This window comes from Falco cherrug, chromosome 2 (genome assembly GCF_023634085.1).
Source record: "Falco cherrug isolate bFalChe1 chromosome 2, bFalChe1.pri, whole genome shotgun sequence".
Classification (NCBI taxonomy): domain Eukaryota; kingdom Metazoa; phylum Chordata; class Aves; order Falconiformes; family Falconidae; genus Falco; species Falco cherrug.
Window position 1 is genome coordinate 46,289,947 of NC_073698.1, and position 144,179 is coordinate 46,434,125.

The window sequence follows — 144,179 nt, forward strand, 5'->3', positions numbered from 1 at the left end:
TGAGAGGCAACCCTATAGCTCTGCAATGTATATTTCTGTGAAAAATCCAAATGAGTGTAGTATATTTTTTCAAATAGGAATTGCTTGGGTTTCTGTTTCAAGGTCTGCAAAAGCATTTCATTCCATGAAACCCAGCCCTGCTGCACTTGAAAAGTAAACCAAGCACAGGAGTGTAACAGGTCACTGGTACTTTTAATTGATCTGGTATTTCTACAAGGTGCCACCCTTTTCCACACCTCCTACCTCCTCCTTAAGTGACTCAGCCTCTAAAGGAGAAATCTCTTGACTTTTCAGACAGCTGTATGGGGAAAAACAGTTCAGCTCTCTGACTGCTTTGGCTGTACCTCACTTCCAGGTGTCCCCAGGTTGACTTATCACACTGAGCCACACTAGGACACTAACTTCTACCATACCCAGGTAAGGACATTTACTTTTCCGGGGTTTTATACCATGTATGGAGAGTCCTATATTTTCAGATGTTTTGTGATTTCTTCGTGTTCAATTTAGGGTCCCGCTCCAAAGGATCTGATTTTCAAGAAGTGTGGAGAACTTGACTATGAAAATCCAGCTCTTAAAATGTTTTAGTTTAGGTGTTCAGATTTCCTGGACCTTTCTGAAATCTCTTGTCCTTACTATCTTAATTACTTCACTATTGACAATATATTGCTAATCCTACTTTATTCTAGTGCTATTTTTCTGATGATAAACTCACTGTTCAGACCCCTCTTCATGAATGGCTGTTTTAATATAATTTCTGCTCTTTGGTTGGTTTTATTGTTTCTTTATTCTTTCTTTGGATTTTTATCTGAAAATAAAGAGTACTAAAATCTCATTTACTTGAATTTTCTTCAAGTATATTATTTTGGAAAAAAAAAAAAAAGCAATACTTTGCTTTCATTTTCACCTTTGCAAAAGGTGTAGCAAAAATACCCATTCTGGTTTGATACAAAGACTTATCTATACCACGAATTTAAACCATGTATAAACAGGAAAAATTCTTCATTAAAAATCTAGCAAAGTGAAAGGAAAGAGTTGAATAAAAAAAATAATTAAATTATTACCCCCTTACCCCCTTCTACAGTCAGTTAAAAAAAGAAGTCTTTTAAACCTCATATGTTTCTAATTTGAAAACACTACAAATTTTGGTTCCTAGCAGCTGATTTTACATTAGTGACAGTTCCAAAGCTTAATTTCGTTCAAAACAGAATCTCCTCCACCCACGTCTTGAAAAACCAGTTTTGAGAGCTCTTTCAGCTACAAATAGATGAATGATTTCTGTTGTACGTTCATGTGTTCTCTAGTTCTACCCTGCCTTTTCTAACCTTGCCTGTTTTCTCTTTTACAAACATACACATTATTCCTACTCTCTGTGAGAGTTGTTATTAATTCTGTGGCCTAAATTTTAGAGTGGAATACTTATTTAAACACAATGTATTATTTATAGACATTTACAAATGCATTATGTAGTTATTGCTCTGATACATAACTCTTGAAAAAAATTTCATTCTAGGAACATGTTTTTGTTGTTCTTTGATGTCTGTAAAATAAATGTAGATATTTTTATATGTAGTCCTCAGCAAAAGGATAAAAGCCTAACTAATTGCCAAATAAAGAGAATTGTGTTACTTTTAATTCTGTTTAACTCAAGTGTTTATTCATTAAGTTCTGAATACACACTTGGTAATGTGCTGAGTTAGCAGCACCACTGTTCTTTCTATTTCATGTCCTGACCTAAAGTCTTGAGTGATGGCAGTGGATACTGTTGACCATTTTTTAGGGAATAAAGTACAGCACCAGTTATACATACAGATCTGCACCTGACAGAGTGAGCCTTTAGGGCTATTGTGGAGATCATATGCTTGACTGAAATAGCAAGGTTGGAAGTGTGAAGGATGGTATGGCCTGGGCTGTTGATTTGAAAACCAGCCTTTATCTGCAATCAAGAAGTAAAGCAATGCTTAGAAATACAAATTATTATTTCAGTTGAAGTATAGGTGGACAGATCTGACAGCCCAGTCACAGCACTTCTGATATTTGAGGGAAGAAAAGATGGATGTAGAGAACAGCAAAATTGGTATTGACTTCCAAACAAGAAAAATTTCACCTCACATACTTATGGAAGTCTATCTAGAATAACTGTAATGATGTATCTTCCCAGTGCCTTATTTCTAAGGCTTGGAGATCTTCATCCTGTACCAATTCAGAATTACTTTAATCAGTTGCTTGCTCACACATCTAGGTCTTACTATATTCAAGAGAAATGATGGAGAAAATAACAAAGATTGCTGACCTGACATGAAAGTAGTTAACTGAAGACAAGGAAATACTGTAGTGTGCTTCATAATTGTGATTAAGTAGGATCAAATGTGTTTTTGTTTAAAATGTCATAATCTCCACATTCATCTCATAAAAATGAAAGATAAGCCATGTAGTATAGAATTGACATTAACAGTTAAAATGGAAAAAAACCCCAAGACCAAATCCAAAAAGTAAAGCTGAAGTAAGCCTTCATTTTATTCTCTCACTAATAGTTATTCTATTCAAAATTCCTCCTGGACTGCAGTGAAAGCAAGCAAATGGGTCAAAACACGAAGGATGTGGAAAATTATTTCCTAACCTTTTATTAGCTTTGTAATGGAAAAATTCTAAAATATTGAGCTCTGGTTAGTCACAAGATAATGATGTTCAGCTTAATTTAGAGCAGAATAGTCCTTCTAAAAGATGAATTTTTGGTGGAAAGTTTCATATTTGGGATAAGGAAAGAACAAAGTATGTCTATTTTCTTTTTCATATGGTAGATATTAGATGTTTCTGAAAAGCTGGAACTGTAAGGATGAGGAGCAAACAGTAGTGAGCAAGCTGTGGCTATGCAGAACCATGTATAAGAAACCTGTTTGTTCCAGCTGGCATTTTATGTGGACATGCCAAACTCTGTGGTTTCTATACCCCCCAGGCTGCTTTAGCAATGCAGTATGAGAATCTGGAAGACAGGAAAATTCTGGAACTTTTTTGTTTTAAACTATTTGTTCATCTACAACGTTTTGTATCATCCAGTTCATTAATAATAGTAGGAATGTTGATATGTTAGATGTTTGGCAATGCTTTATATGAAAAACTCCCCTATAAAAACAAATGTTTTGACTTTTAAGAGAAGGTCTACCTTCCTTGACACTCCCTCAACATCTACTGTGTTGAATTACCTATTATACAGTGTGGTGATATGCGGTACCTCTAAGCTGTGGAAAGAAATATTGTTTATTAAAAGCAAAATATATATAAACTGAATATTTATAAATAAGATCTTAATCACTGTTGTAGCTAGAAGCCAAAGAACAAAGACTTGGTTGTTAACTAGTTCAATCTGATGTGGAAAACATGATTCTTACAGGAAATATTTGTATCATTCTTACAGATTTTTTTTTTAATACAGCAATGTATATATGTGAAACTTAGTAACATGGAAAGCTACAGCCAAGAACAGAAGAAGGAAGGCAAGAGGACTCTGTTGGAAGAATGGGTGTGTTCAGACCAGCTGAAAACTAGAAGGTCTAGCTTTGAGAATTTAAGGCAGGTGTAAGGTCTTCTGCTGATTGGCCACTACAGGATGTGGAAAGGAGATGTAGAAGTGTGAATCTGGATATTTGTGATAAAAATAGAATTGGAGGCCTGTGCTGCTTTCTGAATAACTTGCTACCAGTTTGGAGGGGCATTTCGCTTTCCCTGAAGTCATGTCTGAATTTTTTTCTGGATTTCTTTGGGATTGTATTTGGATTTCATAAAAAATGGGGGAGGGTCTGAATCCAGGATTGCATGTCTTAAAACTTTTTGGGAACTGCTCATCGGACTGGCTGGGGCAGTTTTAATTTTCTTTTAAAGTTTCCTGACGCTGTTTTTAAATTCAAATTACACTGGAGCTACATTCCTGTTTGTTTTTGTTTTGCATTCCAGCTGAGTTGTTTTGCTTCAGTGGCTGAGTTCTTATTAAGAATGCCAGAGCATAATTTACTACTATAGTATACTATAGAAGCCTATAACTCCTTTCTCACATTTTCATTTACAAAGTTAAAACATATTTTTTTTATCTTCCTTGAACTATCGGCTAAAGATAAGCAGTTCACTGACCTGTGTGAATAATGTGACGGTTCCAGTTTTTTATGAGCTGAAGTTTTTAAACTAATGTGGTTCTCACAGTCTTCTGTCCATTTCCCTTTCCATGTACACAGACACACACACAAGTCACAATAGTGAAGCCCAAAAAAAGAGTGCTTGGATGAGTTGTATCTGCCTCTACAAAAGAGTCTTTTTATTTCTAATATCTGAAAATTTAAATCTTACCCTGACGATTCTTGATTGTCTGTGCTAGAGATTAAAGTAGGATATTTTTTAATGTGTGATTTAAATTTTAATGGATTAATCTTTGATATATAACTTGAAAGTTTGGAAGCAAAAAGTCAACCTTGAGGACAATATGGCAGTATTCTGTAGGACTAAAATGTCTGGGTGTAAAATTTCAGAATACCTGGCACATTTGCAGTGTTGACTGTAAAAGGGAGTGTGCCTGTTTTTTATATTCATTTACAAATACTACTTGCAGACTGCAAGACTAGGTAGTAGTTTATTCTGGATGCTGTACATATGTGCAACAGAAATCTTGTTTTGCTCTAAAAACATTTAAAAATGAATATAGGATAAGAGACAGAACACAGTTTTAATTAAATTATGGAGGATGAAACAAACACAATTGCTGGACTTTCTTCTGTCATTCATGGATAGAAACGGCTGTTGCAAACCTGCTTTCCAGTTGCTTTTCAGGGTCTTAGTGTCATTAATGAATCTGTGGTTATTCTGTACATTTTAAAGACAAGCCTCAAAATGTATGGCTTTTTTACTTTGGTGAAAAATTGTATTTCAGAACAAAAGTCTGAGGCTTTCTTGTTTAATTTTGACAAAGGTGTATGATACTACCTTGCCAGTTCTGTGAGAAATTTCTGTTTCCATCATGAATCTATAAAAAGGAAGGCTATAGTGTAACATGAAGTCTACGTAGGAGTTTCCTGTAATTTTTAATGACAAATATTTAAATTGCAAAATGTGTATTTTTAACAAGATATTCTAAGCCTTAGAATGACCACATTTCATTTAATTTCAACAAAAGAAGGTTTCGTTTTCAAAAATTCATGATTCATTTCTCTTAGGAAATAGCTTTAAAAGTCTCTGTTAGAAAATAAATCAAAGTTCCTTCCGTACAAACTACTGCTTCTTCTCCAGATGAAGAAGTGCCAGCACTCGTTGCTTGTGAAACATACTGAAATGTCAAGCTATTATCCTGGGACTGACTGAAATAAAAAAACAAACAAACAAACCCCCCCAACAAACCAGTATCAAATGTCCAGCTGTTGCTAAGCTGAAAACATAAATAAATCAGAGTCCTATCTATCATGTTATGACAGTTCAGGAAAATTTACAGCAAGATTGATTAAACTGAGAGGTTGATAACCTTCCTGAAGAGTTTCCAGGAAATTCAGTGCATATCTACTTAAAACCTTTTGTCAGTAATTTTAAAAGATATTTTATAACCTATTGCAAAATAAATAAGGCTCACCATAGCCCTGAGCATATTTTTTTTTGGGTAGGAACCAGATCCAGCTATCACATGTTTTCTACACAGACTGTGCCAATGCATGCTTGATACCAACAACTAAGTTTAAAAGAAAGGAGTGTGGGTCAGAGCCTTCCAATCTACATGCCAGAATATTAAACTCTTATAAACATCTGTAATTTCACAGCTGGGTAAGATACATATGGACTTTTGGATTCAAATATTAGTTTTGTGTTTGTACCTTTACTTTTTAGAAACGTCTGTATTTGTTTACATCCAGGTTTTGGTTTCTTGCTTTCTTTTCTTGGTAATCGTCAACTTTTTTAGCAATTGTCCAGCTCTAAGTGCAATTCATTGTGGCATCCACTAGTTTTATATGGTTTATTATCAGTATTACTTTTAGTATTTTTGCTAAGCTTTTGTCAAAATTCAACATCTTCACCTTCCACTGGTAAAGAAACAGCCACAGGCTCCAGTCTCTCAATCCACTCTACCCTACGTGAGTGGCCAATGCACCCTACATCTGCAAAAAAGCCAGGACAACTGTGTTACCCAGAGAACCAGGAATGTTTGATTTTTAGTGACTGCTTCTGTCACAAAAACTGTTTTCTGGTGTTTTAGTAAATTTTAGCAGCCTGACCAGTGGAGCTGAATGGGAGCTTTCCAGCTTAACTTTTTTTTTTCTTGGAAAATGCTGCTTTTCAAAAAGGAATCCATTTGCTAAGGAGTGTCAGTTTTGTTCCCACTACTAAATCAATATTAGGATTGCTTTTTTTTTTACTTAAAGGGGAATTTCTTGTCATTGAAATGTCATTATGTTCTGCTTGATGTTTTTCTCTGGGAAAGCCAATATTCAAAATGCAGTTTCCAAGCCTGAAGTGAAATCTTTTGACTGGCTCACCTCCCAGATAATAAATATTATTTTTTCTAAATCAGCAGTCTTGGGGGCTCATTTTTTAACCTGGCTTCAGATAAGGGAAGAAGTCAGTGACTGGAAACCTGCTGCAGGGCAGAAGGACCGCATCTACTCGGGACCCCCGTTCAGCTGCAGGCCACCGAGCTGTGAGATCAGTCGGTGGGGCTGGGTGAACCCGCATGTGCTCAAGGCACGGCTCTGAGCCACCGGCTGATAACATCTTGCCATTAAGCTAAACACCTCACCCCATTCTTTATTACTCTGTCTTGCCCTCCAAAGGCTCTCACCACCCCTCGTGTTATCAGGGAAGGAGGTCCTGACAAGGATCAGGAGGGAGAGGCAGCGGCAGGCAGAGGTGCAGGGTAGGTGTACACGTAGTCATCACCAGGGAAGGGAAAAGCCACTGCCATGCCTGAGCTTCAGTTCTAAGAGGGCTGCAGCTAGCACGAGGTCATTCCACCCTATCGGACTAAACTTGTGCGAAGAGGTGATCAAAGTGGCAACCAAACTTAAACTGGCTTTGGGGCTGATTCTTAATCTCACCGCCAACTCTCCTTTTTTTTTTTTTTTTGTTTGCTTTTAGATTCCCACAGAAGGACAACCCGCTGAACAAGATGTCAGCTTTCAGCATACGAAAACAGTCTCCTAATCAAAGCGGTAATACTCCTTCATTTTCTGCTCTCAGGGCACTCAGATGTTGAGGCACGGCCTCTCTGCTTTCTAAGAATTGCCATGCCCATTGCACAGCTCCCTCTCAGGGCCTGCTGCCACTCTTTGGCAGTGACAGGCAGGTTATTAGATCCACAGTAGGACCTGCTTCAGACACAAAGCTAGCAGTGTTGAGCATAAACTTTTACTGGCAGGGACTCAGGCCAAAACACCATGCTGGGCAGCGTAGTGTGGTGGAGCTGGAGAATCAGGCACTGTGGTGCAAGATGGTGGCTCATGCTGCTGAGGCCCATAGCTGCTGTAGAAACCTGACAGGAGCACGGTGGCTGGCAGCGCAGTGGGCAGACAGGGCATCCATTGATCTCAGCACCATATCTTTGACTCACTCAGGGAAATGAGGAGAAATTAAGGAAAATTAGAATGAGGGGAGGGTAGGGGAAAGCTAACCACTGTCAGATGTGTTCGTTTGTTCCACTGGAGGGATGAAACTTGAGGAGTGCTGGAGTGTGGTTTGTATGCAGACAAGTGACCAGAGGGAAACTGGAAACATGATGAAATTTTCCATTTGCCCGTAACCTACAAAATACTTCTAAAGACTGAAAGGTTTTGAGGCACATGAGGACATGGTTTGGGTGGGATGTGCCAGGTTTAAGTACACCAAAATGGCTGCAGCCACAGCATGGAGCTGCTTGGCTCTACCATGTTAAGGGCATAAACTGTCTATTGCCAAAATAAGAAAGGGATAAGCTCTATCTGACTGTGATCATGTGACCTGAACTGTTGTATCAGTTCTATATTGATTTTTTTTAACCAAAACTTGGTAGACAATTAATTAGACCAGAAATGAGTACTCTTCAGCAAACCCAAGGCCTCATGCATTAGCAAATTAATTGTGATGTTTCTTGAAAAGAAAACAAAATATGTATTCCTTGGCTACTGCCTTTGAAGATTTGCCAAAACCTTGCTTGCGCGAAGCATGATTTCTGTGAAATCCGAGATTTTTGCATAGGTAGTAACTTTTCCTAAAATGCTCTTGGAAAAAAGCCAGTATTGCACCTGCAGGATTAATTTTAATAGTTGGATATATACTGAGTACTTCTTGAATATACAGAACTATTTATGTTATGTTCGCATCATTGAAGATTTTTTTCTTCAAGATTCAGTTTATGGCTGACACTAGAGCACAGATTAAAACATACTGCAGACAGTTGAAAGCATCTTTGGCTAAAACTGTTAGTATGAAAGGAAGGCTGGAATAATTTCCACCCCATGAGCTGCCATCAGCTATCCTTGCTGTAGAGGTATTATCTCTGGAATGTATATACTTGAACTTACCTTTTTCCTATTTTTGAAAATTAACTTATTTTTCCCCAGTGCAAATGACTGCACAAAATTAAAAATATCTAAATATTTATCAGAATGGGAAGGAACAGTTTTTGCTACTGGATCTTCATTCAAATCCTTGATTATTGAATGTTGCAAAGTTTTTTTCTATCTATGTATGTTTATCCGAGTTCCTATTATATCCCAGTCATTACTCATAGTATCAGTACATTCAAAACAGCAAATACTTAGAGCAAATGCACGTAATGTGGTCTTGTTCACCAATTGCAACTATCTCCATTCTTGACAGTGACTAAAAAACAATACTATTATTTAAACTGATGGAGGTCCTACCTCTTTTTGGTTTGCAAGAAATGTTTATTTTAGTAGATATTTTTATGAACCACTGGAGCTATGTAGGTGAGGTTAGGATGCCTTCATTTTTTGGAGTCTTTAGAGCCAGGTTTTAATATATATTTTTAAAATAAAAAATAGCTCAATTGGCACTGAACAGGCTGATGCAGAAATCATGAAGTGAGGATAGACTTTTTGTTCTTAATCTACTATGACTGTAAGCACGTTCTTACAAATCTCATCTTTGATGTGCCTGCTCATTTCTTAATGTCTCAAAGGGCTGTGTTTACGCTGCTTAGAAAAAGAAAGCCAAACCTTGGCATTAAGGCCAAGAGACAGCAAATGTACAGCCATGCTTCTTAAATGTTTGTCACTTCTCTAGCAGCTGTCTTGGAGAGAGCTAGTCTAACACAGAGCCACAGATTTTCTTATAAATCATAGCAGATTGCCAAAACACAGCTCTAACTAATAACGTAATACTGACTGCATGCATTTTCTGTGGGTGGTCTTTCTATACACAATCTTTATGGTCAAATGTCCTTACTGAACATCAGATAGTGATATCTCCTGAAATCTGGTGGTGTTGAACTCCTTTTGCGTGAATGCTCAGAGAGTGAGGAATTCATGGAGAAAACCATTGAGGTCTCTAAAGGAAAATCTGAGAAACTCTATATTTTTCATCAGTCAGTGTGTTGATTAATTGGCTGGTATTGACAAAGGTTTTGCATATTTAACTTTACACCTTCTCTTGTCTAGGAAAGTCTGGGGCAAGTCTCACAACTGAAGTTTCTGTTTAGGCTCAACTTCCAGTCTTCCATTTTAAAGGAGAATGTTAAAATGATACAACAATATTCCCCTCACCTCAAACAGGCTGATGATATGAAACGTAGGTGAGAAGAAAAAAAACTGAGTACTGGAGAATAGTCAATGGATATTTTTTTGCTTACTTCTGGGCCAGACCCCTCATAAAGGGAAACCAAAGCCGATAAACATCAGACTTCTAACACAGTGAGGAATATATATTCTCCAAAATCAAGTCAACATTGTATTGTTAGTTCCTCAATATACTAAATATCAGTGTTGTTGGGCAAAGATATTTTAGGCTGATTTCATAAGAAAATAAGGCTTCCATGTTCATATCTTGTGTGAGTGTGCATGTCTGTCTGTCCCTCTTAACAACCTTTGAAACCATACACCAATTTTAGTTAAATTTGACATAAAGACATAGATCTTGAAAGTATTGCTTTATTGAAAGTTCAATAAAACTAGGTAGCTGGTTAGAAAAGAGACTTTGTTCATTCAGCCACTGAGGAAAAAGTTTCAGAGGGAGTCTAACCCTTTTGAGAAACCTGAAATTCCACACATGTTTGGCTGGATGTAGGTGGAGGACCATGTGATCATCTCATGAAATTTGCATCCTGTCACACATCTGCAAACACAAAAACCACAGACAACACCCCAGGAAACAGGATTCATTAGTTTGACTTTCCTGGAATTACTGTTGTCTGTATATTTCAGAATTCCTTTATCAGATCTGTAATATTTGTTTACATTAAAAATATACAAAGCTGTTTCATGTTAAAGATGAAACTGAATTTAGTTTGGTAAACAAGGCTTGTGCAGTCCCTTCAAAGTCAAAGGGATCAAGCCACAGACTTTGCAAGCAAGTGGTCTGCACTGGAGTGACAGCTGAAGATTCAATGTGTGTTAAACTTTTACATATTTCAACCTAATAGTACTTAAGTTTCCAAAGTTAACTCATATGTTCATTTTCAAGACATACTTACTTGCATTTGCAGAAAATAAGAGCCCTTCTGTCGCAATTAAAAGCAGACAACAGTCTACTCATGACATTAACAAACGACGGACCCTTTTGCAAGATAACAGCTGGATAAAGAAGAGGCCTGAAGAGGAAAGGTAAGAAAGATATGAAGTACATTTATTCTGTATTCAGTTCAGTATGCCAAGTATATTTCTTGAAGTGACTGCTTTTTCATGAATGGTATCAACCAGAATTACATTAATATAATCAAATAGCTATTATTTGTTTATCTTGATGAGGTATTGATTGCCTTTTGGAAGTATTAGTTTGCTGGACTTTCACTAACTATGTTTTTCATTTAATGAGATGCCAGGCTTCTGCTCTACAAGAAAAATCCCACATTTCATCTATTTAGGTTGCAAGACTATGATCTGACTTTTTCTTTTTACAAGCATGAAAATTATAAATCTTGGCAAATTCTTTTAAGGAGCTTAGGTCAGAATCAGTTGAAATCTAGTCTAATGCAAACTAGCATTTGTGCTACAGGAGAAACTCGACCTGGAGACCAGACCCTCAACATTTTGTCCATGAAGAGCACATAGGAAGAGGTAATTCTTACTGCAAAATGTCTGGAGTCATCTAATGCAGAGATCTGTAGCTGATGTGGTTACGGTGGTAGTGGACAGCTGTGCAATCTGATTAAGGACAGGAATCTTTTGCAAAGAAATAATTTTATGGTTTTAATGTTCAAATTTTAAATAACTACTGTCTTTCTTTTGCTTGAAGTGCTGATGAAAACTATGGAAGGGCTGTACTTAATCAATACAAGTCCCAAGATAGCCTACACAGGTAGAGTATCTGAACACCTTTCTAATGATATTGCCAAAGAAAACTACGTACTATAACCCATTTATAGCAAAAGTTTGCTATGTTCCATTCTAGTCTACGCATGTTTCTACTGTAAGTCTGACTCTGATGTCAATAATTCTTAAGTCGATCATTGCAATCGATGTAGCGTTTAATCTGCTGACACCCGGATTGTCTGAAACCTGTATGATACCTTAATTAGAGACTTATATATTGTTTTATTGGTGATGAGTTGTTTAATAAAAACAGTGACCAAAGTGGCATTTCTAATTTTTTTTATAGCAGTAGCACAAATGAAAAGGAAGATCAGAAAGCTGTACTTGGACGATACAGGTCTGATACTACCTTGGACAGGTAGGGCTTTTTTCTGTATATGTTGCATTTTGTGATTCTCATACCCGTGAGAGGTCTTAAAAATGGATGACATCAAGAGATTTTAAAATTTTGTATTTATTAAGTGTCTAAGTAGAAGACTTCAAATGATTTTTGCATGAATTGTCAATGAGACAAATGGAAATGTGATTTGAGAAAAAGTTCTTTTGACATCTTGCTCTTCTTTTTCTGTATCAATTTCTGTGTATTCTGGTCCTCATAAATGCAAGTATCTCTGCACAGATGTTAACCACTCCTCCCCAGTTTCTTGCTTTTTGAACTATAAATCAAAGTCCTATCTCCAATGGTTGAGCACAACATGGCTAAACCCTTAGTTCTTTGCAAATCCTTGCTACCACTTCATACCATTATCACTACAAATAGCAGAATTGTATGCTTATCATATAGGTGCTTAATCTTAAAGTCCTCTTCAGTCTTGACCTCTGGTGAGTTAAGACATGACCATGCTTGTGTTTACAGAGTCTTTCTGCATTGCACCTTCAAAATTAATATCTGATATCTACAATACGCTGAGACTATGAGTACTAGCACTTAAATGCACACTGTGGGAGAAGTGCACCTGTGTGGTTGGATCTTAGCACTGTTACTGTGTTTGATGATCTTTACTTCTGCTGTAAGAAACAACAATAAATTGTTACATAAAATTTACCTTCTCCATAGAAGTCCGGAACAGAATAGACTACAGAGCTGTGTGATGTCACCCCTCTGTCAGTTCTTCTGCAGGCCAGTGAATCCTGCCGTATTTGTTCACTCGTCACGAGGAAGCCATTCTATAGCTTCAATTTACCTATTTCTCTTCTTTGTATCTTTTCTATTTCCATATTAGTCTTTTTGATCTGGGGTCCTAATCTCCACACAGGCACTTAAGATGCGTACAGACGTTGTATATATAGGGGAGTATAACTGATTTCTGGTTCATTTCCTATTCTTTCCCTTGTACTTCATAACATTGAATTAGCTCTTTTGAGTGCTGCTGAGGATAGAGCTTTCATTTTCATAACATTATCTGTATAATTCCAAGACCTCTTTCCTGAGCAATAATTGCTGGTTCAGGGATCAATTATTTTTCTTGGTAGGCATTACTTTGCTTCTAAGAAAACTGAATGTCATCTGACATTTTAGAAATCTGACATGTTAGCAGATGACTTCTGAAAGCCTTGCCAGTTGGCATTTGACTGCCGCGTTAGCAACATCTTCTCACTCTCCTTTTCCAGAGAATTTGTAAATATATGAAAAAACACAGGTCTTGTACAGATCCCCCCTTACACTCTGAAAAAATGTCATCTATTCCAAACCCGTTTCCTACTTTTAAAGCAGTTATTTATTCATGAAATGACCTTCTCTGTTACTACATGGGAGATCAGTTTATTTAAGAACCTTTAAAGCAAATTTCTATGAAGCTTTTTGGAAATTCAAGTAGAATATATCAGCTATGTCACTCTTGTCCACAGGCTCACTGACTTCAAAACAATTTTTAAGGCTTGATTTTTGTGCATAGAAGCCCTGGTTACTAATTTAGAAGTCATAGGACAATTCCAGTTTCTACAGTATCCCTGAACAGCATTGTCCTTTTGTACTCTATATGGTTTTGCTTTATGCTGAGATACTAAGATGTCTGAATTATTTTAGGTTGCAAGTTGACTGTTTTGTGTTTTCATATACACAAATACCTAACATAAAAGGTTCTTAATATGCAGCAGATGACAGAGAATACAAAGAAAAGGTTATATAGTTCTGATAACTAATGTGGAATATGTCCATAAATGGAGTGAATAATGATGATTCCACCTTAAAATTACCACAATGAGGAAGCTGCAGTCATGTTCTTTATTTTTCCTCACTCTTTACCGGTCTTCTCAAAACTGTGGAATAAAGCCATTCCAGGATTAATTTGTCCACACCCATTGCCAGCAGGCACTTCTGCAAGGGATGACCACGTGTTCTACATCTCCTCCAACTTGCAACCTAAGGCATAAAAGGGTGTGGTGATGTCTTTTCTTTTAGCACCTTTTTATTCCTTGCAGTCAAATTTGGTAATTCTGCATCCTCTGTGAAGGATATTCTCCACCCAGTACGATTCCCTTATTTTCTTATAAATTATTTCTGGCAAGCATAACCATAGGACAGAAGTCTCCAAGCTTAGAACATATCAGTCTGCAGAACAGCTATATTGTTTAGTTATCTGTGTGAAAAAGCATTCAACCTTTTTCCTGTTCAAAACTAAAAGGTAGAGTTGAAGATGGAGCATGTTCCTGGAAAGCAGAATACAGTCTAAAGGACTGCTTCTAGTAGACAGTTCTTCAGAAGAATTACCTTGGTATTTGAAATCTCTCAGAGCTGTTTACAGAATTATTGTAAGTCATGTTGTCTATATTGAAAGGAATTTTTGTCTAGCTAAGACACTGTAAAATGGTAGCTTTCTATCCTGCAAAAGGTCTTTAGGAGTTACCTGTTTTCAAGCTAGATTTTGGAACATCTTTTGACAATTCTGCTTTGCATTCCTCCTGGCCATAACTGCAATATTCCAAAAGACAAGAATTTAAAGAATTTGGATCTATCTGGAAGAATGTCTCTTCAATAACTTGTTTTCAAAATGTCAAAATAGTCACTGAAATTCTAATTTAAAAAAAAATCCAAAATAAAATATTTGAGGTGTATAGGAGTAATTTTGGGTTCTTCATTGCACATGTGAATGTGACAGTGAAGACATATCTAAAAGCCATATTAAGTATAGCTTCTTGCTTCTTGGATACTGCCATATCCATGGTCAAAAAAGGTATTGTCGATACGAATTCTGCCTAATCCCATATCTACAAAATTTGGACATCAGTTTCAGTATAGGAGACCTGAGAGAGATGCTGCAGATGACTACATGCAATTGCACCATTGGCTGCAAGCACAAGAAAACACCAGATGTTGTTAACATAAATCCATAGCTTGATGGCAGCAGATGCACATATACTTGTACTGGCATGTAGATCTACATAATTCAGACAATTGCACTGTGCAGATAATCACAACCAGCCTTTCTGGTTAGGAGGAAAAAAATTATTTATCCTTTTTTTTTCTCTCTTAGTATTAAAAACTAACTAAATATTTGACAAAAGATGGGAGAAAACTTAAAAATCAAACAGTGACCATGAAAATTACCTTTCTGTTTTTCCAAGTACTAAATGCTACTAAGTCCAGAATAGTTTCCAGCAAGAATAAAACCTAACTGCATTTGTGGCAATTAGATCTGAAGAGATAGGACTGAAGCAAACAAGACACTTCCATTGTTTGCTTTATTAATAATCTAAAAAATCCTTTACAATGGTAGAAATTATTAGAAAAGGAACTGAGACCAAACCAAAAACATGGTATGATCATGTTTTGCACATCTCGAACACTGCATGCAGAATTTCATGTATGTAAAGAAACTACAGTAGAACCAGAAAAATATAGAAGTTGAGAAAGGAGGATCCCAGGGATGGAATAGCTTTCATATGCAGAATGTCTGAAGAGGCAAAGATTCCCCAGCTTCAAAAACTGTGGTATAGGGAAAGTGAGTAAGGAAGGAATGCTTTCTGTTTGTTGCACTGTAAGAATGGGGAGATACCCTATAAAATGTTTAGGTAATGATTTTTTTTTTTTTTTTAAGAGAGAGAGAGAGGAAAAAAAGAAAATATAAAGGAAGAAAAAAAGAATTATTTTTTGCCTTAACACATATATTAATTGTAAGAGTCATCACCACAGGATATTGTGCAAGCCAGAAGTTTAAATTGGTTCAGAAAAACATTAGGTGGGTAAACAGATCATTGATACAAAGGCATCTGTTGGAGAAAGCATTCCGTGTGCACACAGAGGGTATTGTTTGACCACTGCTTATAAGAAGCTGAGAAGTTTTACAAGAAGTTAATATTATACTTAGCTTTCTTCTTTCACTTTTTTCAAAGCTTCTGCTACATTGGGGAGCAGTGTAATAGGATGCCAGATGGACCCTTTAAGTCTTTAAAAAGGGAAAATAAAGAACTACTTAAAGTGTTGTGCTGAATTTTGAAAATATGAAATGAAACACGAAAGAAACACTGGTTCATTCGGTAGCTGTGAATTAAAAGAAACGCTGGTGTTTGTATCCACAGTAATGCTAGCAAGTTTAGCGAGACCTCTAGTGATCTTCTGAGTAACTGTAACTGCTGGTCACAGTCACGAGCTGCCTGTGACACGACATAGTCATTTGCACAAGTAAATTTAAGGTCAGAAGAAAGCACAGAGCATGTGCTGGTGCAGACTGAGTCCCACAGCAACCCTGAGTGTTTTTTATTAAAAACAACAGTATTCTGTGATACTTGGCTGAAGGCAGGATACAAAATGTTTTGTACATGTTATTAGATTATAGTTCTAGGATTGATTATTTTGTATCTATAGCTTCCGTTCATAGAAGGAACTAAAATTAAATAATTTATATATGTAAAAGAGTTGTAGCTCAAAATATGTTTCAGCTCTTTTAACCAAATATTTAAGATATGTACATCACTATATTTGTGCTTTTTGGAGTCCCCCTGTTCTTATTAAAGGATATTCCATACATGAGAAGAAAGTTGGAATACAGTAAGTACTTAAGCTGTTTCAGCTATGATAGCTACATGGTATTTTCTGTGAAAATTTGGAAGGCTTTTAGGTAACAAGTACAGAATCCATAAAGGGCTTGAAAAATCATGTTGTTGTTTCTTAGTGTAAATTTCATGGCTTAATAAAATAAATTCAAGCACAAATAATGTAACATCTTTGATACGTGTTATTCCTGTAGGTCAGTACCATGCTTTGTCAGGGATTTTACACCAGAGTATTTTCAAATCGCATTGATCTCTAAAAGCTGTAAAGAAAACAAGACCGTTGCATCTCCCACAGGATGGTGAGGGACAGGAAAATTGTATAGTTTATGTACTGCTTGCCTGAACATTGCTTTCTTTCTAGTATCTTGATCTAATTCAAAGGTGTTGTTATAAATTAACTGTTAACAATAATGCTTGATACAGTATATCAATTAGCATTTGATAAGTGTTTTAAAGCAGTTTTTTCAGTGAGCTACTCAGACTCTTCAGATATTAATGAACTAAATTTATATTAATTCAGCTTCTGTTCATACCCATTTTGATACTTGGAATTTTTAATCTGTACCCAGGGCAAAGTGATACTCCATCTTTATTGATAGTGTTTGTTGGGGTTTTTTTAAATATCTAGAGTGTGCATTGTAAATACTTTCTGTGTTTCTGACAGAATTCCAGCCAGAAGTGATATTGATAAAATAAATACATCCCCAACTCTGAATAATAAGCAAAGCAACAGGTATGAGTTTTGGAAATTTTATCATCTAAGTATTATGTATTAGGATTTATCATGTATCATGTATAACTTATCAGGCATTATCTTCTAAGCATTATATATTATCATAACTTCTCAATAAATGCACATACTAGAATATATAGAGAAGTTGTTTGTATCGCATATGGCCTAATAGGCTTCATTTCACCACCTGACATCTGGAATGCAGACATCTATATGTGGGTTTTCAGAGACTATTTTTATAGCCAGAGAGGAGAAAAAGGGTCTTTCAGAGATATAGCCAGAGAGGAGAAAAAGGGTCCTTCAGAGGACAATTAATCTGATGTCTCTCAGATATTTTTTTTAGAATAAGAGGAATTTTCCTTAAAAATGCCTATTTCTTCAACTCAGATTTCATATTTACTCAACATAGCAATTATTTAAGAAACACAGTATTTTAAATACAAAAAACAGTGCTTTGAAAACAGTTCGGTATGGATATGTTCTAGAGCTCTACACTTCTCTGCATGAATTCTACATACATACAATATGTATTTCTGAGGAAAGACTACATGAAAATATTCTAATTAATGTTTTCAGTGGAAAATGTCACTGAAAATTGCCAATGGAAAACTTGAGTACCAAAAGATAGAAAATACTTTTTTTCATAGACAGGCTGATTTTTCCAGTGGAAAACTTCTATTTTGTCAGAAGGTCAGTTTTATGTTTAAAACAGCTTGAAATGAATTTTAAATTTAAAATAAGTTGGCAAAATTTTTTTGACATCTTATTAAAAGAGTTGTTATGATTCAAAGATGACCACTTTATACATGTAATATGACTACACAATACTGAAAATTGATTTTCTAAAGAACTTACAGCTCTTACCTAATTGAAATTTTTCTTTAAAAAATGAAAGTCAGAAGAGCTCAGCCATCGTACTTATAAATGTAAAGAGACAAATATATCACTTTGTGCCTTTATCAATGTCAGTAGTGTTTTATCAGTAATAAATTACACTGAATATAGTTGCTAGTGAAGACTGAGCACTGCAATTAAATGTCATCTTGCAAAGTGTTGAGATATTACTCTGAAGAGCAAATGAGTCTCTCTGGCGTTTAAAGTTCAAGTGAGGTCATTCTTTTGAATTATGATTTTCACCATTATGTTGTAAATCATGGTGATGATGACACATGAAACATCATATAAATTGGATTTTTTGTTATTTTGTCTGGAGCTGATTTTTTAATAGACCTACCGTGAATTCTGAATTGGGACTTAAGTGAGACTTAAATGGTATATACCTTTCCCTGCCAGAGAGCAGTAAGATGATTTGTAAAGCTCTGTTCTTCAGTTACTCTCATTACATTAAGAGCTGCAGAGGACAAGACAATAACTCTCTGACAAACTGTGTGAGAAAAATCACTGGCTTGGAATTTATGTATTTAGGAGTGTGAGCAATACAGTCTCCTTTTACAGGCATAATGAAAATAAAGCAAACTTGACATAACTGAATAAGAAACATAAAATTTAAAGCATGAAAAATAAAAAAAATTCGTGGTTTAGTGGTTAAAGACTGAAGTGTAGGTACAGAAGTCAAGGTTTTAGGAAGTCAGAAATTACTTTAGATATCAAGTAAAAACACATCTATTCTCCAAGCATCAGAATCCCTTAAGGTGTCCCAAATCTTGTATCCTTTGAGATATTTCCAAAATTTCAGTTGACATATATAAACACAGTCATACCATTTACCATACACAGTTGTATCATTTTCATAGTAGAAATACGATTTCTTATCAATTTTTTCATTTAAAATGATAAACTTATTGAAAAATAATTAATTATGTATATTTCTTTAACAGACAATCTTGGACTCCTGATGCAGCATCCGAAAACACTACTGCAACTTCTCCAATCAAGAAGAAAAGGTATTCATTACCATCACTGCACTCCATTACACTACAATAATGTATCACAATTACAAGAAAAAACATTACCAACTTTCTCCTCTAGTATGCTCTAACTCCTCAGCAAGCCTCAAGAACTAAACTTTTACATGCTCTGGCTTTTTCTGTAGGAGTACTGGCTGCCAACTGGATTGAACTCCGTTCAATACCACTCTTTGGGCTTGGCCATTCAGCCAGCTTTTTACCCAGTGTAGAGTACACCCATCCAAGCAGTCAGTTTCTTCAAGAGAATGCTGTGGGAGATAGTGTCAAAGGATTTACTAAGGTCCAGGTAGACAACAGCCACAGCCTCTCCCTCATCCACCAGGCAGGTCATCTTGTCGTAGAAGATCACATTCGTCAAGCAGGAGCTGCCTTTCATAAACCCAGCTTGACCCCGTGCTGTTGCAGTACATATGAACTACAGTGTTTTCTGCATGCATGATACACAGCTAGCTTTAAAAATTTGCATTTCAGATAGTATTGTCTGAGCAGGAATAAAAACATGGTGTAGAACAAATAACTTTAATTTGTAATTTAAAATACACTGCTGGTCATAGCTGTATTTTTATGCATCCTTCCCAGCCATGAATTTTGTTCATTTGTGATTTTCTCTTCCATACTCCATGCATAATAATTGTAATCAGTAGAATTATGAAAGCAGAAACTAAAATGTCATCATTTTCATATTAGCAGCCTGCTTGTTTGGTGGCAGTTTATGGTGTAGTAGTTCTCTTCAGGCTCTTTGAAGATGTGAAAGGCCACCACTGAATTGCACTGTTTATGGTGCAATTGCTTCTTTTTCCTCACAAACAATTGCTGGATTGATAGGTCTGGGGGGGGGGGGGGGGGGGGCGGGGGGGAGAAGGAGAACTGAAAGTGCTTGTGATGTTTATGTGACCTCTAATACCAGCCTGAATGTGTTTCTTGGGTTGATACTTGACACTCTTTCCTTTGTGCATTCCATCTGGTTGTCCTTCCCATAAATGATTTGTTTATTTGTACCATTCAAGTTGCAGAACAGACCACCTACAGTCAGACAATGCATTATTCAAAATAATTAAAATTATTATATTTTCAATTCCATTCAGTTATCTGGAAAAAAAAATCTAATTAGTATCTACATGGATTATTTCAAAATACTAATTTAAGAAAAGTTCCAGGTATTTCTACATCAGCTTTGACATTCTAACATTCATAGTATGCTGTTCAGCCCCATATCATTAAACTAATACTCAAAGATTTATTTGTTAACACTGACAGGCAATCTTGGATGCCTCCCCCTGTTTCGAGTAGTAAGACCATGACAGAAACAGTGGAAACAAAAGGGTAAGTACTGATGATTACTAGTTATTTCCTAATTGTTGGCTGGAGCTGATTTTGGGAGTGAGTTAACAGAGTGATTCTTTGAGGGACTGTGTTTGATGAGTAAAATGATATGGCAAGAGAAAGCACCTCATGTCTAATTACTTCCTTGGGTTCTTAGCAGCTTGACACCCAGCATTGACTGAGGTCGGAGTATAAGAAATGCCGGCCACTTGAGGTTACATAAGTGCTCCCCATAATTTTTCTACCGTGCTTGTACGCTTTCTTCATGGTTTTGACTATTTCAGTTAGATCTCCACAAGACAAATCTGATATACAGCAATGAGCCATAAGGGCAGGAATCTATTGCTGCCCTTTGGTCTGACGGCCAGGACCTAACCCTGGGCTCTTTTGGTTAACAGCGTGGACAAAACCTCAACATCTGTTTCATCAGCTCTCAGTAAGCTGTCCAAGAAATAGTTTAGAAGAAAATCTCAGGCTAAAGTTACTTGCAGACAAATGTTTAACATTAATTTCTAAAGTTGTTGTTGCGTTCTGACAGATCAGAAAGAGAACAGACAACATTTCTTGTGCTCTCATCTAAACGCATAATATGGATGGTTTAAAATATTAATGCCTGAGCTTTCATGATATTCTTTGCTTAGGTCCTCTTCTGGCAGCAGCATGGCCTTTGTGCTTCTCTAGTTTTAATATGGGAAACTTCCAACATGAGTCTTACGCATACCCATGATGAAAATTAAATGAAACTGAAATGAACAGATACATTGTCATGCTAGGTGTAACTCCTTGGTAGATGATTGCTAAGGGAGTTTATGGAATCTTTCCCACTGGAAGACATAAATGCACGAATCCTTAAAACCCAAGTTTAGCAATTATTTTTAATCTTATTCTGTGTTTAGTACTGTCCATCTGTTTGGCCAAGATTCAAAGTCACTGACCATTTAGGAGAAAGATAACTCCTAGATGCTAAAGTTTATTTTCTAAGTCAGTGCTTACTAGATATTTTTGATATGCCAACTATGATGAATTTATTTGGCTTCATTTCAGTGTATCACTATGATCATGGTAATTTTGAAAGCACAGGATAGGATGCATCCTCTATATGGCATCTGCCCAGCTTCTACAAAAAGCTGGGATTCCTGTGTCCTCAGTACTAATTATCCGGTTACTCCTCTGCCCTCATAGTTCAGAGAAGACCAAAATACAGGCATATTCTTTCTGAAGCTTTCATGACCCTTCCTGGATCACCTAACAATGATGTCACCAAGGACAGCCGGTTAAACAGTGATAGGCATTAAATGATTTATTTATCTTTTAAAAGTGCTTTGAAGATGTGAAAGCTATTTCAAATTGTGACTATTATTGTAACTAATAATAGTCACTAAAGTAAAGCCTTTTACTCACCTCTGAGTTTCAGGAAATAGTGCTTACGCATAGATGCTAATAGCCACAGTTGTAAAAGGTCACTATCAGTCTTAAAGACATGGAACAAAATGCTGAGTCTTTTCTTCAAATATGAGAATGGCTGATTATTCTTCTGTCCTTAGGAAGAGAGTTCAGCAGTCATAGGTTTGTGGGTATTTTTAGTCAAGAGTTTATTTACTTACCTTTTCTGATTCTGAGACCTGATTCTAGCCTTCTATAGTCAAGCACGACACGTAAATTTCTAGAGTGCTTTGCCTCAGTTCTGAGCTGATTAAGCACACTTTACAGAACACTTAAAAGAAATTGCAATCGAAGCTAAGAATATAAGTAGTTCACTGTAACTGAGTTTTTTGGTTGTGAGTTGTGTGCTAGAAAACAAAACACTATTGAACAGAGTGATTGGAAAATGTTAATTGAAGAATGATTGTCTTAGTAACGTATCAAGAATATGATTAGAATTTAATATTGTGCTAGTTGAGTTAAACATGTTAAATTCCACATTAACAAACAAAAATACCATCTTGGAAGGATGGGAAAGTAAAATTCATGGCTGTTGATTGATCAAAAATCTGGCAAAGTGCTTCGATAGTAGCATTTTGCAACTTGGTTTCTGAAATATTTACTCTTTTCTTTCTCTAGGACCATTTCAGAAAATTCAGAGGCTCCAACAACGTATGTCTTGCTTAATTTGCTTCTTAGTAGATTTAGCAATGCAACACATTCCTATGCACAAACCTTGATTATTATTTTACATGTATTTATAATACAAAGACTGTATAATTTACCTGGGAGGGTTCCTTGATGGTCACAGAAGTGCATGAAGAAGACTTCCTTTCTTGCAGAAATGTAATTATTTTCACATAGTTTAGAACATTTAATTGGACATTTATTCAGATTGAAAAAACAACTGTAACTGCATAAAAAAATAAAAACTGCTTCAGAATTTTAGTTCCACAGTTATATAGGTTGCTAATGCAAATATCCTTTATACTAAACTGATACTGTAGAGAGCAAAAAAGAAAGTGTGAGCAAAGTGAAGGAAAAGGAAGTGATAAATTAAAAAGCTGGCCAGATGCAAAAGCTTGTAGTAGAATGCATTAATGTAAGATGAATTGATGTAAAGCAAAATTATTTGAGTGTCTGCAAAGGTTGCTCTAATTTTTGAAAATAAATTTATTAAATTAATTCATTAATTAAATGCACATTTCACATAGTCTAAATTAGAAAAAGATTACTTAACCAACCTGTAATTTCATGGTTGATAATTAAGACAGATACACAACTTCTTATGATTTAGTTGCCATCCTAACAGCAAGTTTCTCTAAAGAAGCATTTAACTCTCATTTCCAGCTGTACCAGTCACCAGCCACCTTCTTCCTTTCTTATTTCAGTATTGCTGCAATGACCAATCTCACTGTTCACACAAATAAGTAAAAATAGGAAAGTATAATTATTTACTTATTTAGTTTTTAACAAATCAGTACTTTGCTAAATAAGTAAAATGTATTTAATAGGAAGTAGAAAAGTATACAAAAGTTCCTTTACTACTAAAATAATTTTGAAACAGTAAAAAAGCTCCACTTTATTTCTATATCCATACTAGCAAAACAGCTAGTCTTGGAATACTAATTTTTCAAAAGGCTAAGTGGATGCAGTAATCTAGTAAACTAAAGCATTGCATAGCTCTTTAGATAAGTATTCTTTATCTATATCTTCTATATGTATAATTATTTAAATATAGTATATATTTATATATTATACATATAAATTTAAAGAAAAACAGAAAAAAGTTTCTGAAAGAAAATCCTAACTCACTGTAGTTACACCTGTAAGAAATACATCTACAACGATAATCCATTTAAATGTTATGTTTCCAAATATCTTCCTGTGCCTTAAGTATGTTTTTGCATTCCTGTTGCAGACCTGCCTTTTCATCAGAACAGGTGACCCCTCAGAAATCAAGGATGGATGTGGACAATCCAGCTACAGCAAGGTAATGTAAGCAGATATATTCAACACAATGTTTTGATAAACATTGATTAATGTGATATAAAGTACTCAATTTGTTTGAATTCCATATTTGATAGCTCATTTGGAGCACTCATTTGGTGAGTGATAAATGTAGCATTTATCTATTCCCAACCATTGGCTTAGAAGTACAAACCTTGAGTTCCATCTTATTGACTTGCTAAGTTATTTCAGATGTTTCATTTTTTATTCTTTCAGACTGTCTAGCCTGCATCTTGAAGAGCAGCATACATACATAGTTGCTGCAAATATTTGGAAACAGGTGAATTGCAGTAGTACAGATTATATAGTACATTTTCTTTGGTCTTCAATAAATTAAGGGAGAGGTAATATCTACATTCTAGTATGTATATAAAAAAACCAACAAAACTTGTGCATTGTAGTGTTAACATTTTAAATAGTAAAACCCCATCATATACCATTTAGTGTGACAAAATTAGTACATTTAAACAGATGGACTTGTTCTTGTAGTATGAGTCAGATGGCATATGTACTAACGTATCTTGGAAAGTGTACAGAATACCATGAAAACTACTGGTGGAAAAGACATAAAAAAATTATTTTTTTTTACTGAAATTCCAGAAAACGGTAAGGTTCTCTGCTGATGAAAATGTTACATTTTTCAAAACAACCAGCAATAACCATGCAAACATTTGAATCTGTGACTTCGACCAGAATATAATGCCTGAATATGCAATTAAAAAGTGAATGAATTAATTAGAAATAGATTTCTAGATATGCACTGAGAATTACAGTAGCTCACTGCACAATTTTTACCTGGAAATATTAAATGGTGCAGACACTAAAATTAGATTACATTAGCTAATTTTATTTAATTTGATTCATAAAGTACAGTTTTCTGTGGTCTGAAGCCACAGCCTATATTATTTTGAATTATTCCTCCCTCCTCCAAAGCCCCCAGTATGTAAAAACGGTACAAAATGATTAAGAAAAACATCCAAAAGATGTCTGACAGTGTAATCTGTAGGGGAAAAAAAAAAAAAGCAGGGCTTCAGTGAAACGTTGTCCTGTCGATAAATGTGAGGGATCTCAGAGAATTAAATATACCACTGTATTAACTAGGGAAGTCACAGCCATTCTTTACTCCTAAAGGCTTGTTAAGGTTTTACTTAATCCCCACCCTCAATCAATTCACGTTCCTCATCCCCCGGTGGCTCTCATTACCATCTGAAGCTTTGCATTCTTGTCCCTCCATTGGTGGAGAGCTGGAGGAATATTTTACTGGTCTACAAGTTTCTATGGTAACATTGCACAGTTACAGCTATTTGTGTCAGTATATAAACTATAAGTAGCCTGTAATCTTAGTGGGCAAAATTCAGCCCTCTTTACTCCTGCTATAATTCCTTTACATTTGGTTGGTGCTTCAGATGTCACCTATCTGCTGCTCATATGTTAGCTTCACAAAACTACAGATTTTTCTAGAATTTATGCTTACCAAAAATGTATTAAGCAGCTGTCAGCAGAAGTGCCTTTTTTCTATTAGAGATGTCATATAAATGCTATTTTTTTGACCAAAAATTATTTTGCCACACAGAGGAAGTAAACAGTTACACAAAAAAAGTATTTCTAGTAACACCAACATTCATTAGAGTAATATCCTTTAATTTCCTATATTTTTTCATAGAATGGAAAGATTTTCGAGTCACACTTTTTAAAGTCATACTTAATTGATTATTTGACTCACTCAGGATTCTGATAGGGATGTTAAAGGAATAATGAATTAATTTCAGCATAAAATTAGTGGGAAATAGAATTGGTTTTCTACCAAACTGGTCAGCAACACAAGGAAAATCTTTCAGAAAGGATTTACCTGAAAAGGTTGCAGATATAATCTCTTTTGGCTAAAAATGTAAGCTTCATTGTGTACTGTTCCATGCAAGGCCTAACACTGATTCTGTTACATAAAAAGCATTTTTTGCATTGTTTTCAAATACAACAGATAGATGTGGCATCCATTTTAAAACATAGACTATACAATAATTTACATAGCATATCTGGAGGCATGGATATACGGACCACCACCTTTTGGATATGTTTAACAGAACGGAACAGGCATCTCATCATTAATTTGGGCACCTATAGATACCCTAGACAGCATAAGTAGGCTAGCATCCAGAAAAAGTAAAGATAACCACTGTCTAATAACTCTGTATTTTTCAAAGCATAATAGGTCATTCTCAAATCAGGTCTCTTGGTATCTAACAAATGCAGCAGCATATGAGCACTGCACTGGATACATACAGAGACATTTTCCTGATTTACTCAATGGGTCTTTTATTCATTGCTTATCAAGTACTTTTTGTGTTTCTTTTTCAACTCAGTGGAGATCCCAGATTCTCCCTCTGCGCTTTTCCATTACAGAATTGTAGTAACCATTAAATGCAGGTCTTTAAAAAACTGCATTTTTTAAAGAACCATGTTCTGTGGGCAATCTTGTTAAACCAAACTTCTCGAGGGTGTTTAACACACCTTTAGTCAATCTTTCATTAATTATTACAGTTAAGATGCTAAAATGTGTATTTTTGTCAAATGCTTTTATATGGGGTTCACTTGTATTCAACTGTGCTGCTTCCTTGCATATGATCTACAAAGAAAGTAACAGTACTTGGTACAGGGGACCACATTTACCAATGCAGTAACAAAGGTATTACCACCAAAAGATGCAGCATAATCAAAAAAGTCATATTTCCAAGAGTTCATAAATAGTAGAAGTAATTAATTGATCTTTTATTTTGCTTAGATATATCAGAAATTGTGTTGGACATACTTGAGGAGAAGTTTTTGTCACTCAAAAAATGTTGGAAGCAAGAATACTAAAACAGAACTCACATGGACATACCCATAATTCAGTAGCTGTAACTGCAGTCAGATCTTGCTTTGGCTACCATGACAATTTTTTCTTTATGGTAAAGTGAAATGGCTTTACACTTTCTAAATTGTTTCTGATAGTACAAATTAATAGTCATTTTTGATGATATATTTTTGCATTTAAGCAGAAGGCACTTCCTAGTTCCTAGTGATGGGGACCTTCTGCCTCCCAATCCTGACTGATTCGGCATTCAGTGGAATGATGGTTTACAGCTTTTCTGCATGTTGATATAAATGATATGCTGTTGCAGAGCTTATCTGAAGAGATCCAAGCCCATTATTCCTAACTGAAAAGTTAATACAGTGTTTACAGGGTCATAAATATCCTCCAACCAAAACTAAGTTGTGCTTTTTTTCAGTGATCTTTCCCAGTCTACCTCCTATAAAACATTCTGATCAACAGCTTCTTCCTCTGTATTTAACTCCAAAATCCTCTGGGCTAAACATTACACTGGTTTTGGCACAGTATAAATTGGCTTTCACAGTTGACTGCAGACCTCTTCTGTTCCCTCATGTTCGGTTGTTACTGATGAAAGGTCTGAATGAGGGCTCCTGGCACTGATTAATGAGCATAGCGGTGTGGAAGGAAATGCACCCTGCTTCAGAATAAATGCCACTCTTTTCTCAAAGAACTTCTTTATTCATTCTTAGTTATATATGACAAACTCTGATATAGGGACAATAAAGCAGCCATGGATGGCAGATCAAAATTCAGCTGCACCCATGATGTTAAGGTTTACCCAGCGAGATGCCTGACATACTTGATTTACTCTAGACCAACCCTTTTAGTTCAGGTTTGGAAGGTCCGGTTGGAAATGTTGTTTGCTGACATGACTAGATCAGCAACCCTTAAGGTTTTAGCCAGGGCTGGTTAGTGTGGTCTGTGTGTATTCCATCATGTCAGAAGAAGAATCTGTGGATTAGAATCCTTTGTAGGAGATCAGCTGGGAGATATCACTGAAGAAAGGACAACAGATGCAACTTGTTTGGTATCCCATTTAGAAACATTCTATATATCTTATAATCTATTAGAAATAGTGAGTCACCTCAGTAGTTTTTATAATTCTGGTCAGGTCTTTTAATCAGAAAAAGATGGAGATCTATTAAACATACTGTGTATGGCTCCTTTATAGATCTGCCTCTTTTTTTTTTTTGGCTAACGATGCTGATGATGACAGAGTGAGTAGATCTGAAGCCTCACTGAATATCCTGGGATTTGACATGAAATGCCCCACTGATTAAAGACTACAGCAAGCCTTCTGAAATTTGTGTGGTCTGTCAGTTTTGTGGTCCATGAAAGAACCTACAATATTGGTGTTTTGGTATTATGTGAACTGTTTGTGTATCAGCAAAGATGGATGATCGAATTCTAAGTAACAAGGCAAGAATGCCTTCAGGAATTAGGGAACAGCTGTAACTAGAAATGGGCTCAGCAAGACTTTTACAGGTTAAGAAGCATTCACTGAATGAATAGGGAGCTGTGGTCACATACTCTCCTGCCCAATACTTGTTCAAGACCATGGCTGTTCTGTTTAAAATTTTGTTTCTCTCTCTCTTTCCCACACATGTCCAGGATCAACTTCAATTTGGCCTCAGCATTAAGGACAGTCAGAAAAGTGTGATCAAACTTATAAAACCTATTGTTGTCGATTGTTTTCTTCATTGACTTCAGAATATGCAAATACATTAGAAATGTTTTCATTCCTTTCATCAAACAACTAATGACATCACTAAAGTTCTTTTATAGGCATGGTTCATGTTTCCTGTTTCTATGTCACTTGAAACTTTATCTGAAAGTTTTCAAGATAAAAAAACCAAACCAAGCCAAAAACTAAAACCAGACTAAAAACTATTAGCTGTGCTTGAATGTCTGGATGGGATTCATCTGTGTTTTCTTTTCTGATGGTGATCTGACTTGTCACCAGTTAAACCAGAATTACAGAACTATTATCCACTGAAATCAGTGAGATGCACAAACACATCTCACAGAGCAGAAGGACTGAAAAGTATTAGGTCTTTATCTTAAGTGAACTGAGTTAGAAATCAAGTGCATACTGAAAGTCAAAACAAAATGTTAACAATCTATTTCTCTAAGTTTTAATACAGAGCATAAAAGAAAAAAATCATACTTTGCCATCACATCATACATTCATTTTTATACTTTTAAAATTACTTAATGAACTTGTCTATAGGTCTTTTGTACATTATATCAAGGAAGACATTAGATAGCTAACATTCAGAAAATGAGATAATGCAAAAGAAAATTATTCTGTAAATGAAGAACCATTTGCTGATATTGATTCAGGGTCTGAGTTATTAAACTTTTGTAATTTACCTAATCTCTGGAGAGCTTGTCACATAAGCCCTAAATAATTTCCCTTTTTGTTTGTGTCTGAGAGGCATAGAGGTCCAAGATATGGTAGAATAGGAGTGTCTGCTTAAATTAAGCCAAGATTTTGCATGCAGCCTGCCTTGACAGCTTTTTTTAAACCTACTTTACTTATCTTCTTTGCTAACCCTTATTCTGATGGACTGTCTTCATCAGTTGTCAAATTTCTAATCTTATTTTACACAAGCAGCTAGAGGCAAAACAGCAGGCAGCAGCAGCAAAATTCATGGTTAACAATTTTATAGCATGAGGCCCTCAGTGGTCCAGTTGCACATAGGTTTTTCTACCCTTCAGAGTGGGGCTTTCTTGTAGATTCATAGTGCTATTTTAAGTATTTTTCTGCAAGGGGATGTTAAAGGGTGAATAGACTTCTTTCTGGAGGTGGTCACTTACAAAGGGAAAAGTAAATGAGTCAACAGAATTGTCTTCCACACTTTAGTGATGATAAGTACATCTAGGCCTTAATCTAAGTCTTCATGTTTTTATTTTATAATAAATTAATTTTTTTCAAGGCTTGATCCTTTTGTACAAATTGTGATACAAAATCCTCTGTTCTGCTGTTCCAAGTATTTTTATACAGAATACAAAAATTTGTATTTGTTATCCTGAATTAGGTGCTCCTAAAAAATTCCAGTCATGTCCTGTGGCTGTATTAAAATATTTCTTCTTCTTGAATGTATGAGCAAACTATATATTCTCCTCCTGGCAGGCTGTCTGACCTACCTTGTTCTCATCCATTTCAAAAAGTACTCACCCTAAGCAGAATGTTCACAGTGATGTAACAGCAGGCTCTGAAAATACTGTGCTTGGAGGTGGCATCCTTTGGAATGACCTATGAAAAATGTCAGCATCTACTACAAGCCATCTACCACATTTGAAAGCTATTTCGCCAAGTTTGTCTAAACTGCTTTGTGTAGAAGTTTTATGCTGCTGTTTTCCATCATCATCTGTATTTTTTTAAAATGTTGACAAATTTAAGAAGTATGAATTCAATTCAGCCAGCCTTGGACACTGAAATAGTTCCTTTTTTCAAATGACAGTTATACCTGGAAAGACTTCTGCACAACAGCCTTTCACTGCATCTGATATTCTGATATTCAAGGAGCTTCTTTAATGTATGAATATATAGGTTAGTCTCTTCCCCACTTTAAAACTTGACATTTATTTTAGAAGTATTAGAAAAGGTATAAGTTGAATAGCTGATCTTTAGCATGCTAACAACTCTTAAAGGAAACCTAAACTGAAATTCTCTTTAGGTTCTGTATTGCACATGCACTCTATTTTTTAAGATTGGGTTATGTGAGTGATATCAACACTGGTGTCACCTGTGTGCTTACTTCTAAAGTAAATGTAGCTTTGATAACAATAAGAGATTAAAAAATGAGTGAAAGTGTGCCCTGAACCTAAGCAGATACATTCTGATTTATCCACTATAACCTACAGCTTGCCCTACTTTACATTTTTATCCTTTCACAAATAATAGCTCTCAAATTTTAACTTTAGTTGCTAATAACCTGAACTATGGTTGAACCAGTAGCTTGAAGTTGCATATCCTATGACCTTTCCTTTGCACTAGCCAGCCACCTCAAGGTAAAGAACTTGCAAAATGTCAGCCCTGACTACTTGGTGCAGTCATGTCAAGCAGATGTTTCATGTAGGTGAAAGTTCGAGAAGTGTTACCAGTGCAAGAAATTAATAACTAAAAGGGTTACGTTTTACAGAAATTTTGTTCCATAGGTACTATAAAGCATAGCTGAACAGCTTGGTCAGCATGTACTTTTTGTAATCTCAAAGAGTATAAAAGACATTAATTAATATTGCCATTTTTAATAGTTATGTTGCATTAATAAATAACATGTTTAATGTTAAAATATTGAAAAAAGAAAACTAATTAACCAACAAGATCTAATTCAAGGAAGATTTTGTTTTTCCTTACATCACATAATAATAGTGCATCACATTCTAACTCTTTTACATAAGTTCAACAATCAATTGATGTAATTAGTTCTCAGCATTCCTCAGTTTAAACATGAAATTTCTTGTGAGAAGGGAGAGTTTAATTGGGAAGAAGCTGGTCTAGATAACCTACTTTTTGACTGATTTAGCCAGACTTAGTCCCTAATTACTTTTTAGGTATGAAATTGTTCATGCATATAACAGGAATACTTGGCTGATTGTATTATCTGGTAAAGATATTTGTTATATCATAGCATACTAGAGGTCAGGCAATCTCTGAAGTTGTCCATGATGCATATTCAGTAGGAATTATCCTTTTTGACATAAGTATTAGGTATAACTTGTGTTTCCACACATAATTTGGTCCTTTTATTCCAGAAAGAGTGTGTGCAAATGTGCATATGGGGGGCATATGGCTGTGTCTATGAATATATTTGAACTACTACAATGATGTAGGCTTTGAACTTTTAATCAGTTTAATTTTGTCTTTCATAAAGAATGTGTCAATTATAATTTCTTTTTAAGTGAGTATTTAATTCAGCTAACTGACAGCTGGCCATACTAATTGTGGTTTCATCTGGGTTTTGTTCTGTCTCTAAAGGAACCAAGATCTCAATAACCTCATCAAAGTGAATCCAAGTTCTTTCACAAGTGACAAGAAGTAAGTCTTCAAAGCTTCTCAGGCCCTGCTTTTCTAAGGCAGTGGTAGTTTGTAACTATGAGAATGTCAGGAAAGGTAATGTTGCAAATCTGTAAAATGTTTATAGCTCAGTAAGTAGCATTCCTTATCCAGAATGATGAATATGAAAATACAGACTAATTATCTGGCATGTGCACTATCAGCTGAACAAGTAATACATAACAGCAAGCTTCCACACATGCCTTATACGCTTCCCTAATGAAAAAATTAAAAAAATATTTTAATATTGTTAGAGAAGGGGTGTTAAACAAAATACTGTAGAACTCATGGATGATGTGTTGCCCCAAAAGGATGTAACAAAGCATTTCAGTCACCAAGGGCAGTGATCCATAAAGAACAGCTTGAACTTACATTTTTGAACAGCACATCAGTTCAGTGCATTTCAGGCCAAGTTTCTTGTGGTCTGTAAGCAGCCCTACAGTAAACGGAAAGTGAAGAACTGCCAGGGTACTGTGCTAGTAAGAGCTATGTAATATTTGCCACACCTAACACTGAAATTCTACAGATATCTTCAAGAATGATGTTCTAAACAGAAGCAGCACATAAATGTTGCCAACCTGTGATCACCTATTTTAGACAATCTCATGTATATGCATACATACATACATACGTATGTACACTTAGCACTAACCTTTTAAGTTGAGTATGATTTTTTTACAACTTTTAATTCACCAAGAATTTATTAGCATAGAGTACAAGACTTTGAGACACTACTGAATTTTAGGAGGCATACAAACTTTTAAGATGAATAAACCTATTATGGACTGAAGTGACAAAGTTTTCAGTTTCACAGAGCTAACTTAAGTCTTTTGCTTTTGCTCCTTTCTTCTAGCTAAAGAGAATCAGGGTTTTTACATTAGTTAGAGTGCTTTTCGTAGGTCATTCCATTCTCTAATTCATTAAACCTTTTTTAAATAGTAAAAAAAAAAAAAAAAAGAAAAACTAGACACTAGTTTAATTGTATTTATGAAATTTAAAAAAGGTTTCCTTATATATGTAAAGGATGTTTCCCTATATGTGAGTCTTTGGAAGCTTACATTTTCATTAGACGTGCAGACATAATCAATGCTTTAATTGTTAACTATGATGACATGTGGAGGTAATTTCTTGTCATTCCAGAAGCAAAAATATGTGGACGTATTTTCAGGTATCATCTTAAGAAGTATAAGTTTCTTAGTTTAAATAAAAATATAGGTTTTGCAAATCAATTGTGCAAAAAAGGATTAAGCTGCCTCAACCCTGTAAATTAATACTACGTTCTTTGAAAGTCCATGTTTCTCCTTCACTGTCTTCACTGGCAAAGAACAATCTTAAACTATGACATTGATATGATTATACAAATCCATTTTATTTTCTTGGCTATACTAGACAATAATTTTTTTTTTTAATTGTACAGAACATTACCTTGCTAGTGGAAAATTGTAAACATATTTTCTTGTTATGGTCAATAATGTAAGTGTCTGCAAATTGTGAACATAAACTTCACTAACAATTTACATTTTTCCTTTTTCTTTCTTTTACTACACTTTTCCTCTTCCCAGATAGGGGGAATATTTTAACAGTTGTATTTGTTTGTTTTTTCAGAGGAAAAGACCTGGAGGATTTTACTGAAATAAATACTGCCGGTCAGAAAAATGAGAGGCAAGGGTGTCATAATCTTTCTCATATGCTTATAAAATGTTCTTTGTTGGATATTAGTATTAATTGGTTCTGTTTTGTAAAACTCATTAGAGGAGTCAAAATTAATATTGTTACTTTATTGAAACCACAGAACTTGTAACATTTTTAAATTTGTCATTAAATACAGTCTAGTAGATATAAATAATTCAGTGTGGAAGAAACACAGGTAGTACCTGACTTTACCTTATTGGAACTCTAAATAGTCAGTGCATGAGCACTGAAGTTGTTTAAATAAATGTGAAATGCTCTGTCAAATTAAAAACTGTCCTTTAAATACAAGAGAGGACTATCATAAATAAATGAAAAAAATCCTTTTTTTTTTCTTAGCTTCATTATTCATTTTCAAATGAGAACCAGTGTGGCCCATTCTTCAATGGATAACATCATTATTTTTAATCACACACCATTTGATAAAACTATTAATGTGAAATTATATTAAGGTATTATATAGATGACGTGATAATTTATGAAATTTATTCTATGAAGTCAGCTTTTTCACAGCCAGTGATTTATGAGTTAATAGTATAAATGTGGTCATATGGTCCTGGAGATTGTATACAAACCTAGATAACAGCAGTTGTAAGAGGAATCTGGCCTGGACATAATGACAAAGCGAGCAACACTCTGTGGCAGCCACTTCCATAGTTCATGGTGCTGGTGCCATTACTGAACAAAATTATGTTATCAAGTTATAACGACAGAGCCATAGTCAGTTTAGAAAATGTAGGCAGGCCCTTTGCCTGTTGTAGGGCGATACAACACAACACAACGGTCATAAACTGAAACAAGAGACGTTCAGACTGGTTATAAGGAGGACTGTCCAGAAGAGGGGCAGGTTGCCAGAAGAAGTTATACCATCTCCATCCTCTGAGTTTTTCAAGACACAACTACAAAAAGTCCTGAACAACCTGGTCTGATCTCAGAGCTGCCCCTGCTTTGAGCAGGAGTTTAGACTACTGGTCTCTCCCAGGTCACTGAATTTCAACCTGAATTATCCTACCATACTCTAATGAACTTAGCATTTTCTAGTAGCTTGTTGTTCTTTTGTATTGCAGCACTGGAGAGAAACTGAAAAATATTGAAGTTTGAACTGATAACTATTACTTCATAACTAACTAAACACATGATATGAAACAATTGCGATACATACCCAGTGTAGTTAGGAAACTTCCTTGTGAAATGCATATAATATTTTTCTTCTTCAACATAAAAAAATCAAACTATTTAATAAGTTTAGGTTGAATCAAATAATTTGATTAATTCTGAGGGTTTTCTCACTTTCACAGAGATAAGGACCTTGGTGATCACACTGAAGTAAAGTCTGCTGATGACCAAAGTAAAAAACGGTGAGACTCAATTCATAGTTCTCTAAAATTTAAAAAGCCAATATCAAGAGTTGTAGCTGTTTAGTGTGGTACCAGAAAATGTGAATTCCTAATAAAAGTAATCACAATTTCCATAATTTGAGTAATGTATCTGTATTATTTCTAAAGTGTGCCTGATTAACCAATAAAACAATATAGCTGCAAGTATTTTAATAATAAGCAATGACTCAAACCTATAATCTCTTGTAGTCAAGTATTTTTGTGCTTATCTAGGTGTTTTGTGAACTCAGATGTTAGCATCTCAAAGAAATATAAGGAAACACATTCCTAGTTAAAAAGTTTCACTGCTATGAGTTTTCATTATTTGCAAAAACTAAGATCCCTTTTGGTCAATTAAAGTGGAGTTAGTATTACGTTTTTAGGCACCATTCTGATGGTAACTTTTGAGTCTTCCATTTAGCTGTATATCTAAATGAAGAGGAAGAACTTAACTATCTGTATACATAAGCAGTTTTGCTATTTTTTTAATATAAAATACTTCTATACTAGCAGTCCCATTTGACAGTCTGACCAGAGAACCACGTACTGAGTATCTATGGTGAATGAGTTTCTCTTTTAGTTCTGAAAGGGGGCCTGCAAGATTAGGAGTCAAGCACAATACAGTGCTGCTTCATGCAACATGCTATGCATATAAAACAGTGACCAGGACTGAGCAAGGTTCGTTTAGCAAAGGTTCAGACCTTGGCAAGCTCACTGAGAAAAATCAAACTGCAGCACAAACTCTGAGTTAAGGCTTATAATCATCAACTTCTTTCAGAATATAACCTTTGGCAGAACCAAGTAAGAGCAGCCTTTCTCTGAGCTGCTTTGTAAAATCATCAAAAACATTATTAACACTTATTACTTCAATCCTATATTTTGTCTGAAAAGGTTTATTTTTATGTTTGGTTGCATGTCATGTTTATGGCAGGGAAAACTGCAGGAGACAAGGTTTCTTTTTCTTGAATCGTAATCCTGCTTTTTGAAGTAAGAGTCTATGTATCTGTTTAGCTAGTCATTTCTAAAAAAACCATAACTGTAGTATATCCAAAAAAAAGAAAACTTGAAACTAAAATATAGTAAAAGAATAAAACATTATCGAATATTGCCAAGAAAATGCAGAATGCTATCAACCACTGAGACATTACCTTACCGCACAGTTGAAAACCTCAGTGGGCACCTTGATGAAACGAAAGTTCAATTAAAGTTAGATGAAGTTTCTGATATAAATATATCTACAAGCATAAACAAGAGGACTTAAAATTTTAGGTCAGTGATTACATTACTTTCTATTTAACGACAGTAAGAAAAAGCTAAGTTTATTTTATCTACTCATTCTAGCCAAAGCTTCTACATTTATGGTTGTAAGTGTAACAGAAAGCTGTGTAGTTGCAAATTATTCCTAAAAAGTGTTTGTTTTCTTTTTGTGTGGTTTCTGTTTTTTTTTAGGGTAACTGAGCAAGCATATGAAAATCCTCCAAGGTCTCCAAATAATCTCCCAGAAACAAACTACTCCAGTGACAGTGGAAGAAAGACCAGGTATTGTGGACAATGAATTGAGAACCGTAATGTCTAAAGTGCTATTTCTTGCAAAAAAAATTAAGAGAAACCATCTTTATGCAAGAAATTTCAGGGATGTTTAGAAACCTCACACTGGGCTCTGGAATTATGCCAGCCCCCTTCCAAATTCTGCTTCTAGGATCCCACGCTTAAAAGCCCACAAACCATAGCTCCAGTGCACAGAGTGGGAAGCACAAGACATACCCTGTGTAGCTCGAGATATAGCTGAGGCATGAAATTTAAGAAAGCAGTTAAGCCAGAATTCTTATATAATCAATAGAGGAATGGCATTTCCTGCATGTTAGACACACTGAGCTCTCAGGCAGCTTAGTTCTTGCCGAGGCTGTAAGGAAAACATTACACTCTTCACTCAAGTGTCTTCAGTTCCTAAAACTATATGAGATTAATCTGAACACATCTATCATCTCTTATCCCAATCACTGAAACTGTAACATGGGTTTCTGATTTTTGGCCGGGTACAAATGATTTTATAAACCATTTCTTTTGCAATACTCTTGCTCTAGCTGGATTCTGTCTCTACAAGCACACACATTGCAAATCTGAGTGAAAAAATGTGATGTAGGGATATTTAGTAGAACTAGCTAAACATCAGGTCTGTTGGTAACAGAAAATCACTGAGATAAAGGAAACAATATATTTTTCTTCACAGTCAAAATATATTTTTAAGAAATAGAACAACAAAAATTACAATATATAATTCTTGAATGAAAGACTTTTTTGGATTAGGAAAACCTCTCCAGCACCAACCCACCCACCTATGTGGATTAACTCAGTATTAGTGTAGACAGGATTTTTTTAAAGACATATTCCTATACATATGATGTTCTATTGGTAGACAGGATTTTTTTAAAGACATATTCCTATACGTATGATGTTATATTGACGTATATTGATTGTGAACTGCCTGAGCCATGGCTGATGACATGGAAGAGAGAGGAGAAATCTTCTGTTGAGCCTTACTAATAGGGAAAATAGCAGTCACAGTCTGGTACGTCATGGAAACTATGGCCAACGTCCCAGTCCTTAAGCTTATGCACACCTGAGCCTCGGTGTGGGTGTGACTGGGCACTGGGTCTTTGACCTCTCATTTTCTTACATTTCCTGTAGGAGGTTGCAGTGCAGGTGAAATTTGTGTATTTTGAAATTTCTGCATGTCCTTGAAGGCCAAGCCCATAAATTGGCTCAGAATAAAAGAATATCCAAACAGCATGCAGTTTTAAGACTCAAAATGAATATTCAACACAAAAATTAATTAGCATTTTGTATAATTTTCAAACATACAGCTTCTGATGTGTAATATTCTGATTATCTTTGAAAAAACACAAACAATAATACAAGAATAGCAGTGCAAAGAGTATGCTTCAATATGCAGTGTTACCTTACACTTGACAAAACGTATATCCCCTACCTGAAGCTCTAATCCCAATTTAATTTATGAAAGCTTACTAAATGAATGATCTTTGCAGGTCATTCTTTCAGGGTTTATGTAATAGGTTCTACAGAGTATTTATTATTGAGTAGTTTGCTGTATAAACAAGTCAAACCCTAGCAAGTAAAGGAGTGGGTGATATGAACTGAAAGAAGGGACTTGATCAGTTCTCAGGTTGCAGTGTGGCTCAGTTTTTTACTTAGTGTTTTGTCAAGCTGTCAGACTATGCATTTATTTGGAAAGGTTCTGAGTTTCCTCACATTTTCTGTTGGCAAGACTAGAAACTGACGTTTCAGAAATATTTTTGCTCTAGCTTCATAGTTTTTTGTTCTATATAGTAAAAAAAAATAAAGATATTGTTATATATATTTTTCTGTATTTCAACCATAATACTCTAGCCAGTTATTAAAATCCAAGGGACACTGTTCTCTACACTAGGACACTTGAGGAAAGTGTTTTTCTGTATACATTATACTTTCTATAAGATAAACAGTGTATTTTCAGGCATGCTGCATCTAAATACCCGTATTATGTTGAGTGTGCAATGCACAGTACTCACTTTGCCCTCATCTCAACCCTGATTTAACCACTTGAAATGTCAGCCTGACTCAGCACTAGATTCTGCAGCTAAATACAATGAGTTAAATGGAAGATTTGGGGGAAATAAGCTTAAAAACAAAAAGAAGCACAAACAGGCCCGTACCTCATAGGAATAGAGAGGTGATATTCCTATGCCACTTTTCACTATAGCAAGAAACCTTAGGCACTTGCACCATCAATATACTCCACCCTGTGACATGTGTTTGGCACATCTAGCTTCGTCGGGGGAAAAATAGCCAGAAAAACTCTTTCAAAAGGCAATCACTTCACTTCGCTTTTCCACTTAGTAAGCTTATTTCCCTCTTGCCTGAAATGTGAATGCAGCACTGGGCATTCATTTGAAGAGATACCTGGCCAAATCCAGGTTTGCCACGTTACTATTGAATAGCAATCATATTGTTATGTTCTATGAAACATAAATAAAACACATTTATCATTTAAGCTTCTCAGTAACTGTTCAATTTTAATACATTTTGATGTTGCATATAAATCAGATAAGACATATACACATTACAAAAGACAGGTATGTAGAAAAGTGTATCTGGGCTGTGTAACACCTTACACAGGCATGTTACCGCTCTGTTGTAACTTCCCTTTAAAAAAGACATGTTCTGCAAATACACATGACTATAAAATATTGTTCCTAACATTGCTAAATATTATTCAAGAGTGATACAAAACATGTAATAATTACCATATACCTTATTAATTTCTGGAGGAACAGGATAGCTGAATCAGTTCAGAAATGTTCAAAATGTGTGGCAATATGACTTCTTCAGCTGTCACAATACATGCTCATCCCTTCCATGCAAACAAAACTGGCAGTTAATCAACTGTATTCAGTTCTAAATTCAGTATATTCCTCCCTACTCTGATACAAGGAACAATACAGTTACTGTAGCGAACTCAAATCGCACGTTGAACAGCCTGTATTATAAAGGCCCTTACTCCACTTCTAGGGACATGCTGTAGTTTTGTTGGGCTGACAACTCTTTGAGAAGTAATGAAAGGGGGGGGGGGAAGGGAAAAAATGCAATGTGTCACCATTTCCTGATATGTATTATTTAGGCTGGGATATCAACATGGGCAAACCCAATACTGTCATGTAGATTTTGCTCAATGGGCTTGTGGATTTAGTTTTGAAATGTTGAAGAATCATTCGACAACAGAACACAGTCTAAGGACACTGTATTTCTAATTGATGGTTTTTTATTTCATATATTTTTCTTAATGGTTGTGAAAATACAGAAAAAGAACTCACCACCAAGTATTAAAATTTTATTACAAGCATGTTACATTATTTTAATTTGCATATTATCATCACTGTAGTGAAACCTTTAAAAATAAAAAGTACTGTTCAGTGATTTCTGTGCACTCACTGCTTCACAGCAAATCATCATATGGTGCCTATGAAGAAAATATAACTGGAAATACTATCAGAACTGTTTACTCTACTTCTGATCGGTAAGTACACACTAATAACATTGTAGAGTATTAAAGGACACAGACATTTTGCATAAGCATTCAAGCGTTCAGACAAAAGAGAGCAGTGGAAGTCATGATTATGCTCATCAGACAGCTTTTCATACAGAGCTCCCTTTCTGTGGGATCTTGCCATCAAATCATTACCACAGTTCAGCAGCCTAATATTATGTTAGGCTTGTCACAGCTGACACTTTTGAAATATCTATAGAAACAATAGCCAATGCCTTAAGTGATAGAGTTGGCTTCATGGTTCTGTAAGTTTTTCAGTTGGGCAGCTGCTTACTCTGCTGAAATTGTCTTCCTTTCTGAGAATGGTGTCTATAATGACCAACTTTAGGTACAGATGTGGAGGAATAGGGTTACATGACAATGCTGTTAAAAACTCCATGTTTTCACATCAGGTAAGATATCCCCAAATATAAAAAGGATATTTGCTCAATCGGTAATATCTTACTTCACAGGGGGGGGAAAAAATTAAATGTGCCCACTATTTTCAGTTCAGATAATTTGGACAGCTCCATTACTCAGAAATACCAAATCAGAAAAACTCATACCCTTTCCAGCGTAAGTATAAGGAACTCTGGGAATGATTAAATATTAGTACAATGGTTTATCATTGAGTGGAAAGGAGCAAAAGCAGTTGATTTTGTGGTGTGAAACCAATACCAGCAGTTGTATCTAGAGAAAGTACAGATCATCACATAAGAATACAAAAAGAGCTGAGATTTTTTTTTAATATTATTGTTATGAATATGAGGTAGGCTGTTCTATACATGTGTTCGGTACCACTGCCATGAAGGTAGGATTTCTCCCTGCAGTGCAGAAAATTAAAAGTATTTTCAGGCACTTCAACAACATAGGGGAGATTCTATATCAGACTGATCAAATGATGGCAATTTAAATTCAACTACCAATTTACTTTTGTGATTAAAACATTAAAATCATTACCCTCCACTTCATTCCCATTTAGCATACATGCTCCCAGACATTCAGCAGCTTTAATACGGTCTCATTACTATTTGAGATCATTCAGTTAATCAAAGAAGACCATTCTTTCTATCAAGGTATTTTTGCTACTTGATAATTATGCTCAGCAATTTGCCCATCACAGGAGCATGTATATTACACCTGTCAACTAGAATGGAAGGAATACACACATGACATTTTTCCATTTATGGCCATTGTACAGTACACCTGTCTTTCCTATGTACTGCACTAGGCTTATCAATTTTCTCCTTGAGATTTCAGTGGTAGCTTTTTTTCTGACAGCTGATGTTATATTATATACACAGGAGTATAATTGGAAAAGATATATGTACATACTGCAGGAAGCCCTTGGGCATCGATGCCAAAATGATCTTAGATGCCTTGCAAATTTGCTGTCATTCGACTTGCTTCAAGGTAAGAAGATTTCACCTGCTACCAAGAAATATAATTTGAATGTAATACCGACATTATATTACATATATAATAAGAGAATATTCAGGCCTTAGGCCTTCTCCACCTGGGAGAAGATGAAGGCTTGCACACTGGAGAAGATTAATGGAGGAAATACTAGTTTCTCTCTCTCACCTCTACACAATCCCTTCCTCTTTCTTTCCATCTCTGTCTCCTCCTCTACTCTCCCTCTCCCTGCCTCTCCTTCCTTCTTGCAACCACAAGGAGGATAAATGATGCAGTGGAACGTATCCTGAATGTCCTACCCATTTATAGGCCTTCAGTTATACACACTTCCAGTCTGATATAGTGAAATATATCCTACTTACACTTTCTTCAGATTGGAGATTTTTTTTCTATTTTTTACAAAGTTTTGTAGATGTTTCTGATTAAGTGACATCTAAAACCATGGCTTGTGCCAAAGGCATTAGCAAGAAGTATTTGAGCCATAGAGGTGAAATAATTTTACCCACTGTCACCAAAGATTTGGTTAAAATTTGGGTCTTATGGGTAGTTTCTGCTGTACGATAAAATAGTGTGGAAATTAGATATGTCTTTGCCACAATCTTATTTAATAAAGGTTATGTAATTATTTTTCCCTGATACTAATAAGAATGAAAGGACAGCAGATTTTTTTTTTTTTGTCATTCCAAATCCTAAGCCTCAGCCTAAAATTTGCTCTTAATTTTTTCTCAGGATATGTCTACCAGCATTGAGCTCTCTAGTCTGTTTTCTTTCTGCCTCACTTGTATTAATTCTGCTTGCATCTCCACACAGTTTGTTGTTCTAACAAACAATACTTGGCAAAATCACTGCATTAGCATAGCTCATTTTTTCTGCCCAGTCTTGCATAGCTTTTACTTCTGCTTCTGACAGCAGTCCTTTTACATAGTTACTGCCTGAAAAGTAACTCAGAGCAGAATAGAGCACTGAGGTTGTACCTAACATATATGATGTTCCATATGCTTTTTGTCTCATACGGACTTTCTGAGCTCTGTGAGCACTAGAAATGCAATTTCTTCCATAGAAATCACTATGTAATACCTCCTCAGTACTATTATTGCAAGTAAATACAAGATCTGGTTCGCTTGCATTCCTTTTAGATAGATCAACCCACATAAAGAGGAATGGGCTTTTTATGCAATTAGGATTGTTAATATGTTGCTATTGGCTGAATTATTTGTTAAATATTTAAGCTTATTATTTAAATTATATTCTTTTTGCTACCTATTCCCAAGTGGGGACCTGTCTGGCTAGCAAAATTCAGCCTAAGTTTTGTGTAACTACACATTTATGGAAGCACTGGCAAAAAATTAAACAACTAATGGAGGTCTATGGTTCATGCTTGCAGTTATGCATTTAGCTAAGTAGTGCAATTTCTCATCATTAATATTCATTTAGCTCCTTACAAATACCCTGTATCCATTATAGATTTGCATGTAGCTGACAGCAGTATAAGGTCTTTGTTTCCTTATAAAGGTATATGCCGAAAGTTACGTGGGTAAATAATCCAAACTGTAGGGTTTTTTCTCTGTACAAACATGCTAGCTAATCTTAGTAATCAAAGCTTTGAAAGCATGCTCATCCTTTTGCTGATTTATACCAGGAAACATAAAATGAGTAAGAGAGCAGACTGTTTTAATAGTACCCTAATACTAACAGCTTATGTAGAAATGATATAGAAAAAGCATAGTTATGTAAAACAAACAAACAAACAAATGTCTAGTACTTTAACATGTTATACTAATCAGTACTGCGTGCTCAGTTGCAAATTCATACTAGCCCTAATAAGCATGTGTAACATAAGGCAATTGCATATTGTTTGGATCCTGGAGCTAATAGTTTACACTGCCTTGTGTGTTGTTATCTGTGGTGTTGACATCACAGAATTTCTTTATTCATTTAGCTGCAAAGGGATGTTCTGGGTAAGACTGTTAATTTTAATAAAGATTTTCAGTCCAAATTTATCTGAATAGACAGCCATCATGAAAATTACGGAAAGGCTCACAGCTTTTCTGGGATGACTGGCAATTTGGTTACTGAATTGCACTGTAAAAGTAATGCTGCTTTTCACTTATCAGAGGATAAAATATCCAAAGAAACTGGAATGTACTATTCTTTTATTATATTGGGGAAAAAAAACCCAACAAAAAACCAGGATGATCTGGGTGTCAAGATTCTGGTTTATACAAAAAATTACTTTGCTCTTTGATCCACTGTAGGCTTTCCCTATGATTTTGGGAAGTCAACCTCTGTGTGTATCTGTGTATATTCCTATGTGAAACTGGGCAATGCTTCTCTATCTCAAAAATTAGCTTGTTGAGGCATTTGTGAAAGCATTGTCCAGATTCTGCAACCTTGGGAGACATAGTTAATGGTTAAGTGTCACAAAATATTTTGAAATACACATTTAGATTCTTTAAGATCTACTTGAAGTTGGATGATTAAGTCTGATCATGCTTCCTTTACTCAATGAAGAAACAAAAGGATCTCAAAAGGGTGAATAATCTTATTTTAGAATAAATCTTTAAGACACAGAAAGCACCTTTTGGAAGTGTCTGGGGGAAGGAAAGGTTTAGTAAGTTTAATGAGAACCTACAGAACCAGTTGAGACTTAGGTATCTGATTTTTAGATGTCTAAAGGTGAGATATTCAGATGTCTAATTTACTGTTCATTAAAACTACCCTTTCAGAGCTAAGATTTGATGATATTGCAGTACTCATAACCCTATTATGATCTGGGTTGCTTACTTCCTAAATGACAGCATGCTAGGAATGAATATTAGAGAAGCCTTTCATTTTAATTTTTCTTGTTACTTTTACTTGTGTGTTGAAGTGTGAAGTATGTAAAAGACCACTGGAAGATTTGAAAGCAGGAGACAGCATTTGGATTTACAGAAAAACTGTGCATTGTGAGCCTTGTTATTCCAAAGTTAAAGGTAAGATGCAAGATGTATTATACTGAACATAAGCAAAAATGTAGAAAATATTCAAAAAACTCCAATGTATTACAACACAGCTGTTGCGTTTGCTCATTTCTGTGTACTCAAACTTTTTCAAACTATTTTATTCAGTAAGACTGGGTTGATTAGGGTGATATCCAACCCCAGGTTCTAGACACAATAATTATTCTGTACCTGTGAGGGAGATTTCTTAAGATCTCATTGTAATCTGTTCAGTCCTACCTGTGCAGTCAATGGAGCAAAGCAATGGCATCTTGCCCTGGAAGTGACAAGAATAAATTGCAAGGTCATCTGAGAATCAGGCTGTTCTACTGAAATGAATAAGCCAGGGTTCAGAGGTATTTTCATCTAATGTAGTTGTGACTAATGAAGAGAAGGTACAAAAACCTATTAAATCATAATGAAAATATTATCCTGTGAGTACCATTCTTACCTTTGTGAGGAACATAGCAAGTAAACAAATGTGCATGGCAGTGAAGAACGAAGCTCTTTATTAATTTTCCTAGAAGTTGCTAGATTTTAAGTCTTCTCAGCAATTATACACTATATACTACAAATCAGTACCTCTGTACCAGATAAAGACAAATGGAAACGTAGATGAAATGTTCTGATATACTTTGTGTTATTATGCCATTGCAAAATTTGATGGGAGGTGAATTTTGCAATGAATCAGATTTTAAAATTAAGTCATTGTGACAGTTATAAAACTGTAGGAAGACACACCAAAGACTGTATAATAAGAATTATAAATTGACATATCTTATTTCAGCAAATGACAAGATGGGACAGTCAGACTTTGGTAGATTTTCTAAAAAAATTAATTGATCTAAAGGTTCTTTGTGTAACATTTAGAGAATACTGATTTGCTTGGCATTTCTGATCAATCTTTTCTCTCTTGCAGAAAAATGGATCTACTAATTTTGACATACAGAGAGAATGATAACGAAGTTCCACGAGTGTTTAGTTAAGCGTATTGGCCTGTTAATTCAAACCACTATGGAAAATGATTAATTTTATTGCTAGGAACAAATACTCTAAATTCAATTCTACTGCATGTTTCCCAAAGGAATTAATTTATGATAATTTAGATGCTTTTTCATACACACATGCCAGGAAGTAAAACAAGATATTGTTCAGTATATTCATCAGATCTGTGAAACTGCTAAACTGTATGTAAAACTAACAATTTATTGAAATTTTCTGAACAGAAGGACGTACCTACATGTATGTTTTGAAGGAGCTGTGTTCTCTTTACTGAAAACACATCTCGGATATAAAGATCTGTTATCTCTATATAACATGAATGGGATTGATTGCATCAAAGATTAGTCATTTAAAAGTCAGCTATTCAGTTTAAACTACTGTTTTCATACAGAGTGAGGTGGGTTCACTATGTACCTCTGAGAAAAGACATCAGTCTCCAGAGGAAGATTCTTCCCAAGTAACTTAAATGATAAAATTAAGATGGAACAAATCATCTTTGGAAAATGCATCTCTATTACTTTAGTAGGATTCTAGACAAAAATTGTTAGAGGGTTTTAATTAGAAGCATCTTGCTCCGTGTTTGTAATTCTGGTAACCATTGTATTACCATTTTTTTAAGAAGTGCACACTTAATAGTGGCCATGAAATCATGAAATACATACTTTGCATGACATTATGTTGTTGTATTTATCTTTCCTACTTTATTAAACTGAATATCTAAACACCTTGGATGGATTCATCTTGCCTAAATTTAAACATCTGCAATGTAGACATCTACTTCTTAAGTTACTTGATCTATTCTGCTTTCAGAGTCATACAGAGTAGTAAACATTTTTAGGAAGCGATTCAATTGCTCGGATTGCAAACATCTATTTTACTATGATGTTAACCATGCTCTGAATGTACATCTTACTTTACGTGGTTTGCAAAGGAACCTGGAGTGACTAGCTCAGATTTCTAGACGTCTGCATTAGGGCAGATAAACTCCTTCCTTTGAGCCTACAGTGAAAGCATTATTTTTTTTCCTTTTGGACAGTGTATGCGCATTGAAGTATACAAACTGAAAGAAGAGTTCATGCTTTGTTATTTTTCTGCAACACTCAATTGTTACCTGCCTTATTTGCCTAAGATAATAAATAGTTCAGCAGTTTGCTGGACAAACAAAGGTGTTGACTACCAGTCTCTGCCATGAAATGGCTTAGAAGATGGTTATTCAGAAGTGATTTTTCTCCCTTACATCTCAGCTTAGAAGGACTTCATAGATACTACCATGACAAAGCTAGAGTGCTTGAAGACTGCTGGACCTGAGCAAGAGCTTAGAAAGGGGAAAGTGCCAAAGCCACAGATTAATATTAGACTGTTGAATGGCTGTCCCAGCCAAAATTTCTCTCTTTGTCTGCACATTCAGTAGTTTGCACATGGATGTGTGTCTAATTTAAACCATTGGGCCTGCAGCTGAATAATGATGTAATCTGTCTTGCCTGACTTAAAGGATGTTCAGACTGATATACAAAGGAGCCATGAAACAATAGACAGTTTGTTTTGTTAATTTTATGAAAATTCTTTATAAACTAAAGGCAGTAGTTTTAATAAACCCATTAGTATAGATATTTTTTTCTGGTGTGTGTCTCCTGCTGACGACATATTACAGTTAAACTATTCTTGTTATTACCCTGTGCTTCCCCAGGAAGCAATAAGACTTGCACAACAGGTAGAGAAAAGTAATGGTGTCACAGACTTGGTCCTGTTCAGAGGCCAACAGTTATTGCTAAGGCTCAGTTACAATGGCAGATGTTAGATATTCATTTAAGCTAGCACATTAGAATCCAGGACCATCTAGTGTGTGAAGGGATGAGAAATTTTAGTTCACTCCACTAGAGAACAGAAGCAAACTCTGGATCCAAATATCTGCTACTTAAATGCTCACTGACAGAGAAGTAGCAATAAGAAACAATAAATAATAATTCTGTGCTCATTAATTCATCCTTGCTGAACAGCCCTGGTAATTTTGCCATGTGGGTTTTTTTGTTATTTTTTATTATATGTTTTAAGTTTGCTGAAAAGAAACACCACGTTTGTGATGCTTGATATTTACCATATAAAAGCCGGCATGGCAGTACTCATTAAAAAAAAAAAATCATATTAACATCTCAATACTAATGGATCAAAACTTAATTGTTTTTTGTCCTTTTTGCATATCATTAGCATGCGGTGTTTTATTTCTCTTTGACTAGTGCTTCCATTAAACAATCCAAATGAACAGTTTGCTGGCAGCTGTTTTAATGAATGTGCTATCTTCAATAATGCATTAAATTAGACCAAAAAGCTGTATTGAGGGATGATGTACTAAATTATGTGGGGTTTTGTGATTCATCAGGCCCATTTTTTCAGTGTGTAATGGATACTTTATTCTTCAAAGCTGGGGCATAGCTCTACAGGGGGGGAGAATCAAGTAATAGGAGAAAAGGACTGAAATAATGCATATAATAAATGTTGATGTATTTAAACATGTAGATGGCTTCAAAGCTACTGGTATTTACATGAACCAAGAATGCCACAAGAACAGCTCTGCTGTATTAATATATGCTGTTGTACCCTGTGTAGGTTCTTACAGAACACTCAGCCTGAGCATCCCCTCCCTAGCAGTGCTTGAAATAGGGTGACAAACATCTGTAACATTGTCCTGCCATACTCTTCCTCTTGAAATAAACATCTCTGTGAGTTTGGCAAGTCATGCCCTCCATTGCTTCATACAGCCTCCTTAGCTAGGCTTGTAAAGAACTGGTCAACATCAAAGCGGGCTTGTTTTTATTCAATAGGTCAGATCTATTCCTTGCTCCTTGGTATGGAGTTGTGGGTTGTGTTGTGGTAGTTTCATGTGTTCAGTTTATTTACTCAGGATATATAGAGGTCAGAACTCTGCTACTCCCCTTGGCTGCCTTAATACTTTAACATAATCCTCTTGTTCAGAATGAAATGTATCTGCTTTCCTGGTTGGTTTTGCTTTCTGATCATACTTGCATATTGCTCACTGTACCTACTCTGTTACACCAGAAGGTGGTTTTAGCTTCCAGTCAAGTTGGTGTCAGACTACGAGGAAGAAATGTTGCCTCCTTTTCTCCCTTCTGCTGCACTGAAACACCTCGGGGGGGTTTCACAGCATCACAACAGCAGAGACATCCTTCATTCCTTAAAGAGAAAGGATAAAGATACTTAGGTAGGCTTGATGTGCCAAAGGCTGAGATGGTCAACTCTGTTTAGATGCTTAATGGATGAAGAATCACTGACATTTTAAACCCATGAGATATCTCCTTCTTTGACTTCCAAGGCCTACTGTCCTGTTTTGTGCTTTGCCTGGTCTGAGCAACTCAGCTCTAATCTCCTGCATCAGTAAAACTGGGATTTAGAAACATTCCATGCATTTCAGGGACAAGAATCTGCAGATAATCTCAAAACATGTTTGACACACACTGCCAAGATCAAACCTCCTCAGAAATTTCCTGATAACTACTGCCTTTTAAAATCATGGAGATGGGGTTCTCCTCTTTGAACAGATCACTGGCCCAGAAAGTGAGGGGGGCAAGTTCAATTTCTCCCCCAACCTACCTATGTTTTAACTAAGTCATGTAACACAGTGGAACAGGCTGGTATGTGGAATAAATAGATGTTCCCATTAACATTTTTGCCATGTTCCTTGACCTGTTGCAGGGTGGATCCTTACGGCCCACGACCCACAGGATAGCTGCACTGCCTGCACATTCACTGTGTGCCATTGACCCCTCAGGAATGACTGCTGAATAGAAAACACAGACAGTCCTGGGAGCAAAGACCAGATCGTGGAATTTCTCCATCTCATCTGAGTGGTCTAATTCATAATTAAAAGCAGTCTGAATGATTCTCTGTTTATCTCTGTTAATGCCATGTTCCTTTCTAGCAACATTAGAGGAGCTGTCTGCGCTCAGATTTGGCTGAAATAGGATGGTAAGGGAGCAGAATTTTGGGGGTTTGCATCTGAGAGTACTACAAATGTCTTCATATGATGATCTCTTCCAAGCTTTAGTATCTTTGCCTTTCCAGTCTCTGAGCTCTTTTGGACAGGAGCGGACTCCTGTTTGTGCAGTGCCCAGCACAGCAGTGGCCTCTGGGTGGTACTGCTGCACCTGTGTAAATGGCTCAAGCAAAATTCAGATTTCACCTCCCTTTCCAAGCAAACTACTTGTAAATGTACTGGGTTTGTGGCATTTTTATAACTGTGTCAGTTATAAATTGACGGCTACAGTCTCATAGCCTGTGTCAGTATTTAAAACTGGTAAACTGGTTAGTTTTATCCTGTTAGAGTCAATATCTGAGTATACTCATGTCAAAAGCACTTGTCTGAGTCTTGGCATTGCTATGCAGTCACCAGACATCTGTTAAGGGAGCTTAGACAGCCATTGTGGTCAGAACAACGGGCAGCCAACATTTTAAAACTACCTAGTTATTAAAAAAACCCACAAAACCAACAGAATAATTTCTGGAAAGAAAAGGCAACATTTTTCTAGCGTTCAAGGTACTTTTCCTAAGGGGAGGGTGGGCGTGGGGGGGGAGGGGCAGAGAGTAGTGTTCACATGTCAAAATACCCCCAAAAAAAACAGAAAAAGGAGAAAAAAATAAGAAAAGGATAAAAGAATTATGCAAAGAAACCAATTAAGGACAGGTAGAGTCAGTGATTTTGAAAACTGGGAACAGGAATTTAAAAAGTAATAGTGTTGGCATAAATAATGGTGCCGTTGAAAGCAACAGTCAAACTTGACTTTAGGATGAATATTACACAAAACGCTGGTGTATCTTCACATCTTCTGGTTTATCTAGGGAGTTCCCACTCATGTAACTTTGAATTATGTTATCCCCGTATGTAGTTCAAAACTTGGAATGAAGAATGAGAAGCCAGCTAACCATACTTGTGGCATTATAATCTCCAACAGCCAAATATCTAAAATAACTAATATTCGGGAAATCCACAGAAGTATAGCATTGATACATTTGAACATTGCTTTTATCTGTTTACCAAACTAGTTGATAATTAAAAGTAACAGTAAAGCCTTTTGTAGCAAAATATCAGCTTTCTCACAACAAAATTCTGCATGGGAGCAAGCATATCAGTTTTGGCACATCTGTGGAAAGCTGAAGAAGGAAAGCAGGGAAGTAGCAGTATTTTTTCTGTCTCTTCCACTCTAGTGTGAGACATCTCAGACAGTCAGAGGTGAACACATGCTTTGAGAACTTCGATTTCTGGTTTTTAACTTGGAAATCACCAGGACTGTTTAAAAACACCCCTGCCTTCTAATCCAGAATCAGTATCTCCTTGGTAGCAACATAAATGAAACAGGGGAGTTGAATTAGCAGGGACTTTTACTCCCATAATGAAATTGGAACAAACACGACTAAAAGATCTAGCTAAGATTAATATGCTCTTTTTGTAATACCATGTTCATACACCCTTCATCGATCCAGTGCGTGTACTCAAAAAATGCCTTTGCTGCACTGCACTTCTATTTCCAGATTGTCCCAGAAAGGGCAGATTACAGATCAGCTCTCCAGCCTTGGAGCTGTGTCTGACGCTGGCTGTACACCTGCAGAATGGACAAATGGGACTCACAGACAGAAAGATTGATAAATCCGTCACTACCCAGAGCCAGGAGACCTGGCAAGGCAGGAGGGATGGCAGAGGTTTCTACGCTGGTCTAATGATCTGTTGCAGAAAAGATGTCAAGCACTCTGTAAGTTATATAGTATATGGAAGAGAGGGTCTAGAAAACAAGTTTGGATTTAAGTTTTTTAACTGTACTTAAATTCCCCTCTAGGTATCTTTGCAATTTATTTCATCTTTTGTGGCTGAGTGGGTTATACATAGGGCAAGGGCAGGTTTTTGCATGCTGAATGGGAAAAAGAAATCACAAAAACAAATTACATGGGCAGTTCTGGATATTCAGCAAAGGTTTCTGCTTGATCAAACTGAACTTGGATGAGAGATCAGTCACTTATGTTTTTTTAAACCATTCCCCATTTGAAAATTTAACACACCCACTTTGATACAAGAAAACCCTTCCAAGCAACTGCAAACTTCCCATGCCTTTTTGACATGGTATCGGTGCTGCTCAGATGTGCCTCCTTGAAAAACCTATTTACTCCTGGACCGAGGGGGGTTTGTAATATTTAGGTTTTCCTACATATGTGATATAAACAATGCTAAGCATATTACTGTTTAGTTTTTTAACATGGTGACTTCTAAGACATTTTACAATATCATAAAGCATTCAGTCTGTTGACCTATACTTAGTAAAACTTTGCAAACTGTAAAAATCACTTAGTTATCCATATGATGGAGCTGCTAACATGGACAATATTTTTTTCCCACTTTATGGCAAAGCTCCTCAATTTCTTGAATCTCCTTCTCCCACTGTATGGAGATAGAGAAAACTAAAGATGACAGTAGAGAAAAAAAAAAGAGGAAAAAAAAAATACCAGAATTAATTGAACCCTCCAGTATATTCACGTCATCATGAAATAAGCCATTTTTCATGTGTCAATGTCCAATGTTCCCCAAAGACAAATCAAGCTGAAATCTGGATTCTTGGCAAAATGAATGTCATGGATTTTTAGCCTCCTGGAGAGAAGCCGTACTTCTGTCATTACGGTCATCAGCATTTTACACTCAAACAGTCTAGCTGCTATTTCAAAACCTTGTAACATTATCAATTCATTTATTAACAACCTTGAACTCCGCATCTGCCCCTCTACCTTCTCCTTCTTCCTATTCATCAGTGGTAAGGTTCTGTGAAGGAAATTATACCCTCCAATATACTTGTATACTGGAGACAATGCAAAGGTTCAAGCTTATTTGAAAGCATAATTAGTCTTTGTTCTCAGTGAAGACTCATTAGGAACAAACAACCCATCCTGATTTGTAAGATCCAGGCTGATATTTTCTGTCTATAGGGAAGGGAAGTGATTAATGCCTTTGAAAGCCAGAGCGATTTGATATGGAATCGATGAGTCAAAATAAAATAAAAAAATGTCAAATTAGAGCTGTTAGGGATAGTTCTGTCTAGACAGACCTACAAACTAGCAGACTCTAAGCTTAATGCATAGACAGTATATTTGGATATCATAAATGCTGATTTTGTGGAGCAGCTGGGGCTCACAAAAAATGCTGCAATGTTAGATTTGATCCTATAGAAAATCTATTCTAGCAGTGATTACAGTGTACTTCAATTTAATATTAATTCAATAAGGAAAAAGCCAGAAGGAGTCATGGTAGTTTATAAAAGGTAACCGTATAACAAAAAGAGAAATTCAATTAGCAGGAAATTAGCAACATCTAAGAAGTCGAGATGTTTGCAAGAGACATCGAGAATGATGAATCCATGCTGTAACTCCAGGAAAACGTTTAATTGCTCAAATATTTTAGAGCAAATTTATACTTAACAATGACATATTGCTGGGACCAGGTAGTATCCATGCAAAAACTCTACAGCAGCTCAAGTGTGTCATTGCTGAACTTCTCACAGGCATTTGCCCCATCATTCAAAGCAGGCTCGGTGCCAAACAAATTAGAAGCATCAGCTGGGACATCAGTCTTGAAAAAACACAAAAGCTGCTCTGGGGGACTATATTTCAGTTAGTCTCATTTTCTGTCAAGCTGATTTGTACAAATTATCATAAATAACTGAATATAGAAGCATCTGGATATGTATGATATATTGGAGGACAGTCCATACAGCTTTTTAAAGCAAGGTATGCTCATGAATATACAAGTGTTTCTGAAAGAGCCAATATGCTTTTGGTTAAGCTGATTTTTTTTCAGTATATTTGGATTCACAAGTATTTTCACCGTCTTTCCCTAAGCTATCGTGACATAAGAAAACATAACAGTATTAACAGAAAGGAAACAATAGAATACAAAATTCAGTTTTCACTATGGAGGGAGACAAGAAACAAGGGGAGGTTCAGCATTCAGCCCAACTTCTGTGGGGACAAGGCTATATAAATTAGGGCTTGTCAGCTTGGAAGAGAAGTAACTGAGTTTTATGCAGTCATGAATGACAAAGAGAAGCTGAATAGAGAATGATTAATCATTCTGCCTTTCTCAGAAAAGCACAACTAAGGGACATCCAATTAAATTACTAGGCAGCAGATTTAAAGTAGATAATAGGAAAGGTTTTTTTCTTACAATACATAATTAAATTGCAGCGCTAATTGCCACAGGATGTTGTAGAGTTCTAATGTTTAAATGATTTAAAAATGGGGCTCAGAAAATGGTAATATTATTACGCATTGGTGGCTATCAAAATAAACGCTCCAGATGTCCCAATTCAGCGATTTCTGAAAGCTGGAGAAAATGCCTCAATATTTTTCTTATTTCCAAGATATTTTCCTTACAAAGCTACCCAGTCTTTGTTAAAGATGGACTTCTGCTGGTACGGTAGTGGCTCTATTTTTGTAAAACTAATTTCACAGTCATTTTTCAGACTGGAACTGTACTTTAAAATAATCTCACCAGACTTGGAGTTTACTGTCCATGCTCTGACCTTATTGTAATGCATCTTTTGTATAGCCCAGACTGGATTACTGCAATTAATTCTTTACCGGCTTGCCTGAAAGGCAGGTCCAGCCTGCAGCTATTGCGGCATAAAGCAACAGGCTTATTACCAGAGAAGAGCAGATGGGATTACTAGACTTCCTGCTTCTTTGTTCCGCGTTGGGATCCTATCAGTAACTATACTGATTCAGAAATTTCTATTATAGGATACCATGTAAGCAGCACCCCATAGTAGATCTCTACTTATTTAGGGCATATAATTTCTCAGGTTCAGCAACAGCAGGTTTCACGGGCACATTAGGATGTTTGGGGTTGGTGTTGAACACATTTTATCAATGCCTCAAAAAAAGAAATAGAGCCATCAAGTCTTCACAGTGGTTTCTAAAGAGTTTATAAAGTTCTGGGTTATTCAAACTCATCACCTGCTGAATGGAGCTCATTAGCAATTTATTAGTAATGTCAATATTGGGACAAGAATAATTTGTGCTCTAAAAAATCAAACAATTAGGTCAAATATTTTAATGACTAAGATGTTCAAACCCTGTTTGCAGAAGACTAGCAGGCCAGCATGAAGATCATGAGATCATGGTTCAGGAACACACAGTTTATCTGCCAGCACCTCTACATGAAGCTACATCGTTAGTGAAATTGCATGTACATTTAAAATAAGGCAACAAACACAACACAGTGAAATGCATTTTTACCTTTTACTAGATCCACCTGGTCAGGAAATGCCTGGAAAAAAGGTAGGGTCTCACACAATGACGGTGAGCCCGCTAGTCAAAGCATGCACAAGTTTAATCTGTTTTCTACCCGTACTACTGGATGGAAACTAGGCTGAAAGCAGGCCCACTCAAGGAAGAGCCAACCTTCTGGACCACTTGCTTGGGGACAAGGTGTAACGAGCCTGATCCTGCCTGTTGTGATCAATTCACCTGAACTGCCCGGAAAAGCTTTTCTACCCGTGCTAGGGCACTATGCTCAGTCCTAACCTTTTTCTCCTTTGGAACTCAGCTCTGAAACAAGTGTCTGCATGCACATTTCTGTAGGCGGCACAAACAGTAGAAGGCAGTTGGAAATTTGCACTACTTTTACTCATAGCTGAGGGCACGCATTTCCATGGTGATTCTGTAGCATCATCTGCCATGACGCTAGGTGCTCTAGGATCTCTCCAAACGTGTCTCCTGACGTATCTCCAAACTGGTATCTGTGTTAGATTTTTTTAATGATGCAATATCCTGACCACACACTGTCATGTTCCTGTTCTGGCAACGGAAGAAATCAGATAATAATTTCCTGTTTTTTTGTCGGCCCACTAAATAACTTTGCTTGCCTAGTTCAAAGAAAGAAAGTAAATCCTCCATTTTGAATCTCTGTCGAGTATTTCCTCTGCCTCATTGCATGATCCAGCACTGATACTACCACAAACTTCTTGGCTTTTTTTTCATTGTATGTTACTGATGTCTAATAAACTCGATGCTACATACACTGTTAATTACCTTTTTTATCACTTTACAATCTTACTGGACCGGCACATGCATTTCTAAGAATTGAGGCTAGTCCTGTTATTAGTGATAACAACCTGAGAGATATGCCTTTTGCCTGGGGCTAAACATGTAAAAACTCAGTTCTCGTTTTACTTATGGGAAAAAAGATTACAGCTATCTGTACTAGTGAAAACTGGATCATGCTACTCACTTTGATGACACATGGCAGAATCGGGGCCAGACGGTTTTTACACTGTCAACTTTTTCCACTTCTTTCTTCCAAAGGGACAGAGGAGACACAAGAGAAGTGTCTGGGGGCTGTACTTGTTCTCTTCAGTGATAAAAGTTACATTATCTGGAAGTCAACACTCTCTGCCCTGCTCTATCTTCCTTTCCAGCCACTCTTGTAGTACCAGTTGTTGTTATTTGCACTGTAAAAGAGCTTAAAAGACAGACGAACAATAGTGCCGTTATCCTGTGCATGTGCAGAAGAATGCTTCCAGACTGAACAAAAGAGAGAAAACCGTGACAGGCTGGATGACTTCAAAGTTGACTTATGCCCTGAACAGAGAATTAGTGTCTGTTCCCCCCTTGCATAAGCAACCCAAGGCAGCGACAAAGCACCATGAAGGCAGCGGTGGCCGCCACTGCGACCACCCTACCTAGAGCTGCTGCTCCAGAACTGGGCAGCGACCAACTGGCAGCTATTATTAGCGGGTGTTATTAGTGCTATTAGTTATTAGAGCTATTAGTGGGTGGGAGAAGGAACTCACATGCTTCATGGTGATTTGTTCCCTATTTCATATCAGAGCTTAAAGACTTCAGGACAGTAAGTTAGGAGGTCATCCCCTGCAGCCGTAGCTGGGGGAAATGAACCCAGCGAGGGCTGTGTGATCGATGGCTGAGCTGCCTTGGGCAGCACCAAACCTCTGCTCACCTACCAGGCACGAGGGAGGGACACAAGCAACGGGTTCTTTCCACACTGGGAGATGAAGGACAATGTAAAAACACTACAAGGAGCGAACATTACCCGTGCAAGACTTGAAGGCAACAAACCCGCCTGCGTACGTGGACTGCGTTAAAGGAAGCCATCTCAATACAAGGGCGTCTTTCATCTCGGGGGCTCTCCTACACAGAAACGCTTAGGTAGTTACGTGGCTTTCTGCTACGCTTGGTTCCGTCTTCCTGCTGCACCAGCAACGCTATCTTTAAAAATACGTGGCTTTGCTCGCTGTGAATCAAAACTCCCAGAATCAGCACAAACCCACAACCGCCTGCTTTCGGCTGAATTCGTCCTTTCAAGCCCAACAAAGCCCCTACTTGTGATTCCCATTCCCATCACACTTTAAATCCGCATAATTACAAACCCGACACCACCGGGCTCTAATTACACGGCTCACGGGAGGAGCGGCGTCCTGGGCCGCATCCAGCACGCGGGGGGGGGGGGGGGGGGGGGGGGGGGGGGGGGCGGGGGGCGGGGGGGCGGCACCTTTGTTTAAAGCCCCGGGCGGAGGCGGCCCCGCCGCCCCCAGGCCTGCCCGTGGAGCTCCCCGCGGAGGCGGCCCCGCCGCCCGTCCCTGGGCTGATGGCGGGGCGGCCGGGCGGCTCTTTGTTCCCGCCGTGTGCGTGTGCGCGGCGCTCCGGCTGCCGGAGTGGGAGGGGATCCCACCCGCGTCCCCGCCGCCGCTGACGGGAGGCGCGGCGAGCGGGGCGGGCGGCGCAGCTCAGCGCGGGGCCGGGCCGGGCCCCCAGCGCGGCCAGCGGCGCTCCACGGCGTTCCCGTCTGCCCGCCGCCCGCGGGGCCGGGCGCTGCCCTCCGGCGGCGCGGCGGAGCAGGTGCCGGCGGCGGTGCCGGCGGGGCGGCGGGATGGAGGCTGCCTTGCTGAAGCCGGCGATGATGGCGGAGGTGAAAGGGAGCGGCGCCGGCCCCGCCGTCAGCGCCGAGCTGGAGGTGAAGAAGCTGCAGGAGCTGGTGCGGAAGCTGGAGAAGCAAAACGAGCAGCTCCGCAGCCGCGCTGCCGCCGCCGCGGTCGCCGCCGGCCCGCCCAGCCCGCACCTGCTGCTGGCCCCGCCGCCGGCCGCCGCCGCGCTGCGCCCCGCCAGCCCCCCCTCGGCGGCGGGCGGCGGGGCCGCGTCGTGCTTGCCCAGCCCGGTGCCCACCCTGCTGTGCGCCGCTGCGCTGGGCCCGCCGGAGCCCCTCGCCTACTTCAAGCCTTCGCCCGGCTTGGCGGCGGCCGGCGGCGGCGGACAGGAGCCCGGCGGCGGCGGTCCGGGGGGCGGCGGCCACGGTGCTGGACGAGGTGGCGGTGCTGGAGCTGGAGGACGGCGGCTGCGGGCAGGACGAGGATACCTGGTACGTGCGGCGCGGCCCTGCCCCGCCCCGGCGCGGGTGGCCGTGGCCCCCAGCCCCCGCAGCGCTCGCCCCGCCGCTGCTCGCCAGGCCTCCATTAGCATCCCCCAGCCCACTCCGATCCACTTGATCTCCTGCTTAAACTTAAATCTGCCCTTTAAAAAAAAAAAATTAATTATTTTTGTTTTCATTCCCCCACCCCACCCCCCCGAAACGTGCGGTCCCTGCGGCGGGGGGGCCGTGCCCGCGCTCAGGCGCAGGTGGGGGCTGCACCGGCCGTGGCGCCCTCGGCCGGGGCGGGGGCGGTCTGTGCTCGTTTCCCACTCGGAGTTAGATCGCCTCTCTCTAATGACAGGTCTCAGCCTAGTTTCAGCCTCCTGTTTACATAAGGAATTAAAAATAGCGAAATTGTTCCGGGAAAGCCTTTATTTGCGCAGCGCTGCCTCCCCATCCTAAAATCTCTGCCCAATTGCCTCCCACCTTCAGGGATTTGGGAGGGCTTTTGTCTTTTAGACATTGATCCAAATGGGTGGTTGCGTATCTTCAGCGCCCACGTTGCTCCCAAAGGCACGGCTGGGTGCTAGTATAGTCAATAAAGCATGAATGAATAGTGAATGAATAAAGCAGAAAATAAAATCACCGAGGGGAATGATGGCACTCACTTAAAAACAAACAGAAGAGGAGATTACAGGCTAGAGATACAAGTAAATAAGTAATCCTGGTGTCTCAAAACTTGTCGTAGTAATGTGGACGAACGTTGTAGGGATGCTGCTGGAATACTATGGGAAACATCGGCTGTGTAATCATGTTACACATAATTCGTGCTCAATTGTTTTAAAGTGTCAGTAATAAAATATCGTTTATCTTTAAATAACTGTTTTCAGTATCTGCGAAAGCTTCAGTGTAGTTTATGTGGCTGGTTTTTACATCTAGCTGAAGTTTAGGCCAGCCAAGAATAAAATACAGTATAATGCAGCCGAGATGCATTTAAACATCCTTATTTTTGGTAGAAGAGAAGGGATTTGAAAATCAGTCTAAATATGGGAAATATCTCCTGTATGCTGGTTCTGTGTCCTTCATGATACAAATAATACCATATTGCTATTTCAGAAAATAGCTTTTAAGAATCATCAATAAATTGCATAGGAATTTTTGTCAGTGTTGTTTCATTGTATGTGCTGTTAGCCTGCGCAGGGCCGTTTGGGGCTTGTCAGTCTGGACTTGAATCAAATTTTACATCACTTCTAACCCCTGACTTACCTTCACATGAAGGAATCTCAAATTTGTTTTATCCCATCCTGTTAAACAAAACGTTTTCCCTGTTTATGTTTATGGGTGGTGGACAGTCATTGTTATTTCGTGTTCCTGTTTGATTTGTCCCCTGGAAGCAATCCTGAATGCTTTGGGGGCTGGGGGTGGGGTGGGGCAGAACTTACCTTCATGTCAGATATCTATGTGTCCACAGAAAGAATTTCATGACAGGGATTTGTTAACAAATTTATTCCAGTAAGAGCTAATTGTTTTAGCTGTTGAACGTTTTTGGTTCAAGGCTAAATCTCTGCCATTGTCCGTGAGAGGTCAGCTGTGTGATGCCAGCTACTTGGGGCTTTTTTGTAATGTCAGTCTTTAAAGCCTGCTATCTGGAAAGCCAAAGACCAATGCATATCCTACTTGATGATGAGTAATTTTAGGCCTTAAATACCTTTGCTTTTTTTTTTTTTTAACTGCAGTTACCAAAAAAATGTAGAATTGGCATCATTGCAGACAAGTCAGACCTCTTTCTGCTGTTCAGCTTTTTGCACATCAGTCACATGTTTAGCTTTTGAAGTACTTCTGCAGGTTAACAGGAAAGCTGAAAGCTTTCATCTTATTTTTTTGGGGGGTTGTTTTTGTTTTTCTCAGTATCACTTTTTTAAAATGTGTAGTCAGGGGAAATGAGTCCTCTCCTCAGAGAAATTCAGTAGTTGATCTCTGCTGGGACTGCCAAGAGAGAGCAATCACAGTGAGGGTATTTATTCCTTGTGAGCTGGACAGAGTGCTGGTTGACTCAAAGGAGAAAAAAACCCAAAGATGGGGCAGACACTGGAGAACAGTTGCTCTTGGGGGACTTTGGTAACTGTTGAGCCAAAACCCTAGAGGTGAAAGACTGCTAGCTGTTCTTTTTTGTTTTGTTTTTTTTTTGGTCTTGCCTTTTGCACCTCCCATGTGCTGGTGAGTGAGGATCAGCCTTTTGACTGTCCGCAGCCCCATCGATCGGAGGCGGTCAGGCCAGGGAGCTGTGCAGCCAAGAATAGTTCCTTTCCTGGGAGATTTGCACTTTCCCAGGTGAACCATTGTCTGCTTGTGTCTGCTAATCTGCAAGGGCAACAGCAGCAAGGCAGATCCCAGCTTCAAGAATTTCCCCATGAAATCTGCTTTGATACTTGGCTTCCTAGTGTGCTTGACCATCTGATTAGTTGCCTACACTTGTCTGAGAATAATGCATATATGCTCGCTTTTCTTGCACTTTTTTTTTCTGCTGGAATTGAATGTCAGAATTGGATTTTCATTGTTTCTCAGAAAATGTTTAATGTTTAAAAATCTGACTTGTACAACATTCGGCTCATCTGGGAGGAGGTACTCTGTATGAAAATTAAATGTAATCAGCATTCTGACAAGTTGATTAAATTGTTATAGGTAAACGAGTGAAATAGATAACAGTGAAATTATGATTTAAATATAAAATCAAATACTGGAAATTAGATGGTTTCAATAAAGATAAATATATAGGGAAAGATTGATAGCATCTCTGGTGTGTGTGTGTACAGCACTTAATGCATTTGAAGTTTGGGGCAGTCCTGAAATTCAGATAGTGGTAATGAGATGGCAGATTTTTATGAGAAACCTGCTTGAACTTTGTTTTGATGTGCCAGGCTGTAAAGTTCATATTTTGCCACCCACTTTGAGGAGGAAAGGAGAAAACAAAAGTAATGTGAACTCTTCTACTTCAGAATATCTTTTGTTATTAGATATACTGTAGGGCTTTGCATTGTTATAAATGATTAGTGGGCAGGAAAGAACACAAAAGTTTTAAGTATTGCACATCTTGCTGATACTTGTGTGTGTATTTTGGTTAAGGTTGTACGTCTTGCCTACCAAGACTCTCACTCCTCAAGAGAAATCACTGAGTCCTCTGCAGTGGTGCAGACGTGTTCTGGATCATCCAAGTCCTGAGATAGAGGCTGCAAAACGTTCCCTATGCTTTAGATTGGAACAAGGTAATCTTATTCTTTGAGTTTCTTTACTAGTAAGTTGGCATTTTTGGTCTGGCTTTTCACTTGTGTTTGCTTTTTTCCACAGTTTAGCAAGCTTTACGAATGGCAAACATGCAGGTTTTTTCCTATGTATTCAAGTCTTCCTCCACTACATAAATGCCAACAATTGTTTGAAATATTTTTTTTTGTGAACATGCATTTTTTTACAATGTTCTTCTTCATTAATCCTTTTTTTTTCTCCTGCATAACTCTTGTCTTCTAAACTTGACAGTTTTCATCCATTGCTTAAAATACCAGACCTCTTGCCAGGAAAACTTGGATGCTAACTTTAATATTGATACCTCTATTGAGATTCGAGAAACAGTGCTTTCGGGTTTTTGTAAAGTCAAAAATTATCACAGTGCTTTTTATGTATGTTTTTAAAAACGTATTTGTCCACATCTAATGTAGTATCAGGACGTTGCTAAGTGTAGGACAGACCAAGAAGGGCTGTAACTTGACTGCTGGCACCGCTTTGTTGGGCTCTCATTAGTCTCAGGTACTGGGATCAATCTGATGGCTGTTTGGTGCCAGTGAACTTGTAGTTGCATCTGGGCATGCTGAATTCTGATCTAAATAAATATCAGCCAGCATTATTTTTACTTTTTTACCATCTAGGGTCCCATTAGGATTGTAGTAAGTGTTGTTGAAGAAAGCGATCAAGGCAGGATATTATCTTAAGGGTTATAACTCACTAGGCAAGGAGCAGCAAATGAACAATATAGGAAGATGGCAGGAGAAGGAAATAAAGCTAATGACAATACGAGCATATGGGCGTATCAGTTAGCTACAGCCGCCATTAAGAGAGATTGAGCATGTTCCTGTATGCTGTGGAGGATATGGGTAGCTGTGGATTAGTCTTATCCAAAATCCGGCGTTTAACTGAGTCGGTCTCTGAAGGCATCTGTCTCTTTATATTGACTGTAAAAGATTCTATGATGATTGTTTTCCTAGCCATATTTAGTTGAGCTCAGTTGCCTAAAGTTAGGTGGGCCAGACTACAGGTCCTATGTTGGTAATCGTCCCATCTAGCTTTAGGGTGGAACTTGGCTCATGATTTGGACACTTGATTCAGGCATCTGTGGTGTGAGCTGGGTGTCTGTGTGTGGCAGTCAGTGGGAGTTTTGGCCGTAGGGTCAGAGGAATTGGGGGAGCTGCTTGGGTGACAAGGTGTAGGTGTTGGCCTTAAAATGAAGTCAATTGCTCGCTTGAGCCCACGGACAGCCGTGGGTGCTTGGTACTCCCATCTGCTCACCTGAAAGTGTCTCTGGTGTAGGGCACCCCAGTCTGGTTTAGAAGCTCAGTTTAGGTTGCCCCACAGAGGCATCTAGTGCCATTTGAGATGGCCTTGCTTACCCTGGTTCCCACTCAGGATAGATACACATCTTCCATAGGTCCTGTGGCTTATCTGCCATTCCTTTGATGGCATAATGGACTCACAAGGGCCTCTCAGATGAGGAAGTGCATCTAGGTATGGGCAACTGAATCAAGCCCATAATGTGAATGCAGAAGCAAGCCAGAGGAGCGCGTGACCTGTTTTTCCCCTTACAAGTTATTATTTAAATTTAATAGACAATAAAGGTGAAATTATTGTTTCAAATTCAAATCACTCTGTGCTTATCAGTTCAGTCTCTGTGCAGAAGTCACACTGAGTGACATGTGTCAGAGCTATGTTGACAATGAATTGCTTTGATCCATATGGTCTACTCCTGGTGCTTGTTTCATGAGTTTCTTGGGTTTGGTAAAAAGTTTCTGAGAGACTATATAAAACTCATTATGGGAGCAGTGTGTTCAAGGAGGGAATGGACTCGTATTTCTACTGCAGCAATTCTATCCTAAAATTGTTTTAATTAGTAATTCAGTTAGACTTGATTAACTCTCACATTTCTAAAGATTTTTATTACCTGTGCTTTTACAAATTACGTAATAAGCAAATGTCATATTTCTTACCCTAATTTTGTAGAAGTTGTTTTCACAGTATTTATTTCTTCCTCAGTTTTGAAACCATGTGTGAGATTTTTGTAAGAATCTAGTAATTCTGTTTTAAAAGCACAACAAACTTTTTGTAATCTGACTTTTCCTGGGTTTTGTTTTGCAGTGCACTCTTAGCAGTAATTATGTGTGTATAAATACATTCACATAATTTTATCCTGATTTTAAAAGTGTCTCAGTAAGAATGGCATTCTTCTTTTCTGGTACTGAAGTTTAAAACTTGTGCTTGTAAGTTGAACAGTGCTTTTCCCTTTTATCCATATGCCTTGCAAGGATGTTTTAGAGGGATTTTGAAATCTAGTTGTGCCTCTTCTGTTTGGTACTGAGTCGATGGTACTTGAGAATTACTAAATGTGTAGTCAAAAAACATTTATAATATACCAATGTGTGGTTTCTGAAATGGCTTACAGGTAGAATTTGCTTAGTAATTTTGTCCATGGTGCATTAAACAAATAATTAATCCAGTTTTAGGTACTATAGTGCACATAGAAATAAAAAGCAGTAGAAACTCATTTTTGCCTGCAAAGTCAGCATATCTGAGTAAGTGCATGCAGAGAGTGTGATCCAAATGTAATAAAATTTTGCCAGGCTATTTTTCTGAGTTTTAATTGATTCCTGTTCTCTTCCTAAGATTTTTAAATCTGTGCCTATTTATTCCTGCTCTTGTAAATTTTCCTTATTACATTATATCCTGATTTTCATAGAAGTAGTCATTTGTTGTCTGAAATATCCCAGTGTTAGGATAGTGCATAACAAGGCTAAAAGTCTTGTGAGAGACCTGCCAAAGCAGCCGTAGGTGATGAAACGCTGCAATGACTACATCATCTTTCAGGCTGGAGAAACACTCAAATGATGTTATTTTCTTATTGCCTTGTTCTCAGCAGCTTGTTTCTTTTCTAGTGAAAATTACTGTTTTAAGTATGTCATGGTGGAAGTAAGATTTCATCTTGTCATAAATCTGTAAGTGTATAAGCACAGCGGTGGTCTCTAGCAGGTGATTCTTATGTGAACTACTGTGAGAACCTGGACAAGCTTCTCAACCTTCCTCTGGTCCACCACTAATTAGGTAAAACTTCTATTGTGTTTATAATGAGCTAGGCTTATTGCAAGCCCTGTTTCCGTGGATTAAACGTGCTAGCTTTAAGGAGGATGAAAGTTAAATGTAACCTCTTATGATAAGATTTTTTCTTGGAATTGTTCCTGTTTTCCGTGAGCATTTATACTGTTGAGGTAATAATACTTGTTTATGGGGTTTGGGGTTTTTTTTTCCTCTGTGGCCTGACCTGGATCACTACTTTCTTTTTGCTTTTCTTCAGTCATCTTTTTGTTTGAAACCTTTCTGGTTTGTTTTGTTTACAGCAATTATCTTATCTACTGTAGTAGAGTCAGTTTCCCTCTCCCTTTGTTTTTTAATCTTCCTGTCTGTTTTATTTCTTTTGATGCATTCAAATCATCAGGGCCACATTAACAGTCTTAACGGTGTGGTGGATCATCTTCTGTATTTTCTTGGTAGTACTTGGAGATGTTGGGACATGGCCGTATTAAGCCCTGTGAGCAGAGAGATGTGATGTGTAAAGTTCCTAGCTGATGCAGATGGGTATAACCCCTCTAAAATAGATGGCATGGTGTTGATTGACATCCTGGCTGAAGATACCCTGTGTGGCTTCACTCCTGTAAAAGGCTCTGGGGCAGGCAGGTGGATAAACTGAGGAGTTAAGCAGCTTAGCAAGGAGTCAGTCTGTAGGAGCTCAGCTTTTATGCAGGGCTTCAGAGCATATCTCATCCAATTCAGCCTTCCAGACAGAAAACTCCTCTTTCCTGGAGAATGAAATATTGGCTAGATTCAGAGTTTGGCTTTAGATAAGTTCTTATTCAGAAATACTCCTTCAGATCTTTACAAAGAGTAAGCAACAGAAGTCTGTAGGTTTTGCAGTTGGCTGCAGTAACTTAGAGCTTTAAGATTAAACTCTGTTTCATTTCTTAAAATGAGTAATGTGCTTCAGGGTGAATGCTGTTATGTTGTCTGTGGATGAGAAGGTATGCTGTGAAACAGATCTGTGGTAGTTTCTCTCCAATTGCTTATGATTTTACAAAAACCAGGAATCTAATCGGTGACCTTTTAGCCTTTATTGTGCTGGATCTCTGTCACATGTCAGTTAAGTTTCATATCTAAACATATAACATACCTGCAAGAAAAACAAGGGGGGAAGGAAAAAATCCAAACCAAAACAAACGATTTATTTTGACAGTACTGTATTCTTTTTACATGTAACAAAAAAAAAAAACAAAACAAACCCAAAACAAACAAACCAAAAATCCCCAACAACTTGCAGCTGGTAGGGCCCCAGGCGGCAGGTTTTACCTGGACATACAGCTTGCTGCTTACACAGAAAGAGGCGAGGTTCTGTCTCATTTTCCTGATTCTCTTCCACTTCCCAAGCGTTCATAGTGAAGTCATTTAGTTTGGAGTCTTTAAGATACAAAATACATTTCATCAGCTGCTAAGGATTTATCATGGGGAATTTCTATGCTGTAGTCTAGCAGCAGTAGCAAACAGAAAATACTGTAACTGGATAAAAATTTTTATTTTGTATGCATGAGCTGGATCCAGTGCTGCACCCAGTGCAAGGTGGGATTTTTTTATTATTTTCAAATAGGTTTAAGTTTATTTGCTGTCCATTGATGCATCAGCAATGTATGTTGTGGCACTCAGGACTGGATTAATAAGATTTAATACAGCTTTCTCATTCTTATTTTTCATATAAACGAAGATTAAAGTTTTACGTAAAATGCTTTTGGGGTCGCAAATGGTAACGTCCTGAAGCTTGCAGATGATTGCGTTTTTGTTTCCCTCATAAATAATAAAATGTCTAAAGCTTTAGAAGGAATGAATTAAGTGGCATGACAGATTTGGTTTTTGTTTTGTGTGTGTTTCTGATAATAAAGGGTGATGTGCAACTGTAACTCCTATCAGCATCTGAGCACCTTTCGGGGAATGTGACATCTCAGAGGACAGGATGCATAGCAGTGTTCTGCTGTAGTATGAGCTTAGTGCTCAGAGTACACATATACATGCGTTTATTTGATGTAACCTGTTGTAACAGCTGCATAATTCCAAGGAGTTCTTAGAGATTTTGCAAATACTGGTATCACTGGATATTCTAACACAGCTGCAAGATGATTGGTATGTTTCAATTTGGAAAAACTTGGGTTTGATATTCTACTTGCATTTCAAGCAGAGTATTTCTGTCTATCTGGAACATTTCTGCTCGGCAAGTACATTTCAAGATAAAGTGTTTGGTTGAAAACCCTTATGGCAACAAATGCACAGAAGATCAGACACTTTTTATCCATTTCAAGGATATCTTTTGCCTTTTTAATATAGCTCTTAGATATGACTTCTTTGAAAGTCTTTCTACTTTTCTTTGAATTATAATATATGTACTGTTTAAGAATTTAATTTCATATTTGGAGATTGTTGTGCATCACAATTAAATATTTTCTTAGAATTGATTTCTGGTTGTCATTATAAAAAGATACTAAATTCTGAAGTCTTTGTAAAGGTTGGTAGAGAGGTGGTGTTGGTTTTCTTAACATCAGTTGAGAAGATACCCATCCCTTTTTAGAGTGTAAGTGTTCTGTTAATCCACAGTAGCTACTGAGTTGGAATTATCAACTCATCATGAGTGGCTGAACAGCTAGAAACACTGTCAAATTTTACATGAGGATTTCAGTAGGCTTATTTAAAATAGGAATAACTTAGGCTTGCAAAATAGTCTCAGTCTGTAATGCAGCATATGTTTAAAAGCAGTAGTAGTAGCATCAACCCTGACAGTTAACATTAAAAATACAGACACAATTAGTGTTATCCAGCAGAGTACTAATTGCTGGTTTTGTTACCAAAATATGCAGCTAGTTTCCTGGATAGAAATTAAAAAGAAACCTAGTTTTTATTAATGGTCCTGGAGGCACTTGAAAGCTTAACCCCTGAAGATATTTTTTCTATGGAAAGGAGGTTCTTCTCAAAACGGTGCTGTTCTGGAAGCTGTCGTTTCATTTTTGCTCCTGATAGTCTATAATGTCTTGCTCATTGTTTGCTGGTCCCCAAATTATTGTTACAGCTTCTGCTGATTTTCTTTCACTGTCTGTTTTTGATGTATGCTGAAGAGAGCTGGGAGGGGAGTAACGTTCTGGAATGTAGATGAGCCTCCCCCATGTGGTATATAGAGGTAGCACTGCTTCTTTACTAAAATGTTTATTTCTGTATTTTTGCTTTCAGGGAGCACTTAAGTTCTTGTCTTCACAGCACTGCATCTTTTGAGATGCTTTTGTTCTGACTGTTTTATGCCGTGATGCCTAAGTATATTTTTGTTGGTTACTTCTGGCATATAGTCCACAGTCCTGTAAATATGCCATACAGTCTTTCTCCTTGGCAGCTGACCTCACGTTTTAATATATTAGGAAGATGTCAATTATCTGCACTTACTTAACCAAGTGTTCCATATCCAGCACTTCTCAGTTCGTATTTTATGGAAATACAATATTTATACAATATTTACACCAGTCATTTTCTTTTACATAAGAGTTCACACAAAAGTTACTGTAATAAAATAAAACTTTTTTGACTCTACCTGATACTGAAATGTAGTCAGTAAGCTCTGACCTGAATACTTGAGGCACAGGCATTTTGAGAGTTGCTTGATCTTTATGCTGCAAGACAGAAGATGTTAGTACAAATGACAGAAGTATAGGAGTTTATAAAAATAAAATTCCTGAGCATTTTATTAATTTTTCTTTCATGAGCCTCCCTTAAAATGCTGTTTTCTTAATTCTACTTCTAGAGTGGGTTGTATTTGTAAAATGTATTATTACAGAAAATGTTTTCTTGTGGAATAATCACTTTTGGTAGGGTCACTAAGCCATCATTAAAGTCTTTGAATGTGGCTTGATCAAACACTGTAATGGAATGCTTCATTAAAAGCTTTGCACTTCTGAGAAGTCTGAGGGAGAAAAGTAGTATAAGTATGCCTGCAGGACAAAAAATTGCTTTTGTCAGAAAAAAAGCTGAAAACCTAGGTAATTCTTGTTTTGAAAAGCATTTGCAGCAATTTAAAGTTTACATTTTTACCAATTTAAAAGGATCGTAAGAAAAATACAAAATAAGAAGATAAAGTCACAAAATATACTTCATGTTCTTGAATATTTTAGTTTAAAGTATTTAGTTATGAGATTTTATGGAAAACTGATATGAGGTAACGATTAATTTTTAAAGTGATATCGAGCTAATGCCTTTAGCGTTTTTTTCATTGGTTTATTTATTTTTAAAATGTTTTTATTTTATTACCACAATAAAAGTCATATAAACCAAAACAGAAGAGGTATTGGATCACATCCGCTGGTGAATTTGGACTACCATTATCACTTCTGTGGTGTGAAGTACTTGTAAATAGAGTCTACACAGCTAGCAGACCTGAGATTAAACCCACTTTGTAACATGAGAGAACTCCGTACCATAACTGCATTTTGAGAGAGCTTTTTTCTTGAATGTGGATGGCTGAATATACCCAACCCTGTGTGCCCCGCTACTGCAGAGGGGCATTGCAAATGCATTCTGACTTGGAGCAAGTGTTTTCCCACTTTTGAAAAGAAAGGCAGCTTCTCTTGTATTCACTTGTCTTCCTCCGTTATGTAGTGCCAGTGTTGATCTTGCTACCTGTGCTGTATTAATTCAGGATGAGATGGCTTGTACCTTGAAATGTACATTTCTAGAATGGTTACACATAGAAGTAGAGGTGGCTAACCTTGGACATATCCTCACGCAGTCAGATAAATTCCACTGTAAGAGTTCATGAGTTGTATCCTCTGCTGCGTAGGAGGGAAGATCAGTTAATTTCTCTTCTCAGCTTTGTCTGCAGCTGCTGGAGGACAGGTTGTTTCTAAGTATGGTAAGAAATCAAATCTCAGGTAACTAAAGAGCTTCTTTTGGTGCTAAAGGTTATGAATAATTTTACAAACCTTAGTAATTTAAGTTAGATACCTGGGAAAAACTGGGTACCCATTGACTCTGAAGAAGCTAAAGGGCAGTTCATCTAGCCTGTCTTGATTCTTAAACAGTTGTCCGAACTGAGTATGGAGATGCTTGTTTCTCTCTGCTAATTAGAAAAGATGTTAACATCTGAAGGAGTGAAATGGCAGTATTCCCTTATACTTTTAACAAGTCTTGAATACCCTCTGCATTTTGGAAGAATAGCCTGATGCCTTTTATTCAGAGATCGTTTCTTACTGTCTTTTCAGTCATGGCACTTTAGACCTTGCTCATAATAATTTGTTTAGATGCCTAAGTTCATTCTCCAGAATAGGGACACACAGGGCACTTGGGGTTTTTTTTGGTGTTTTTGTATACTAGTAGCTTATCTGAGTCTTTCCATAATTGGTGCAAAAATTTTGTGCCACAGTCCAACTATTTCACCAGTGTATGGTATAAATACTGTAAAATGTGTCCTCTAGTCTTAACCTGAAATACATGGGATGTTGCCTTGTGTTGCATCTGAATCACAGAGGAAAATCTGTGTGATTGAATCTTCCTTGGAAAGATTTTTTGTGTCTCAGTTACCAGGACCAGATGTGGATGCAGCTGTTTCTGTTGTCTGATGTAGGTACCTTGTCCTTGGGTCTCAGGCATTTACATGAATTCATGGAACATATATGGCCCAGATTTATTCCACCTAGTTGTAGGCATGTGCCAGATACACCTAATTTAACAGAACAATCGCTTTGGCCATGATTCATTTGTCTTAACGAGGGTGCTAAGTGTAGTTTGATGTGCTGTTGGATCCTTGAGGTACATAGAGGGGGCAGATGGGCATGATACATAAAAGCCTCACTTAACTGGACCAGCTGGAGCACCTGAAATGTCATTACAGTCAGGTTTTAGACAACTGAATCATGCCCTGGCTGTTTTGTACTGAAGGGTGGGCTGTGCTCCAGGCTGTAGGTGTTTCAAAGTGAAGCTGTGTAAGCATATGAGATAAGACACAAGAGAGCACACTCATCTGTTTCTCCAGAGCTAAAGCTGTTGGAGTCTCAGAACCAGGAGATTCCTCCTCTCCAGGCTACTAAATGTGAGACTGCTGCAATTCCCTGTTCCCATGTCCAGCCAGCTCTAAAACTGGAGTCTTGCTAGCAGATCTCACACCCACACTTGTACTTGCATAGCCATGTGGGTCCCTGGTACCTGCCCGGACCTCCAGTGTTGGGCACCAGGCCCCAGCTTTCTGGTAGCTGACCCCTAGATCCATTGTCCCCACAGCATCCAGCCCCCAAACTTCTGGTCCTATTCACTGGCTAATCTGACTTGATGTTTGTTGGCATCTCACATGCATATTCATATGGACCTCTGTTAGCTGGCCGAGACCCAAAGTCCCTCCAGCATCAAGCCTGTAGCCCTGCAGTTGCTTAATAGTGGGTTTCCAGACTTTGTGTCCTGTTCACTGGCTAGCATGGTTTGAAGTTTGCTCTCACACATGCATGTACATTTGCACACTCACATGTGGCAGAGAAGGCCCTTTGTGCAGAAAAATAGTTAGAAGTAGTAGTACTTTGAAGACTAATCAGGTGCAGGGGTAGCTCGTGTCAGTGGTCTGACCAGCAGCATGTTTACACATGGCTGGCCCCTCTCATCCCCTGTGTCTTATATCCCATGGATGTTCCTTACCTATTCATTGTGATCCCTCACTTTCTTTGCCCTTGTCTCCTCCTGACTAAGCAACCTGCCCCTAATTCCTTTTCTGCACTGGTCCCAGTTTTGCTACACCTGTACCCAGATTTGGTATTTCTGTTACTGTTACTTAGGTCGTCTCTACGTTACATGGTGTCACAGATGGGGTTACCAAGACACTGCTGAGCAGGGTGCTGCTCCGCAAAAGGTCCCTGGTGCTCCCTTTTCAGCTGCCTGTGAGATTCAGCTGTTTCTCATGTTAACAGCCCTCACCCCCTGTAAGACCTGGCCATCCCTCACTCGCTGTTAGTCACTTCTGGCAGCTTTACTGTTCCTTGTTTTGTTGAGTAACATCTCCTGTGTGATCTGTAGTTCCTCATGTTGCATCCAGTTACCTTTACTGCTGGCCAAGGAGGACAAGCAATCTCCTGGCATATCTTCATGCAAACGGTCTTTAAAATTCCCATTATAGCCAACAGAAAGACAGGACTGGGTTTGGTTGTCCATGTGTATGGCACTACTAATGCCTTTGAAATGCCCTGAGCAGATGTCTAAATACCATGAGATGCCTACATGTAGGTAGCTGAATTGAACTGTAGACCTCCATTGACTGTTTTCAGAGCTTAGGTTGCAAAACTTAATTGTGGACACTGTCAGTGTGCAGAGGAAATGTCTGCAGGATAGCAATGAATGCCTGAAACAATCCTATGAGAGAAAGTAGATTTCTTTTTCTTCTCAGGGATATATATGTTTGTGTCCTACATTTTTAAGTAAATACTGTTTTTGTTGGTAATGAAATCGCATTGATCTCTTCAATGATACAGGTATTTTTATGCAGGTGACTTGCATATGTAACTGTTAATTTGAAGGAATTACTTTAAGAGTTTTGGAAGGAAAACTTGTAATTATTTTCTAATTAATTCTGGGTGTAGCTTCAGGCTGTAGATTTTAAAATACTAACATATTGGCATGTGGTTCCCAAGGTTTTTCGTGCATGGTGTGGCTGTAAGTATTTATTATTTTGTTGTCTTTTCAGTTTAGAATTGCTTTTTACATGTGAAGAAATTCAGTATGCACTTGTGTGCTGGTAACTTTTCAGTCATGTCATTGAAAAGTTACTAGCACACAAGAAAATGAATAGTGCAAGGTAACTTGCATTTGTATATTTGTAGCACGTGAATGGACTTTTAAGTGGCATTAACTGCTAGCGGCTTCCTTTAAAGTCATTTGAAAGCCATGTAAAGATTTGTGTCAGAAATGAAAGTAAGCTGTTAGGGCCTGTCATTTGTTTTATTCTTCAGGCGTGGATCATATAATTCCAATTTCATTGGGCTCAAGGTACTACCACAGTATAGCCTTAGTAAAAGAGTAGGATTGGGTGTTAAGGCTTAAAAATTTGCATCTGACTGGTAGCATTTTTTTCTTTTTTTTTTTTAATTTTAATTTGGCACATAATCTGTTTGTGATTTTTGGCTTTAGGCCATTTTTTCTTCATAACATGTCTTAAGTCTGTTATAGGTGCATGGAAAGATTTTGTGGCCCATAGTGTGTAGGTGTTAGTAACTTTGTCATTTGTTGTGGTGTTGCCTGCAAATACAGAGGACTGGGATCAGCATCTGAACACCTTAAGGTCCTTTCTTCCTGGAAGTCCACCATGTCCCTCAAGTAGCTCTGTAAAACACTAGCAAACCTTCTCAATGTTCTTTGTTCCTCATTCCCAACCCATAGGGAAGGCAGGGGAGAGAGCAGTTTGTAGGCCAGCATAAAATAGGGCAGGATGGAATGATGGAGGGAATCACTGCTTCAGCCTGTTCCTCCACAGGGTCACCAATTTTCTTTTTTGTCATTTCTGTTTCATATGTTGCAATTATACCGCCTCATGGTTTTTTAACATCTTCTGAAACATGGAGTGTGAAAAAACTAACTGTAATCACAAGTGGATCTTTGTTTATAAATAAAATAAATTTCACTTTTAAGTAGGCACGTATGTTCTTGTTGTGTTTGACTTAGTCCAAAAAGATTTTGATATTTTTGGCTTATGTGGATGCTGATAAATCTGAGATACTTACTTGGAAAAAACAATTTTCTTTTTATGGAGAACCTTGAAGAAGCATCTCAGACTTTGTTGTCCAAGCCCATTTCTGCTTACTGTGGACATGACTGCTTCTGGTGGTAGAAACGCTTAAAAGTTACAGTACAGTGCTTTTTATCCTGAAAAGGAAGACCTGGGCAGAAGGATGTTGCAGCAATGTAGTAACTGTATTGATGGTGCTTCTGGAACTTGTGTGCTTTGACTCTTGTCTCTTGTGCTTTTCTCATACTTCCCCTGTTGTAATATTCTCGTGGTTGATAATGTTATACTCCTTCTGTAGCTTATACCTATGTTAATTGTTTGCGAGGAGCAAGGATTGCCTCTTTGTTAAATGCTTGTACAGTTCTTGCTGCATTGTAGGTAGCTCTGGGAGGTACTCGCAAGGTGAAGTTTACTTACGGAATCTCTCTTGAGATGTCTGAAATCACGCCAGGGGAGCTTAAATTTAGGAACGTGCTCTGAGTTAGTGCCAGGAGAAATCAATCTTTCTCTAGAGAGTCTGAAGAGACTAGTCTGCTTAGACTAAAAAGAAGTCATTGCAGAAGCACTGGCCCCCATGACAGTAATGGTAATGATAGTATTACCTATATCAGTCATTTTACCTATTTTCCTAAAGTAACTGTTTGGTTAGCACTTCTTAATTTGACTCTAGGTTGGTGTTGAACTTTAATTGTACATGAGGATATGCATTCTGAAAACTTTTATTGTATTTGTCGGTCAATTTTACAGTATCTTTGATTTTTGAAGGGATTTGTATCTTTTCTCTGCTTTGGGTAATAGTGTTAACACTTTCTCATAGTAAGTGCGTAACTGTGACACCTGCTATATTTATCCAAAAGCCACAGGGGTCCTGGAGGGTAAGTGCTGCTTTTGACCTTGAATGGATCCCAACTTTAAGCTTTTCCAGTCTGATTCAATATAGGCAGCAGGTATACTTGTGCAAAGAAAAAGGAGTGTGGTATCTTGGAGGAGGGTGTAAGTCAGAAACTGTAGACAGAGAAGCTCTCTTGCAAAACCCTCCTGCCAGAGGTTTAACCTGTGAATAAAGATGGCAAGTGGATATAGTTGTAGGGGGAGCTGTAGTGTGTTTGTGGGTGTTGGATGTAGGAGAAATTCAGGACTAACGAGTAGGGTTAGAAAAAATGCAGTTTAGAGTTTGAATTATTTTCTTTTTTATGTGATGATAAATGATAGTTATGCATATATTTATATATAAAGTGATATAACATATGGGCAGACACATATATTTGAATTCCACCTGGTATGTAATCATGATCCTATACTGCTAGGTGAAGGATGGGAAAACGCCCTTCTATGAGTCTGTTATTCATAGAATGGATCCCTTACCCTTTGTGCTTACCTCACTTGCAGATGATAATGTACAAAAGAAAAAAGAATTATGTATGCTATCAGAAATTTTAAAAAATAATTACATATGCTACCAGAAATTTTAAATTTAGGAAATATAATTAGCTATATTTTTCCTCCAGATGCCTGTTCTCCTGAGCAAGAATTTACATCTTTGATTCAAATTGTAGCTAACGTCTGGTACATATCCACTTAAGAGAACTGTCATATGTTCTGTGTGGCATATAGAAATTAAGTTCTTTTATTAACTAGAGCAAACCCTTGCTACCTTGTCTGAAGTAGTACACTAACTACTATATAATAGTCTGGTGGTTTTTTTAACTGTAGTGCAATGAATAGACTAAAGGAATAGGATGTCTTCAGCAGAAGAGCGTGACAGCCCCTTTTGTAGTAGCTGAGCTCTGATCTGCAAGGAGAATTGAACTAATACCTGTTCTTTAAATCAAACAGAGAAGGGATAAGTAGCCTTGCTCCTCGTACTAGAGGAATCACCTAAGTGTGGACTTAAAGAGTGAATGGGCGAAAGCCATCTTCCTCTGTTTTATGAATGACAGTGAGCCCTTCTTGCAATCTATATTACAAAATCTGTTCTACTCTCTAAAGTAATCCTTTCAACATGTTTGTTTTTTAAAAAATAAATTTAACACTGTAGTTGAATGCTTGCCCTAATTGTTACATACTTATGAAGAGTTTTAGCTGATGTGGTTTCATTTTTTTCTGGAATGGCACTTCTGCTACTGTCTCCTGTCTTCTTATTCAACTCCTGAGACCAAAGCTGCAGAAAGGGAGCCTGTTCATCAGAGGTCTGTGGGACTGCTGTGATTGCAATGACTCAGCTCCTGTACTGAATGCATAGGAAGATAAATACGATGACACAGATGATCTTAGACCTACCAGTGTAAAGACACAAAGACTCAAGACATCACAAAGCAGCTGTTGTTCTCTAAGGGATGAAAACAGCATTTCCAAAAGAATGGATGCACTGCTGTCATTGGGGTTTTAAAACTGCTTTTGGCCGATTGAACTGGAGATATCTAATGTACAATTGCGAGAGATTGGTAAGGTGGGCTTTAAACTGAAGGGCTCGGGGAGGGGTCCAAAGTGGCAATGCTCAGGCCATCACATCCAACTGGGGAATAATCCAGGCCAACCAGAGCAGCAATACATGTTCCTTAACTGCCTTCCAAGATAAGAACCAGGAGGCCAGCCACCTCAAGAGTGTGCAGGGCTATGGTGGATCCACTTGCACCCTGCCTGAGAAACCTGCATGCTCAATTACCCACGCGTCTGAAATGCCTGTACACCAGCGTGCTCAGTTTGGGCAATAAACAGCAAGAATTAGAGATCTGTGTGCGGTTGCAGGGCCATGATCTCATTGCAGTTAGAGACATGGTGGGACGGCTTGCATGACTGGAATGCTGTCACGGATGGCTATGTACTTTTTAGGAAAGACAGGCCAGCAAGGAGAGGTGATGGAGTTGCTCTGTGTGAGGGGGCAACTGGAATGTATTGAATTCTCCCTAAGGGTGAATGCAGAATGAGTCAAGAGCTTATGGGTGATGATTAAAGGGAAGGCCAACATGGGTGACACTGTTGTGTGTGTTTACTACAGGCGACCTGATCAGGAAGAGGGAGTTGATGAGGCCTGCTACAGACAGCTGCAGGTAGCCTCACCATCACAGGCCCTGGTTCTCATGGGGGGCTTCAACCACCCTGATACCTGCTGGAAAGACAGCACAGCTGGGCACACACCATCCGGGAGGTTCCTGCAGAGCATTGATGATAACTTTTTGACACAGGTAATGGAGGAGCCAACAAGGCAAAGTGTGCTGCTGGACCTTGTACTCACAAACAAAGAAGGACCAGCTGAGGGCAGCCATGGTGGCAGTGACCATGAGATGGTAGAGTTCAGGATCCTGTGTGGAGGAAGCAGGGCAATAAGTAAGATTGCAACCCTGGACTTCAGGAGAGCAGACTTTTGCCTCTTCTAGGACCTACTTGGAGGAAACCCATGGGTTAGGGCTCTAGAAGGTAGGGGGTGTCCAAGGCAACTGGCTAATACTCAAGCATCGTTTCCTCTAAGCTCAAGACTGGTGCATCCCTATGAGTAAGCAATCAAGCAGAAGGGGCAGGAGGCCTGCATGGTTGAGCAAGTAGCTTCTGGCAAACCTCAAACAGAAGAAGGAAACTTATGGGATGTGGAAAAGGGGACAGGCCGCTTGGGAGTAATATAGGAATGTTGTCAGAGTACGCAGGGTTGCAATGAGGAAGGCTAGAGTCCATTTGGAATTAAATCTGGTGAGGGATGTCGGGGACAAAAAAAAGGGCTTCTTCAAGTGCATCAGCAGCAAAAGGATGACTGGGGAAAATGTGGGCTCGCTGCTGAATGAGGTGGGTGCCTGGTGAGGAAGGATAAAGAAGGCAGAGTCACTGAATGCCTTATTAGCTTCAGTCTTTACTGCCAGATCTGGCCCTCAGGTTTCCTAGACCCTGGAGGCAAGAGAGAAAGTCGAGAAAGGCTCACTCTTGGTTGAAGAGGATCATGTTAGAAATTATTTAAGCAAACATGATACCCACAAATCCATGGGTCCCAACCGGATGCATCCCTGAGTGCTGAGTTTGCTGGCAGATGTTATTGCTGAGCCACTCTCATCTTTGAAAGGTCCTGGAGGACAGGAGAGGTGCCTGAGGACTGGAGGAAAGCCTGTGTCACTCCAGTCTCCAAAAGGGCAAAGAGGAGGACCCAGGGAAGTACAGGCCAGTCAGCCTCACCTGCATCCCTGGAAAGCGGATGGAACAGCTTCATCCTGGAGGTCATCTGTAAGCATGTGGAGGAAAAGAAGGTTATCGGGAGCAGTCAGAATGGATTCACCAAGGGGAAATCATGCCTGACCAACCTAATAGCCTTCTACTATGGAATGGCTGGCTGGGTAGGTGAGGGGAGAGCAGTGGATGTTATCTGTCTTGACCTCAGGAACATTTTTGACACTGTCTCCCATAACATTCTCAAGCTTAGGAAGTGTGAGATGAGTGACAGGGAGGTAGATTGAGATCTGACTGCAGGGCAGAGCTCAGAGGGTTGTCATCAGTGGTGCAGAGTCTAGCTGGAGGCCTGTAGCTACCAGTGTACCCCAGTGGCCAGTACTGGGTGAAGTCTCACTCAACTTACTCATCAGTGACCTGACTGAAGGGACAGAGTGCACCCTCAGCAAGTTTACTGATGATACAAAACTGGGAGGAGTGACTTGCAGGAGTGAAATAATGGTCTCAATGACATATCAATATGATCCTAGTTGAAGACGCTTTACTTAAGTTTCTGCAAGTTTATAAACAATTTTCATATTAGTATACAGATCACACCTTAATTCTATTGGTTACATACACCGTTCAGATTTTGCTATACAGATACTAATTGGTTAAAAGCATACAAGCAGTTAGTCCCATCTTTAAAATAGTTGACATTCCTGCAGTTACCAGCTCCCAACTCAACTCCTGTTTTTTTGCCTGCTTAACTGCCAGAGATCCTGTTTTCTTTGTTCTCGGTGTCTTTCTCACAGCCTTGCAGCCTTGCTGACCAGACAAAGCTTTTAATCATATCAAGCTGGTAAAGCAAGAGTGACTTTTGATAGGCCACATGTCCCTTTTCTTCCAAATACATTGCCACAGTGACTGATACAGCAAAAGGTTGTGCTGCCATTCAGTGAGACCTGGGCAGGCTGGAGAGTTGGGCAAAGAGAAACCTAATGACATTTCACAAAGGCAAGTGCAAAGTCCTGCACCTGGGAGGAACAACTCCATGCTCCAGTGCAGGCCGGGGGTTGACCTACTGGAAGGCAGCTCTGTGGAGAAGGACCTGGGAGTTCTGGTGGACAGCAAGTAGCCCATGAGCCAGCAGCGTGCCCTGGTGGCCAAGAAGGCCAGTGGGATCCTGGGGGGCATCAGAAGGAATGTGTCCAGCAGGTCAAGGGAGGTGATTCTCCCCCTCCACTCTACCCTGGTGAGGACACATCTGGAGTGCTGTGTCCAGTTCTGGGCTCCCCAGTTCAAGAGAGTCAGGGAACTACTGGAGAGGGTCCAATGGAGGGCTGCGAAGATGAGGGGACTGGAGCATCTCCCTTATGAGGAAAGGCTGAGAGAGCTGGGACTGTGTAGCCTAGAGAAGAGAAGACTGAGAGGGGGTCTTGTCAATGTATATAAATATCTTAAGGGAGAGTGTCAAGAGGATGGGCCAGGCTCTTTTCAGTAGAGCCCAGCGACAGGACAAGGGGTGATAGGCACAAACCGCAGATGATCTCCAGAGATCCCTTCCAACCCTCACCATTCTGTGATTCTGCGATTAGGGAGAATTATTTCTACACAAGAAAGCCCTGTTAGGTTAACTGATTTTGAAAACAGGCCTCCTTTTCAGATTGAAGTTAAGAAAATATGGAAGACCTGCAGGTTTTTTGCTATGTGGAAAGCAACTGGCTGACAAGATAAAAATTTCTCGTGTCCTTAGTAGCCCTTGAAGGGGCTGCTTGTATGCAGAGCATATACAGGCAAACAAAAGACCCCCACCCTTCCTTGATGTGGTACCAAAACATAAGCAGGCCCTAAGAGTTCATCCTGTCAGTGCATGCAGCCTGTGTACACCATGCAGAGGCAGGCCAAACAGCCTAGCTCCAGTACATCCACACACCGCAGTGCAGTGCCGCATGGGTAATATACATCAGTGTGGCTATCGCTTTGATCCAGCTTGAATGAATGTGATGATACTCCTCGTATTTCAAATTTCAGGTCACATCTCTAGCTACCACATATGTCTCTTTCTGTGTTTTAAACATGCTGTAAGTGCTTTCAAGGTAAGGTTCATACTACTTTAAGCCACTTTGAACTTCAGGCTTGAAATTGGGGACTAGTTGAAAAACAGACATCTCCAGAGCATGAGATCTGTCTTCTTCTGGTGACAGGGAAGGACAGAGGGAAGCCTAGTTGGTTAAGTAGGACTGGAGGTTGAATTTGAACATTGAAAACTAGCTGAGGTGAATATAGACCACAGAGTTTATTAAAGATGGAGGACATGCTGTATTTTGCAAAATGTTTTTCCCCTTCTGTGTGGCTAAAATTCAGATTGGCTTCCATACCATAGCTTTTGTAAGAATTTTTAGTCGCCAAACAAAATTAATTTCTGGCCTTTACTTATGCTGTGGTAAACTGGAATTAATTGTCTTGAAAGCAGGCCTTCCACCACTGTGAAATTAACCTATGACAAGAAGCAAGTAAAATGTCTCCAGTCTCATGGTAGGAGGCGAGGTAACTAAACAGTATTTAAACAAATTATCTTTTGTAATTACATCACATGTAGTAGATAGAAATAGTAGAAAGCTTATAGTTGTAGAAATGTATTAGGAAAAAGACCAAGTTGATTCAAAACCTATTGAAATCACTGGAAGGCTTTAACTGACTTTCTTGTGGTTTGTGCATCATCCTTACATTAGTTCCTAAACATATTTTGCCTACTAATTATATGGGGCTTGGGATGAGTGTCAAATCAATTTGAGAGGCATCTTCTGCTTTATATTTTTTATATTTGAGGTTAGAAATATGATAAGCTGAGATTCAGTATTTATTGGTTCCTGCATGACTGAAAATAGAGTAAGTTCATGCTCTTGATTTGGCTGGCAGTGATCAGTACAAACTTTAAAACTCTGGAGCTCTATTCCCCATAGTCAGAGACTTTGCTTGAGGAGGACTTTGCAAAGCTTGGCTATACACCACAGAGTTCTTCTGATGCACATTACAGAGCTACATGTGGTGTCCTTGCCATTGTATAAGTGTCAGGAAGTTCAGGTCTGTGTTAGAGACCTGAATGCAGCATAGTTCTGTTCATTGGGAATGTGAAAAGATGTAACTCCATAACCTGCTTTGGCAGAAGTCCCTGGTATATATACGTTTGCTGTGGAAAGTTTTCCTTGTGTTGATGTAACTTCTTTACTTCGTGGCAGTGCTTGTAGAGTGTTGACATAAAGAACAGCTTTCCTCAGTGGTGTAAGAGGCATTTACAGCTCCTACTATACTGTATTGGCAAAATACCCCTGTACCAACAGGTTTACTTGGTCCTTATTAAGTAATTCAAAAAATTGAATGGTGCATGGAGTAGACTTGTTTGGGAAACAAGTATCTTTGAGATGCAAGAGAGATGCCCAAGAAAACCATCGTTATAATAAGTACTAGTTCAAGTAAACTGACAGAGAACTGTCCAAAACCACATTTACCTTTGCTAGCCTTTACTGCAGCTGAAAAAGATTGTCACTGCACCTACATGACTTGTACAAAGGTGGATGAAACCCCTCTGTGAATAAGGGGACATGAAACTGCTTCTGTTTCCCCTTGGATGTTGAGGCAAACTCCACAGAAGGGTACCTCTGAGGAACAGAGCTGTGTGGCTGGGGAAGAGGAGGACCTGTAACAAGAGTCACATTCCCAGTGTGTACCAGATGGATTAGTAGCTTGAAAGCCTGCTCCTGAATAATAGATAACCATGCCCAGAGAAGTGGCAGGCCAGATTTATGATCATGGGCCCATATTACAAGCAAACCCCCCATCCCAGCATGCATTATTAAGCTTATATATGATACTAGGTTTCTCTCTTCATTGATTCTCAGCTAGTGAGAGTGGTGCGTTAGAGGGCTCAGCATGCCCCAGGAGACATGCGTGGGAACAGTTGTAGAGCTACAGCTGCCCAGTTCCTTTCTGTAAAGTGATTTGCAGAGTCTCTCAAAATAGCAATGCTGATAATTACTTTTCATCTCAAAGTGGAATGACCCATCTTAGTGATTTGGTACTGGGACAGCATGCGCTGCTTCTGGGGCACAAGGAATTTGTCTGTCCTGGTTAAGGCAGTGTAATTAGCATTTTTGTTGAATATATTGATCAGATTATGGGCCTGGCTTTAGACTTGAAACTTCCTTTGTTTCTTTACAGCAGACCTGAAAATTAGTGATGATGACACATTTTATATAAAAATAGGAAATATTGACTGTGTATAATTTTGGTCAGTTCTCTGTAGCTGTATACAGGTTTTGCACAGGGACAACTGTAAAGTACAAACACTAAAACCAGCCTGATTTCAGGTGTGGTTACCAAGGCTGCACATCCTTCCTCCTCTGTGAGCATATGTTGTTGATCCCATTACAGCTAAAGGCACCTTTCAGTGAGTTGATGACAATATGGCAGTTTTGAGTGAGAGGGAACAGGTTTAAGTCCTATTTTTTATAATGCTATTCTCCACAGAACTGTGGTGTCAATAATCTAGCGCAGTAGCTATCAAACTGCTGCTCACCAATGCTTTACTGTGTGAGAGCTGGATCCTGGGCAAGCATCTCTAATGAGGATGCTGCAAGTTTTGAATTATGGAGGCTGTGGAGGTGACTGATGCAGCTGCATACTCTTTGCTGCTGCTTATCTGCAGACATTTGCTTGACTGCTTCAGACCCAGAGAGAATACGTCATACTGGTTTGCAGAGCAAATGTCCACTGGATTGAAGAGGTGTGAATTAGATGGCAGACAAAGGTTGCCAGGGCTCTGCAAGAGTAGGCAGCGAAGAAATGTCCTGAGACACAGGCACGTTATTTTTCAGACCTGGGAGACTATTCAGACCCAAAAGCCAGCATTTAAAGGAGAAGACAAAAAGACATTTTTCAGGTCAAAATTTAGTTGGTTTTACTATTTGTGCAGTATTATGGCAAATGGAGCATTTAAAATGGTGCTGAGTGATTGCAAGATATGCTTCCCACAGTGTTCTGTAAGATTCTGCTGTATCACATTTTCACTGAAATACAGACAAAGCCATTACCAAAGGTAATGAATTCGAGAAGGAAAATAAGGTTGGGTTAAGTTTCACAATGCTTATGCAGTGAATAAGAGCATGAGAGTTCAGGTTTTGCTTATGATGACATTAGAGAACTTTAATGTCTTTTTCACAACCATAATGTTAGAGTCTATGTAATAGACCTGTGCTTTATAAAGGGAAATACAAACTATTTCACAAATTGTGCCAACTGAAATGTTTTCCCTTTGCATTAACAGGCAGTGAGTAAAACATGATTCCTGCTGATCAGGATGATCAAATGACATTAAAGTGGTACATACGTCTTGACTTCTGACACAGCTCTGCTTAAATGTAACACTTTGCCATGCCATAGACTGCAACAGCAGTATCTGTGTGAAGAAGCCTGTTTCATGTTAGTGAGGTGAAGCCACCACTCAATATGGTGTGGAGATTTTTACAAGGTTATTTGGACTATTTGAGACCAGATTGGTTATACCCACCAGGTTGGTTGCAGCTAGCTGCTAGTGAAGGTGTGCTGGTTGTGAAAGAGATGTTAGTTTCTTGCTACAGTCCTGCCTTTCTCTAGGTAGACACACCAGCCTCCTCAGAGGTTCTTCAGGGCTCTTGGACACTCTGCTCTCTTGTATGGTATAAACAAACCTAAAAGTCTCTTGTGGATCAACTACATTTGGAATAAGATGATCTTAGATTGCTGTTGTTGTCTTCCTCTCATCTATTTACATGGAAATGTAACCCATTTTCTTTTTGGCAGGGATATATGTCTTGTTCTAACTTCATTTGTGCCTACAGGAATGGCTGCTCCTTCAGATCTACTAGCTGAGATGATTAGATAATGGCTTCCGTGCCCATTTCAGTCAGTCTGTGCTGGGTAAGCCTAACCAGAGACCTGATAATTTACAGCCAGAAGTAGCGGAGGCAGGAGGTCTATCCAGCTGGCACAGCAAGATTTGGAAGATGTTTCTGTGGCCTTATGTGCATTGTCTGCGCATCATGGTGATAGCTTTACTCTGAGTGCCGTGGTAAAGTGGTTACCATTTAGTTCCCTTTTTTGTTGCTCATTGTTAAAATGTAATGAAAGTGCTGTTGTTTTGCTCTGCACTGTATATGTAAGCAAACAATCAGTGTCAGACATTGAGTTCATCTCACCTGCCTTTACACACATTGTGGAGGCTGTTCTCTGACAGGCTTTTCTTTTGGAGGCAGTGTTGGCTTCAGCAGCCCCACCTTTCTGCTGCTGTTCTCTGCTGCTCCATCTCTCCCTTAAAAATGCCCAGGTACAGCTGGGTTCCGTCTTCCTGGTAAAGGAAACTGAGGAACTCTTCCTTGTTTAAAAAAATAGATTAATAAAAAGATCTTTTTAAACAGATTGGATAATTGATCTGATTTAGCATGAAGTCTTGCAAGGATGGTTGTACTTGCTGGTGCAGTGCACCAATGCAGCTGAGAACATAGCATGGGGAGGATCAGGGTAAAGCATTAGCCTGTGGGAAGGTATGAAGTGTTCCCCTTTCAAGTGGATCTGCTGCCAAGAAAGGTGTTTGATAATTTTAATTGGGTATCTGAGCTGTTTTAAGTAGGATGGATGCAAGCATTGCAATGCTCTAGCACTGCAAAAGAGTTGTCTTTTTCAGTTGCTTAGGAAAATGAAAAACTGAATACAGGCTCTGAAATCTGTTTTTAAGCTCTGTTTGTTGTTCTCTGTAATGAATGCTGTCAGAGTGAGTTTCGTTTGAATATATGCAGAGATCTGTATCAGAGCCAGTCACACTGGGCTGCCTTTGTAGGCAGCGAAGACAATGAGGCACAGCTCATCTGCTTTTTGAGTGGAGGTGAAGTACATTGTGTCCTGTGTGACAAGGTCAAGCATGCGTGTATACATAAGAGCATCTTCACTGTGTCTGTGACACAGGATCCAACATCCAAAAGTGCCATAAATAGATACTAGAAGAGACTGAGAATATGGGGAAATAGCATACATGCCTCTCCTGACAGCCTCCCAGTTGTATTTCCAGTTCAGACACTGACTGAACCAGATGCGAACTCTGATTTAGATGTGCTTGATGGATTCCTCTTCTGTGAATTTGTGTGATCTTCTCATGTAAATTTTTGCATTCACAGTACCCTTGGGTAAGAATTTCTTGTTTTGGAAGGCTCCTAATTCCGTATTTGAAGGTGCCTAAAATTAAATGGGGTAAACACTCTCTCCTTAGTGAATGAAATGCTCATAGTTTGGCAGAAGAATCTGGGGCTATGTATTGTGTTCTAGGTTACCTGATGTGATAATATACAAGAATGAGTCTTCTGCTCAGAAAGGTATAGCTTATTTCAAACTAGGTGAAAAGTAGGAGCTTGCATGCTCATGGCTTCTGGTTAAGAATCCACCAAATGGAGTGGAAATGCATCAGACTGGCAGTTTGTATAAAACACCAGTTGCTGAGTATGGGAACTGGGAACAGACATTTGGGCCCTAGGTCATGCCTAAGGCTTAATACTGCAGCATAGTATTTGGCCTTTTTCTTCAAAAAAGGGAGCTGGGAACCATGTTTGGCTGCTACCTCTGGTCAGAAGATTTGCTTTTGGACTTGTGCATGCGGGGAGAGTTGTACACACAGGAGGAAAATGAATGCTGAGACAATTACATTTTTCACAAAGCCTATGTGCTTCGCTGTTTATATAGCTTGTTCAGTAAAAAGTTTGCCTTAAAGAGGCAAGTAAAAAAACAAACAAACCCACCCAAAACACAGCAGAAAACCCAGCCTTCCAAAGCACATAACTAAGGCACAGTATCTTTTGTTGGAGGTAGCTCATCCCTCTTATTTCCATTTAATTTGTAGTCTTTTGAATAAGTTGGTGTCATAAAATATTTTTTATGAGAAAGTTGGGTCAGAGAATAGCAATTAGAATCTCTCTGCCCTCCAGCACATTGCAGATGGAAGGCAGTGTTGTTTTTCCTGGATGTAATGTGTCCAAAGACAATTTTCAGGTCAGCCTTTCACTGAATTACGTTGAAATACAGTAGTTGCACATCTGTCTTGAAAAATATATATAAATCTTCCCTACTTCCACCAGCAGGTAAACATTGGCACAACTGGAACGTTAGACAAAGTAGGTCATTCCTGAATCTTACTGAGATGTACGTTTTTGTCACCAACTGCAGTATGCCAGACACCACTGCCGATTGCTTTGCTTTGCTGCGCTGTGCTAGCCCAAAGTTCTAGGAACTACTGCAATTGGGATAGGCTTTCTGATTGTACCTTTAAAAGAGGCCTGTGCTGCATTTGCTGGGGCAGATCTTCAGATATATGAATTGTTGCAGCTCTATGTACCAAACAGTTGTATACCAATACATACCAACTGAACTGCTCTCTCTATACTAATATTACATCCTTTTATATAATTTTTCTAAAAAGGACTTTATGTGAATGAACTGGCAAACAAACTTTTTCAGGTACTTCCAGATCTCACATGCTCTTTAAAACTAACATTATTTTTCAGTGTTCCTAGGCTTAGAGGAAAGTGGGCAATCTTTATTAATTTTCTCATGTCCTCCTGTCACTGTGTGTTTGTGTGGTAGGTTGACCTTGGCTGGAGGCCATGTACCCACCCTGTCACTCCCCTCCTCACCTGGGCAGGGGAGAGAAAATGTAATGAAAGGTTTGTGGGTCGACACAAGGACAGGGAGATCACTCAGCAATTATGTCTTGGGTGAAACAGGCTCAACTTGGGGAAAATTAATTGAATTTATTGCCAGTCAAAATCAGAGTATGGTAATGAGAAATAAAACTAAATCTTAAAACACCTTCCCCCACCCCTCCCTTCTTCCCGGGCTCAACTTCATTCCTGATTTCTTCACCATTCTCCCTGCCAGCAGCACAGGGGGACAGGGACCAGGGGCTGCGGTCAGTCCCTCACACGCTGTCTCTGCCGCTCCCCCCCCTCAGCAGGAGGCTCCTCACACTCTGCTCCGGCTCCAGCCTGGGGTCCCCCCCCGGCAGACAGCCCTCCATGAACTTCTCCCACACGAGCCCTTCCCACGGGCTGCAGTCCTTCCCACCCTGCCCCAGCGTGGGTCCCTTCCCCGGGGTGCAGCCCTTCAGGCACAGGCTGCTCCAGCGTGGGTCCCCCGCGGGGTCACAAGCCCGGCCAGCAAACCTGCTCCAGCCTGGGCTCCTCTCTCCAGGGAGCCACGGGTCCTGCAAGGAGCCTGCTCCAGCGCAGGCTGCCCACTGGTCACAGCCCCCTTTGGGTGCATCCACCTGCTGCGGTGTGGGGTCCTCCATGGGCTGCAGGTGGGGATCTGCTCCACCACTGACCTCCATGGGCTGCAGGTGGGGATCTGCTCCACCACTGGCCTCCATGGGCTGCAGGTGGGGGTCTGCTCCACCACTGACCTCCACGGGCTGCAGGTGGGGATCTGCTCCACCACTGACCTCCACGGGCTGCAGGTGGGGGTCTGCTCCACCACCGGCCTCCATGGGCTGCAGGTGGGGATCTGCTCCACCACTGACCTCCATGGGCTGCAGGTGGGGATCTGCTCCACCACTGACCTCCATGGGCTGCAGGTGGGGATCTGCTCCACCACTGGCCTCCATGGGCTGCAGGGCACAGCCTGGCTCACCACGGGCTCCAGAACCTGGAGCACATGCTGACCCTGGTGTCTGCAGGGCTGTGCTTCTCACATAGTCTCCTCGCTCTGGCTGCCATTGCACAGGTTTCCCTCCCCCCTTGTTAAATAAATTATCATGGGGATGCTACCACCATCACTGATGAGCTTAGCCTTGGCCAGCTCTGGGGCTGTCTTGGAGCCAGCTGGCATTGGCTCTGTCTGATGTGGGGGAAGCTTCTAGCAGCTTCTCACAAAAACACCCCTATAGCACCCTGACGACCAGAATGTTGCCACGCAAACCCAATGCAGTCCAAACTTTGACAGTTGATTTCATTAGACATTTGAAGCTGAGCTTGGTTACTTTTTATTACTTTAAAGTAGCACAAGATGAGTATTTAATCTCTTTTTTTCTTTACATTCCAATCCTGTACATTGGCTATTAAAACTACTGTGAAAACTTAGAATTTTGTAGAGAAACTCAATTCTTGCAGAAGATGATCAAATGAAGCCATTTCATTGCTGTGTAGTTTCTCACCAGCTAGCCAGTCTTAAGAAGAGACATGTATGTGAGAAGGCATGGATTTAGTGTAGGAAACCAAAAGCAATGAAAAACGTTGGCATATATTTTTTCAGTTGTTGTAGTCTAATTATGGATGTTCAAGGGTAAGGATATACACTAAATTCTGATGGAAACCCCTGTTTACTGGCTCTTGATAGGAGTCCCCTTGTGCAGTGTATGCTTAAGGAGTTTCTCTCTGTTACCATTGCAGCTGGGAAAGAAGAGGTGCTTTGCCTCTCTTGACCAAGAAATGAAGGGACAGAAACAGCAAACAAGCCCCAAGAGCATTTTGTGAGCTGTGTGTGGTAGTGCAGGGAAATAGTTTTGGGCACTTACAGTTTCAATGTGACTGAAAATGTGCATTAAGCATGTGAAATGTGACTCTGTGCTGATGGCAAAGATGCTACCACTAGTGGGGATTGATGAAGGAGCTACAGCTGTGGTTAGGAAACCATATGTGCTGGAACAAGCTATTGAGATGACCACGCTGATGGCTGTGCGGACAGTGCTGCTTGAAAAGTCAAGGTCACTGTACAGTAATATTTACCAAGATGGGAATAGGTGTGTGCCTCGGGCTAGTTTCCAGTTTTACAAGTACAACTCGATACTCATACTTAAAGTTACCAAAGCTGAAAACATTGCTGTCGCAAAGGTTAGCTTTGAAGCGCTAGGTTTAAATAAACCCTGGAAGATGTTACAGGCCTTTTCTTTGGAGCACAGAAGCTGAACGCCTCACCCTGTAAACTAGAGCTAAGGATTGTACGTACTTCTAAGGTCATGTGTTTGGGAGCTCCTGAGGTCCTTGAAAGATGGTATCTACTCAGGCTTTGCTTTGGAAACTTAGCTACCTGAACTGTTCCTGAACAGGGGCACCACAATGTTGGTTGCAGTTAAGTATCTAGCACCTCTCTAATACCTGAGACTGCTTCAGGTTCTTACAGGAGCTCTGGGTTTCCCGTGAACTGGAGTAAATCTCTTCAGGCTGGCGAGTAGTAGGAGCCCAAGTGTCCTGCTTCTTGAGCAAGTGTCCCAACAACGGCACTATTCAGTAAGTACTGGGAGCTACTTTCATCTCTTCTTCCTCTGGCTGTGTTTTCAAGCACATTAAGACACTATTTCCAGGTGTACATCTGACTGTAGGAGTAGATTTCAGACTGAATCACTGTTTTATAGGGACCAGAAGTGAAGGTTAAAATACCTGTTGTTGGGAGGAAGGTATTAGATATATTAGATATGCTTCACTGAGGTGATGGCTCTTAGCTGGTTTAGATGTTCTTATCTATGGTAAGGAGAGGGTTTTGAATTCCCTTCTAGCACTCTTGAGTTTCTCCAGTGATTAACAGAATGCTTCTGTTTCCCATGTAGGACTGTGCATTTTACTCCTGAGAGAGATACCTCGCTTTTAAGCATGGCTGCTGTGCAGCCGTGCATATGCATCAGGGAAGTGGTTTGGGTTTCCTGCTCAAAAGAAAGTATGCAGCAGGAAAGTGCTGTATGTTCAAAACTTGCTAGATTGACAGTATTGTAAATACTCCTACCCTGTTGGCTCAGAAGAGGGGTTTTGTTCAGGCTGTGTAATTATACCCATATTCAGATGTCTGCATATATGCAATTTAATTTATTTTACCTCGAGCTTAAAAAGCATCTTTTACTCTTGCCCAAAGGTCTATATGAAACTTAAGCTAATTGAGTGCATAAGCAAGCTAGATAATGCCTTCTATAATTTAGTAAGTTTATTCAGTCGTATAGCTCAATTATTTATTTCTTTATTTTTTTCTGTCTTTATAGCAAAGAAATATTTTTTGTTTTGCTTACAGTGAATGTAAGTCCCTATTCTGGCAAACTGAATTTGTTGAGTTTCAGAATACAGTTACAAGAATGGAAGGTGTTTAAAACGTGCATGTACTTCTTTTGGTGCCTTGGACACCCTGATATCCTTAGCTAATATAATGTCCTAGGTATGTCTCGTTCATCGAGGACCTGTACTTGACCTGTCCCTGTTTACGTCAGTGTGACCCCACAAAATTAAAACAACCTAATGGAAACCTATGCAGGTTTTTACCTCGTGTCCCAGCTTATGAATGTTCTCATTAGTTTGAATAGCAAATTTCATCTTCACTTTCAAAAACATGATTATATACATTTAGAAATTGTGTACCTTATGTAGATTAAATGAGAAATTGCTTTTAGTAAAGGAATTGCTTTGGATATGGTACATGCAGTGGTTTTACAGGGTATGCCATTCCTTTTGAGCCATGCAGTTCTGTAGATGTTTACTTGTTCAGGCTTTCATGTAAATTTTCCATCAGTTCTTATCAAATGCTAATTATTCACAGTGTGGTGAATATTTGTGTTTATGTAGTTGCTCATATTTTTCTATGTGAGTTACTATTCTCATCTATTTTAGCATTTTGATGTCTCTAGGAAAGTTCTGAAAAGTGAGCTCTTAATTTTTAAACCTTCAGTTGTGCTAGTAAATATTTTTAATTTATGAACAGGCGCACTTGTTGCTGATTTTATTTTTTAAAGCAAAAGTTTGATTGCTTATGTAATCATTTTGACAAGTCCTTTTTTAAAATACAGAGTAGGCATTGTGTAATGCAGTTTCTTGGCAGTCTAGTTGCTAAGACTTGATCAAATACAAGGAAATCATACTCAAAAGGTTGGGCATTTGCAATCTAACTGTAGGCTTTGATGACTGGGACAATTTGTGCTTATTTTATTACAGAATATTAGTTCCAACAGTTTTGTGCTTCAAGAAGTCAAATTGTTAATGTGTTTAACTCTTTGCTGTCAGTAAATGAAATGGAGGTTTTGGCTTCTTTTCTCTTAATGGGTCTTTAGGTGCCCCTGTGTTCCTTTCCATGGTTGATACCTTTTCTTCCTTCAGTGCATCTTCCATGTAAGGTACTCAGAGCAGGATTATTCAGGCTTCTATTCAACTGCAAAGGTTAGAAACTTCCTTTGTTTTTAAATAGTACCTGAGTTTCTTATTTCATCTGTGGGCAACCGGAGTTGGGGTGTTAAGAAGCTACAAATACTGTAAAATTCAAAACTTAATAGCTGGGCTTTTAAGCTTAGAATAAAGATCTTAACAACGTTGTCTCATCCATGCATACCATAGTGGTGTTTTATCATGCTAACCAAAGTAGTCTCAGAATCAGTGTGGAACAAAATAACTATCCTAAAATGTCTATCCATTGCACAATTTTGAGATTTTACAGATTTCACATTAATTTATGTATTTGCCTAGATGTCTGTAGCACTTGCTTCCTGCATACCTTTTCATGGGTTTGGCATTAGCACAAGATTTCAGTAAGTCTAATTTTGCTGTGTTTGATTGATAGTGTGGAAGTACTCAATATGTACGTAGATATTTCCGTTTGAAACTTAATGAAAACAGTTTTCTATATTTGATCCTAAGCAATGGAGTTAATCATATGCCTAAAAATTGTCAGTCCTTTGCTGATGCTTAAACACTATGAAGTTTTATTTTAGGCACAGTGGCAAAAGTTCTGCAGTTGAGGATATTTTACAGTGTATATCTAGAGATTTAATACATAGATTAGTGTGGATAGAGTTTCTTGACTTCTTCATCCATCTTTCCTTGTGAATACATTCTGTTTGAAAAAGGAGTCTGAAATCTGGTTTGCCATAAATACTAATTATATTCTTCATGTGGGTTCTTGCTTTCATAGTCGTGATAACTGTTGCTTTGTGCACAGTGGGCCAGCTCACAGCGGTTATTGTGGAGGGTAATGAATGAGGTTTATTTGTGCTGTACGGTTGACCACATCTGGGAGTGAGAACACGCTGGCAGCTAATTGGCCTGGCAAATGATCAGGCTGCTGCAAAACAGGATCTTGTGTTAGGCAGAAAAATACAATCACAAGGAACTGTCATCCCTTGCTCCTTACTAATGGTTTCTGGTGGACATGAAAAACATTAGTTGTGAATATGATATTGGGATCTACTCTTACTTATCACATGCGTTTCTTTCAATGAATGCCTCAAATCAGTTTGCAGTTATTGTTCCTTGTGAGTTAGTCTCATCCCCAGCAATTTGTGTTAATTACTAATGTATAGAGTTGTGTCCATCTGCATTTGCTCTTCTTTTGTCCTGGAGGACTTGCATGCTTGACTCCTGAACTGCTCACGTTAGTGAATGTTATGGACAAATAGCCGTGCCGAGGAGCCTGTGTCGTGTTGCTTGGTATTGAGCAGTTCCCTAGAAGCCGTGCTGATGCTGCTCCTAATTAAGATCTCAGACCTGTAAGGGTTTTTTAAGCTTGGAGGAACTAGAATCATCAAAAAATGAGGGAATGGCAATAATTATTTGGTGAAGGGACAGCAAAGATCACAATTTGAATTTTTATCTTATTAATGCATAGCTTTGCTCCCTCCCGCAGAGGCTGAGCCTTGCAGATACTTCCCCTCCCTGGCAGACTGCTTTGTGCCAGTGCTGGAACCAGGTGGTTGCCTTTGCTTCAAACTTAGCAGCACTAGTGGGAAGAGTAGAAAAGGCTGCTTATTCCTTACAAACCCAGGAGTGCTTTTGAATGGGTTAAAGCAAAAGGAATAGGGAGGAAATAGCATTTTTTTGCACTGGCGACAAACTGATTACTCCAAAATGTTGCAAGGATGTGATTGACAACCTGCCAACAAGATACCATTCCCTGCTGTTCCTTACATCCACTTGTTACTGATATTATCAAGACAGAATTAAAGTTCGTATGTCCTGCTAAATCACTGTGGTGACAGTAAGGTTTTGAAACAGAGAGGCCCTGAAAATTGTTTGAATATCTATCTGCGAATGTTTAAAATAACTGGATCAATAGGTCCAGATAACATGGCAGGTTTGTTGTATTAGCTAGCCATGTGATGGAGAATAGCTTTTGAGGGCTTTTAGGCCCTTCTAGTTTTGAAAACCAGTTTGCGGCATCTGGCACCATGCAGTAACGCCTGCTAAGCACTGAGGTTATGCCACTGACTGCTAAGCTACGTGTAAGTATGTTCCTAGCTCCCTCCCTTCCTTGTGTCACTGTACGTAACATTTGTCAGCACAAAATAGATTCTATCACAAATAAAGATGTGATACTATCGTTTGTTCTTCATCTGTACAAACTTTGCTTGTATCTGAATGGGTTCTCTGAAAATTACATTTTTTTCTGGAGAGTATATCAATATTTTATATTTTACCTTTTGAATGCATGTTAAAAAATAGGCAAAGAACAGTTGTATTCATATTTTACTGCATGAACTAAGAAAATTTAAATTAAATAAGCCTTTAGGGTTTTGGCCTATTCTGAGCTCTCAGTGATGTTACTGAGCAGACAAGATGCCTTACAAGCTCGTTGTAAGCAATATGTAAGAAAATAAGTGCCCTGTTCTATTATTTGGTTGATCCTCCAGAAACAGTGAAAAAAAGTTCATGTTTATGTAATCAGGAATTTGATGCTGTAAAAAGCGAAGGGGAAATATGGTAGCTTAAAAGCTTGCTGTGGGATTACAGTTGTTTTTAACTTGACGGTTAAGCATTATTTACTGTTGTCTCTGAATTCTTATAGCTGATAATTTAACTGCTAATTCAGTTGTGTGATGATTAATTGCCATGAACCTTAAAAAGCACTACAAATTTTTCATCTGTTTTTCTCTTAACAGTAGTTTTGTTTACTTCCTGATACTTTGTTTGTTGGCACCGTATGTAATGAAAATATACCAAAATGGTGTATACACAGAAGATGGTAAACAAGACATACTTGCTAAAAAAGTTTTTGGAGCACACTTTTACATGTGGAAGGCTGTAGTGATCCTCTTGTTTGCTGTTCAACTTTGACCTTTATTTTCCTTTTGCAATAAGTAAAACATGTATAATGAACAGACTAAGATGAGATGATTTTTTGCTCTAACAGCACTATTCTATTAATAACTGTAAATCTTTTTTTCCCCCTCTTCCCTTGCATCTGTAACAGCTAGCCGATGGCGGAACCTCTTCTCTACACCTGTCTCCTTGGCTTTTCCCTATAGTCCTGTTGCGAGACTCACCCCATATACCAATGGCTTTAATAGTCCCAGCTTCTCTAAAACCTCCAGTAAAGCAATACTAACACCTGAACGGACAGGTAATGCGTATCATTTTATTGATTTACAGTGCTTGCAAAATTGCTTAATTTAATCTAATCTTGCTGGCATTTAACAGCAGTACACTGTTTGGATTGGATGATTGTATATAAACTCTCATCTCAGAGGGAGAACTTTGTAAAAAATGACCTAAAATGTGGCAATTAGCTAGCTGGGTAGGTTTTCTTCTGTGTTACAGTGCATGTTACAGGAAAGTGGTACTTGTAAACAAAGCCTATTTCTCAATAGTGATTTACCTGAGAGTATAGTTGTGACTGTGTCAGTTTAAACAGTCTCCAGCTTTGTTTGCCCTTTATTGCTCATTTCTGCCCCAGTGTGTCCCTTCCTTGTGTCTACAGAAACATTTGTACAGCTGTGTAATGAAGTTGCAGGGAGAATTTCTCTATAATAGCAATAGCCAACAGAATCGTGGCTGTTTTCAAACTGGTATTGTTGCTACTATCGAAGATTTATTTTATGTTTGCTACTGATTTTCAGGGGACACAGGAGTTTTAGGAAAAATACAGACTTTCCAGGGGCTGTAAATTGCAGAGAGTTGCATTTTTCCTTTTTCACTACAAGTATTGGGGATCAGTTTGTCTCTATGATTTCTCTTAAGCTGCAGTGGTAGCAGAGAAAATAATCTTCTGGGGAAGAGGCATTAACATTTTATTGCTGATGAGAGCAGGCCTGGTCTGAGGTCGTTAACATCAGTGTCACACTGATCCGTGCACTGTTTTCTGTGTGTGATGTCATGTGCACATGACAGAAAGCCGTTTTAAGGCGTATGGGCACTGTGGGTGACATACAGCTCCAGACTGAACACCTGGCGTAGGTGTCTACGTGTGATTGAGATGTCTGAGCCCCCCTATTCATTGGGATGTAGTTTAGTTCCTAAATGAAAGCATCTCATGCTATTGTAGATACCCTCAGGTATCTTGTCTGGCTTCACACTGCTGCTTGAAAAGGGCACAGCTGCTACTACCTCTGCAAAACCTTGAGGAACATTGTAACTTCCAAATTTGAAAAAGCAAACACATTTATTCCTTAGGATCCTTCCAGAGCAAAGTAATCCCATGCGTGTCCTTTTCTGTTGGAGATATTATTAGAGAACAGCTGAATTTCAGATTAATTTTAGGGGGCTGCTTTCAGCGGTGCTAGAGGATGCAAACACATCTGTGATACAAGCACAGCTGATGAGCTGTAGTCACAGTGGTTCTCACCCTGCAGGCTGTGGGCCTCTGGTGGTCCAGAGGATATTAGAAAGTGATTACTGTTTTATTTGAAGAATTTTTCTTTAAAGTTGGGCAACAGCAAGCTCATGCAACTATTTGCAACTTAGTTTATATTTTACTATCATGCAGGGAAAACGTAGAATCCAGAACCCTCTCCAAAAGGTAGCTCTGTGAAGGAGACATTTCTTTCTCTGTTGTTGCATAATGTTCAGTCTTAATTGTTATTGATTTCTCTGACGATTATAAACGATTTAAAAACACAGTAAAATTTAGGTAAATGGCTCTGACACGGAGTCTGAGTACTGAGCTGAAGTTGGTGACACATACATGCTTGCTTTCTAGAACAGGATAAAGAGAACCACAGTCTCGTCAGAAGGATTCAAATGCAGATGTATTTAGGCTATGCTAACTAATCCGAGCTGTGTGGGTAAATTATTTGTTGTCTGGGCAATGTGATACTATATTCGGAGCTATACTCTATTCAATAGAGAAATAGAGAAATAGAGAAATTCATGATTATTACTACATTTACTACTTTTCACAAGTATCAAAGCCCTTTGTTAGTTGTTAGTGGATTGCACTACACGTCTGAAGGTTTTTCTCTGTTATACAGAAAATATTGTAAACTACTGTAATATAAAGAGCAGAGAGTTGTGAATGGAAGATGGCCGGATGTATTCACAGACTAAAGGTTATGGTTTTTTATATAGGTTACATTTCTAGGAGTTCCCCTTTGAGCCCACAGTCATCAATAGACAGTGAACTGAGCACCTCGGAGCTGGAGGATGATTCCATCTCCATGGGATACAAGCTGCAGGATCTCACTGATGTTCAGATCATGGCTCGTCTACAGGAGGAAAGTAGGTGGCTTTTTTTCATTTTTCAAAATAGTCTGAGGAAGATTTTCTCTAACAGTCAAAACTGCTCCTGTCTGGTCTCAGTTAGGTAGATCTTTCTTAAATGCTGTTGCTTCTTGAGTGGCAGATGGAAAAACACTTCAGCTGCTCAGAGGTGTGCACGTCATTGGGTTCAGATTCAACTTGATGCTTATATTTTTCTGAATCCCAACTGGTAGCTCCATACCCATTGAGTACATTTAGATTTAGAAGATTTACAATGTCTTACCCCATTAATTAAAATAATTTTATTTCTGGGGAGGGAAGATGCTAAAGCAGTTTTCTTATGTATATGTAATGTAAAGAAACATTTTCTTATGTTTCATGAGAAAGGTAAAAGCAAGCAGCTCTTGTAGGTTTCTTTGCCCCTACTTTGACTTCCTTAATTGTCAGATTAATTTTAAAATTAATTCCCCTTTAGATCCTGAATTGGGGCGTTTAACATTTTGGTTTGAGACAAGTGACTATGTACAAATCTGAGCTCAAAACCTTGTTTGACATAGATTATAGTTTGGCTTGGTAGTAATCTTTGGAAGATGTCTTTATTTATAAATAAAGGGCATTTGACTTAGAAATCACTCAGACAGTGAGTGCAGTATCTTTCTCACTTCCTATTAGTGCCAAGTGAGGCGTAAAGGAGGAAATGATGAGATGAAAAACGAGAAGTTCAGAGATGGTGACTGCAGGAAAATACCAAGTAATAAATGACAAAATAAAATGAAATAAAAATGTGAGGAAAAAATTAGAGCTGCGATATGGTTGCAGCAACTGGACTGAGCAGGCCAGAGTGATCACTTGTCAGCAGTTGAACTTGCGGAGCATCTGGTAGCACTCGCTACATTCAGCAGAGAAATTAGCAGGTGTGAGACTTTCCAAGACAACTGAATTCTCAGCTGGAAAATGTGTATAGTCACAGCTCGGCAAATTTCTGATGTTATGTGAAAGTTATAATAATTATTAAAAAAATATGACTATCAAAGATACAAGGGATTGCATTACTGAGCTGTGCTCATCTCCTTCAGAGTGATGTTTAAAAATGACTTCAAGTACTTAGCTCTTTAAGGAATCAGGTCATTAGTAAACTGAACGGAAAACCACAGTTTTTCTTCTAATCTATGTCAGGTGTAATGGTTTTATCTCATCCTTACAGTAGCAGCTGGTGCAGAATGTTTGAGCACATGATAGTTGTTGTCCACTTAATCCTGTGGAAAGTGTTAGTGTTATACGTGCATGCAGGCACGCTCTCTTCACGGCCACGAATAAAATCCCACTCGAGGGCTGGAGGGAAGCATAAGAAGTTTCCATTATGAAGCAAAGACATCTGTCAAAGCTGAGGGCTTTTTGTAAATCTAGAAGAGTTGTTGTCTGCAGCTGCTGGCAGAGTTACTCAGCTCCTGGAAATGAGATGTACATCCCCTTTTTCCCTGGCTGCTGTGTGGCTGGGAAAAGGAGGGATGTATGCAGGATGTGGATGTTTCCCTCTCACTTGACCTGGAGCAAACATGCTCTTTTGGGGAAGCGCTGATAGTGGGATGGTTTTCAAAACCTGGCATTCTGAAAAGGGGGTGGTCAGATGTGTACCTGTCTAAAAGACAGCTGTGTTACCAATAAACCTTATCAATGAGACCAGGTGCTAGCAGGAACTAATTCTGGTTCAGGGAGGTCGGAGAGCCAGAATATTTACATGGGTTCTAAGTTTAGGAATGTCATTGTCAGCATTTTCATTGCATGAGTATAGGAGTTTAATAACAATAACTTGGAAAACTAATAGTGTTAATTCCTCTAATTAAGAGTGTTTAAAAGTTAAAAGCTTAATACTCATGTGATCTTTCTGTTGGCAGAAAAATAGGTGCCTCCTGAAGGCAATTCATCTTATGTTCAGAGAGGCATCTAAGACATCTCACAGGTACTGCATTTTGGAGATGCCTGTACTCTTTTTTTATATTTTTTATTAAAAAGGGATCTCGAGGGAAATAATTCAGGCTTAAGTGCCTGAAAGGTAGACATGGAAAGTTGGATAAGAGGAATCCTACCTCAAATCTTCAGCCTGGTGATACTGTAAATGCAGTTCTTGCTGTAAAATTATGTCTGCTTACCTACTTAGTTTTCAAAATTGAAGTGCGTGTTCAGAGTTAATTACAGCAGAAACCAAATCATCTTTCTCTTGGAATTTACAGGCCTTAGGCAAGATTATGCTTCAACTTCAGCATCTGTGTCAAGGCACAGTTCAAGCGTCTCTCTGCATGTGGGAAAGAAAGGGACATGCGGTGACCAGGAATATGATCGCTATAGTCTTGAGGATGAGGAAGAGTTTGACCACCTTCCACCTCCGCAGCCACGGCTGACTCGCTGCTCCCCCTTCCAGAGAGGAATTCCTCATTCACAGACTTTCTCCAGCATCCGGGACTGCAGGAGGAGCCCTACCTCCCCACACTTCCCTTCAAATACCTATCAGCAGCCCTACTACTCTCCTCAAGCCCAAACTCCAGAGCAGCAACCAAGTAGGATTAATGGAGGTGGGTTGCATACTTTTCTGAGAAGTTGTCTTTTTTTCGCTGCAAAGTGCCAGTGCCATTTTAAAGATCAAGTTGTGTCAACAGAGTGAAGTGTGTTTAGAGTATGACAGCTAGATCAGTCCATGAATTGTGACAAGGAATTTAAGCCTGTGAAAATGATTTGAGGTATGTTCTTGCTAAGTAATTTGCTACAAAATGTGATCTGTGACTGAATCGTGGAAGTTGTTGCTTTAGTCTGTTTTAAAGTGCTGCAAGGATAACCACAAGTCAAGAAAGAAGAAAAAGGAAAGAACATCTTTTAGCAGGCTGGTAGTTGGCTAGATGAACTGATGAGGCTTTTGAGCTTGGCCTATGCAAGTCCATTGTGAATACAGTAAACTACAAAATAAGGTTTTCAGATTTTCGTTCCCTTTTTTATTTCTGACTTTGCTGTTAATGAAACTATGCTGTCAGTCTGCGATGAGTGCTTATGGCAGGGGTCAGGTCAGCACTGTGCTCGTGTTCTGGGTCTGGTAGGGCAGACTGTAAGTGGGAGATAATGTCACTCCCGAACTATCCTGAGCCATTGCTGCTTTTAGGACTGCATTTGAGATGTATTCCAGAGTGTCTGGAAGATTTGTCTCTCGGTGCTTACTCAAGACTTAAGTTTCCCTCCGTTATTGCTGTTACCTTCCTTCATTCCTTACTATGATCACAATTTTCTTCCTCCTGCTGCATCTTACTTTCCTGTTCCTTCAGTCTTTTCCCAAAATTAATTCAAAACAGTCAGTTTTCAGTCAGAGTCTTGTTTGTAACGTTACAGCTTACAGCTCACCCTTGGGCAAGAAAATAAAGGTGCTATTTACAGAGCGCTGTAGATATGCATGTTGCTTTCCTGACAAACAAGACATGACAGGTTGGTGCCAAAAGCACTTGCATTCAAATTAAGACGTGGCCTGGAAGTATAATCAACAAGTGGCAGTTCATGAAGAAGGGCGATATTAACAGAAGGTAGAGCAACGTGGGTGTTACAGTTGGTACAGCATATGTGCCATATTAATTTCAGTGTTATTTTTCTTGGTGGTGAAGGACAAGAATAGGACAGCACTCATGGGCTTGCAGAAATGTTGGGGAGATAGAAAGGAAGGTTATGGGGCATTTTTTATTTAGGAATAAGGACAGGATGTGGTGCTGTGATCTTTTTGTATGGTCCTCAAGTGCTTTTTCAACTATTTTTTGGTGTTCAATGTCAGTGGAACTTAAACATTGGATTCTTGCATGGAAATCTCAGAAAGTACTTACAAGGACACTACAAACACTAGATTCCTAGTTTATTAACCAGAAAGCATATAAATATAAAAGGCCACCAACTTTACCCCGTGGTTGCTTTTTTTCTCAATAACTGTGAGGTACTGGATAATCTTTTGGTGTCACTTAGAAGGTGGACACACACAACTTCAGTTACCTGTTTGCTGGAGTGGCAGACAGTCCTATAATAGCCAATACCACTGTCTTTAGAGGGGAATTATCTCTTCAGCTTCTGTACCTTTATCCTCTGACTCATGCAGCACTGATCCACATAAATAGCAAATACTGATGGGGAGAAACCTTTTACTTCAGCCGTGTACAGTTGGCAGGCTGGCAGACAAGAATTCAAGTCATCTTTGTATTTGGTATGTCTGAGTAATATTATGACAACATCTTCTCATCATTACTTCTTACCGTCTTGGCAGCAATTTCATTGTCTTTCAAGAACTCCTACACATTGAAATGGAGGTAGACTGCAAAATAAGAATTTATCTGAAGCTCAGTGTGGTGGATGGTGTGTGACAGGTTCCACACTGTTACAGCTTACCAAGGCAAAAGAGAAGGAGGGGTGTGATAGGTGGAAGGACTAAACTGTTCAGTTACTGCTATCAATATATGTGGAAAGCATCATCCATAATTAATCAAAATCGCACATATCACATCCTGCGCTGCTCTTGGCCATTACAACAGTCTGCCCAAATCTCACTTCCTCTCTCTTCCCCTAAAGAGATCACTTGTGTTCTTGTATGTGCAGTCAGCAGTCTGTCCCCTCGTTCATCTGGTCATTCACAGAGCTCTCCGTAAGAGTAAGTTGCAAGTAACTTGAATTTATCACTTGGTCTGGGGTGAAAAAACAGTGTTTAGCTTTGACACAGTGTCTCCTCAAATATGTGTTTAGCTCAAATAAAATTTTTGGCCTTTAGGGAAACAGTATGAGGGATGCTGTCCTGCCTGCTTTTATTCATATGGTACGCTAGATGAGGTACTTACTCTAACTTTAACTATGTGTACTGTAACAAATACGCTGAAGGTGTGATAAACTTGGAAAACTTTAATAATTCTTTTAAGAGTATATTGGTGGCCTGATGAGGAGCACCTGCATTTAAATGCTGGGATGTGGGTGCCTACATGTGTATGAAGGGCTGAATTTAGCTGCCCACGTACAAGTGCTCAGCACTGTATGAGATAACTTTGATGCACCCTGCTTGGCTTCACCATCACCATGGGTCAGTGCTGTTTAGAGGCCATAGACAACCCAGGGTGTCTCAAATGGCGTAAGGTACCTATATGTAGGCAGTGACTTGTGCACTAGGTGTCTGGTCTCCCACTATAACTAATGGTCTGCTTGTTCTTTATTCACAGGCGACTGCATTTTAGTTAGCAGAGAGATAGTCTGAGGGTTCTGGCACTAATCTGCCTGTGCTTGGAATGAGGATAAAATGTTTTCCAGCTGTGTTTGAGGCTGTAATTTTGAGCTCACACATTGTTCTTGCCAGTGTATTGTAGTAAAGCGCTGCCCCTGCTGTAATTTTTACATTCTGCCCTACTTTAAATTGCTGTATATCTATTTTACAATAAAATACCATAGATCTGTTTTAAAATACCACACCATCTAGCCCCTGCTCTCTGGCACAAGTTCTTTTTCTCACCTTATCCCACCCATGTCTGAGTGAATGGTACCAGTGCCATTTACTGCCAGTCTCCAACAGCTGGCTGTACTGAAAGGCTCCTGGTAAACACTAGCATAAAGTGGCAGATGTGTTAAGATGTGAAACGTATTAAAATGTGTTCAAGTTGTATTTGGGGCCACTTTTAGCACAGACTTTAGGCATACCTGTTGTTACCTCTTAACATTTTTGCAGCCATTGCCTGTAGCGTGTGTATGTTATCTTTACTTTCTAATAAATTTTATTTCCAGTTCTGGCAAGAATACACTAATAGAAAAGCTTTGCATGAATTCTGCTTTTTTCCTTATTTAATTACACCCTCTCCCTAAATCAGCTGAATTGTCTGTAACAGTGAGTTACATCAGGAAAATTCCATCTGTGGACTTTTTAAGGCATTCTGGTTTTCAGGGATTTTTTTTTAATTGATCAGTGGGTCAAAAATAGATCATTTACAGAAGATCTGAGAGAGATGGGAGGTGAATAGCTTTTGCGTATCTGTTGCAATTAGCTAAACGGAATCAGTCTAATTAATGTGTGTTTCATAATTTGACAAAAGATTTAGTATGTTGGCAGTGGAAAGATTGCTGTTTATACCTCTCTCCCCTTCCTCTAATTTGGAGAAGTTCATGGTTAACAACTTAAAATATTGCTAATTCTATTAATACCAAGAATACTTTATATTTAGTAATTTCATATAAGAAATACCACCAAATTCCATAAAACCAAGCTGTGTTCTGCTTTGCTGTCCATAAATGCACACCATTTTTATTATTTTTTTTTTTTACTGTGACACAGAAGCCCTTTCATTTTCACTTTTAAAAAATATTTTTTATTTCTGTTTGGTCACTTTGTTCATTTTGAATATATGTTAATATTTGTACTCTTTATTACTTGTGATTTTGTGAAACCAGAAGTAAGAGATCTATAGTGCTGTGAAATCATCCAGAGTAGTCAAAATCAAGGATAGACAAGATACTGCAAATGGGATTGATCCTCTTGAGGTCAGGCCCACTTTCCAAATCTTGAGATGAGCTTACTCATAAACTTTTATTCTGGCACCCCTTATTTCATGTGCATTTTAAAGTGTCCATTTTTATAATACCTGAAAATTAGAAACTCTGTACTTCAGACAAATTATTCCAGCTAAAGAGGGAGTTTATTATAATGCAGTGAGAAGGGGCAGGTGAAAAATGCATCCTTCATTGCATAGCAGTGCATGCAGTTTGGTTAATTTTATGGTATATTTTCCATTACCTTTTCATGTTGTTTTTTTAAATTTTTAGCTTGGTTGATACCTTCATAAACAGGCCACAGATACCATTCACTTGAAAAATTTTGCTTTTATTTTCCAGAAACTTAGTGCATGTGTTTCTGGGGAATAACTTTTCTCAGGCACAATATTATGATTATTGGCTGTTGCAATACTTTGGAAAGCTACAAATATGGGGGTTTGTTGGGGTTTTTTTAAGCGAGGTCCAGGCAGGTATAGAAGAACAGCATTTCAAGGGCAGTAGGTTGATGTTTAGATATGAGTTCAGTATAGACTAACATTGATTTCTGTGTTCGGAGAGGTCGGAGAAGATCTGTTCTTGCTGATTTAGAGAGTGTTTTTCTGCTTACAACCTCTCTTCTTCAGATAAGAAGGGAGAATTCACTGTAGGAGATTGTTGCAGACTTTATTAAAGAAAAGGAGAGCAAAAATCTTACTTTGTCACCTTTGTGATTCTGTACAGCCTGCTCTAGGTGGGCCTGCTGTAACAGGGGGGTTGGACTAGAGAATCTCCACAGATCCCTTCCAGCCCTCTCACCCTTCTGTGAATCTGTGAAGTTAGGTTGAGAATAGTGATCAGTGGGGAGAAGTCATGGAAGGATAATGGAAAAATCTTTAATTTGCTGTAGCTGTCTGTGGTGGGAAACGTATGCCTGTGAAGCCAGAGCGAGATGGAGTAATAGTTCTGAATAAAATGAAAGCGTTCAATGGTAGCAAAATGTAGGTATTGAAGAATGGTGTCTCTCTCTTTAACTGAGACTTGCTTTTAGTTCTTAATCTGTATTTCTGTTTTTAAACACTGATGTCTCTGCTGTATCAACTGATGATTCCTAAGACCTTTAACTAGACCCTGGTGTATTTGGGATGTCATAGATGTTATCGCCATAACAAATGTAAGGCAGATACTGAACTCGGGTCTTCCAAGATGAGAAAGAGAAATTAATCTCTTAAAGTGAAGGTGTAATTGAGTGTACAAGTTTGTTAAGGTTTCAGGCCAAACTCTGAATATTTACATAATACAGATTTATGTATTTAAGTTACAACTTAAAATAGAAAAACACAGATACTTTTTTCCTTATGTTTTTTCCCCAACTTTTTTGTGCATACAGTACAGATAAGGCAGAGTTGAATTTGTAGTGTTTGTGTGAAGTATTAAAATAGATGTAAGGAATTGCTAATGTAGCTTAAATGTTGATACCGATTTCTCTGAGACCCTAATAATTATGGTTTACTGTATCACATTCCTTAGCAATGGTGTACTTTTGGCAAGGCTTTTGAGTCCTTTTGTTCAAATAAAACATTGGTAACACTTGCAGAGAATAACAATAAATGAATAAATGTGTTTTAAGACACTTCACTGTAGGATCAACTTAAGTCCTCCTTGCAAGGAGAGCCTCACTGGATTAGGTGCTTTGGCAGAGAGAAGATGATACGTATCAAGAACTGCTACAGAGCTCCCAGTCTGGCAGCCCACCAAGAGCGCACCTCTACTGGGGCAGCTTTGCTCCCAAGGGCAAGGTCTGTGCATGCTACATGGACTTTTATCTTCAGCTGGTGATAGTATTAGGCCAGGGAAGGCAAAAAAAAGAAGCGGTGGAATAGGGGCAGCTACCTGCAGAGCTGGGACCAGAAGACAGAAGGCAGGTGCTGCCTGTTCTGGTGTCCTGCCAGAAAGAAGCTGAGCCACCAATCCCAGGCTGACTTCAAAGAAGTGGCATCAGGGGAAGAACATCCTGGAAAAAATCAGAACTGAAGCAGCTGGGTAAGAAGCAAACTGCTGTCTTTACTGTAATTTTTTGGAATGTCTGACAAAATAAGGGACACTTTTGCCTGCTTTTTGACCCGTCTCTCACTAGTAGTGAATATGATCTGTGCTGTGGGATGGTCTTTTCGTGCACATTTTCAGTTGAGGGCAAAGAGCCTGTGTTTCACAGTTCCCAGTTTTTCCTGTGCTGTAGGCAACAGGCAATTCAGTATGGATGTCACATATGGGAAAAAGTGTAAACATGCAGCAGGCGATTCTTGGTGTATCATTCTGCTGCAAATGTGTGAAACAAAGACAATGTCTGCCACCTAAAGAACACTGAGGAAGTGACAAGCCTGTGTGTACATGCATGAACTATTCTGAGAAGGTGGGAATAACCAGGCATTGGTTATTGACTGCCTTCCATGACCTATCCCTGCATTTTCTTCAGAGTTTCAAATATCTCAATAATACAATGTCTGTAGGTCATGCTGTTAACATCTCAAAGAAGGCTGGGAAAGGCGAAGATACATCTGTGATACTTTATATGGCTGCATCCTACTTAAACATTGTGTTTATTTTGGCTTAGATTATAGCTGAGACTCAGTGGTGGGTCACAGTAAATATGGATGCTCTAGAAGGTGCAGGTCCTTTGGAGTTTCCCGCTGGTGTTAATATCCACATCTTCCTAACAAAATGAACTCTAAACAACCAATGATCTTTTTAGGCTTGCCACTGAACCATGTTAGTGCAGAAGAAGTACAGAAACTGTAGCAAATACCAGCCTCCATCATACACAGGACTGTTCGGGCAAATTACTTCTCACCTGAGAAGACATCTCAGCTCTGTTCCTTCACTCCTTCTCTGTTAATTTTCTCATCAGTCTTAGAAGAACAAGGATCTCTAGAGAGGGAAGGTTTGCTGCTAGCATTTTGGAAAAGTATTTTTGTTTTCTTCTCATATACTTCCAGCAAGTCTGTATATCATCACGTCTCAGTAGCCTGGAAAAATACTAAAATCACATAACACCACTTCATACATCAGTCTCACAAGAGCCAATGTTTCATTTACAAACAAAGTATCTGTAAGACTCTTCCCACTGTTCTTGGGAAGGGAACAGGTGACAGAACAAACTTCAAGAAAGAGATGAAAGAGGATGCATCATCCAAGATAAAAGCTGCAAAGTGCTGTCAAGACAAACATTTCTGGGTTTTCCCCAAACACAGAACTGACCTCCTATTTTCATTGCTTTTCAGGGCCATTTATCTCAGCAGACACAAGGACCCGTCAAAGAAGTAACACAGATGCTTGATGGATGAGAATTTGCAGGTGTAGCAGGAATCTGCTGCCTGAGGACTGAATGAATCAGCAGCAGAACAGACTGTTGGAACAAGAAGGGACTAATGAACAGGAGGCAAAAGACGTGGCCAGCCATGACATGGAGGAAATCCAGGCTACTTCTGTACCTATTTTTTCTGCTGCTGTAGCTGCATCCACTGGACAATTCAAGGCGCAGACTGTGCCTGTGGTGGCTGATGCAGTCCCTGAGTGCAAGAACATGTAGTGCCCAAGGAATTCTGTTTGTACAATGTGATATGTGGATAGTATTACAAAAGCTATTATATGCAGTGCCATCTTCCCTACCACATCCTGTTGCTCAAACCATTTTTGCTGAGTGCTTTAATGTTGACCTAGGGTTTTAAAGGCTAGACAGGGCTCCAAAATTAATAGTAGCTACAGACAACCCATATTCATGAATTTTCTGCTGCTCCGGGCCAAGGGTTGCATCATAGGACAGTTCCCTTTCCAGTTTGCAAAGTCATAAGTATTTCAGAAATGGGGACATATAGTAGCCATGTGGATGCCATTGTTTGCATCCCCAGGACAGTTTTGGAAGCCGGGTGACTGACATTTTATCATTGTTCTATTAGTGATATTAATACCACCTGACTAAACCACAGTGGTAATCCCTTTGCTAATGTTCACTGCTATATTATTGACAGTTTCAGCCTGCCAGTGTCAATGACGAGTCGAAGCACAAGAACTCTTTAACTCTTTGATGAGAGATTATCATTAAACTGGGTTTTTCTTAGGATTTGGCTGCACTCTAGTTTCTGGGAACTCAAAACTTGCATTTCCTTTTCCTGCACTGAACTTCTCCCTATCTTACGTCCCATACCTTCCGTTTGATTTAAAAAATACGAAAATGTAGTGTATTTAACTCGCAGGGATATTTAAACTATTTCCTAGACAGCAGTGGGTTTCTGTCAGACCATCTATGGTAGCTGAAAGTCAACCTTAGTTGAGATGGAAGAGAAGGTCTGTCATTACAGGACTTAGTGTGCATGATACATTGTCAAGGGCAGGTAGGCACTAGCAGCTGGGACTTGGGACATCAGGATATTAGAAATGCTGGACCACTGAAATACAAGGATGTTTTTGACTATTTGCAAGATTCTGTACCAGTTTTTACCACGAGGACCAGTCATAAAACAGCTGGAGTGGTAGCTTTGCTGTGACTCGATTTGCTGGAGTTACACAGGCGTGACATGTATTGAAGTTACTGTTAAGTGACTACTGACACCCCGTATAGACAGAACTGTACTGTCCCTTCGTATTACTTGTCAGTTGTTAGCAGCTTTAAGGATTAGAGGAACTCATGATGGTGCTAAATAGGTTATATATTTATGTGGACTGACAGAGATTCTAAGTAGATTCGTTGTTTCCATGGACTAAACTTGCCTTGTGTGAGCTAGGAGGCTGACCCAAAACAGCGGTTCCAAGCTGTGTGTTGTTCCTGTGCATAATCAGAAATGTCAGCCTTCAAATGCCCTGCTTGCCATTGGAGAGCACTGTCGTAGCTGCTGTTTAGAAGGCAATCATACCCAGCTTTCTGTTGCAGTGTAAGAACAGGAGGCAGACATCTGCCAGGTGCTGGAACCTACAGCAGCGGCAGGAGCTGGTGGCCTCCACACTGACCACGGTACCAGGAGAAACGTAGCTGCCTCAGCAGGGCACAGCTTTTGTGTTCGTGGTGTTGTCAGTGACAATTTAACGAATGACCCATTATTTCCCCACAGCAGTGCTTTACTCTGAAGTCTTGTCACGTCACAGGAGGCAATTCATACCAGGTCATGCACTGTGTGCCTTTCTGCCACCGTCAGTCTCTTCTGATTTTACAGGACTGAGTCATCTCCCTTTGGCCCCATGGCAGAAGAGACCAAAAGAGCTTCCCCTTAGATTACCTAATGCTGTTGTGGTTGGGAAGTCTTCTTGAGACGTCAGACTTGGTTTTGGTTTCTCTCTCCAAATCAGCTAGCGTGAGTGGGGTTGCGAACATCTTCTAAGCTTTTAGACACTTACCTTAGGCATTGAACCTGCCCCAAAAATATTTGGGACATTTGCAGCTTGCTTTTTGTGAAAGGCCCTACAGGTCTGTTTTGAAAATGCCCGCCAAATCAGGCACCACAAGCAGGACTGTAGGGAGAACCACCAGATCTGAAACACCTGATGTCAATGCAGGGCTCCAAGCAACTGAGCAACATCAAGATTTAGCAGGTTTTGCGCATAGTCACCAGCAGAAATATAACATGCTAATAAGGGTAGATACTGAATGGAAATTTTTAACATCTCAATGGCACCTGAAAGCAAGATTTATCTCACCTGTCTTTAGACATGCACAGTGTAGATTTCCTATGTGTGACATTGCCCCTGGAGCCTTGCTTTGTATTCACTGCAAAGAAACAGGCACATTTAGGACATGACTCATCTGACCTACTTTACATGTTTATGTGAAACTCATCCTTACTATGACACTTCAGTGTTTGAATCCTTGTGATTCCGATAGTGTACTGCCTGTTGGTGTCTTTAAGATGATTTGTGAATAATCGTGCTGTTACAATAGCCAGAGGGGTTCAACTAGTAGGCTGTCAATAACATATTTATATTCTTCCTGCAGAGCAAAACCTTTCTTTGTGTTGAAGTAATTTGTTTTAGTTTTGGTTTCTACAAAAATTATTCAGAGGCTGCTTGTGTTGGAAATTCTGACCTAACTATGGATGTTGTCTTCTTTTGCTTCAGATAAACTTCGGAGAAGCATGCCTAACCTCGCGCGGATGCCAAGTACCCCCACCATTAACAGTAACACTGGCTTTGCTAGTTCTCCAGTCACTGTGAGGAACAGTCAGAGCTTTGACTCCAGTTTGCATGGAGCGAGTAATGGGATTTCAAGGATGCAGTCATGTAGTAAGTACCTGTCGTCTTTGGCTGCACACAAGGAATCGATAGAGTGGTAAAATACATGTCACTGAACCCCCTGCTTTATGAGAAATTAAAAGTAGACTGTGTTACTTTTGCACCGGGTTTCAATATAGCTCAGAATTTTCAAAGTTTCTATTTTGGAAAGCAAATTCTGCTGATCCTGTTATGCAGTATTGAGAGTTTCATCACCACCTTCTTTTATTCTTTACCCATTCATTTTGTGCTAACTTAAAAACTAAAATTATAATAATAATTAGTATTGTAGAAGCACCAATAAGGCAGTTAATTCATACAAACTTACAGTTTTAGGTTTGATACTGGAATTGAATACTGCCTTTCTTTGAAATTTATACAATGCTGGCTTTACACTACATTGTATAAATACTATCTTCAAATACGTGACCTCTCTCCTTTAATAAACTTCACTTTTTAAATCTAACTTTAATAAAGTTGAGCCACTTCCGTCTGAGCAGATGGAGGGTTATATCCTCAAGTATAATATACTTGTTGAGAGGGGGGATTAAAATTACTCTGTAATTAGTTTAATTTAAGTGACTTCTTGATGAGGGGATGAAGGGTGTATTGATCTAGTGGATGTTGAATTATTAATGTAGAATGTGAACAAGATCATGATTCAGATTCATTGTTTCTAGCACAGTGGTTGAGGTACTTTCAGAGGAAATGGAAAAAGTAAATTTCATTGGATGCAGGCAGGAGAAAGGATTTAATTTACACCTCCCATGTCCTGTGAGGTTTTGGAGGGAGAGGTTAGCAAAACCTTTTCCTGTGGATATTTTCTTTCAAATTTGAGCAGAATTTACAAATGTTTTTAAGACCACTATATTGCATCTTTTCTGGAAAATACACTTAACTGCTGTATTTGTTTTGTTATATTTTTATCCTGTTTGAATAGGAGAATGGAAGTAGTTGTTCAGGTTCCCACTTGAATTCGCATGGTAGTGCACTGAAAGTTTATTTACTGATTTAAAAAAACAACCAATTTCTCTGTGTGTTTATGTATGTAATATATGTGTGTGTGTATAAAATGTGATTTTTCTGAAGTAACTTTTTGAAAAACATTTCTAATAAGTGCTGTACTGGGGTATTTAAGAAGCTGTGCTATGTTAAGAGTTCCATAGCAGTATATTGCCAATGTTGTTTAATTGAATCGCACATCTCTGTTTTCTCCTGTACCTTTAAATGATTTTAAGACAACCTTTTTCAAAGACTTGAAAAGCACTTGGCCTCTATGTGATGTGTTAGTTTATCTGCTTCAGGCTTTTGACAGTTTGCTTTTGACATGGGTACTCTGGAACAGATGTGTGTCTGCCGTACACCAGAGGGCAGGAGTGTGTAGAAGATCTGTGTGTAAAGCTTCTGAAACCCGTAACATTGATTTAAAATGGTAGTTTACATAACATTGACCTTGGTATGTGCTGTTATATTCAGGATCTTTTTGTAGCCTTTTCATTGTTTTTATACATGATGCTTAAACTTCTGTGGTGATTTATAACGCTTTAATGCAACGTTCCTTAAACAAGATTAGGTTATTGCAAGCAACCTTACAAAGATCTAAATGATATAACAGTAATTAATTGATACCTGCAGCATTTTTTCGTGTTTAAAGCTCTAATTGCATAGGTGGAATTAATGTGCTTTTAATGGCTAATTAAACCTCTTTGAGAGGAAAAAGAAGGATGAATACGGGGTGCGGTTTTTGTTTAGGATGGGGATACAACAGGGTGTTTTAGTTCAGTGCAGTGTTACTGGGTACAGTATTGAATCCAAGGGTTTTTTCAAGAGTTTATAATTAGCAAGTAAATTATATAATGATGTGTTTATCCCTATTCGGATCTGTCTAGAAATGAGCATTTACTTCTTGACCTCATCTGTTGCATGCTTGACCGTGTTATGTCCTTTTCTACCACTCTTTACAGTTCCATCACCAGGACAGCTTCAACACAGAGTTCACAGTGTGGGACATTTTCCAGTGTCTGTCAGACAGCCTCTCAAGGCTACTGCCTACGTAAGCCCAACCGTACAAGGCAGCAGTAGTAATAGCAGTATTCCAGTGTCCAACAACGTGCAGTTATATTCTAACACTGGGATCCCGATGCCAAACAAGACTGCCAGTCAAGGGATTGTAGGGCGCAGTGCCCTTCCAAGACCATCACTGGCCATCAATGGGAGTGGCATACCCAGAAGTAAAATTGCACAGCCAGTACGAAGGTAAGAGTTAAACAGGCCTCCTTCCCTATGTGGATGGCTTTGGCTTAGATTTTGGGTTTGGGGGTTTTTTTCTCCTGGACATGAAGCTGGGCTATAAAACAGAAGAGTTTCTAGCTCCTGGTGCTGACTCACTGCATGGGTGAAGATTTTTTTCCAGAAATAGTGATAAACAATGGTTGCTGGTAGCTGCTAGTAAACTATGATAATTGATAGAATGTAATCAATCACATATAAATAAGAACGGATTGCTGGCCATCAATAAGAAATCAAAATAAATGGAAACCTCAGGTCATTAACATATGTGGCCTGCCTTCTTCCAGACTTGTGCCAACTGCTATTTCAATGTCACAGGATTAGCAAATCTTAAAGAGTACTCAAATAGAAAGAGTTCCATCCCTGTGGTTGTAAGTGGTTGTAGACTGTGAAAATGCAACTCGTGACGTTACAGCATTGCAATGAAGGAAATATCCTGGATAGTTCAGTCCTTGGGTTGAACCGGCATCCTTTCAGTTCCAGCTGGGAGACAGTAGACTAACAGAAAATCGTGGAGTATCACATAGTCGCAGTGAGCTATACTGTTAAGCAAATGCATTTTTGCATTTTTCCAAGAGAATTTAATCTCCAAATGTGTGTGGGGGGGGGTTAGGGCAAGCAATAAAATAAGCTTGAGGAAAGAGACTTGTGTTTTAATCACCTTATCACAGCTGGGAGTTAAACTCTTAGGTGTATGTTCTGTGATTAATAGGTGGTGAAGTTTGTCAAAGAGAAACTTCTATCAACTTGTGTCAGCTCTTCAACTGTTTCTTCCCATTGCACACATCCCTTTTCTGGTGAGGGTCTGCTGTGTGACCACCTGATTTCCTTTTGGATAAACTGTCACTGTTTAGCTCTCACCATTTTTATACTTTTCACTAGATACTGACTAGATCCAGAATAAGTTCAATTCCTCGCATTCTTTCTTTGGTTGAGTTACTTAGGGATTACACTGATGTGACTGACAACAGATTTTGACCAACTGCAGTGAAACTCTGATAAAGAGCTGTCAGGTTTCTTCTTTGATGAAGTCTGTACCATGAGATTTCTATTATAACCTTCTTTGCTCTCTGCTGGAACACTCTGTTAGAGTTCTTTATAGTAGAGAGTTTTCTTTCTTTTCTTCTTTTGCCTTTCCTCCACTTAATGTTCTTCTGCAGAGCTCTTAAATCTTTCATAGCAACATGTGAGAAAGAGACTTTCTGGGCCACGAAGACCAGTCCCTTACTATTTTGTAACTTTTCATACATCAGACAGTATTAAAGAAAAAACAAAATTAAGAGGTTTCAGTTGGAGGGCGAGACACTGTACTATCAACACTGTTTTTATTAGAAGCTGATTCAGACCAGTTAACAAAGCTATTTATAGTCCAGAAAGTCTGGGTTCCTGTCGTCTTACCTTCAAATGTACCTTAGCAGCATCGTATGTTGCCATGGAGCCAGACTGATGATCCTTGAAGATGGATGGTCTTTGCACTGTGGAAATGACAAGGACGCTAAAAGCACAGGCAGATTGGAGTTCAGCCTACAGTTCTTTAAGACCCTCATTTCATTTTATTTATGCATGTAGAAGATAAGGGCAGTTTCAGTTCATATGGAATTTTCTTGGAAGGAATTCAGCCATCGGAGGCAGATTTTCTCACTGTTGACTTTTGTCACTATGGTCATTTCTAAGGAATGGCATTGCTAGTTATCTGTTCAAGAGTCTAGCTTCTTTCAGTACACTGGAAACTAAGCAGTGTTTTTAGTCGTGACTTGATTAAAGGTTTTTTAAATAAATCAGATGTTCAGGGAGAATGTCATATTAAGAGCAAAGCTCTGTCTTCATATGTATGGCCAGACTGTTAGGTAGCCAAGTTACTGGTATTTTTGATACTTAAAATAGAATCAATCATAGAATGGTTTGCGTTGGAAGGAACCTCAAAGATCACCTGGTTCCAACCCCCCTGCCATGGACAGGACACCTTCCACCAGACCAGGTTGCTCAAAGCCCCATCCAGCCTGGCCTGGAGCACTGCCAGGGATGGGGCAGCCACAGCCTGGAGCACTGCCAGGGATGGGGCAGCCACAGCTTCTCTGGGCAGCCTGGGCCAGCATCTCATAGGTTGTAAGACACTTTATATAGGCCTGTATTAGGGAACTTCAGTATTTACTGTGTAGGATCAAACACAGATCCCCCACAATGAGGGGTTGCTTTTGATAGTTTGTAAAATAAAACCATAATAGCCAAGATAACCAACTTGGCTAAATATTAACTGCCTTTCTCCTTGCCGTGAGAGATTCATGCATCCACAAGCAGTGTAAAGAAACTGTAACAGTACATTCCATCTCTTCTTGGCCTTACAAGTCAGACAGCGCCTTTTTTTTTTATTCCTGTTGAATGAATCCGTACAACCCTCAGCCTTCCCACTCATGCTTGGGGCTTCTTGCAGACCCCTACCTTCCAGTCCTTCACCTTCTATCCTTACACAATGTGAGGGGCAGCAGTGACAGGTCCCGTAGGGTTAGGTGAGTCGGGACCCAAGTGGGACAGCCAGGCTGCCCCACAGTGCACAACCAAGAGTAGCACTGATGATGACCAGGGTCAGCCAACAGTCCCAGTCTCCAGAAAAGTCCACAATGATGAGGCAGGCCCTAGCTGAAGTCAGGAAGTCAGTCGGCAGCTCAGGGTATGGATCAGTCCCAGGTGCCAGGCGCAGACATGGCTGCAACGTAAGCATAGCTCCGGAGGCCAAGGTGGGAGGCTTGCTTGTTCCTTCTGCCTTATACTGGAGCCAGTCACTGCAATCCAGCTGGCAATGGAAAAGTAGAAGAGGACTATAGACCCTCCAAAACTCTGTTATTGCAAATCACGTGGCATCGTACTGACAGCTTGTACTTGTTTGAAACGGTTTTCAACACTGGCACATTTTCCCGTTCACTGCCCTGTAGCAGAGATTCAGCTGTGGATTTTTTTTTTTATTATTCTTACTGTTGCTTTCTAATTATTCTTTACTTTTTACCCTCTCCATTTTTTCTTGAAGATTGTTAAACATACTTTCCTCTTTTTCTTTCTGGAAAAAAAAGAAATTAAAGCAGCAGTTGCAGAAGACAGCAGAGGCAGGTCATGTTTTATGCTTCAAGTAACTGGATTTATATCAAAGATAAGGGATCCCACAACAAAGTGGAGCTGCAGAAAAGCAGCTTGGATGAACCTAAATTTAACCAACTTTTTTTTGGTTAAGTGCAATGTTTTTGCCATAAAAAAGGAGTTGTAGCAGATAGGCGAGAAGCTGTTCTGGTGATTGCTTTTAACTTACTGACTCTGCCTGGGTTACAACATACCTCTGCCTTTTTCCAGCCAGGGGCATTGGGAAGGGAGAGGAAGCATCAGTAACTCACAAGAAAAGCAGAGAAGTGTGAGAACAAGATACCTGGTTTTATAAGAAACAGTTTCAAAGAATTGAGACACTTTATTTTCAGCAAATTCTGGTGTAACAGAAATGGGTTGTGGCAAATTCGAGATAGCCTGCCTCATCACCAGTGAGTTGGCATACAGGTGGTTGGTTTTCCTTTTTTTAATTTTTCTTGAAACAGTTACCTCAGTAGTACCTGGAGGGTTTGGAAGATGGTCAACAAGCGTTTTATAGCAAGACCCTGTTTATTAGTGAGAGATGCAGGGACGGTGTGAGAGTGGGGGCCCAGAGGAGGGTGAGTTCCCTGCAGGAGTGCTGGTGCTGAGGCCAGCAAGTCTCTGACTTTGGCTGTGGCATGGAAGTGCATTGGCACGTCTTGGATGAGGGCTGGGAGCAGGACTTGGTAGAGTTCTTAATCAATATAGGATTCTTAACCAATATAAAGTTCCTTAGTGTCTGCATAGTGTTTTTATGAAGTGCTGGGTTTTCGTGACCATGCTGAGCACAACAGCTTTTTGGAGAATATTTCCCATTAAATCTATGCTGTCCATAGTGACAAAAATAGGTTTTTATCATCTATAGCCCTGAGAAAATCTTCCCATTTAGAGGGGTCTCATGCATTATGGCAATTACTCACCAAATTCTTTTTTACAAACCTTTTACCCAGTTAGGACCAGTAAGAATAATGGGATCTAATTGGAGGTGGCCTTAATTTCACCCTAGATCTTTACATTTGCATTAGCATGGAGCCAGAAATACACTAGTGATGTGTCCAAGCAAGCCACAACGCCACTGTCACTGCAGAAGTAAATAATGTTTGTTACCTTGATCATCTTTCACATGAAACATGACTTCATTTGCCTTTTTTTTTTTTTTTTGTCATTCGGTTAATACAGTTTTCTTCAGCCTCCAAAGCCACTTTCGTCACTCAGCGCAATGCGGGATGGGAACTGGAGAGATGGCTGCTATTGATGAAGGATGCCCATCAGCAGTGGAAAATAAATAATGCGGATTTCATTACCCAGCTGGCTGGGTAACAATGATTTGGGAAAGGAGGGTCATACAGCATTATTTCCCCTGGGATTTTAATATTTAACCATCCATAATGCAATGTCATTTTTAAAAAATGAACATCTTATCAAATACTAAATATTGCACTTAATCAGTTACCTGAACAGCTGCATTGTTATCAGACTAACAATGGCAGTGTGGGCATTTGGAAATGAAGTATTACTTATGTGCAAAGTACCAGAATATTTCCTTGGAAAGAACTAGGGTGATAATGCTTTCAGTCAGCTTTGCCGTACTGAAATTTTAAGATAATTTATTCAGTGTAAAGGCATCATGCATTTTATTTTGAATTTGGGGGGACTTATGTATGTGCTTGAATTCTTTTCTAGTGTTTCCAGTACATTTTATTTTGTATACTTACATTCATTTAAACTTGCCTGAACCTTGAACGACAGAGAGATAATTTAACTTTTCTGTGCCATAAATAATATTTTTGGGGTAATGTACTTTTTTAGGGCTAGGAACATATCTTACAAAATCGTACCATTGGCAATACAAAGCAGTATATTTATGTTGCAGAAGCACAAAAAAAGTAGCATTCACTGGAAATTGCCATCCAGCTGGGTCAGCATGGTTTTGTTGGTCTTTCACCATTTGTTCAATTGTTAATTTATTGTCATAGTGTTTTGTATTTAAAATGGCAGCATAAGTCACATTGCACTTACAAAGATACAGTGATCTCTAAAACTACAGTTGATTTTCAGTACTTTATTACAAAGAATAAAATTGTAATGTTTTATTAACAGTTGCTTATGGAAAATGAGTTTTAATGCAAATCTTTTTGATAGATCTTTTACAAAATCCAATTGCACTAATCAATGCTTTCTTATAATGGCATATGACTTAATATTTGATTACAACGTGTATACTGCTGTTTTGGAATGTTTCAGAAATAAAGAATCTATTTCAGCAATAATGCTGTTCTTGAATGTGCAATATAAACATTGTCAGAATTTGGCAGCTGATACCTGCTTAGCTCCTGAATTTTTTATTACTTAGCATTTATAAAGGTTATGCTGGATTTTTGCAAATAGTAACAGAGTTCTGAAAATTTCTGATTTTTTTTTTGATTGTGTTATGACGCCATAGTATGCATAGAAGTCAAGTGTGTATTACTTTGAAATCAATCTTATTATGATCTTAAGAATTTTTTTCAGTTGAACATTCAGATTCTGCAAGTGCAAATGTGACTTGCAATGGGAAACGGAGATTGTGTACCAGGTGAGCCTTTCACCATGGCTCTGAATTTGCTCTCAGTTTTGCTCTGAATGGCTTGAGGACCTGCGTTTCTTAAAAGGGCAAACTAAAACAAAAACCAAAGAGGAAGCATTTAGTGGTGAGTAAAACCTTCATTACACTGAGAAGTGATTGTGCAGTAGTGCAGTAATATCCCTGCACAGCATAACATTGTTTAACAGAGATAAACAATTCATTTTTCAGACTTCAGTTCTTTTAATCAGTTAAAATCGGAATTTTGTGGGAGGGGTTTGGTTGTTGATTTGTTTTTTTTCTAAAAAAGACAGAACTGTTGAAGAAGGTATCAAGAAATATTCCAACAAGGAAATTACCTCTGCACAGGTAAGAATTTCAGCAGGAGTCTGCCGAACTCATCTTGTTCATAAGAGGCTTTAATTGGAAGAAATTACTGCTGGTTAAAGCAGTCATTTGTAGACAGTCTCTGTTGCCTTGAATGGTTTATCTCACTTACAGACTGATCATGGCGGGGGCGCAGAGCCAGCATGGGGGTGCTTTGCTATTTGCCTGTGACAAGGAGGGATGCAGAACCTCCCAAATTAATAAGGTCTCCTGGCTTCTGGTGCTAGGGAACCAGCATGGTCTTTTTCATCATAGATGGCTGGAAACTAGTGGCAATGATTAGCTTCTGCTCACTGCTGGCCGTTCCAGCCCTGGTCTGAGCTGTATCTTCACTTTGTTCATAGCGCTGGGATTTTATCCCTGTCCTTCCATTATCTGGGACATCACAGCCCCACATGCTCTCGATTTTTGAAACAGGTTGCAACTGTTGAAGGTAATACTGAATTGTACACAGGAGGGCAGTATATACTTTCAAAACAGTTTTGGTAGCTAAAGCTCTACTTTTTTCCAGGCTCTTGGTTTGAACCCAGTGCCTATGTTTCTTCCCAGCGTTGTTTATGTATGATGACAACGTGTGAAACTGTCTGTGATTTGCATTTTTAAATTTCACACTACAAAATGTGTCGTGAACTGGAGAGTCAAGCATTTTGGATATAATGCTTTGAGAAGATACAGTTGGTTTTCCCTTTTTAATTGTCCTGTTCACTTGAAATACGTCATGTCAGGATTTGGTAACCTTATAGCTTTCCTGTTTTAAGTGTTCTTGACAAGTATCTGTCACATTGGATGACATCAGACTTTAGGAGGAAAGGTCTGAGCAGCTTGATCTCTTCCATACCCAAAGGATCAACAGAATCACAGTCATTTCAGCAGTGGGCTGTGGTCCTGCTGCTCTCAGCCTGTAGCTGGGGAAGCTGGCTGTCTCCCCTGAGATTAACATCAGCAGACCAGATACTAGTGCACAGTGTCACGTACTTTACCACAGTCTCACTGGGAGCAAACTGGAATATGCAACACAAAACCACTTCTGTCATGCTCAATTTTGTGAGAAGCAGAATCTCCTCCAGGGCAATGGGAAACAGCAAGGCCACACACTTATCTTTAAAAATAAAGATTCAGACTTACTTTTCACAATCAAAATTTCATTTTTAAGTATAAGGGAGCATTTGAGAACTCTCTCTGCCCCCTCTTTGGTTCTCTTTTGGTCCATGAATCCAAATCCCATTCCTGTCTCCTTGTTGCTGCATCCCAAAAACTACCTACCTCCTTCTGTCCAAAATGTAGTCGGGCTCAGCTCTTGAGGTGATGACCGAGTCATGATTCTCAGTCTTCTTCTCTAAGGTTTTTTTCCTTTCCCTTTTTGGTCACTGGGATTAAAACGTTTACATTTCCAGTCATACAGCCCCAGAACTGTCTTTGACTTTTCTACAACTTGGTATTCTGGTTAAGTCCTGCATACATAATAAATTGAAGGTAGACGTTCCCTTTTTCGTTGTCCCTGTTGCAAGCAGAACACCTAGCTCCCTCTGTATTGTCCCTGACTGTGGGGGAAGTCCCCCATAAACATAAAGGTCTCAGGTTTTATTTGCCTTCAAATCCTTCCTTAAAGGCTTTTTCTTTGGTATGGTACCACTCAAAACAGGACAACAGTTAAACTGACAGTGTCGTACTACTCTTGAGCCCATTAGCACATGCTGCCTCATCTTGTTGTGGTTTTTTTCTCTGAGTAGTGATTTTTGTTATACCTAAATTGCAAGTTGTTGAAGACATGGACTGTTGTCTTTTTCCTTTGCGTTTGTATAGCATGAAGCTCAGTAGGGTCTTGGGCCCAACATTACAATGCCTGTATGCTAACACAAATACTAAAAATCAGCAAACGCTATTTAAATATCCACTGCTATGAATGATGGGTGAGGTTTCATAATTAAAAAGAATTGGGAAAGTAACACACTCTCTCAAAAAGTGGTGTTTAATCCTCAGGAATGACTTACAAATTCAGAAATTCTTGATAAAAAGGGAGATTACTAAGCCAGGATGACTCTCCCTGTCATGTTGTGGTGAAAAGGGTAAGGCCTGGCTGGTTTGGTTTAATTGTCCCAGCTGACCAGCCCATCTGCTCAGCCATCTTTTTCCATTCGTCTATACTTCCAATTCTTGCTCTCCCCCAGTTCCCACCTTTCTTACAACCTCTGTCAGTGGTTACTTGTGCTCTTGTGGCTGGTGCTGTTCCTGACCACCCACCTGCAGGTCCCACCCAGCTATTCTGCTGCTTGCTCACCAGCCAGGGGAGCAAGCCCTCGGTGCATCTTCTGTCTCCGTCACTGGGACTTTCATCTGTTACCTGGCAGGGTAAGCAGTTACACTTAATCTGAATTAATGACAGTGGAAGGGAAGTTTAAGGCATGATTAGATGCTAATGGGTCTGAGTGTGGTAATTAATGCCAGAGTTGGTGATCCCTTAGCAGGGTCACACCTCTACTGTATGATCTGACCAGGCTGCTTGTTAGTTCAAAGGGCAGTTCAAGGGCCCAAAAAATTATCTTTCTACGTGGGCAGTTCAACAACACTTTTTTTTAAAAAGCATCTCATAGACGGAAGGAAGGAAGAGATTAGATGGGTTCATTTTTGAAACCTTATTCCTCTTTTATGTAAGTCAAGCATTTAGGTGGCTTTAGCATAACAAATCCCTTGCCCATGAAAACAAACAAACAAACAAAAACTAGGTATTGGGAGTTCTTTGGTGCCCAAATGCTGGTTTTGGCATAATCCGTATGGCATATTTGTGATTGCACCACTGAAGGCTTGGCAAGACCAAGCAGTTCATGCAGCAGTGCAGTACTCATCACAACAGCTTATTTTAAGCATCCTGAGCCCATAAGGGGAAAAGAGAAGAAGCAGAAGGTCAGAAGTTTAGAAGTCTTGGTATGAAACCTATTGTAGCTGCCGTTTTCTCAAGAGTAGCTCTGTACTTTGAAATATCATTACTTTTGCAGATCCTCTCACTTCGTGGTCGTGACTGGCTTATGTGGCTTCCCAATCCATTTAAGTGCGTGTGTAAATACATGCCAATTTCTTTGCGTGCTACCTGGGAGGTTTTAGTAATCTGGGCGTAGTAAGTGGCAGCACAGGGTACTTTGAACATAGCATTAGCTGAAAACTGGTACATGGTTTCTGGATCTGAGTTAGCTCTTGTTTGCTTTACCATGGTAGGTCTCTCGAACCATTCATGAGCACATGCTCATGGCCATCTTATCTTGCACTGTGAGCATTGTAGTGCCCAGCTGTGTCTTTTTGACTGACTTTAGCAGCTTTTATTCCTCGTTAAAAGATGGACTAGTGCAGTGATGTTTATGATTATGAAGAGATAAGGTAGCTGGGAAGATAATATTTTTTCTACGATTTATAGGCACAGTGACAAAAAACATCTGGAAAGGTGAATGGTGCATTCTTACTTTGTTTTTTTAAAGAAATGCTAAACACATTAATTCATGCATTACCTTGAGCAGAGTATGACGTGATGGCAGGCGTAGATACGTACATATAAAAGCAACTAGTAGTCTTGGCTTCCGCTGGTCCATGTGAAAATGGATAGACACATAGATTGAGCTCTCTGAACCATGTTAAGAATTTTGGACAAACTTTCTGCAGGCAAATACTTCAAAAACCGGTCTCTTCTATAGACGGTCCATCTGGACTTTTTACAGGTGGAGAGAGGCTTGGTGTCTTAACACAGTCAAAAGGCATGTGTGCAATTCCCAGTGCAGCTGTCAAAATTCTATGAAACTACTGGTGGACAGACAATAGATAACATTCACAGACCATGAAGAGACTCTTGCTTGAAGAAAGATGTGACAAACGCACAAAATGAAAGCAACTCTGTCACTGCCATCACACTCTCGTTAGCTATTTGGTGATGCACTATTGAATTCAACCCTCTTAACGTGGAGAGGTTGGACATCTGAAACTGATCGAGCCAGGTAAGTTGTTTTTGTGGCTGGGCGGAAAAAAGAACCTTGCAGCTGCTACACACAGAGTAGATTTGGCCATGCAGTGTGGAATTGCAGTGCGGATCCACTGCCCTGCAGCGGCCCTGTTGCTTCCCAGGAGCACAGCGCCAGCTGTACACATCGTGCCCAGATGTGCAGCCATCACTGTCCGCTACCCTCTGTGAAGGTACCAGGGAGTGGATGTTCCTTTGCTTGCTGAAGTGGAGTGCTTAATAGAGGCTGATTACTGCGGCAGAGTCCAACCAGACGATGATACTCTTAACGTGTTGCTGTTGTTCCGTGAGCATCGCCAAAAAATGTTTTGTCTTTTCAGACACGACCTTTCTGCTATGTAGATCTCTTTCCCTATGCTCATGCATTTAGTATTATATTCTTCTATTGCAACTATTTTTTTTTAGTTTAAAGAATTAAAATAATATTTCTTCTTTGTTTCTGTTCACTTCACTTACTCGTTGCCCCTGAGATTTCTATTGTTCCCTTAGAAAAATAAGTATTTTTCCTTTGTCCTTGTGGCCAGACCTATAGAAAGAATGAGCCTGCAGGCAAATTCCCAAACTGAGCATTAGCAATCCAGCCAGCGTTCATACTTCGCAGTCTGCACACAGATGTTACTAAACAAGGTATATTATTTGTATTCAAGACTTAACTTTTTAATTGAAGCAGCAGAAAACATGGTGTGGATGTCAACTACAATACACCTAAAATGGACTATTTGGAATAATTATTTTTGCAATAATAGAAAAGATACTGATGTGTTTCTACAACTTTGGTTTTTCAACCCTTCCTGCAGGAGGTTTTAGCTTTATTTTTGGACACCCTTGATAAGTGCTTTTTACTTTCTGATTATGGATTTCACTGAACCAATCAAAACATGTTTAATTCATTTTTAGCAAAATGTTTAGTGACTATTGAATGCTTTAGAAGACTTACAGTGTTTCTAAAATTGAGGTTTTCAAATGCCAGCATCAGGGTATAGTCCATTTTCTTTACATAATGGCACTAATATCCCATTCAGTTCCTTTAAAATGTAAGCAATTGAAGTAAAATTTCAAGAACTCAGAAGAAAACTCAATATAGAAAAAGTAACTTTAGCCAAAGAAAATCATAAAAATGTGTATGCAACTTTGATTATATAGAAGGAAAATAGCATCAAACAAAATGGTGTCGCTATATTGATGGCTTGCTATTCACTGGATCAGAATTCACAGTAAATAATCTGCTTCTGCCTCCAAAGAAGGAATACTTCTAGCACCTGATCTTTTCAGTCCATGTGAAACGGCATTGATAATGCAAAATGGACCCAGGCCCGCTTAATTTGCAGATGCAGCTACTTGGCTGGGTGCAGATGGGCTTGGCTCCTTTTAAGTATGCTCTCCTCTGGTTGATGTAAATGAAGTCTGATCCAGAAGCTATGCCAAGTGTTAGTGGAGCTTATCTTGCTTCTCAAGATATCTTACTATTTTGGCTTGCGCAGATGGAAATCTGCAGCTGGGTAGAAGATCATGCATCTGCCTTACCTAGTTCAGTGCTATCAGCCTGGTAGCTGATGACAAATCTGTGGCTTTGTTATCTGCCCTATGGTTTGTAAGTGAACTACCGAGTGATGGTCTTTGATGAAGAGCCAAATGTAATTACATTATGCAGTCTCACAATATGGGCACAGTTTTTCTGAAACACAGAGTACTTGCATCTGGCTCAGACGGTAAGACTTAGCACCTCTGGTGTTAGATACTGGGCAAATTTTATCTTCCTGATATTCTCTTACTGAAGTCCCATTTAAACTGAGGTCTCATTATTGTATTTTCACAGGGCAAGGTCTTTCCACTTCAGTTATACAATGGCATTGAGTGAAAATGGCTTGGAATAAAATTCACTGTCTGGATATGGATATTCTGTATTTTTGTGGAATTCCAAACTCAGTGCACAGAACATTCTGTTAAAAATAATGTTTTAGATTGTTTCACATTTTCCAAAGGAAACAGGAAGAAGAGTGCTATTTATTTGACAAGCTATTCCAGATAATCAGAAAGATAGCTTTCCCTGGCACCCGACTGCTTTATACAGATTTGAGTGTTAAATGACAATATTCATTAAAAAGTCTTGGGTATTCATAAAAGTCCAGGTTAACTATATAACGCAGCACAGCAAAAACTACACGCAAGGAGCATTTATGTAACAGAGGACTCCATCGAGGTAAGCCTTAGCAGTATTCCCAAGAGGAGGCTTATCGCCTCCGCATAGACTAAGCCAACGATTTGCTCAACAAATTCATGTCATGATTCAAAATCTAAATCAAGGTGCTTGTTGGGTTTACATAAGCACAAGTACACTTCCAAGAAAGAAATGGAGATGTGGAAATCTTGGGGCATTTCAGCGGTGTTTCGGAACATGAATTGCTGAAAAGAGCTTTGTTTCCTTCTGCATCATTTTGTAGCTTCACTCAATATCCTGTCTACTTTATATCCTCACTGTGAACAATATGCGATAAGATGAAAGGCAGTTTACATAAAAGCATGCCATCTCCTTGAAGAGAACTTATAAAGTACATCTATATATTCCTTTAATCCTTTGTGAAGCAATTAGCTGCAGTTTTGCCCTCCGTTTTGAAACTTTTCCTTCGTTCCACAGAGCAGATAAGTTTGTTGTGAAATAGCTTTTTTTCCCCTTTTCCTTTGGGAGAAAAAAGATACAGGAAAAGCTGTCTCATGACATGTGTTAGCCTGCCACAAAAACACGAAGCAGTGAAAACGAACACTTTTTCTGAAAACATCAGTACTACCAGAAAACCCACCTGACATGCCTGCGCTTGTGTAGCAGAATTAAGTGTTTGTGGTGTGGTAGTATCTGTGGGCTGGAAGCAAGTTGGACTTTATGCAGTAAAACCAAAAAGCCTTGTCCAAAGCAGCTGGCAGTCTAGATGAGGGCATTGCCTGAGCTCTGTTTGTGCACCTTGTCATATGTATAAAGCTCTCCCAGCCGCAAGAGAATTGCAGAACTGATTCCGAGACAGGAGCGAGTAAGTCAGGACAGTAAACTAGAGATGAGAGAACCTGGGTTCTCTTCCCCAAACATTTTCTGTAGGAATGATCGTTTTTATGTTCTTTCCTAACTGAGTGTCTGCTTAAACAGTCCTTGCTTTAACAAACTTACCATGTACTCACGGGGCCTATTATTTATTATTGTTTAGGTTTCATGGGAACTACAGTGAAGCAAATAATTTCTGATGCTATTGAGCACAGGTAACTGCTTAGCAATGAAGAAAAGCAGTGGAATAATAGAACTTTCTAATTCAAATTTGCAAACAATTCCTGTATGGGTGTATACTGTGAAGATGGGTTTATTTTGTGTTAACATTTAGTAAATGAGCAAAGGCTCTGTAGCAAGTTTAGGTGTCCATAAGGAAATAACTCTGTACATCTTGTTTTGCTCTTTATTCTGTGGACTGATGAAGGTCTTATATCTTCATGTCATGGAATGAAATAGTGGAAACACAAGTGGAAGGAAAGGGGAGAAAGAAAACCAGAAATAAAGCTAATTGGTGGGAGTAGCACTCACTGAAAGACAAGGAAGTTTCCATACCAGCTACCAATCAGTCACGTGCACCAACAGTCTTGCTTTTTCCTCACTAGCTTCAAATCCCAGCACAAGAAAGGCTGCTTAAAGCAACCCCTCTGTTTGTTCTCTTCCCTTTCCAGGCCCTTAATATGTTGTTGGGTAAAGTGCATGTTTCTGAGAAGAATCCCTTTTCAATGTTCCTTAGCAACTTCATAGCTGCCAAAGCAGTTTTGTACTGGAAGAAAACTCAAAAATTTCCCTGTCACTATTCCCTGAACAGCGAGAACGAGCATGGACATGGCAGGAACTTGCTTTTTTTTTCCCTCACAAGCTGTATTTTGGGCTGACTTAGCTTTTCTGTTTTGTTATTTTAAAATCGAATAGAAAAGCAAGAACTGTGAGCCACTTTGTTGTCCCTGTACTGTTTCCTTTGAGCTGTAAACACAGCACTATCTTAAAAGATCTCCAGAGACCTTAAAACCACTTTAAATAGTACTATATATCTCATCCTTATCTCACACATGCTGATTCTTATCCCAAAGGACTGTGGACTGTCCTGGGATGTTCCAGAGACAAGGTGACACAGGTATGACCAGAATTCAGGTAGCAGGAAATTTTTGTCTAAAATGAGGAAAAATTGGTGTTCTTTAGTGGTCCACTCTTAGATGTACCAGCTGCTAATCCAGCTGTCAGGATTGAGGGAAGGAGTGAGGATGGTGGAAATCTGAGAACTGTGGTTCATCTGTATTTATTATTATATTACATTATGTTAAGGTGGTTCACAAGTGTAATAGTGAGCCAGAGCATATGGGTTAGGGCACTTAACATTCTGGTGGTATGTATTGATTACGCATGCACTTTCCATCACAAACCAGGCACTTCAGTTTTCTGTGAGTGGTCTTCCAATGACTGTAAACAAAACTACCTTTCTGTTTTCTGGTGTGCTTACTGCATAATCAGGACTGCTGTTCAGCTGCTACGCATGTGGCATTGGTAAAGAGGTAAAACTGGATCAAATCAAGAGCAATTCCCTGCCTTGAGGAGCTTAAGAGCCTGAGAAGCAGGGGAAAAAAGCCCAACATAATACTAAGTAAACCAAACTGTGTACTTTTATAGACCAGTTCATGTATGTTTTAGATTGTATGTACTTGATAGGGAAACGTCTCTGGCAACTATCTTCGACATCCTCTTTTTTGGGTTTACCACAGAAGCTGGTCTTGAGGTACTAGTTCTGAGATCAAGGACTCTGAGTCAGTGGCCACATGACTGTGGTCGTCCCTGAGCTGGTGTTGACCCCTTAAAAGGGGGAGAAAAAGTGCAAGTGATAGCATCTACGATGACTTGAAAAACAGCAAAGGAAAAGGAATATGATGCTGGTAATTGATGTTTTAAAATCTTGTGACGTGCTTTTTTTTTCCTAGCGTGTGAGCTTCTATCCTGCCTGGGCTCTTAACCACTTCTAAGCAGTTCCAACCAGGAAGCTTCTGTTCTTTGTCTAAATTTGCATCAGCAGAGGCTGCATGAGCAGAGATTAAGTTTAAGCCTGGTGAAAACCCATAAAAGAAAAACTCTCCACGAAGGAGTGTAGGGGCAGATCTGATTGTGGAGGTGGGTGCCTACATGGTACAAAATGCAATGCCTCCTTTGACATTCCCATCCCCCTAAGAGGTAGTCCAAAATCATAAGTAAAATAAGGAAGCATCCTAATTGCTAAGGGAGAGAGAAACACCTCAAAGGAGTGCTCCCATTAGGGCTAACTAACAAAAAATGCTAATTTAATCTTTCCCCTTTTCTAGACTGTAGGCGCTTGAATTAAGTCTGCAACAGAGATGACTCTGCTCACTAGGGATTCACAACCACAAATCCTCTAATGAGGTTTGACACCCACATATGTTCTTTGAAGCTACGTTTATGCTGCTAATTAAAAAGAGGCCATGAGCCAGTCCCTGATCTCAAAGCCAAATGGCACAAGCTGGCTCATGGCCGCGCAGCTGAGGGGTAGCTCCCTCTGAAACAAGATTTATCTTGGAGAGAGTTACCTGAAGCAGTCCAAAAGGGAGCCAGGTTGTGAACTAACAGTTAAATATTGTGGATGATTTGTGGGCTTGCTCCTTAACCGAAATTCCTGGCTCTCTTATTTAGCAGTAATGACGTGCCTTGAACTGGGCAGGACTATCAGCTGTAAAAGAGCCTCCAAGACAGCAACCCTCTATAGAGCTATTGATGTTGTAATGCTTCCTGAAGAAGTGGTAAACCTGGTTTCTAGGATGCTACAGCTCATGTCCCAAAGGAGTGTCACTGTAAAGAGGTTCCCTCAACCTCTCCTATTAAACCGGACAGAAGAAACTGCTGGAAACTTCAGGCCAGAGAGAGAACATAAGTTGTTGCGTAGCCTTGAACGCTAGCGGTTAAGGGAAAGGAAACACTGTGTTGCTTTGGGGTTGTTTGTTTGTTTGTTTTTCTCCTGGGACTATTTCCGTGTTTTAGATTAAATGGTTCTGAAAAATAGGACTTGCCATGTAGTTTGAATGCCTACACCTTCTTTTATTAGCTTTATTTCTGAAAAAATAAGCTTGGAAAAATCACCAAATATGCTACTGTAAAGCAGTCATGACAAATGTAGGTGCAAGATGCGTTCAAGATGTAGACGCAGGCTGTGTATATAATCACAGAAAGGGTCATGTTCTGCAGGAGGATCTGAAAAGCATCTGTTGTTATAGCCTTTCTGAGTGCTACTTTCCTGGAAGCGGCTGCAGCTGTTAGATGTATTCAGCATAGTAAACCTTTATGCAGATGTTAGTAACTAACATCAGCAGACAGAACCTGGGGTTTCTGCCTGTCTGTTTTTTTCTGGACATAGCTTACAAGAGTTGTAATTATTCTTGCAAAATGTAACCGGAAGAGGGAAGATCACGGAAGGGAAAGTTAACAGTCTTAAACCCTAGTATTAATTGCCTCAGTGTTTTGTTGCTATATTTTAAGGCATATTGCCAAATGAACATGTTCCTTTCCATTGCTCTGCAGATGAAAACTGGAATGTACTAGCCAAGGGTGAATACATCCATCCACAAATATTTTGCAAATACTTTTATGCAGTACTCCTTTAAAAATGTTGTGCTCAGTTTTCTGGCTTTCAGTATGCATTGGTTTTGAAGAGTTTCCAGAAAAAAAATGTCTGAAGTTTCTGTGTCCTGGAAGAAATCAGAGAGCATTTTACATCCTGAAATTATCCAGAGTCACCTCTGGATCCAAATCAGGCCTAAGGTAATTGAGCTGTTGCAGATCATGAGTTTGTCATCTAGCATGATCCCAGTTCTCTCTTTGAACAGAGCAGTGTGTCAGCCAAAATACCAGTTAAATGTCTCAAGAGCAGCAAGAATAAGGGAACTGGTAAGGTTTTCTTTTTGTTCTCCATGGTTCTGACACCACCACCAACAGGCACTGTCAGGACATCTGGAAACTTTCTGTTTCTGAAAAGCAGATGTTTCACAAGTAGAAGAACATGGAATGTTCATTAAAATGGTATGCTGTGGAATATCATTCCTCAGTTTCTAGGGAATTCCTATTAGAATTAAGTAAACAGAAACTGTATCTACATTGCTGACCATCTTAGAGTCTCCACTGTCTGGGGTATCTTACATAACTGGCTAAGTCCCTTCCTTCCTGGGCAGGACTTCACAGACTGCACAACCTGACTGACCTGACTGCAGTGAGAGTAACGGGGTGGGGGGGGGGGGGGGGCAGGGGTGGAAGGGCATGTCTGCCCAGCCAAGTCCTCCAGTTCAACTGGTAGCATTCAGGATGGGTTGAAGCTTATTTAAAGCTGGAGTACTACTCTAGTTTTGTTTGTTTGGCTTGGTTTTGTTTGGTACGCTTTGCGTTTATGACTCCATGCTGATTAAAATCTTTCCTGTTTTCTACACATTTACTTACCTCACCATTGACCTCTCTGTTTACCTGAATCTCTGGGAAGTCGTCTAGTGGTGATATGAAGTGCTCAGGAGAGATAAAGAGGTAAAAACTCTTCCCTGATAAAGTTTTCTTTTGCTAATAGCCCTCCCCACTGATAAAAATATATGCCTTGCTTCTCACCTCAGTAATGCAAAAGTCATTGACTATCATCTTGATCATTTAGGAAAAGTAGTTCAGGGAGTTTTACATCCCATGTTAGTAATAAAGACAAGTTAATAATAATACTCAGGCTCACCAAGAAAGGTAGAAGGCAAAACTTTGGAAATCAACTGTAAATGTCAGTCACTAGAAAGATGAAAAAAAAAAAAAAATGGTGTCCAGCTTGACACATTTGACTAGATTTTCTCAGTGGCAAGAATTGGTAAGCCAGGAGCATTGTGAGCTGCTCTGAGTTTGTTGTATGGCATGTCCTAGCATCACTGAACATTCTTTGCAGTATTAAACTGCCGTAATTCAAACCGTTTTATCAGACGAACACAAACTAGATTTGCCAGTAACACGGGAAACTACCCCGAGGATGTGGTTTTGAACATTTATTCAAGATGTATTTTGAAAGCTGTTTCAGCTGTCATTCTTAGATATTGGCAGAAACTTTATTGCTTTTGATTCAGATGAGCAAGGCTCTTTAATCACTCCAGATGCCAGGGAAATGAATGTTGTGAAAATACAGTTGCAAAAACAGTTTAGAGAGCTTGTACTCTGTGAAATGAACATTGAATAGATACTGTTTCACTACACACAGGGGACATGAAGTTCTGTTTTGAAGCCTCAGAAACAGCCCTACCTGTCTGATTCTTTTAATAATAACTGCGGTTGGAACCTGACTGAGAAAGCTCTTAAACAACACTGGTATCGCTCCTGTTCAGGAAAGCATGAAAATAGGTGCCTAACATTAAATACAATGTGTATTTAATTAAGAAGCACTTAGTTGCAATCTCTGGATGGGCTGTTCTGAATCTGAAGAGCCAGAGTTTGTATGTTAATTTTCTGTTCTCAAATGTTTCAAAAATGCTACTTCTTAAAAACAGAGGACCGTATCTTTTACTAAGATACATCCAGTTCGTTCAGCAGAGTTCAATGAGGCTGCTGTTCTGAGGATCTTGTTCTCAGTGTCTTAGTAGTCCTAAAATAGAATTTCATTTTCTTAAGATGGAATTGGGACTGCATTAAGTTATGTCCTTTTCTGTTTTTCTGTCCCAGAGAACCAAATATTCATGCTGTGAGAAGGCCTCTGTACTATTAACAGTGATTAGTTAAGCTTTTTAGCAGCCATTCAAGGGAGAACAGTGATGGTTCTTGCCATTTTACAATAGAGGTCGGAGGTACAGATGGTAATGTCCAAGTCTCATGCAAGTCTTATGACTTTCGGGCTTGTGCCAAGTGCTCTGCCTTCTGGAAAAGCTGCTTTCGCATCAGAGGTCACCATCAAAAAGTCACATGGTGTCTACCTGTGAGCCTCTACACAAATCAAGAACACTCGAGAAGTGTTCAGCCATCTCCGGCTGTGCTGTACTAGCATACAGCTTTTTCTGCACTAAAAATAATCATAGAGCATTGCTTTAGCAGTCCCAAATTCTGTTTTGCAAATATCATTTTGCTTCATCACAGGCTGGCTTCATTTTTGAGTTATGAAAGTGAATTTTGGAGTGGAAGTGCTACAACAATGTGTAACTTCATTACTGTAATGGAGAAAAGGATGCCACAGGCAGCTCCTATGGCTTCTGTGTATGTGATGCACACGGCTGTAAATCTTCATTCCACTTGGTGGCAAGGTTGCAGATTTGTACGGGCTAGGTCCTCATGATCATGCAGAGGTGAGAAGGGCTGTAGAACCTCTGGTTTTTTTCTTGCACTAGCTCTGCTTTGTACAGTATATGTTGCTAGTTACATGATGGGGAAAAAATGCATCACTGTGCATGTGCAACCCAGCACAGCTGGGTCTGTTTTGCTCCTCGTTACTCTGACTGAACACAAAAAAAGCCTAAATGGGGACATTTGCACAGCTATTTAAAACACTGGAATAACTTCCCTGAAGGAAATATAAATATATAAAAAGATAAGCTCTAAAACCATTTTGAAACTCAGAACTGGAAACAAAACTTTTTTTACTTGAATGCCAAGAACTTGCTTGAACTTATCTTTTTTTTGCTATTGTGAGCTATAGAAGCTAGCTTTCAAAATCATGATAGAAAATATACCACCAAATAAATGTATATAATCTGAATGCATGCACAGGTCACCTACAATCTTGTTCATTTTAGGGAACCTGTTGCTAAGAAGAATCTTTTGAACTGAAAAGAGAACACTTTTTTTGAAAAAAAAAAAAAAGAGAATATATTTTGTTGGCATAAATTATTTCCTTTAAGTATCAGAACCTGGATATTCAGTAAATCACTATCTTCAATTTTAAGTACATATTGAAAGAAGGAACAAGACTTTGCAAGTTATCTTTTCACAGCTCAAGGGGAAAGCTCCCTCCCTTCCTTTCACACCAGCTATTCTTGAACACTAAATTGTCTTCCTGCTTCCTCCCTCTTAGATTTCACGTTTAAAGCTGCAGAAAGTTAAGATAAACAGGAGTTGTCACACTAACATATGACTCAGTAATATTGCAAAGCTTTGTTGGTTTGGTGGTGATGTTTTGGTTTGGGTTTTGTTGGTTTTTTTTTTACTAGGACTAGGACTACTAGTGCTGCACAGGATTAATTGTTTGGGGTTTTTTTAAATATAAACAGCTGTCTGCGGGTGCTTTAATTAGAATTGATTTGCTCGTAAGAGATCTTTACAGTCTTACTTTTTAAGTAGATGGCTGTCAACATTTACAGTCAGACAAGCTATACATGACTCAAATTTCATTACCTTCCTTATAACTTTATGTGGTCTTTCAAATGATTCAAAAGTTGATATGTATATGTACGTATGCTGTCACGGAAGAGTGAGCAGTTTGTTGTTGGCAAAGTATAAAAGGAAAAAGTCCTAGTTTTATGATCCGTGTCCCAGGATCTCAAACGTCCACTCTGAATAAACAGGAACTTTTAAAGCTTCGTGCATGACACACGCTCCCCAGAGCACTGGTAAACTGCACTGCATTTTGTTTGCCCAGAGGATGGGAGGGAGAGTAAACATTCACAAGTTTGAAAGTTTTGATTCTGAGATAACAGGATACTTTACCACCTAACACTTAAAATACTTACTTAAAAGTAACTCCTTCCTCTTTGGATAAGTAAACTCCTAGTGTAGGGAAAATAAAAGCTATAGGGTTTGTAGGGGTTTGGCATTCTCCTAACCTCAATGGTTCTGCAAATGGTGAAATTTTCCTCAATGTATGTCTGCAGATCTTTCATACTTGTTGAAATTAATCACATTTCGTTTAGGACAGGGAGTAGCTTATCAAACATCTGAGCAGAATTAACTATATTGTTTTCACAATAATACATACCCACATGGTACCCAGCTGGCTGTGATGAGGCGCATTTAGTCCTGAGCAGTAATAGCCAAAGTATACACATATTGTAAGGCACCTAACAAATGCTTCTCAATGCCAAATGCCACCAAGGGACACACAAAAGCAGAAACACTGCGGGGTGTGGTTCCTTATTTCGAGTTTAAGGAGTACTGCTATCAAAACTACTGGAAAAGTGACTTGCTTTATTATTTTTAAAATATTTAATAAAGCTTGTCTGCCCTATCAACTCATTGTTTTGGAGGGTGTTTTCTTTACTATGTTAAGGGGAATGCATTTTATAATTCTAGCTGTATCTTTCCCATTCACTGGCTGTCACAAATGATTTTTGAGTGACTCTAGGATGCTTTGGGTACAAGATCTCTTGCATCCTTACATTTGTGCTTTACTGCAAAACACTGCACTACTGCATTCACTGCACTTTCTTCCCTTTCTTTGAGAAAGAGATTTACTTAGAAAAAGTCTTATGCATTCCTCTCTTCCTCTTAATCCCAGCTTTCTTTCCTCTTGTTTTGTGCAAGTGACTTAGATTTGGAGCACCTGAGGACCACTGCAGCCCTCTAGCTCTTCCAAAGCTGGAGAGAAGTTGTAGCACGGTGCAGCGAGGAGTGCAGGTGCCTGTGTCAGGTCTGTGCTTCTCTTTCCCAAACTCTGGCTCCATTGCTAACCCATGCAGTGGGGCTGCTTCCACTGTCTCCTTTTCCATAGCCTCCTTCCTCCACATGAAATAATTTAATGCAGAGCCTGCAATGCAGTTCTGAAACTCATAAAACATTTCATGTCCCTGTGTAAATGTTGCTTTTTTTGCATCCCTTCCTGACAAGCATTTCTCTGTACTGACCACTGAATATCAGGTTGAGGAGATCTATGTTCAGGTGCATTCCTTAATTCAGGTATGGATGGGTGTGTTGCTTCTTGGTTGAAGAAGACAACCCAGTCAGTTGGAAAAGGTTCTTTGAATTAGATGGTCACTTATTACTCACATTGGCTTAAAAAGGATTTTATTTGGTCTCATTTTCCCTTGAAAGAATGTAGAACAATGGTAAACTGTTATGGAAAATGTTCGTGACTTTTGTGCCTCACATCTAACTTGATGCCTGCAAAATCAAAGGAGATATTCCGTTTTAGTGGGATTATCAGTTTGTTTAATTTTGGAGCAATGATCTAGCCACAGCAATGCTGTTTCTTGTTCTGTTGGGCTGTGGCACTGGAAAGCTCTCTTTAGTGGGGATGCGCTGGAAAGAGCACGTGGGAAATTCAGCCAGAGGGAAACACAGCCACTTGGTTTGCTGAATACGGATCCTGTAAGGGAGGACCTAACGCTTGGTCACAAAGCACAGCACTCACAGCTCTGCTTGGCTCAATTCTTTCAAGTTCTGTCGCAGGTGAAGAAGAAACTGGTTTACAAGAAGGCCCTTAGGAATCTGGGGTGTCTTTTGAATGGCCTGCTGCCTGCTCTTGGTGAGCGCTGTTCAAAATGCTTGAACTGCTCTACCTGTTCTGGGCACAGGATTTGCGGTACTAAGGAGATCACTGAGGGCTCGGCGTCCTGTGCTTGTGATAGGAACACGAAAGAATTGGAGGACCTACCGGTCTGCAGTACTGTAACGGACTGGTTTTGGTTTAACCCATACAATGCGTTCAACCTTTGCAATGTCTTCTATATACATTACAAAGCACTATAAGATGTGAGTAGCCTAGAGTTTACGAGACAGGCACAGGAAGATCGGAAATTAATCGGTGGAGATAACTTGGTGTGTATTGTCATTGCTTCCATTGCTTCTACAGTTTCTTTAGTAATATTTGGTTTTATTTGGTTTTATTTATTTTAAGTATTTTATGTGAACCAGTAGCTATATTACACAAACTCAAAAGCCAACAAAGGCAGTTGGTCAAATTTAGATTTAAAATGTGAAGGGTTAGAAAGGAAAACTTCCAGCTTTGAGAAAGTAGCTTTTTTGTGCATGACTGCTAATGCAGTGAGCAAACTGCAACAGCACTTAAAAAAAACTAGACCCTTAGTTTAAACAGGTTTTCATCTGTATTTCTTAGCCTGCTCAGTTCTTCAGACCAAGTGTGAATTACTGCCCCAATTGTTCACCTAAATCTGTCAAGATGATCAGCTTGCTGGTGGAATGCAAACTAGTTTTAGCAATTGCCAGCAGCAGCATCTGAACTGCACTAGCACACAAACTGTCTAGTCAATATAAGAAGGTGTTTCCAGGAGATTATCTTGCTGTATTAAAATGTAATTTGCTTGTGGGCTATAGTTCAAATACAAATAGGGCCTTTCTCTTTTGTTTGGATTGTAATGTTTGCCTACTGTGTATGTCTGTTCTTTCATTGCTTTCATGTATTTACAGTGAGCACCAGTAAAAGCCTAAAACACTGCAAACAAGTAATGAAACAAGAAAGGTGATTTGAGTATTTGATCTATTGATCTCAGTGGAGAGAAAAACTGGCAAGTGGAACAACTGATAAAGAACAACCATGTGGTACACACTGCTTGCTCATGCTGCGCCCGCTGCCTTCTCCACTCCTCCAGTGTCATTACAGGTGCATCCATGTTTCTCTGTTGTCTGTTCTTCATTGATTCTGAAATATAAACCGTATTTCTTCCCAAAATATAATTTCTAAAAGTATGATTTATCCATCCAAAAGTTATGTATCTCCTCCAAGCTAGTCATACAGGATTTCCCCATATTCAAAGTAGTAAGGTAAGTTTCTCGGAGCAATTTTTCTCTTTTACTAAGACCTTTATTCAGATCACCTTCTCTGTGGAGGTGTCAGTGTCTCTCTCTCCATTAAAGCAGAGAAGACCTAGGCAACTAGATCAGACTTTGCAGAGAGAGAAATCCTGCCCCCAGTCTAACAACATACACCTGTCATTCCCTAGGGCCTCTGGGACGGCTGCAAAGGCGGTTATGCATGCTTTCAAGATTCCTGCCCGTGGAACATTAGCTTTTCTAGTAAATGAATTAAAAGACACTCGCGTTGTCAAAATTGAGGTACATTGCATCCAAACACTGCTTGAGTTCCTGGTGACAGCTATGGAAGGTATTTTTATACATTCAAAATAAGTGATTTGATGTCATTTGATACGTGCCTATGAGCAACTTCGGAAAGACTTAACACTGAAAGACAAACTTTTTCTGTCGTCTTTGTACACATACTCACATATAATATTTATATATATATTTGTATAGTAAACAGTTTATGTCTGAATGACCACAATTGCTAAGTTACTCTAGACAGATTAAAGCAAATATAACGGACTGTAGCTAAACAAGTAACCATTGGAATCTGTGCAGAAATACGGTGCTGATAGGCAACAGGGGAAGCACCCATCAAACTTGTTAAACAGCAGTAAGACATTTGTCCTCAGTTTTTTAATTTCATCGTATTCTTGGTTTCAATGCTCTGCCAAATTATGATTCTTATCCTTAAATGTCAATTTGTCATCACCTACTGCTGTTCCTCTCTACTAAACAAGTACATTCCTCCATGGTTTCTGCTTGCAAATTGTTTACTTCTGACTCCTAAAGTTATATGAATCGCTTGTGTCCTCAGTAGTTAAAGTCACTCACACTTCACGCATTCCTAAGCAGGTATAAATGGGACACAGGCTGGTGTGTGGTGCCTTTACAAAGTAACAGCTATGTACAAGAAACAGTACTCTCTTAACAGATAAGAAAGAAAATCAGGTTGTCCATCTTCTGTCCTCATCCAGAAATTGAGTTTTAATTTTTACCAGAATTCAGTACACAAAAAATATAAATTACCTATTTCAGAATTTCATTAGAGGGAGAGCCAGACAATAAAGAGGTCTAAACTTGTTATTGAAGTTAGTAATACTCCTAGGAAATTATGTAAGATTTCATTTTTCTGGGTTTTATACAGAGATATTTTAAGATCTTACCTTGAATTTCAAAGCTTGACATTAATCACACTAACTACCTCAGCCTGACAGCAGTACAATTGCTTTTTTTTTTTTACTACAATATATACAAAATAAATAGACGTACATCCACAAGAGGTTCCTGGCTTTAACTTGACCATTTTACTTGATGTTAAAAGTTAAAAGTGTAGTTCTGTTTTTTTTCTTGGACATATTCCCATGAAAGTTAGGCATCTGACTACAGTATCTAAAGTGTGAATGTCATCTCCTGTATGTAGTCAATGGAGGGAAGTACGTATCAGGAAGGTAATTCAGTCTTACCAAAATTCTTACTTCTCTCCATTGAATGCAGATAAGCATCAGATATTTACCTTTCTGCCTCAGTTTTCTCATCTAGGTATTAATAACTACAGGTGATCAATCTTGCCATTATTATTGTACGTTCAGATTTTATTTTGTGGCACGTTCTGACAAAGTGTCAGAGCTAACTCAGACAAAGCATGTCCAGATGAGAAAATGGAAAGTGTAGCAGCTACCATGTGCTTTGAAAACTTGGAGAACTCAAAACAGCCAAGAGCAGATAGGACTTGAAAGAGAGCCTGCAGAAATACTTTATGTTATCTATAATGTTGCTACAGATGAAAGAGCCATTGATTAAAAGACTGAGAAAACAAAACCATTTTTAGGAAGCAGAGAAGCAAAATGAAGACAAATTCTCCATCACAAAATAGTGCCAGGGTGGGAGGATGGCCCTTAGAATTTGACCTAGAGTAAAGAAAAACAACAGATTTTTGACCATGGTGGGAGAGAATGAGGGCTGAGTGACTTTTAGAGAAAAAGTGCTGGAATTTTAACTCTTCTTGAGAAGGCTCACTATAGAAAATAGAAAATCTTAGCACATAGCTTAAATGAAATTTTATAAAACTTAATCTGAAAAAAGTGTCAAGATATAAGAGCATGAGCTTTCCTGAGGATTAACACGAGATGTTAATTATCAGATGAAGGAGTGATTTTTTGTTATGATTTTTTTAAACTATGATTTTTACTGTGAAAACCACATTTTTCCAACCCTCTTACCTTGGTTTTCATGGTGCTTTTCCATGAAGGTGAGGAAGCTTTTAGCTACTTTCAGTGTATACAAACATACGTGATTTCCCCATCCTTGTTAACCGATCCTTTTTGATATGACACACCACAAAACCCATCTTATTAAGAACAAGTTCATTACGTGGCTGTATGAGTTCCTTGCTACGTTTCTATTTTGAAATTCCCTATGGCTGATGTAATTTCTTGCTCTTTGGTGGTTTTGGAGTATTTGAGTATGTTTTAACATTAACTCCCCAAACCTCTTCTGAAATACATGCTCTTCACTGTTAGACATGAGGTTTGAAAACTGCAGCCTGCCCTGGCCCAAGACCAAGTTCCTCGGGGTGGGATTATACCTGGAGAGTACCTACATCAGTCATCCTGTAAGGCCAAGGAAAACATGACGAGCAAATGGCAATACAGGAGCTTTTGTACGAGTAGGTAATCCCTGGCTACTGACACACGGAAACACTGAAATGTAGCAAAAAACTGTAAGCCTGGTATTAAGAACAGTTCTCTCTTTCAAGGATAAGAGCTGCAGATAGGAAATGACATTTCCTTGCTTTCTCTTCAAGGAGGTACCCTTGATGCATACGCTCAATGCACCTTCAAGACAAGGTATCCCTCTCTGGATCCGCACAAAGGCTGGGGTGAACTTTACTTGCCTAACTTCACTTTATGATTTTTCGAACAGGAAAAGTTCATCCTCCAGCTGCTGTTGTCCACTTGTGGGTGGCCTGTGCTCTTCCCTAATAGAAGGCAGGAGGCCCAGTGTGATGCCCTGTTGTGTTTGAGCTATTGAATGGAGTCCTAAATTCTCAAGTTTCCACCACTTAAGCTGTTTGGGAATGGGATTTAGTACCAGAGTGTAGATGCTTAAATGTAATGCTTGCAAATGAACTACATATCTAAACTCCTATTATAATTAAAGCACATTTCATTACTACTGTCAGTGGTGTCTTCAGAGGTGGGATGTAATTTAACAGAAATTTTTCAGAAAACAAGATTGGTGATTATAATATTTTTTGACCTACCAAGTGGAAGCCAAATTCTTCTATTAGCAGGCATATGGAGGAGTGTTTTAGTGATTAGTCTTATTTGAAGGCAGTGGAATTATTTATTAAGAACACTTTTCCAACCTGTGTACAAATGCGGGATCTGGGCTTTGCATTAAAGTAATTGATCTGGCACAGTTAGATGAACTTGAATATGTTAATTCTAAATGACAGTGACTTTGGGTTTATTTAGCTCATAAGCCCTTTTTTTTCATGCTTATTTTATTCACATTTGTTTGAATTTTAAGTGGTAAGTTTTTATCAGCACATGTTTATACATTTTAGGATGTTTATATTAAGCTATGCAGTGCCCCAAGCAGCTCTGCAGGATAGAGGTACTCCGTACATCCGTTTATTTTTATTGCTAGTCAGATGGTATTCTGTAACATGACAGTACACCTTGTACTTGCCAAAATGTTGTAGAAAGGTAATGCCTGAAGGCATGACATAAATATTATTTAAAAAAAAATTCTGGATCATGTTTGTAAGAGACTTTTGCATGTGGAAAAATATTTTTCTGTCACAGAGGGCAATTAATAACATCTGTAAGAAGTATGACCAACATAGTAAAGGAGTAAAGGGATTTTTGTTTTGTTTTGTTTTGTTTTGTTTTTAAAATGGATATGTTCCCATGTCCAAAAGAAAATATCACAGGGTACAAACTTAGATTTGACCGTTCATGTAACATAATACCAGTTTTTGGTCTAGAAATGTGCTCTGTCATGGGCTAGAAGTCCTTTGGATGCTCTATAGTGTCTGGAGCATTTTTTAAATCTCCATTAAACTAAAAGAGCAGGAGCATAGCACAGGCTTTGAGGTGACAACTCAGTCACTTCTTTGCTCTGGCAGAAGAGTTACTCTTAAAAAAAGATTATCTGGATGAATAAACCATCCATCAAAAGGCAGCCTGGAAAGACGAATGCAGTGGGATCATTCCAAGTCAGCTCTGGGCAGGGTGGCTGACAGTCTTGAGATCCCTGATCATAAGACCCTTCCAAAGAGCTGTCAGCACCATCTGAGCTAACAGCTAGACTCAGGAACTTTTGTGTCGGTGTCAGCTTCCACAGAACTACTTGCAGGAGACTCCCTGGGACTTTGCTGTATGTCTTGTGAATGGTGCAGCACATTGCACACAGAGGAGTAAACTATGGTGCAAGGCTGTGGGCTGACAGTCATAGCTACAAGCCACCTACATACAGGTAATAGCTTGGAATAACCAAAGCTTTCTGAGGAGCAAACCAAAACAGCTAGCAGAGCTACCTCCTCTATACTGTCACAGTTTGAGTGACTTCATCTGCTTTTTTGAGCTGCATTACTGCAGCTCTTTGCAATGTCATTGATGCCTGAAAGTGGTATGAGCTCAGAATTAACCTTTCCATATTGCTTGGGCAGACTCTGGCCTCTTGCGCATCTGACACACTCCAGACTTCGCTGCTGGATTTGTTCTGGTTTCTGGTTAACACCTCAGGTGCAGTGCTTGGCCGTTCTCCCTCTGCTCTTTGCTTTTCTGTCCTGCAGCACAAAATGAAATTGTACGGCTCAAACCCTGACCAATCCCCCTGGCAGGTGGTGAGACCTACTACCGAGCTGTTCCTGCACCTCCTCCAAAAGGGTGCAGGCTCTCATTAGTTGTATGTTGGTGACATCTCCCTTCCATGCTAGACGTTGAAAGGTGAGGGTAGGGCTCAGTCATCACTGCTCAGCAGAAGGGGGTTGGGGAAAGAGCTCAGGTACTGTACCCAAGATGATCTACATTGCTTAATCCCTAGCTCATTCCCTGGCTTTTCTTTGGACTGCTTCAACTAGCCATCTGTAAAACAAATCTCTAGGAGATTAGTCCTAAGCCAGCTGGAGGTAAGCAAGCCGGTGCCACCTGGCCTTCAGGCCAGCCCAAGTGGCACACTTTGTTGAGCAGTTCAGACATAACATCAGGGTCGGTCTGTGATAATGGAGCGAGGTCCTTTTTGATCAGTGACACACTTCCCAAGATGAACACGTTGAAGGTAAGATTTCATACACCACAGCTTATTTTCCCAGATAAAACTTAATAACAGTAATCTTTTTTTTCAGGCCTTTGTTGGCAGCAACAAAAGGGTTCTAGAAGTCCCTTTACTAAACCAGATTTGCATATTCACTTAGAAACCTGGGAAAATAAACCTAGTTTTTCTGGACAAATACTTCTGCAGATGTATGTGATGAACTAACCAAATGAATAGATTAATTAGTCCTTTGTGGAAAGGAAGCAAGAGGGAAGGGAGGGATGGGAAGCGGAAACAATGTACAGCTCCTTCCCTGAAGCACGCAGCTACTAGTTTAAGTCCTTCTCTTTCTAGCAAGAGATTTAGAGCTCTGGTTACTTACTTCTCACTTTTGACTATATCCCATTCACTGTTGGACCATCCAGGTGTCAAGTCCAGGGCTTTATCTCCCAATTTAGGGTGAAGGATTAGGAGGCCTTTTACTAGAGTTGCAGTTACATAATAGTTATTTTGCATGAATTTTTAGATAAATATACAACATGAAATGAACATAAAACGTATTTAAGCCTGTTCATTGGTTCATTCCTCCAGCTTCCCCTTTTTCTCCTCTATACCAGCAAGGGGCCATAACCTAAGACAGCATCCATGCATGCAGAGCTCTTTTAAGAGAGGCTCATTTTTGCTTGGCCTCCGGACCAAAACACTTAAAGTATCAATCCTTAAGCAACATGTATGGGTCTTACGTCCAAATAGTTGTAATCAACCTTCTACTGTGTAAACTGGTTATCATAGAATCATAAAATTGTAGAATCATAGAATGATTTGAGTTGGAAGGTACTTTAAAGACCACCTGGTTCCAACCCCCCTGCCACGGCCAGGGACACCTTCCACTAGACCAGGTTGCTCAAAGCCCCATCCAGCCCGGCCTTGAGCACTGCCAGGGATGGGGCATCCACAGCTTCTCTGGGCAGCCTGGGCCAGTGTCTCACTGCCTTCACAGTAAAGTATTTATTTCCAATATCTAATCTAAATCTACCCAGTTTCAGCTTAAATCCATTCCCCCTTGTCCTACCACTACACACCCTTGTAAAAAGTCCCTGTTCAGCTTTCCTGTAGCGCCCCTGTAGGGACTGGAAGACTGCTATAAGGCCTCCCCAGAGCCTTCTCTTCTCTAGGTTTATCGTATGTTGAGGCTAATAACTATTTTTGACTAGCCTCCGAGGTGCTTTCACTGGCAGGCCTCTCCTGAAATACCCAAACTGCTGTTAATAGGAATTTGTAAGTGGTTGTTTTTCGTAGTATTAAGGACCTGGGATTTAGCTGTCTTGTCTGTGGTAACAACTGCCTGAGCATGAATATCCCAATGAAAAAAAAACATCTAGCTGAATGTCTCTTATCTTCTCTCCTGAAACTGGAAATATTGGCATTTGTCTATTTTTGACAATCTCATAAGCGTGTGGGACAACCATATTAGAGTGTATCTGAGGTTTACAAGGCTGGTCTAGCCACAGTATAAAAAGGAAAAGGTGGGAAGCTGGGGAAATTTGGTCAATTGTGCTATGATTAGAATACATGACATGAGACGCTTTTAATTGGGCTTTGTCCTTCCTCCATCTCATTTGTTTTCTGATCATTGATTTCCATCATGTGTATATCTGGTGCTTCGCGTCAAGTGATTGTTGAGAATTCCATGACCATTAGATCATATCGAATATAGCTGTATTTATACTTCCACAAAATTCTGACATCAGCTTCTATCATCAGTAAAAGCATCATAATTCTTTCTGTCTACTAAAACAAATACCTACAGGTGGCAACCCATGTTTAGTTTTTATAGCCTGTAATTTAACCGTAGTAAACTTTTTCAAAGTCACTGTTGTATTATGACTAAGGGCATACTAGCAGACACTTGTCTATACCCAAACTTCACAAAATACTGCTTCTTAGTAATCTTAGTCCAGAAAAAAATACATTTATTTTCTTGGCCAATCTAAACAAATCTAAGCCTATGCTGCTCCAGGGGAGTAATTTTTTCTCTGCCACCAATAGGGGCTCTTTTGCTTGACTTGGCTTGTTCTTCTGGCATATACAACACATCTTGAAAGTTTCCTCAATATCTCTGTTCAACTGAGCCAATATAAAGCATTTCTGCTTTGCTTAGGTTTTTCAATCCTTAAATGACCTGTATAGTGTTTTTTATAAAAGCAATAGTGCAAGAATGGCCATTTTTCTGTCCTTACGTGAAGATTCCATCTGGGTCTGAAAGTCCATCTTGGACTGGCTGGTGCAGTCACCCTCGGCTAGTTGCTTTTGTTATTTTGTAGAAGTCTTATCCTTGGCTAGTACTCATCCATTTTGTTCATCCTTTGCATAGACAATGGATGCTTAAAGATCCTTGAAAAGCTGTGTAACTTTCCAAACCAAAAAGTGTGGACTAGGAATCACTAGGCTATGTCTAGATGACCAGGGCTAGAACTGCATCTAGGACTGAGGTGATGAGGATACACAGTTTTCCCAGTTTACATTGAAAGGAAAGCTAGGAACGAGGGCTGAGCAGAAGTTACCGTGCTTAAGCACATTGAGATGTGGACGTTTGGGACTACATCGCTGCCCATCCAGAGAGTCAGACAGAGCTTAGATATCTTCCTTCCTTTGCTGTACAGGTTCTAAAACCTACAAAAGTAGCAGCAGTCCTGAGGCAGCCGAAGAGTAAAATTGACAGAGCCACTGCAGAAACTATGGAAACTGAAAGCATTAAAGCAGTGACAACTTTAAAAGCTTATTTCTGCTGTTTAATCTCTGTGTAGCACCTTGTCCATACAGATTTGCCATTTGCTCTCATAGGTTTACTCTGTCTTTTTGTTTTTCCACTTACCTAATTCCTCTCAGAACTCCACTGAAAAAACTTAAACAACAAATAAAGCCAATAATAACAATGCTAACAAAGCTGATACTTCCTACTACCACATTGTTTGCTGTCCTGGTATGTTCTTTCTTTCCTCTACCCCTTGTCTGTCTTGCATGTGTATTTTCTGAGTTCTGTGATTCTGGGCCTTTTCCTGATTATATATTTATACAATTGAGGTAAATTCCATGTTTTGTAATGGTCCTTAGAGCACAGTGTGAGTTTCTATTAAGCCTATATAGTATATGCATACCAAATACATGCACATCAATATCAAACTTTGAGGGAGAAAAAAATAGAGTCAGATTGTGATGACAAGTGGGAAGCAACACTTTGCTATGTGTTGGACACCAGAAAATTGTTTCTTTGATACAGGTTCTTGTGTTTGGGTACACGTGGTTATGCTTAAGACCATCACTAACATGACTCCTATCTGAATACAGCCTCAAATACACTTTGGCCTTGGAAGACAGACTACAGAACAGGGTTTCAGGTTTAAGTCTACAGATATCTGCATCTTCCTTTGAAAATTAGTCCAAAATGTAGGATGACATTAAAACATTTTACTCTCATGCTACATATGTTGTCACAATGTATCTTGTATAGTAAATGATCTACCACAAAGAAGAGTACTGTACATAAAAAGTGATTTCAAAATTATTCCATGCTGCCTGTTATATATATTCCATTTATCACATATGTAACAAAGATGGAGAGAAAGAACGCATGTTCAGCCTTTGAAGAACTTCCAAGCTTTACATTGTACCTTCAAAGTTATTAACAATGATTTAATTTGGATTCCATATTGCTCTTTTAAGATAGGTGATTCTTTTTCTCCTACATTTGAGTGTGACAATGTTCTAGCATAGGTATGTGTTGGAATCACTGGGTCAAAGAGTAGTATAAGTTGGAAGACATGTCTTGATGTCCTTTGATATAATGCTCTGCTTGAAGCAGGGTCAACTTAAATCAGGTTGCTCAGGATCTTGTCCAGTTAAGTTTTAATTATCTGCAGTTCTCTATATGACAGAGACAGGTACCTAACCTCTTAACTGGACTTGCTACATAATTTTTCCATTGCTGTGGCTGCTAAGGTTGTTGATGGCAGTGTTATGCCTTTGACTGGGAGGAATGTTTCATGTTTGTTCACGCCCCATGTGTTGGAGCAAAGATGTCTAGCATGGGGTGAGTAGCCCCTGCCAAGACAGACCTCTCTCATCTCAGAAACTATCAGACAAGGCTGTTTGGACTGGGACATTATTCTTTGTCTCACTTTGTCAGGGAGGCAGCCACAGTCTTTGTTGTTGAGTGGCAGTTTTTGACTGGGGGAGGGGGGGGGGGGCAGGCAGGGGGCAGCCTCTGATGGAAGCATATTTTAGACTCGGCATGCTCAAAGCATCTCCAAAACTTTAAGGTAAGTATGGGAACATATGAAGCTCTTTGTGGAGAGTTCATTCCTGCCCTGCAGCAGCAGCATGCCATCATCAGTGCCTTTCTGTGACAGATAAGATGTGGCCCTGGGGGGCTGTCCACCCAAGCAAGTTTGGAAAGAGAAAGCTCCCTGCCAGGTAACTCAGAGGAAAGGTAAGCAAGACCCTCCTGCCAGCTGTCCATGTCCATGCATTGCTGTGCTCTTGACCTCTTCCCACTGTGCATGTAAGACACTAAAGGGACACTTTCCTCTGGATTTCCCAG

At 39.1% G+C, this 144,179-nt stretch overlaps 2 protein-coding genes and 1 long non-coding RNA gene across 3 annotated transcripts; all 3 read left to right on the top strand.

Moving 5' to 3' along the window:
• The first annotated feature begins 293 nt into the window (after positions 1 to 293).
• On the top strand, positions 294 to 34,615 carry SCEL (sciellin). Its single transcript, XM_055701777.1, has 13 exons — positions 294 to 417; positions 7,099 to 7,172; positions 10,661 to 10,778; positions 11,410 to 11,472; positions 11,773 to 11,844; positions 17,143 to 17,211; positions 19,050 to 19,115; positions 20,397 to 20,462; positions 22,524 to 22,556; positions 23,806 to 23,877; positions 31,748 to 31,807; positions 33,431 to 33,487; positions 34,582 to 34,615. The coding sequence occupies exons 2-13, from the start codon at positions 7,130 to 7,132 to the stop codon at positions 34,613 to 34,615; spliced, it is 753 nt and encodes a 250-aa protein (XP_055557752.1). The 5' UTR covers positions 294 to 417; positions 7,099 to 7,129.
• Positions 34,616 to 34,699: 84 nt separating this feature from the next.
• Positions 34,700 to 46,651, top strand: LOC129735471 (uncharacterized). The gene is made up of 6 exons (XR_008731150.1): positions 34,700 to 34,872; positions 36,340 to 36,429; positions 39,890 to 39,964; positions 41,278 to 41,386; positions 44,259 to 44,361; positions 45,287 to 46,651. It is a non-coding gene; the product is annotated as an uncharacterized LOC129735471 (long non-coding RNA).
• A 10,280-nt stretch (positions 46,652 to 56,931) lies between these two features.
• Positions 56,932 to 115,884, top strand: SLAIN1 (SLAIN motif family member 1). Its single transcript, XM_055703069.1, is given in 9 exon segments — positions 56,932 to 57,708; positions 57,710 to 57,790; positions 60,905 to 61,044; positions 93,219 to 93,368; positions 95,312 to 95,461; positions 97,675 to 98,013; positions 108,062 to 108,226; positions 110,179 to 110,470; positions 114,794 to 115,884. Coding segments are annotated over 9 exon segments (1,797 nt in total). The 5' UTR covers positions 56,932 to 57,304; the 3' UTR covers positions 114,870 to 115,884.
• The last annotated feature ends 28,295 nt before the right edge of the window (positions 115,885 to 144,179 follow it).

Excerpts from the sequence above, each read along its gene's own strand:
- SCEL (XM_055701777.1), top strand. The coding sequence starts at position 7,130 with ATGTCAGCTTTCAGCATACGAAAACAGTCTCCTAATCAAAGCG. Across the intron at positions 7,173-10,660 it reads ACAGTCTCCTAATCAAAGCG|AAAATAAGAGCCCTTCTGTC; the intron begins GTAATACTCCTT and ends TTGCATTTGCAG. Across the intron at positions 10,779-11,409 it reads AAGAGGCCTGAAGAGGAAAG|TGCTGATGAAAACTATGGAA; the intron begins GTAAGAAAGATA and ends TTTTGCTTGAAG.